Source organism: Oncorhynchus keta, chromosome 7 (genome assembly GCF_023373465.1).
Source record: "Oncorhynchus keta strain PuntledgeMale-10-30-2019 chromosome 7, Oket_V2, whole genome shotgun sequence".
In the NCBI taxonomy this organism is placed as follows: domain Eukaryota; kingdom Metazoa; phylum Chordata; class Actinopteri; order Salmoniformes; family Salmonidae; genus Oncorhynchus; species Oncorhynchus keta.
Window position 1 is genome coordinate 34,363,833 of NC_068427.1, and position 144,179 is coordinate 34,508,011.

Sequence of the window (144,179 nt, forward strand, 5' to 3'; positions counted from 1 at the left end):
CTATAGTCACCCAAATTATAGATTGTTTTCTCTGCTACCGCATGGCAAGCGGTACCGGAGCGCCAAGTCTAGGACCAAAAGGCTCCTCAAGCCATAATACGGATGAACAATTAATAAAATCGCCACCGGACATTTTACATTGATCCCCCCTTTTGTACAGTGCTGCAAATCACTGTTTATTATCTATGCATAGTAACTTCACCCCCACCTACATGTACAAAATTACCTCGACTAACCCCGCACACTGACTCTGTACCGGTGCCTCCTGTATATAGCCTCGTTATTGTTATTCTTATTGTGTTACTTTTTATTTTTGTCTACTTGGTAAATATTTTCTTAACGTCTTGAACTGCACTGTTGATTAAGGGCTTGTAAGTAAACAAGCAACACTTGTTGTATTCGGCACATCTGACAGTTTGTTTGATTTGATATTAAACCATTTTTAACACATCTGGTTAGTGAACTGATTATATAGCCTGATTATATAGCCTATATAGCCTGTCAATAACATAACCTAATATTTTCAATCTGATTACATTGATAAAATCACCAATGCCCTGAACGTTCTGTCTCTCTAGGTGAGACAAAAATAATTACATCTTAGACATCTGTCACGGTTTTCATATGGTGAAGAAGAGTCGGACCAAACTGCAGCGTGTCGGATTGCGATCCATGTTTATTTAAACAAACGTAAACACGAACACTAAATCAAAAATCAAATCAAATTTTATTTGTCACATACACATGGTTAGCAGATGTTAATGCGAGTGTAGCGAAATGCTTGTGCTTCTAGTTCCGACAATGCAGTGATAACCAACAAGTAATCTAACTAACAATTCCAAAACTACTGTCTTATACACAGTGTAAGGGGATAAAGAATATGTACATAAGGATATATGAATGAGTGATGGTACAGAGCAGCATTCAGTAGATGGTATCGAGTACAGTATATACATATGAGATGAGTATGTAGACAAAGTAAACAAAGGGACATAGTTAAATGATACAGCCCGCCAGGATGCTCTCGATTGTGCATCTGTAGAAGTTTGTGAGTGCTTTTGGTGACAAGCAGAATTTCTTCAGCCTCCTGAGGTTGAAGAGGCGCTGCTGCGCCTTCTTCACGACGCTGTCGGTGTGAGTGGACCAATTCAGTTTGTCTGTGATGTGTATGCCGAGGAACTTAAAACTTGCTACCCTCTCCACTACTGTTCCATCGATGTGGAAAGGGGGGTCCACAATCAAGTCCACAATCATCTCCTTAGTTTTGTTGACGTTGAGTGTGAGGTTATTTTCCTGACACCACACTCCGAGGGCCCTCACCTCCTCCCTGTAGGCCGTCTCGTAGTTGTTGGTAATCAAGCCTACCACTGTTGTGTCGTCCGCAAACTTGATGATTGAGTTGGAGGCGTGCGTGGTCACGCAGTCGTGGGTGAACAGGGAGTACAGGAGAGGGCTCAGAACGCACCCTTGTGGGGCCCCCGTGTTGAGGATCAGCGGGGAGGAGATGTTGTTGCCTACCCTCACCACCTGGGGGCGGCCCGTCAGGAAGTCCAGTACCCAGTTGTACAGGGTGGGGTCGAGACCCAGGGTCTCGAGCTTGATGACGAGCTTGGAGGGTACTATGGTGTTGAATGCCGAGCTGTAGTCGATGAACAGCATTCTCACATAGGTATTCCTCTTGTCCAGGTGGGTTAGGTTAGGGCAGTGTGCAGTGTGGTTGAGATTGCATCGTCTGTGGACCTATTTGGGCGGTAAGCAAATTGGAGTGGGTCTAGGGTGTCAGGTAGGGTGGAGGTGATATGGTCCTTGACTAGTCTCTCAAAGCACTTCATGATGACGGAAGTGAGTGCTACGGGGCGGTAGTCGTTTAGCTCAGTTACCTTAGCTTTCTTGGGAACAGGAACAATGGTGGCCCTCTTGAAGCATGTGGGAACAGCAGACTGGTATAGGGATTGATTGAATATGTCCGTAAACACACCAGCCAGCTGGTCTGCGCATGCTCTGAGGGCGCGGCTGGGGATGCCGTCTACAAAAACAATAAACAAAAACCGAACACAGCCTATACTTGTGTCAACTAACATCAAACAAGGACATCAAGACACTCAGGACAATCACCCACAATACAACCAAAGAATATGGCTGCCTAAATATGGTTCCCAATCAGAGACAACGATAAACACCTACCTCTGATTGAGAACCACTTCAGACAGCCATAGACTCTCCTAGAACACCCCATTAAGCTACAATCCCACTAAGCTACACACCACATACAAAAACCCAAGTCACACCCTGGCCTGACCAAATACATAAAGAAAAACACAAAATACTTCGACCAGGGCGTGACAACATCGTTATGAATCTAAGCATGTGTCATGCCTTGGTCTTAGTAGTTTCTTTCTTTATTTGGTCAGGCCAGGGTGTGAAATGGGGTTATTTTGTGGTGTGTTTTTGTATTGGGGTTTTAGTAGGTATTGGGATTGTGGCTGAGTCGGGTTGTCTAGGAAAGTCTATGGTTGCCTGAGGTGGTTCTTAATCAGAGGCAGGTGATTATTGTTGTCTCTGATTGGGAACCATATTTAGGCAGCCATATTCTTTGAGTGTTTCGTGGGTGATTGTTCCTGTCTTTGTGTTTGCACCAGATAGGGCTGTTTCGGTTTTCACATTTCATTATTTTGTAGTTTCTTCATGTATAGTTTTTTCCTTCATTAAAATATCATGAATCATCATCACGCTGCATTTTGGTCCAACTCTCCTACACCACAAGAGAACCGTTACAGCATGGCACTTCAAAAGTTACCTTTCCACCCAGACAGAGCCTCTACTGATGCAGTAAACTTCCACTGAGGGCTACTCGTCCGTTGTATAACCCAACAATAGAAGTGCTTCCATAAAAGCTGCCTGGGTTTAACCAGTTATGCATTAGGGGGCGCTATTAAAATTTTGGGATGAAAAACGTTCCCGTTTAAAACAAGATATTTTGTCACGAAAAGTTGCTTGACTATGCATATAATTGACAGCTTTGGAAAGAAAACACTCTGACGTTTCCAAATCTGCAACGATATTATCTGTGAGTGCCACAGAACTGATGCTACAGGCGAAACCAAGATGAAATTTCAAACAGAAAATGCCCCAGATTTTGGAGGCGCTTTGTTCCAATGTCTCCTTATATGGCTGTGAATGCGCAAGGAATGGGCCTACACTTTCTGTCGTTTCCCCAAGTGGTCTGCAGCATTGTGACGTATTTGTAGGCATATCATTGGAAGATTGACCATAAGAGACTACATTTACCAGGTGTCCACTTGGTGTCCCCCATCAAAATTATTGCATAATCTCCAGCTGCATGCATTTTCCTATGTGGTTTAGAGGAGAAACCAAACTGCCACGAATGACTTGTCATCGAATAGATATGTGAAAAACACCTTGAGGATTGATTCTAAACTACGTTTGCCATGTTTCTGTCGATATTATGGAGTTAATTAGGAAAAAAGTTTGGCGTTTTGATGACTGAATTTTCAGGGGTTCTTCTCAGCCAAACGTGATGAACAAAACGGAGCTATTTCTCCTACACAAATAATATTTTTGGAAAAACTGAAAATTTGCTATCTAACTGAGAGTCTCCTAATTGAAAACATCTGAAGTTCTTCAAAAGTAAATGATTTTATTTGAATGCTTTTCTTGTTTTTGTGAAAATGTTGCCTGCTGAATGCTAGGCTTAATGCTATGCTAGCTATCAATACTCTTACACAAATGCTTGTTTTGCTATGGTTGAAAAGCATATTTTGAAAATCTGAGATGACAGTGTTGAACCTCATGGGGATAGGGCTGTCTACTGCCCCCGCTGGAGTAATTGCGTGCCCATAGTAAACCATTTTTTTTGGTCAAAATTTGCTAATATATGCAAATATATATGCAAAAATATGATTGAATAGAAAACACTCTAAAGTTTCTAAAACCGTTTAAATTATGTCTGTATGTAAAGCAGAACTCTCAGGGCAGTCATTCTCCCAAACTCTCTCTTGTCATCAGAAAAGTTGGCCCAACTTTGATGTCATCGCCCCCACCCTTCCCAAGCAGATACAGGTCTGGGAACAGTCTCTCTGTCTTCAGCGCGATCTCAGCTTTCAATGGGGCTTCTCATTGTGAGAATCGCGCGCTCACGAGAGTTTTGGCTGGCCGAAACCTTTCGGTCACGCGAAAAAACAGGTCACTTTTATGCGCGCTCTGCTCAAGTCCTGTCTTTTTTCCAAGATCGATTAAACGGTGCCTGTGTTTCTGTTCGTCCTCACGATTGCTGTACACCTTTATAACATGTTAAAGCTTGATTATGAAGTTAGTTTGACAAGTTTAATCGACTTATAATATGTAAGTTCGACGTTTTGGTGCGCATCCACTTGACTTTTGGCTACATTTCAACCGAAATGTGTCGTTTTTGAGAACCGAAAGACACAGACTGCAAAACTAAACGCTGTTTTTGGTAAGTATAATTCCTTCCAGGTCTTCTGATGGAAGAACAGCAAAGGTAAGGGAATATTTATGTGGTAAATTTGGGTTTATGTGGACTCCAAGATAGAGGAGCCATAATGCTACTTTTTGAGCGCTGACTCATAGTATAGCCTAGTGAACGAAACCTGTAACGTTAAAAATAAATGTAACATAGCGATTGCATTCAGAAGAAGTGTATCTAACTATATATATGTAGAACATGCATATTTAGTCAAAGTTTATGATGTGTATTCCTTGTTAGCTGACGTTATCTGCCGGAGCTATCGTCATTTCTCAGGACATTTGAGTAGCATTTTTTGAACGATGCATCATTGTAAACAGAGATTTATGGATATATATAGCATATTATTGAAAAAAACATAAATGTACTGTGTAACATGTTATATTACTGTCATCTGATGAAGATTTCAAAAGGTTAGTGCATTATTTTTCTTTTAATCCTGTGTTTGTTGATTGCATATGTTTTTCAACTTGGCTATGCAAATTAGCCGTGTCTTCGGTGGTGGTTTGACATAAATATGTGCTATGTTTTCGCCGTAAAACATTTTAGAAATCTGACTCGCTGGGTGGATAAACAAGGTGTTTATCTTTCATTTGAGCCATTGGACTTGTTAATGTATGGAGGTTAAATATTTTTAGGAATATTTTTGCGTTCCATGCGCCACCTTCCAGCTGAACGTGTGTGGGGGGTGTTCCAAAATTGGAACCCTAGTCCCCAACAAGTTAACAAAATAAGCTTGAGAGCCAATATATTTATTTCATTTCATTTGCGATTTTCATGAATAGTTAACGTTGCGTTATCCTAATGAGCTTGAGGCTATACTTAAGATCCCAGATACGGGATTGCTCGTCGCAACAGGTTAAACAAACATATTTACTTTTCATCTTTTCAAGAAGAGAAAAGATCCTCGAATATTATTGTATGCAGTTTAGCTTCTGATTGTCACGGAGAGGATCAATATATCCCCATTTGTATAGAACTTGCTGTCTTTTTCTCCAACATTTGCAACATTGTTTCAATATTGAAATTCAATCTCCACTGTCCCATTGAGAATTAACGTGACTGGACGAGTGACATCTTTTCTCAACAATTCAAAATCATGAATCAGCATAATTTTTATGGATATATACAAAGAAATGTCAATAGAAAACAGGTCAAACGAAACAAAATGCAGCTAGTTTGCTGGCTTTCCAACTTCAGTTTGAAATGATTGTGTTAGCTGTGTAGTTGGGTAGCTCCTTTGAACAATGTCCTGACAAGAGAGCACATTTTCTATGACAGGTGAAATCGCACATCATTAGTTCATTGTTATGGGAGTATCCAAATAAATGTAATTCGAAAACTGCTTAAACAAGTGCAAATGCAGCTACTTTACTGTTATTCTGGATGCACTGTTTGACATGACTGTGTTAGCCATAGTTGGCTACCTAGCAAGCAAGAGATAACAATCTTGCCAGCAAGCAAGGCAACGGAAAATTATGAACGAATGACTGGGTCGTGCCAATAGATATAGAACAAAAAGACTTCACGACTGGGTCGCGTCTCAGGCAACCTACTGTAACCATTAGAATGAATGACCAGCCGGCTTGGGTAGCAATCCTAGACGTGTCAGACTATATCTCATGAAAGGATTACATAGTACGAATAAATTCATCAAAATAAAGTTTTTCATTCAAATATGTCAATCCTTATTTGAATATGTTGGTAACCCGTTGTGTAAAAGTGATAATGCCCTCGAAGCCGGTGTTTGGAGGATATATTGGGACAGTGTGCCGGCCCTCGACATCGTCTTGTGCCTAACAACTCCCATGCCAATATGTTTTCCAAACACCGGCTTCCCGGGCATTATCACTTAACTCACACAGGCACTTGGTACTGTCTGTAACACATTGGGGCTTCATGGTTAACATCCTGTTCCTTTCAATCCCGGTCCTAAATCCCTATTTCCCCTGTCTTGCCTGGGCTGACCTCAGCTTGTTCACTTAACAGCGTCCTTACTCTGTCCCCAAATTATCTCAGGCATGACGGACCTGAATCAATCAATCAATCAATCAATCAATCAATCACCCCATACCAAGGAAGAGTGGAGAGGAGTGAGGAAGGATATGGCAGTGGGTGTTGAGGAGAGAAGGGAACAGAACAGAAGATGGGCAGAGTGTGAGTCTGTCATGTCAGTATTTGGCTGTCCTGTGTCCTGTGTCCTGTGTCAGGATGAAGTGTCCCTGTCACCGTCTTAGCTCTCCTCCAGGGCCATGCTTGATTAATGTGCCGTCCAGCAGCTATGATAGTGGCCACATTAAACCAAACCCTCCTGGGGACCAATCAGCCTCACACATGTCCCTTTCACACCTGTCTCTCTGTCCAAGATAAAAACACCTCCCCTAGCCTGCCAGAACGCCTGGGCATGCATGGCAAATGGCACCCTATTCCCTATAAAGTGCACTATTTTGGGCTAGAGTCCAATGTGTCCTGGTCAAAAGTAGTGCACTATATAGTGAATAGGGTTCCATTTGGGATGCAATGGAGAGTCTCTCCTAGGGCTGTGGCGGTCATGACATTTTTTCAGCCGGTTATGGTCATGCAAAAGATTGCTGGTCTCATGGTCATAGACCGTAATTAACATAAACATGTTTATCATCTCCAGGCCTCTATTCATTCAAGCCACATACAAAGCACTGATGTGCGCCTTTGGAACATCTACATTTAAAAAATCAATTTAATGTACACCATCACAATAAATCTACTGTATATTTTAGTCAAGTAAAAATAAACATGATATGAAGAACATGTATTTCAGAAGAACAGAATGTGAGTTGGCATACTGTATGCTATCGGGCTATATGCCATGTCAGAGGATGTAGGCTTGTTCATTTAGTAGACAATATATGCTTATAAGTCCAATGGCATTCTTTTACATTATATGATTTTATAGTTTGAAATATAATTTACCTTAAAATAGAAATGATATTTTTCCCATTCCAGAGCGAGTGTGCATATGGAAATGCTGTGTTGAGCATAAAAGTGTTCATTTGAAACAAATCCTATACGCTAGTTTTAGAGATGTTTGGCAACTTTAATTTTTTTTAAAAGTTTTTTAATTTCACCTTTATTTAACCAGGTAGGCCAGTTGAGAACAAGTTCTCATTTACAACTGCGACCTGGTCAAGATAGAGCAAAGCAGTGTGACACAAGCAACACAGAGTTACACATGGGATAAACAAACGTACAGTCAATAACATAATGAAATGTTTATATACAGTGTGTGCAAATGTAGTAAGATTAGGGAGGTATGGCAATAAATAGGCCATAGTGGCAAAATAATTACCATTTAACAATTAAACACTGGAGTGATAGATGTGCAGAAGATTAATTTGCAAGCAGAGACACTGGGGTGCAATTGAGCAACAAACAAAAAAAACAATAGGGGGATGATGTCGTTTGGTGGGCTATTTACAGATGGGCTATGTACAGGTGCAATGATCAGTAAACTGCTCTGACAGCTGATACTTAAAGTTAGTGAGGGAGATATGCGCCTCCAGCTTCAGTGATTTTTGCAATTCGTTCCAGTCATTGGCAGCAGAGAACTGGAAGGAAAGAAGGCGGCCAAATGAGGTGTTGGCTTTGGGGATGACCAGTGAGATAAACCAGCTGGAGCACGTGCTACGGCTGGGTGCTGCTATGGTGACCAGTGAGCAGTGATAAGGCGGGGCTTTACCTAGCAAAGACTTATAGATGACCTGGAGCCAGTGGGTTTGGTTACGGATATGAAGCGAGGGCCAGCCAACGAGAGCATACAGAGTGATGGTTGCTGATAATGGGCCTCTGTATTCCGATCGAGATATTCCATAAAAAATCAGCCGTTTCCAGCAACAATAGTCATTTACAACCTTACACTGTATTTCTGATCAATTTGATGTTATTTTAATGGACAAAAAATTTGCTTTTCTTTCAAAAACAATGACATTTCGAAGTGACCACTAAGTTAACGGTAGCGTGTATATATGTTTTCCACTCAGTTTCAACCTGTTGTTGAACTTCTTTCTTCTGATTGATCAATCCCAGTGAGGTGGGTTTTAAAAGGACATACTGTTTTGATGATAAGTGTTTGATGTGATTTTCAATCGCTTTTGCATTGATGTCAGAGAGGTTAGACCAGGGGTGGTCAACTCCAGTCCTCGAGGGCCTGATTGGTGTCACATTTTTTTCTCCATCCCAAGCAAACACATCTGATTAATCAAACTGCATTCTCAACTGAAGATCGTGAATAGGTGATTGTTGGAGTCAGCTGTGTTAGCTGGGGCTGAGGAAAAACTGCGACACCAATCAGGCCCTTGAGGACTGGAAATGCCTGGGTTAGAGGGACAATAGTGCCCTGACTACCAGACCATTAGTACATGATGAACATTAGCAAGTTGGGTACTACTAATGTTACGAATAACTATGAGTGGTGGATGGAATCAGGCGCAGAGAGCAGGGGTCTGTCGTTTATCAAATTTATTACACCGGTGCAACCGAAAATGATCACGCCAACACACAGGGCATATATAGGTTGCCAGTCCAAAACAACAGGACAAAACAGACCAGAGAATAAAGATAAGAAAACAAATCACACCATCAAACACAGAGTAACAAAAAACAAGCCCGCACAAAATACCCAGCAGGCCTAGTGCCCTTAAATACCCTACAAACAAACCCTAATACAAAACAGGTGTACCCAATTAACCACTAACCAACACAAACGGAAAAGGAATCGGTGGCAGCTAACAGGCCGATGACGACGACCGCCGAGCCCCGCCCGAACAGGAAGAGGCACCCTCTTCAGCGAGGTTCGTGACAACTAACACGTGTCCAGAGTGAATTAAAGGAGATTACCGTGACTCAACGGTCACTTAGAATTTTAGTGCGGTCATGACTCATGACTGCCGATGTGGCGGTAATATGGTCACCGCATCAGCCCTAGTATCTCCTCTCCATGCTACTAAAATTAGAGACTTTGTTTCCCCATTCTATTCTCCCTCCCTCTCACTCCCTCTCTCTCCCCTCTGTCCCTCTCTTTCCCCTCTCTCGCTCTCTATTTTTCACACTCCCTGTTACAAACGTCCTTATATCAGCATAGTGTTCACCTTGCCAGGGGGGGGATAATGTCTCTTAGCATGAGAGCGATAGAACAAAGGAGGGGGGCATGTAAACCGCTTGAACCGCAGTGTGATACCTGTGTCTATTTGCATGGGTGTGGGCGTGGCTTTGGGAGTGACCACAGAGGGTAGCTGCAGCGATGTGTGTGATAAAGCACAGGTGACTCAGGGAAATGACCAGTAACAGCAGGGGATGAAGTACAGTTGACTTTGCGACGGTGGTGCCTCTTTGTCATCCATTCTCTCACTCACCAACTCATTCTCTCTCTCTGTCTCTCTCTCTCTCTCTCTCTCTGTTTCTCTCTCTGTTTCTCTCTCTCTCTCACTCTCTTTGTTTCTCTCTCTCTCTATCTTTCCCGCTATCACACTCACTAACTCAGTCTCTTTCTCTCTCTAAATTCAATTCAAAGGGTTTTATTGGCATGGGAAACATATGTTTACATTGCCAAACAAGTGTAATAGATCATGAACAAAAGTTCCAAAAGAATAAAGAAATTTGTCTGTATACAGTGTTGTAGCAAAGCGCAAATAGATAAAGTACAAAAGGGAAAATAAATAAACATAAATATGGGTTGTATTTAATTTAAGATGGCACCGATAGAGATGGTCGCCTCGCTTCGAGTACTTAGGAAACTATGCAGTATTTAGTTTTTTTCATGTATTATTTCTTACATTGTTAGCCCAGAAAAGTGTTATTACATACAGCCGGGAAGAACTATTGGATATAAGAGCGACATCAACTTACCAACATTACGACTTTCCCTAAGGGGATCCTTACATTTTCGGACCACCACCCAGGACATTGGATCTAATCCCTGAGGCCGACCCAACGCAACGTTGCCGCTGAAGAGGTAGACGGATTGGCCTCCTGGTCAGACTTCAAAGGAGTGCACACCACACACCGCTTATGAGTATATTGCTCGCCAATGTCCAGTCTCTAGACAGCAATGTGGATGGAATTAGGGCATGGGTTGCCTTCCAGAGAGACATCAGAGATTGTAACATTCTCTGTTCCGCGGATGCATGGCTCTCTCTGGATATGTTGTCGGAGTCAGCACAGCCACAGGGTTTCTTCATGCATTGCACCAACAGAAATAAACTTCTCTCTGGGAAGAAGAAGGGCAGGGGTGTATGCTTCATGATGAACAGCTCATGGTGTAATCATAAAAACATACAGGAACTCAAGTCCTTCTGTTCACCTGACCTAGAATTCCTTACAACCAAATGCCGACCATATTATCTCCCAAGAGAATTCTTGTTGGTTATCGTCACAGCTGCATATTCCCCCTCATGTAGATACCATGACGGCCCTCAAGGAACGTCACTTGACTCCATGTAAACTGGAAACCATACATCCTGAGGCTGCATTTATTGTAGCAAGGGATTTTAGCAAAGCAAATTTGAGAACAAGACTACCTAAATTCTATCAACATATTTATTGCAGCACTCGCGCGGGCAATACACTGGCCCACTGCACTTCTGCGATGCATACAGGGCCCTCCTTCCCCCGCCCTCCCTTCGGCAAATCCGACCACGACTCTATTTTGCTCCTATCGGATGTACCCGTGACTAGAGCCATACAACGCCGGTCTGACCAATCGGAATCTATGCTTCGAGATTGTTTTGATCATGTGTACTGGGAAATGTTCCGGGCAGCCTCAGAGAACAACATCGATTTATACGCTGACTCTGTGAGTTTATAAGGAAGTGCATTGGAGATGTTGTACCCAATGTGACTATTAAAACCTACCCTAACCAGAAACCGTGGATAGATGGCTGCATTCACGCAAAACTGTAAGCTGAACCACCACATTCAACAAAAAAAGTGGAGTCGCAATTCAATGGCTCAAACATGAGACGTACGTGGCAGGGTCTACAGGCAATTACGGACTACTAAAAGAAAACCAGCCATGTCACGGACACCGATGTCTTGCTTCCAGACAAACAAAACAAGTTCTTTGCCCGCTTCGAGGATAATACAGTGCCACAGACGCGACAAGGACTGCGGGCATCCCTCTCTAAGAAATTTAAATATGTTAACCCTCGCAAGGCTGCTGGCCCAGATGGTATCCCTCGCCGCGTCCTCAGAGCGTGTACAGACCAGCTGGCTGGTGTGTTTACAAACATATTCAATATCTCCCCATCCCAGTCTGCTTTCCACACATGCTAGGAAACAACATCTCTACTTCTCTGATACACAACACTGGGGCCCCACAAGGGTGTGTGCTCAGCCCTTTCTTGTACTCCCTGTTCACCCATGACTGCAAGGCCATTTACGCCTCCAACTCAGTTATTAAGTTTGCAGATGACACAACAGGGAGGAGGTGAGGGCACTCGGAGTGTGGTGTCCGAAAAAAAAATCAAAGGAGATGATCGTGGACTTCAGGTAACAGCAGAGAGAGCACTCCCCTATCCACATCGACGGGACAGTAGTGGAGAAGGTGGAAAGTATTAAGTTCCTTGGCGTACACATCCCAGACAAACTGAAATGGTCCACCCACACAGATATTGTGGTGAAGAAGGCGCAATAACGCCTCTTCAACCTCAGGAGGCTGAAGAAATTTGGCTTGTCACGTAAAACTCTGACAAAATTTTACAGATGCACAATTCAGAGCATCCTGTCAGGCTGTATCTCCCCCTGGAATGGCAACTGCACCTCAACCGCAAGGCTCTCCAGAAGGTGGTTCGGTCTGCACAACGCATCCAGGACAACGACAGCACCGAATGTCACAGGAAGGCTATCCATAAATATCAAGGACAACAACCACCCGAGCCACTGCCTGTTTACCCCGCTACCCTCCAGAAGGCGAGGTCAGTACCAGTGCATCAAAGTTGGGACCGAGAGACTGAAAAACAGCTTCTATCTCAAGGCCATCAGACTGTTAAACAGCCATCACTAACACAGAGAGGATGCTGCCTACATACAGACTCAAATCATTGCCATTTTAGTAAATGGATCACTAGTCACTTTAAATAATGCAACTTTAATAATGTTTACATATCTTACATTACTCATTTAACATGTACAGTTGAAGTCAGAAGTTTACATGCACTTAGGTTGGAGTCATTAAAACTAGTTTTTCAACCACTCCACAAATTTCTTGTTTACAAACTATAGTTTTGGCAAGTTGGTTAGGCCATCTACTTCTCCATGACACAAGTCATTTTTACAACAATTGTTTCCAGACATATTATTTAATTTATATTTCCCTGTATCACAATTCCAGTGGTTCAGAAGTTTACATACACTAAGTTGACTGTGCCTTTAAACAGCTTGGAAAATTCCAAAAAATGATGTCATGGCTTTAGAAGCTTCTGATAGGCTAATTTACATAATTTGAGTTAATTGGAGGTGTATCTACAGAAGTATTTCAAGGCCTACCTTCAAACTCAGTGGCTCTTTGCTTGACATCATTGGAAAATCAAAAGAAATCAGTAGACCTCCACAAGTCTGGTTCATCCTTGGGAGCAATTTCCAAACGCCTGAAGGTACCACATTTATCTATACAAACAATAGTATGCAAGTATAAACACCATGGGACCACGCAGCCGTCATACCGCTCGGGAAGGAGAGACTTTGTCTCGACCAGAGATGAACGTACTTTGGTGCGAAAAGTGCAAATCAATCTCAGAACAACAGCAAAGGACCTTGCGAAGATGCTGGACGAAACCGGTACAAAAATATCTACATCCACAGTAAAACGCGACCTATAGCAACATAACCTGAAAGGCCACTCAGAAAGGAAGAAGCCACTGCTGCATACTTCCAAAGTTGTGGCAAAATGGCATAAGGACAACAAAGTCAAGGTATTGGAGTGGCCATCACAAAGCCCTGACCTCAATCCTACAGAAAATGTGTGGAAAGAACTGAAAAAGCATGTGTGAGCAAGGAGGCCTACAAACCTGACTCAGTTACACCAGCTCTGTCAGGAGGAATGGGCCAAAATTCACCCAACTTATTGTGGGAAGCTTGTGGAAGGCTGCCCGAAACGTTTGACCCAAGTTAAGCAATTTAAAGACAATGCTACCAAATACTAATTGAGTGTATGTAAACTTCTGACCCACTGGGAATGTCATGAAAGTAAATAAAGCTGAAATAAATAATTCTCTCTACTATTGTTCTGACATTTCACATTCTTAAAATAAAGTGGTGATCCTGACTGGCCTAAGACAGGGAATTTTTAAATGTCTGGAATTGTGAAAAACTGAGTTTAAATGTATTTGGCTAAGGTGTATGTAAACTTCCGACTTCAAATGTATATACTGGATCTTATACCATCTATTCCATCTTGCTTATGCTGCTCGGTCGTCGCTCATCCCTAAATGTATATGTACATATTCTTAATCCATCCCTTTAGATTTGTGTGTATTAGGTTGTTGTTATGGAATTCTTAGATGACTTGTTAGATATTGCTGCACTGTCAGAATTAGAAGCACAAGCATAGCAAGGCTATGCTCACTGAGTCTGTACATAGTCAAAGTTGGGGATAGGGCTGTCTACTGCCACCGCTGGAGTAATTGCGTGCCCATAGTAAACTATTTTTTTTGTCAAAAGTTGCTAATATATGCAAATAAAAAATATTATTGAATAGAAAACACTCTAAAGCTTCTAAAACCGTTTAAATTATGTCTGTATGTAAAGCAGAACTCTCAGGGCAGTCATTCTCCCAAACTCTCTCTTGTCATCAGAAAAGTTGGCCCAACTTTGACGTCATCGCCCTCACCCTTCCCAAGCACTTACAGGTCTGGGAACAGTCTCTCTGTCTTCAGCGCGATCTCAGCTTTCAATGGGGCTTCTCATTGTGAGAATCGCGTGCTCACGAGAGTTTTGGCGGGCCGAAACCTTTCGGTCACGCGAAAAAACAGGTCACTTTTATGCGCGCTCTGCTCCGGTCCTGTCTTTTTTCCAAGATCGATTATACAATGCATGCGTTTCTGTTCGTCCTCACGATTGCTGTACACCTTTATAACATGTTAAAGCTTGATTATGAACTTAGTTTGATAAGTTTAGTCGACATATAATATGTAAGTTTGACGTTTTGGTGCGCATCCACTTGACTTTTGGCTACATTTCAACCGAAATGTGTCGTGTTTGAGAACCGAAAGACACAGACTGAAAAACTAAACGCTGTTTTTGGTAAGTATAATTCCTTCCAGGTCTTCTGATGGAAGAACAGCAAAGGTAAGGGAATATTTATGTGGTAAATTTGGGTTTATGTGGACTCCAAGATAGAGGAGCCATAATGCTACTTTTTGAAGAAGAAGAAGTGTATCTAACTATATATATGTAGAACATGCATATTTAGTCAAAGTTTATGATGTGTATTCCTTGTTAGCTGACGTTATCTGCCGGAGCTATCGTCATTTCTCAGGACATTTGAGTAGCATTTTTTGAACGATGCATCATTGTAAACAGATTTATGGATATATATAGCATATTATTGAAAAAAACAAATGTACTGTGTAACATGTTATATTACTGTAATCTGATGAAGATTTCAAAAGGTTAGTGCATTATTTTTCTTTTAATCCTGCGTTTGTTGATTGCATATGTTTTTCAACTTGGCTATGCAAATTAGCTGTGTCTTCGGTGGTGGTTTGACATAAATATGTGCTATGTTTTCGCCGTAAAACATTTGAGAAATCTGACTTGCTGGGTAGATAAACAAGGTGTTTATCTTTCATTTGAGCCATTGGACTTGTTAATGTGTGCAGGTTAAATATTTTTAGGAATATTTTTGCGTTCCATGCGCCACCTTCCAGCTGAACGTGGGGGGGGTGTTCCAAAATTGGAACCCTAGTCCCCTTCTGGTTAAATTTGAGTCAGTCACAGTTATTCTGCCACTGTGTACTCTCTGTTTAGGGCCAAATAGTATTCTAGTTTGATCTTTTTTAAATTTATTTTTATTCTTTCCAATGTGTCAAGTAATTCTCTTTTTGTTTTCTCATGATTTTGTTGTGTTTAATTGTGTTGCTGTCCTGGGGCTCTATGGGGTCTGTTTGTGTTTTCGAACAGAGCCCCAGGATCTTTCTTCTGGTACTCTTCTCCAGGTTCATCTGGAATCTTTTGGAATCACTTCCTTTTAGGTGGTTGTAGAATTGAACGGCACTTTTGCGGATTTTGATAATTAGCGGGTATCGGCCTAATTCTTCTCTGCATGCATTATTTGGTGTTTTACGTTATACACTGAGGATATTTTTCCAGAATTCTGCATGAAGAGTCTCAATTTGGTGTTTGTCCCATTTTGCGAATTCTTGGTTGGTAAGCGGACCCCAGACCTCACAATCATAAAGAGCTAGGGGTTCAATAACTGATTCAAGTATTTTTTAGCCAGATCCTTATTGGTATGTTGAATTTTATTTGTGGAAGTTACCTGTGGAGCTGATGTTTAGGTCAAAGTATGTATCGTTTTTTTCTGTGCTCTAGGGCAACGGTGTCGATATGGAATTTGTATTTGTGGTCCTGGCAACTGGACCTTTATGGAACATAAATATTTTTGTCTTCCTGAGATTTACTGTCAGGGCCAAGGTCTGGTAGAATCAGTGCAGAAGATCTAGGTGCTGCTGTAGGCCATTCTTGGATGGGAACAGATGCACCATATCATCAGCAAACATTAGACTTTGACTTCTGATTCTTGTATGGTGAGACCGGGTGCTGCAGACTGTTCTGCTATCCTCACCAATTTGCTGATATGTACTGAATGTTAGAGGTTGGGCTTAAGCTGCAGCCCAGTCTCAACCTGTCCCACAGCCCTCTGGAAAAAAATGTGTGTTTTTTGCCAATCTTAACCACACTCTTGTTGTTTGTCTCTCTCTGTTTCCCTCTCTCTATCACACTCACTAACTCAGTCTCTCTCTCTCTCTCTCTCTCTCTCTCTCTCTCTCTCTCTCTCTCTCTCTCTCTCTCTCTCTCTCTCTCTCTCTCTCTCTCTCTCTCTCTCTCTCTCTCTCTCTCTCTCTCTCTCTCTCTCTCTCTCTCACTCTACCAATTTCTCTCTTGTTTCTCTCTCTATCTTTCTCCCATCACACTCACTAACTCAGTCTCTCTCCACAGCTCTTCCTTTACCTTGCTCTTTACCATCAGTCATATTACTTTTAGTATCAGTGTCATCTTGCTGGTTAAGAGCCAGGATTATTCAGCTACAATTATTTAATATTGATCAAAACCCTACCAGTGAACTGTTGAGTTCTTGGACAAAGGAATTGCACATATGTCCTGACATAATTCTGACAATGGAAAGACCATGCAATTAGATATGTTACAGACTCCCACACAATGTCCTAAATCCCTTGGAGAAAGGAAATGTAATCTAGTTATCGTTCAGCTTTCCTCCAGAAATGCCCATATACTTCTGCTTCTTATACCAGGCTATGTTTTCCATTCTCTGAACAATGGAATTTACTCTGCAACCTGCATCCTCATCCTCCAACCCCCTCCACCCAAACCCCAGCCAGCCCAGCCACCCAGCCAAGGTCAATTGCATTTCCACCTGTCATTCTGTGCTTTATGTACCTTTACACCGAGGCAGGGAAAGAGAGCTGCGCTATTTCTGCTCCGCTGCAAGGTGACTGCTAGGTGTACACACACACACACACAGGCTGGAGCTTTGGCGGGAGTGACAAGCTTTTCACAGGTACCTGGGGCTCCACTAGCTGCAGAGGCTGGCACAGAGAGGGAGAGTATGTGTGTGTGCACGTGTGTTTGTGCTAGCGAGTGTGTTTGTGCTAGCGAGTATGTGTGCTAGCAAGTGTGTTTGTGCTAGCGAGTGCGTTTGTGCTAGTGAGTGTGTGTGTGCTAGCGAGTGTGTGTGCTAGCGAGTGTGTGTGTGTGCTAGCGAGTGCGGGTGCTAGCCAGTGTTTGCACAATTCTGGCACACAGAGTTTACGGCCCTCTAAACTCTGGACCATGGGAGGTGCTGAACAATGGAGTTGTTGACCATGCATGCTATTTCTATCACAGCCTCTATCTCTCAGTCAGTCAGTCAGTCAGTCAGTCAGGAGAGAGATAGAAAGAGAGAGGTAAAAAATGTTTTTTTATGTTTGGCTGTGCCTGCATTCAAAACAGCTTTATATTATCTGACCCATATCAAGATTAACCTTTGAGCAAGCATTCCAGCTGTCCTGAAGCAGTCAATACTCACTCAAAACCATCCTATAATTACATTGTAAATACAGATAGCTATGAATATTTTAAAAGGGGATAATTAAAATACAAAGAAAAAAACAAGTGTGAAATTAGCCCTTTTAGCGCCCCCGCAACACATTTAACGCTCTTCAGAAGGTGGAGCGGAGCCCAAGCTGCTTTCAAGTTTGCCAACCTATTAGTATTATTTTATTTGTTATTCAGGAGCCAAGGGAGAGGAGAGTTGGGGAGAGAGGGGAACTAACAAGGCTGAGAGAGACTAGGAATTATAAAAGGCAACAAGTGAGGGAGAGAGAACTAGAAGTAGAGAATACAACAAATCACCCTGACTTGTCAGACACTGAAGGCTAATAAGGCTGAGTGAGAACAGAAAGGCCACAATTATCTGAACATTGAATTCTAAACATTGTGGTAATGAGTGCGTCTTGGAGAAGATTAGCAATATTTCATTCTAATTCTCTCCTCTTTTGTGGAGTGTACAAAGAAAATGTGGGATGAAAGCGCGGGGGAAGTAACGTATAGATGACTACAGCAGTCAGAGAAAGATGGGGAACAACAGTGAATTACCCGAGTTGATGCTGTCAATCACCATTGAAGCTTCACCCCTCCTCCTCCTCCCTCAGCCTCCTTCCCTCTCCTCCCCCATTCGTCTTCCCTTCTTCCAAACCCCTGTCAGTTTAAACCTTTAGAACACACACTTGTCAAAAGGCCCTTCACTCCACCAACCCTCCTAACTGCAGCCTGACAGCCTGTCTCGCAGCCTCTGCTACACACACACACACACACACACACACACACACACACACACACACACACACACACACACACACACACACACACACACACACACACACACACACACACACACACACACACACACACACACACACACACACACACACACACACAGGCCTGACAAGAGAGAAGGGGTACTGTGGAGCAGTACTGTGCATTTTTGTGAGAGTAGCACAATAGGAACACCAGATAGACAGATGCACTTGGAGAGACCTGGACATCTGTATTGTTCATGCTTGTTTGAATAAAGCCCTGTTGAAGGATGGGTCATAACACTACATGTACTGAAGATCGACACTCCAATGCAGGCCTGCTCAAATCAAATCAAAATGTTATTAGTTACATGCGCCGAATACAAACGGTGTAGACCTTACAGTGAAATGCTTACTTACGAGCCCCTAACCAACAATGCAGTTAAAAAAAATATGAGTAAGAATAAGAAACAAAAGTTAAATAGAAAAAGTTCAAGTTAAAAAAAACAAGTAATTAAATAGCAGCAGTAAAATGACAATAGCGAGACTATTCACAGGGGGTTACCAATATACAGAGTCAGTTGAGGTAATATGTTGAGGTAGCATGTACATGCTAGCTAGCAGTATGGGCTTAGCTCTAATTGACAGTTGCTTTATTGTACAAGACATCGGGTTTATTCAGCTACCTCTCACTGTTTCCTTTATGCAAGCCTATGATTGTAAAACTCACAAAATTCCCATGTTTTTCAAAATTCTAAGTTGGATGATTCCTGGATTCAGGATGGAATAATTTCTTGAAGTTACCGGAATTTTGCAACCCTAAGCAAGTGTGCTGTATCACAACTGTTGTAAACTATACATTGAGGAAAGCCTGTGTGATATATGATATATCGGTAATGTTGTCACGTTCTGACCATAGTTCTTTTGTGTTTTCTTTGTTTTAGTGTTGGTCAGGACGTGAGCTGAGTGGGCATTCTATGTTGTGTGTCAAGTTTTCCCGTTTCTATGTTTGGCCTGATATGGTTCTCAATCAGAGGCAGGTGTTAGTCATTGTCTCTGATTGGAAACCATATTTACGTAGCCTGTTTTGTGTTGGGTTTTGTGGGTGGTTGTCTTCTGTCTTTGTGTGTCTGCACCAAACAGAACTGTTTCGGTTTTTTCACATTTGTTGTTTTGGATTTTGTAGTGTTCACGTTTATCGTCTTTATTAAACAAGATGAACACTAATCACGCTGCGCTTTGGTCCTCTCCTTCGTCCACTGAAGAAAGCCGTTACAGAACCACCCACCAACCACAAAAGGACCAAGCGGTGTGGTAATGGGCAGCAGCAGCAGCGATGTCAGGATTTCTGGACATGGGAGCGAGATCTGGACTGTGTCGCTACTTGGGAGGAGTTAGACAGGTGGGCGGTCGACCCAGGGAGAGTGCCGGAGCCCGCCTGGGATTCTCTGGAGCAGTGTGAGGAGGGATACCGGCGAATGTAGTCAGCACGCCGGCGCAGTAGGAAGCCCGAGAGGCAGCCCCAAAAATGTATTGGGGGGAGGGACACATGGAGTGTGGCGAAGCCAGGTAGGAGACCTGCGGCAACTTTCTGTGCTTACCAGAGAGCAAGAGACACCGGGCAGGCACTGTGTTATGCTGTGGAGTGCACGGTGTCCCCGGTGCAGATGCATAGCCCGGTGCGGTACATTCCAGCTCCTCGTATCGGCCGGGCTAGAGTGGGCATCGAGCCAGGTGCCATGAAGCCGGCTCTACGCATCTGGTCTCCAGTGCGTCTCCTTGGGCCGGCGTACATGGCACCAGCCTTACGCATGGTGTCCCCGGTTTGCCAGCGCAGCCCAGTGCAGCCCAGTGCGGTCGGGCTACGGGTAGCATTGAACCAGGTAAAGTTGGGCAGACTCGGCGCTCAAGAGCTCCAGTGCGCCTGCACGGTCCAGTCTATCCAGTGCCACCTCCACGCACCAGCCCTCCGGTGGCAGCCCCCGTACCAGGCTGTCTCTCCGTCTTCTGCCTTCAGGTGCTTCCTCCTCTCCAGTGCTGCCAGATCCTCCCGCCTGTCCAGCGCCGCCAGAGTCCCCCCGCCTGTCCAGCGCCGCCAGAGTCCCCCCGCCTGTCCAGCGCCGCCAGAGTCCCCCGCCTGTCCAGCGCCGCCAGAGTCCCCCGCCTGTCCAGCGCCGCCAGAGTCCCCCCGCCTGTCCAGCGCCGCCAGAGTCCCCCCGCCTGTCCAGCGCCGCCAGAGTCCCCCGCCTGTCCAGCGCCGCCAGAGTCCCCCGCCTGTCCAGCGCCGCCAGAGTCCCCCGCCTGTCCAGCGCCGCCAGAGTCCCCCGCCTGTCCAGCGCCGCCAGAGTCCCCCCGCCTGTCCAGCGCCGCCAGAGTCCCCCCGCCTGTCCAGCGCCGCCAGAGTCCCCCGCCTGTCCAGCGCCGCCAGAGTCCCCCGCCTGTCCAGCGCCGCCAGAGTCCCCCGCCTGTCCAGCGCCGCCAGAGTCCCCCGCCTGTCCAGCGCCGCCAGAGTCCCCCGCCTGTCCAGCGCCGCCAGAGTCCCCCGCCTGTCCAGCGCCGCCAGAGTCCCCCGCCTGTCCAGCGCCGCCAGAGTCCCCCGCCTGTCCAGCGCCGCCAGAGTCCCCCCGCCTGTCCAGCGCCGCCAGAGTCCCCCCGCCTGTCCAGCGCCGCCAGAGTCCCCCGCCTGTCCAGCGCCGCCAGAGTCCCCCGCCTGTCCAGCGCCGCCAGAGTCCCCCCGCCTGTCCAGCGCCGCCAGAGTCCCCCCGCCTGTCCAGCGCCGCCAGAGTCCCCCCGCCTGTCCAGCGCCGCCAGGAGATGCCAGAGTCTCCCCCGCCTGTCCAGCGCCGCCAGGAGATGCCAGAGTCTCCCCCGCCAGCCAGTCCCGAGCTGCCCCTCAGTCCCGAGCTGCCCCTCAGTCCCGAGCTGCCCCTCAGTCCCGAGCTGCCCCTCAGTCCCGAGCTGCCCCTCAGTCCCGAGCTGCCCCTCAGTCCCGAGCTGCCCCTCTGTCCATTGGGGCCCTTTAGTAGGGTTGCCAGTCCAAGGTCGGTGGCGAGGGTCGCCATTACTAGGAGGACACTAAAGCGTACAAAGACTATGGTGGAGTCAGGTCCAAGTCCTGCGCCAGAGCCGCCACCGCAGACAGATGCCCACCCAGACCCTCCCCTATAGGTTCAGGTTTTGCGGCCGGAGTCCGCACCTTGGGGGTACTGTCACGTCCTGACCATAGTTCTTTTGTGTCTTCTTTGTTTTAGTGTTGGATTTTGTGGGTGGTTGTCTTCTGTCTTCGTGTGTCTGCACCAGACAGAACTGTTGTTTTGTATTTTGTAGTGTTCACGTTTGTCGTCTTTATTTACATGATGAACACTAACCACTCTGCTTCGCCCGCAGAAGAAAGCCGTTACAGATGTGTCCCAAATGGCATACACACACACACACAGATAAAGGTAAAGAACATCCATGGTATCCTTGGCCAATGTTCTTGGATCTCAGCCTATGCTCAGGCTGTACACAGTTAGTGTAAGTTGTAATTGCTACACAATTCCAGCCAGCACCTTTAGACTAATGTACATGTTATGGGGATGTACAGATGTAAAGAAATATTTATGGTCATATGCACATCCTTAAAAACTTAGGTGCTGGGCTAAAGAAGTAAACTTGAAAAGAACAGAGGCAGGGCCGGCCATCCCATTAGGCAAGATTAGGCCGTCGCCTATGGCAGCACTTGAATTTGAGGCAGCAATTCGACAGTTGGCTGCTGCCCTGCCGCACCCCTGATTAGTTACTACACCGCCCGCGGTACCCCAGCCACCAGCTCATAGCGTTCCTGCAGTTCCCGCCTCCACCCCATTCCCTCTTCTCCCGAAGTTCACTCCCACTATCCTTGGTCGCTATGGTGATGTGTGTTTACATGGGACTAGCCAATTGTGAAACATTAATAAAAATGAATCTGTCAAATAAATAATTGTATTTTTTTTCTTCACGTTTGTGTGTGATGAAGACGATTAGTGATTAAGGCAGAAGCCTAACCTAGCCTGTTAATGTTAGCTAGCTACTACTAGTGGATATAATTATAGGGAATATAAAATATTTTAAAAATAAGAAAAGAGGCGCAATTTGTAAACCAAAGAAATTCGCTGGTGAAATGTATCAGCGTGCAGCAATGTCCATCAGCTTGTGTGGAGAATGACAAGCCTACGAGGACAGGCAAATCATTCGCCGAGAACGATGAGCCCCCGTTCGCTGATTCCAGCAGCGACGAGGGCAAACCAGGGGAGTCTGAGCCACACACTTCTACTGATGATGATAGCTCTCCGGCTGGACAAGAACAAGTGGTCGTACCAGGCCTAGCCACACCTCCAAACATTGCAGACCCTACTATCTTGGACCCAGACTCCCCGTCCCTGATGACAGTGGTGGTGCTGCTGCTAAATCCGACTCCCAGACAAAAAAAACATAAAAGATACCTGTGAGTGGCCAAAATATATGAATAAATCTTTAGGGGATATGTTAGTGCAGGCTGGGCCACATCAGGATAAGGAGGGGAATTTCCCAAGAGATGAGGGACAACGAAAGTTTTCGGTGACCCACTACAATAGGAGGATGGCGAACAGAGAGAGAGTGGAGAGACCAAAGCTTGTCTACGATGCAGACTTCTGTTTTTGCTGCAAACGTTTTTCACACGATTACAAATCTGCGCTGGTCAGTGATGGAACCAGGGACTGGAAGAATCAGTCCCACCTCCTCAGCTCGCATGAGGAGTCACATGACCACCTAGATAGTTTCCAGAAGTGGAAGGAGCTGGAGATCAGGCTGGTGTCCAATCAAACTCAGATGATTTGATTACAGGACCATGGACAGATACCGAGAGAAAACATTGCTGACGGAAATGCAGCACCACATGAGAGGAGAGGCCACTCTAGGTGGAGATTAAATAAATAAATGCTGATGTTGGACAATCAAAGGTACTAAACGATATCATAACCGCCATCGATTAAAAAACAGTACTGTGCAGCCATCTTCATCGACCTGGCCAAGGCTTTCGACTCTGTCAATCACCATATTCTTATCGACAGACTCAGTAGCCTCGGTTTTTCTAATGACTGCCTTGCCTGGTTCACCAACTAATTTGCAGACAGAGTTCAGTGTTTCAAATCGGAGGGCATGTTGTCCGGTCCTCTGGCAGTCTCTATGGGAGTTCAATTCTCGGGCCGACTCTTTTCTCTGTATATATCAATGATGTTGCCCTTGCTAACGGGTGATTCCCTGATCCACCTCTACGCAGACGACACCATTCTGTATACTTCTGGCCCTACCTTGGACACTGTGCTATCTAACCTCCAAATGAGCTTCAATACCATACAACACTCCTTCCGTGGCCTCCAACTGCTCTTAAACGCTAGTAAAACCAAATGCATGCTTTTCAACCGTTCGCTGCCTGCACCCGCACGCCCGACTAGCATCACCACCCTGGATGGTTCCGACCTAGAATATGTGGACATCTATAAGCACCTAGGTGTCTGGCAAGACTGTAAACTCTCCTTCCAGACTCATATCAAACATCTCCAATCTAAAATCAAATCTAGAGCCGGCTTTCTATTCCGCAACAAAGCCTCCTTGACTCACGCCGCCAAACTTACCCTAGTAAAACTGACTATCCTACCGATCCTCAACTTCGGCGATGTCATCTACAAAATAGCTTCCAACACTCTACTCAGCAAACTGGATGCAGTGTATCACAGTGCCATCCGTTTTGTTACTAAAGCACCTTATACCACCCATCACTGCGACCTGTATGCTCTAGTCGGCTGGCCCTCGCTACATATTCGTCGCCAGACCCACTGGCTCCAGGTCATCTACAAGTCCATGCTAGGTAAAGCTCCGTCTTATCTCAGTTCACTGGTCAAGATGGCAACACCCACCCGTAGCACGCGCTCCAGCAGGTGTATCTCACTGATCATCCCTAAAGCCAACACCTCATTTGGCCGCCTTTCGTTCCAGTTCTCTGCTGCCTGTGACTGGAACGAATTGCAAAAATCGCTGAAGTTGGAGACTTTTATCTCCCTCACCAACTTCAAACATCTGCTATCTGAGCTAACCGATCGCTGCAGCTGTACATAGTCCATCGGTAAATAGCCCACCCAATTTACCTACCTCATCCCCATACTGTTTATATTTATTTACTTTTCTGCTCTTTTGCACACCAGTATATCTACCTGTAAATGACCATCTGATCATTTATCACTCCAGTGTTAATCTGCAAAATTGTAATTATTCGCCTACCTCCTCATGCCTTTTGACCACAATGTATATAGACTATTTTTTTATTTTTTTATTTTTCTCTACTGTGTTATTGACTTTTCAATTGTTTACTCCATATGTAACTCTGTGTTGTTGTCTGTTCACACTGCTATGCTTTATCTTCAAAGGGGGGGACACTCTTGACCCAAACTGCTACAGACCTATATCTATCCTACCATGCCTTTCTAAGGTCTTCGAAAGCCAAGTCAACAAACAGATTACCGACCATTTCGAATCTCACCATAGATTAAAGTAACATTCCCTTCTGCCTGGTAAGGGACCTCCTATATGTGCACGTGTCCACAAAAACAGTTTATGGGCATAAACATAGAATTACATAGATGGTTGGAGCTTATTTCTTCATCTTCCAAAAAAAGATGTGGTAATCCTACCTGCTTGACAGACACAATTATCCTAACCATAGATGTCGGAATAGCCAAATCACATCAAATCAAATCCAATTGTATTAGTCACATGCGCTGAATACAACAGTGAATTGCTTACATACGAGACTCTAACCAACAATGGAGATTTTAAAAATACGGATAAGGATAAGAAATAAAAGTAACAAGAAATGAAAGAGAAGCAGTAAAATAACAATAGCAAGACTACATACCGGGGGGAACCGTTAGAGTCAATGTGCGGGGACACTGGTTAGTTGAGGTAGTATGTACATGTAGGTAGAGTTATTAAAGTGACTATGCATAGATGATAACAACAGAGAGTAACAGCGATGTAAAAGAGGGGGAGGGGGGGGTACAAATATTTTGGGTAGCCATTTGACTAGATTTTTAGGAGTCTTTTGGCATGGGGTAGAAGCTGTTTAGAAGCCTCTTGGACCAAGACTTGGCGATCTGGTAACGCTTGCAGTGCGGTAGCAGAGAGAACCGTCAATGACTAGGGTGGCTGGAGTCTTTGACAATATTTAGGGCCTTCCTCTGACACCGCTTGGTATAGAGGTTCTGGATGACAGGAAGCTTGGCCCCAGTGATGTACTGGGCCGTTCGCACTACCCTCTGTAGCACCTTATGGTCAGATGCAGAACAGTTGCCATACCAGGCAGTGATGCAACCGGTCAGGATGCTCTCGATGGTGCATCTGTAGAATCTTTTGAGGATCTGGGGACCCATGCCAAATCTTTTCAGTCTCCTGAGGGGGAATAGGTTTTGACGTGGCCTCTTCATTACTGTCTTGGTATGTTTGGACCATGATAGTTTGTTGGTGATGTGGACACCAAGGAACTTGAAACTCTCGACCCAATCCACTACAGCCCTGTCGATGTTGTAGCATAGGCCTATTAATTGGGCTGCTATTATGTTCTGTTCCTCCGACTTTTAGCAGAGGAAAAAACTGGCCCAATGCCAAACATATTGGGGGGGCAGCAGATTTCTGTCTCGCCTAGGGTGGCAGAACGTCCATGGCCGGCCCTGCAGAGAGGCCCACACACTGAATATGCTCCCAGTTTACCACCTTTATTGACAACGTCTCAATCCAACAAGGATCTTCGTCAGGTCAGATATACTGCTGTAAATAATCAAGAAATACAAGAATAAAAATAAGATTGACTTTCAGAGAGGAGCGTGGAGCTACTGAAACCATAGATAAAGCATTATGAAAATAAAGAGGTGAGAGAGAGAGAGAGAGACAGAAAGAGAAGAGGGGAGGAGAGAGAGTCAGAGAGAGGAAGAAAAAGAGCGAGAGAGATAAGATACAGTAGGAGAAAGAGAGAGAGAGAGACAGAGACTGAAAGAAAGTGACAGAAAGAGGGAAACTCACATGGCCTAATTAAAAGCAAATTGGTTTAATTGTCTCATGTAGCCGATTTAGCCTTAATCACACATACATGATTTGCAATCTCATGTGCAGCAGTAGGACTAGGCTCCATGTGATGAATTACTGTCCTGTGGACCTCGGGCTAGGACGGTGCTCAGAATTCAATTAAGAAATTCTCAAGCGGGGGACATTTTGATGGATGACAATGACGCTGGCAAAACACATGTGCCCTACTGCCCGTCCTTGTGCGGTGCATAGCTGTATAGCTGTATAGCACATGTGCCCTACTGCCCGTCCTTGTGCGGTGCATAGCTGTATAGCTGTATAGCACATGTGACATATGAGTGTTAAGGGTGATGCAGAGGTCAGGTAGGCTACTCTCTCTCTGATCAATACTCACTGGATCTAATACTGGGGGACAGAAAACAACCGTCAACTCAAAACATAATATACATGCCCTATCACTCCCCCCTTTCGAAGCCACCTTACTCCCTCACACACACACACGCACACACACGCACGCACGCACGCACAAACACACACGCACACACACATGCACACACACGTACTAACACGTGTCTCCTAGTGTCACTGTTTTTGCTGCTGCTCTCTTCAGCAGAGAGAGGGACACTGTTGCTGTGTGTAGTGCATGTTCTGCATCTGAGTGAGACCCTTAACTCAGAGAGCAGCTAGCGCATACAGCAGCTTGTGCAGAGCGCCTCACAAGCAGCCCGCTAGTCTGCCTCCATTTGGCTACGGAGGAGATCGCCTGGGAATCAAGGCTTGCTGTTCTTCCAGCTGAGTGCCAGAGACACAGAGGTCACATCTTCTTTCATAGACAAAGATGGGAGAGATATGAATAAGAGGGTATGTGTGTGATGGTGGCGTATTGCCGTGTGGACAGAAAATGACATCATTATTTTTTGCTAGATAGAGGGGAACACAAGTGACGTAGTTTAGAAATTGTGAAAGCCACAAGCTACAACACATTCCCTTTCTCCATAGTCCAGCCTCCCTGTCTGAGTCAGTCAGTCCATGGAAACATTTAGATGTACTATGAACTTAAGATGGGCATAATAATGGAAACAATCAAATGTCAACCAAACAACTTCTCCATGTCATTTCAGCTACTGTAGCCACTGCTCTGTACGTGGAGATAGTCAGGGTAATAATTCAGAATATTGACAGTACATGAACCAAGGCCATCTTTAATGCAAGAGAACACCGGAATAAGAATTATCACTGAATTATCACAGTGAATTATTGTAATGTTTGTTTATGTGTTAAATAATCCCATAAGGGATGGGTTGCTAACTGGCGATAGGGGATGGGTTGTTAACTGGCGATAGGGGATGGGTTGTTAACTGGCGATAAGGGATGGGTTGTTAACTGGCGATAAGGGATGGGTTGTTAACTGGCGATAAGGGATGGGTTGTTAACTGGCGATAAGGGATGGGTTGTTAACTGGCGATAAGGGATGGGTTGTTAACTGGCGATAAGGGATGGGTTGTTAACTGGCGATAAGGGATGGGTTGTTAACTGGCGATAAGGGATGGGTTGCTAACTGGCGATAAGGGATGGGTTGCTAACTGGCGATAAGGGATGGGTTGCTAACTGGCGATAAGGGATGGGTTGTTAACTGGCGATAAGGGATGGGTTGTTAACTGGCGATAAGGGATGGGTTGTTAACTGGCGATAAGGGATGGGTTGTTAACTGGCGATAGGGGATGGGTTGTTAACTGGCGATAGGGGATGGGTTGTTAACTGGCGATAAGGGATGGGTTGTTAACTGGCGATAGGGGATGGGTTGTTAACTGGCGATAGGGGATGGGTTGTTAACTGGCGATAAGGGATGGGTTGTTAACTGGCGATAGGGGATGGGTTGTTAACTGGCGATAAGGGATGGGTTGTTAACTGGCGATAAGGGATGGGTTGTTAACTGGCGATAGGGGATGGGTTGTTAACTGGCGATAAGGGATGGGTTGTTAACTGGCGATAGGGGATGGGTTGCTAACTGGCGATAAGGGATGGGTTGTTAACTGGCGATAGGGGATGGGTTGTTACCTGGCGATAGGGGATGGGTTGCTAACTGGCGATAGGGGATGGGTTGTTAACTGGCGATAGGGGATGGGTTGCTAACTGGCGATAAGGGATGGGTTGTTAACTGGCGATAGGGGATGGGTTGTTAACTGGCGATAGGGGATGGGTTGTTAACTGGCGATAGGGGATGGGTTGTTAACTGGCGATAGGGGATGGGTTGTTAACTGGCGATAAGGGATGGGTTGTTAACTGGCGATAGGGGATGGGTTGTTAACTGGCGATAAGGGATGGGTTGCTAACTGGCGATAAGGGATGGGTTGTTAACTGGCGATAGGGGATGGGTTGTTAACTGGCGATAGGGGATGGGTTGTTAACTGGCGATAAGGGATGGGTTGTTAACTGGCGATAGGGGATGGGTTGTTAACTGGCGATAAGGGATGGGTTGTTAACTGGCGATAAGGGATGGGTTGTTAACTGGCGATAGGGGATGGGTTGTTAACTGGCGATAGGGGATGGGTTGTTAACTGGCGATAGGGGATGGGTTGTTAACTGGCGATAAGGGATGGGTTGTTAACTGGCGATAAGGGATGGGTTGTTAACTGGCGATAGGGGATGGGTTGTTAACTGGCGATAGGGGATGGGTTGTTAACTGGCGATAGGGGATGGGTTGTTAACTGGCGATAGGGGATGGGTTGCTAACTGGCGATAGGGGATGGGTTGTTAACTGGCGATAAGGGATGGGTTGTTAACTGGCGATAAGGGATGGGTTGTTAACTGGCGATAAGGGATGGGTTGCTAACTGGCGATAGGGGATGGGTTGCTAACTGGCGATAAGGGATGGGTTGCCAACTGGCGATAAGGGATGGGTTGCCAACTGGCGATAAGGGATGGGTTGTTAACTGGCGATAGGGGATGGGTTGCTAACTGGCGATAGGGGATGGGTTGCTAACTGGCGATAAGGGATGGGTTGCTAACTGGCGATAGGGGATGGGTTGCTAACTGGCGATAAGGGATGGGTTGCCAACTGGCGATAAGGGATGGGTTGCCAACTGGCGATAAGGGATGGGTTGCCAACTGGCGATAGGGGATGGGTTGCCGACTGGCGATAAGGGATGGGTTGCCAACTGGCGATAGGGGATGGGTTGCCGACTGGCGATAAGGGATGGGTTGCCAACTGACACGTAAATAAAATGTAATTCATTCATTCACGCATCTGACATTAAAATCTGAAAACATGGAATTACCTTAATCATGTATTATCCTTCATGTACATTAATTAGATTGATAAACTAACATTTCAAACATAGTGCAACTGAAAATACCAGGGGGATATAGCCCTAGGCAAACATTAAATATGATTCATGATGAAAAAGGATCAAAACATCCTAGCAGGGACTACATTCTATTTCCCTCGATGAAGGCCGAAATTAAATTGGGGTATTTTTTGTAATTCAATAAATATTAATAAGACCAGATCATTCATTTATTATTTCCTATTTCCCTTCTTTCATGGCAATTGCACTTCCTTCAGAGCACAATGTTGTCTGAAGGTAGCAAAGACGGCAAACACAAGCATCTGAGATGGTACTTTATATTCCCATGTCATGTTACTGAGGCATACAACGTCCACAAGTCAAACATTCAAACAATTTACTGGAAAAAAATATTATATCAATGGTTCTCCACTATTTGATTGCTGATCAAGTGTCAAAAGTTCAATAAATTAGAGTCTCATCATGCATGCTAAACATATAGCCCAATGTTTGTATCACAAGTAAAGTTGCATAAATAACTCTAAATAAAGCATATAGAAGTTCCCGTTTCTTTGTTAACACTAAACACAGAATAGCCGCATGTGTGCACTCCCTCAAATACTTCAGATAAAATATCCTTTCTATTTCATTCAGCTACGTTCAATTGTATTCTTCATACTATAAAATAATATAAAATAATGCCACAGAATTCGAAGCAAATCTTGTCTGCTAAATGAACTAGTGTAGCCCACAGCCATTTTGCATAACCAGATCAGGGCCTAACATCAGAGTATGCTATTCTCTTCTTCATATTTTTCTTCATATTATGTTTTCTTCATATTATGATTCTTTAGACCTGTCTAAAATAAATAATGGATTTATTGTGCTGGATTTTTTCGACTTTTGCAAATGTAGATGTTTCAAAGGTCTGCATCAGTGGCTTGTAGGCTATGAGAAGAAGCCAGGACATGCAAAATGTGTTTATGTTAATTAATGTTCAATTACCGTGAGACCAGCAGTTATTTGCTTCACAATCACCAAATTTCATGACCGCCACTGCCCTAAGAGGCGCCGAACCAATGATATATTTATACACTTGATGACTAATAGGGGGCACTGTGTTGATGTCACCTTGCTCCCATTTTGGCACTCCCCATTGTAAAAAACAATATTTAGGAAACTATAGAAATGCATTCATGACACATTTATTATATTACAGACAGCTTATTGCATACTTTGAAATTATATTATGTGAGCTACTCACAAAACATATATACATTTTTTTTTACTGTCCCCACTCCAACAATACAAACACTTAAATACATGTAGCCACTGGAAAAGAACATACTAAGTTACAGTTATCAGTCAATTTAAATTAAATAAATCCACTAGGCCCTAATCTATGGATTTCACATGACTGGGCAGAGCTGCAGGCATTTGCAGCCAATCAGAATTAGTTTTTCACCACAAATGGGGGGGCAATGCTGGCCTTCTAAAACGTGGTCTGCGGTTGTGAGGCCTGTTGGATGTAGTGCCAAATTCTCTAAAACGACGTTGACGGCGGCTTATGGTAGAGAAATTAACATTAAATTCTCTGACAATAGCTCTGGTGGACATTCCTGCAATTAGCACACTCCCTCAAATCTTGAGACATCTATGGCATTGTGTTGTCCCCAGCACACGGTGCACCTGTGTAATGAGTATGCTGTTTAATCACCTTCTTGATATTCCACACTTGTCAGGTAGCTGGATTATCTTGGCCGATGAGAAATGCTCATGAATTGGGATGTAAACAAATTTGTACACAATATTTGGGAGAAATAAGCTTTTCGTGCTGTGGAACATTTTTTTATTTTTTTTTATTTCAGCTCATGAAACATGGGACCAACACTTTACATATTGCGTGTATATTTTCGTTCAGTATAATTTTGTCCTTGAAACATAATTGAAATACTGTAGAATTCCATTAATTTCTATGGAGGACTTCTACTACTGGGGAGTGCCAATATGGTTGAATGATGGCATCAAAGCCTCTTAATGGCCAATACATCGAATGCGCAATCCAGGGTTTATATACATCATTGGACCGAGCCCGTCTGTAAATGTCATATAGAGCTTCTGTTAGTAAGCAACATAACTCCAAAGAGGGGTTTGCACCCGGTGCGTTATATCAGAGGGACAGCTGTGAAACACCCAGCGGTACACGTGGCAAGGTTGAAGTGCTGAGGTATGCCTCTCTCGCCTCACAACACCTCGTGCTTGACATCCTGTCCAGTGGATGTTGGGGATCATAATACACGCAAACACAAGGCTACACATAGACCAATACATACACTCACACACGCAAGCGGCAAATTGCAGCAGATGAAGCATCAATATGGCACACAACTTCAGTCTGATATATAGACAGTAGAAAGAGCATAAGTAATTGCCTGGAAGTCTGGAATCGAGAAATACTACTTAAAATTACGTCACATTTTGACAACAATATTTTATTGTTCTAATAATGTTTTTATAATTACTCAGACAAAATGTGTAGGTAATCGGCTAAACAGGTCTAATCACAAATGCAGCAAGGACAGATTAGGCTATTTATTCCCTCCCCTGTCCTCTTATCTTTCAACCTCTTTTTTATCTAAAGGCTATTCAATCAACGTCCTGTCGTCCCGGTTTTGAACAAACCGCATGCACAGGAGTGTGTGGTGCTATGGTTAATTCCTTGCTGTCCACAGGTCTATAAAATGTTTAGAAGCGAGAGTTGAGAACACCTGCCAAATCTGTTTTACTATAACAACAGTTTTTAGAAGAAAAATAAATAGATGACCAATTAAGTATTGGTTTGTGTCCTAGTCCCTGCTCACAAAAGCACTCTCTCCATCTCTCTGTAGTGTGTGTGTGTGTGTGTGTGTGTGTCAGTCAATCAGTCAGCGCGCGCTCTGTCCCTTTGCATGGCTCGGAGCTGAGGATAACGATTTCCAGAGCGTTTCTCTCCGGTTCATACTACACTACCACCTTGTGGAGAGTTGCTCTGTTCCAAGCAGGGACCGCCAATAAATGTGAGCAATGTAAAAAATTAAGTTCAGTTCTTTACAATACTCGCTAATAGGATATATTATATTTTTTATTCCATAACCTATACTACTATTTATATACTACTACTATTTATATATTACTACTAAGCCTACAACAACTGAAAATAATAATAATTATAATAATAACAACAATAAGAAGACGTACCAGTAGAATAAGAATAGCCAGCAATTGTTATTACCAATTAGTATAAAGAAATAATAATAATAAATGTGCCCTTTCAAAATGACAAAAGTACCTGGGACTACACCAAAGCCAACAAAACACCTTGTTTTTCTCTGAAAACAAGCAAACACACCAAGACGGACAGATGCACACTATAAATGCCCACCACCACCCCTTACTCTCACAGAACGAAAGACGACGCGATATGAGAATAATGAAGCAGTAGCAGGAGCCAGGAGGATAGGGTGGACTTGGTCTTGGTTTGGTCTCAGTGATGTGATGTCCACTGTTTGTCCAAGCCAAAGGACACGTGTGACGAACATTCAGTGCGAACACACATTTTCAATGGAGCCAGGGTGATTTTATAGCAGATATGAACGAAAATCAACATAGAGGGTATAGACAATTTAAAGTACAACCCCGATACATTTGAAACAAAACGGACAAATGTGTGGGGACTGTTGCGGCACACGAAATAACACTTTGTTCCGTGCGCAACACGCACGAGTGATAAGGGTAGCCAAACACCTTGCGCTGCGCATCAGCCAGGCAGACACCGAAATGTCAGTCACTCACTCACCTGCTTGTGAAGAGCTTGTCCGAAACATCGCAGAAGTGAGCAGAAAGCCGAAGCAACAAAGAACCGATGCTAGTAGCTTCATTTTCAGGGGTTCTCAATAACTCCTTTGATTCACATGTCCAGTAGCAAAAACCCTTTCGGATTGAAAAAGATGAAAATGTAGACGTAGCTTGTTGTGTCAGTTTACAGTTAGGTTATTGATTTGGGTTAGTAGGCTAATTAGTCCAACTACTTCTTCTCCCGGTCTGGTTTATTTATGTCTCTTGAATAAAAGTTCAAACAGATTGATTAGCTTCCAACCAGGTTCCAAAGTAGCGCTGTAATATGGCTTGTCAAAATAGTAAAGCAATGCTCATCATGCCAATACTCTCTCGGAGTTGTATAGTGCACGAAGCGACGTCTCGCAGTCTAAGAGACACACCCCCTTGCATGTTTGTGTCCTCCCACAGTCAACAGGATTGGTCGACTGTAGTGCTGATTTATTGAAGCCCGCCTCCTAGAACTCCAGGGAGTCTCCCATTGGCTCTTTGAAGTTGCCAAAATTATTGAATTTGTGGCGTCGGTTCCTGTCGTGCCCCTCGCACCTGTCTCACAGTCTAGAAAAACATATTGCTTGTCAAAATTATGTATAATACCTGTTTTGGGAGACAAACATGTAAGCACAATAAACTATATACAGGCATTTTTTCTTACCACTTAAAATACATTTCTAGAGACAGATATCTAAGTGATAATAATTAATAACATTATGAGTAGCATAGGCAATGGTATGTATTGTCTTAGATAATGTGTTGTTTAGAATAGGTCTGAATTCGTTGTGATTCAGCTTTGACTTTTGAATAAAAAACAAAACAAATGACAACTGAAGTTTGAGTCATTGGATAGAACGTAAATAGTGTCTGTCCACATCAGAACATCAGAACGACCTACCTCTCAATAACACTCCTCTCTCTCTGTCACACCTCAAGTGAGGTGTGAACGCCCTCTGAGCTGCAATATGCCAAAGCAGTCTGGTCAGAAATGCAAATTGTTCTATGTTGGGCGCACATAGGATGTACACAATAACACACACACACACACACACACACACACACACACACACACACACACACACACACACACACACACACACACACACACACACACACACACACACACCAAACCTTCTGCGTGTTGTTTTTCCCTGAATTACACTGTATTATGAATATTCATGTTACAATGTTAAAGAGGACTGTAGAGGTATATGATAAGGTACACATATTAATGTGTTGATTTGTAAGGAAACCTGGCCTACAATGATGACTGGCAGACATAATATTGGGTAATTTTTTAACTATGGAAAGGGACTGTTGCTTCGTGACTGAACAAAACAATTAGCACAACATGTGTAGTGTCCCATGTTTCATAAGCTGAAATGAAAGATTCCAGAAATGTTCAATATGCATAACAACAACAAAAAATCTCAAACATATTGTGCACACATCCATTACATCTGTGTCCGCGAGCATATCTCCTTAGCCAAGATAACCCATCCACCTGACAGGTGTGGCATATCAAAAAGCTGATTAAACAGCACAATCATTATACAGGTGCACCTTATGCTGGGGACATTAAAAGGCCACTAAAATGTGCAGTTTTGTCACACAACACAATGCCACAGATGTCTAGTTTTGAGGGAGTGTGCAATTGGCTTCACGGTTGGGATGGTGTGCTTCGGCTTGGATGCCTCCCCGTTTTTCCTCCAAGCATAAGAATGGTCATTATGAACAAACAGTTTTATTTTTGTTTCATCAGACCAGAGAACATTTCTCTAAAAAGTATGATCTTTGTCCCCATGTGCAGTTGCAAACCGTAGTCTGGCTTCTTTATGGTGGTTGTGGAACAGTGGCTTCTTCCTTGCTGAGTGGCCTTTCAGGTTATGTCGATTTAGGACTCATTTTACTGTGGATATACAGTGCCCTGCGAAACTATTCGGCCCCCTTGAACTTTGCGACCTTTTGCCACATTTCAGGCTTCAAACATAAAGATATAAAACTGTATTTTTTTTGTGAAGAATCAACAACAAGTGGGACACAATCATGAAGTGGAACGACATTTATTGGATATTTCAAACTTTTTTAACAAATCAAAAACTGAAAAATTGGGCGTGCTGTTGTTCTGGGATTGATTTGCACTTTTCACACCAAAGTACGTTCATCTCTATGGGACAGACTAGAGGAACGCGTCTCTTTCCTGAGCAGTATAACGGCTGCATGGTCCCATGGTGTTTATGCTTGCGTACTATTGTTTGAACGTGGTACCTTCAGGCTTTGGAAATTGCTCCCAAGGAGGAACCAGAATTGTGGAGGTCTACAAATGTTGTTTTTGAGGTCTTGGCTGATTATTTTTGATTTTCCCATGCTGTCAAGCAAAGATGCACTGAGTTTGAAGGTAGGCCTTGAAATACATCTACAGGTACACCTCCAATTGATTTAAATAATGTCAATTACCCTATCAGAAGCTTCTAAAGCCATGACATAATTTTCTGGAATTTTCCAAGCTGTTTAAAGGCACAGTCAACTTAATGCATGTAAACTTCTGACCCACTGGAATTGTGATACAGTGAATTAGAAATGAAATAATCTGCCTGTAAACAATTGTTGGAAAAATTACTTGTGTCAAGCACAAAGTAGATGTCTTAACTGATTTGCCAGAAATATAGTTTGTTAACAAGAAATGTGTGGAGTGGTTGAAAAACGAGTTTTAATGACTCCAACCTAAGTGTATGTGTACTTCCAACTTCAAATGTGTATATATATATATATATAAATATATGTATTTTTATATATGTATTTTTATATACATGTATAATTGATATAATTCAAATGTTGTTTGAATTGCTTTGAATTGCTTTGTGTATTACAATGCTCACTGATTCCAAATTGATTGACATACAGTTTGCCTTTCAAAGAGCTTTCAATAAAGGCGAGGTCATGAAGCTCCGCCCACCCAGCTTTTCTTTTTAAACTTCCTGGTAGTTAGCCATGGGAGAGAAAGTCGTTTTCAGAATGACTGTTCAGGACATTTAAATGTTAAGCAAATGGCCCTGTTTCACTTTATGTCCTTCTTTCATGTTCTCTTCAAATGATCCTTGAGTCCTTCCCCAAAGACTTTGAACATTGGAAGTTTGCAATGCTCACTTTGCAGAAAGTCTATAAGGACTGTTTTCTGCTTGAGTGCAAAATGAATAATGACGCATTGAACTGCCTGACATCTTCAGCACTGCAACTGTAGTTCTGACCTTTCACCACAGGGTGGAGGTAGACTATCACCTCAGAGGTCACAGTGTCATGATGCATTTAGCATAAAGCTAGCAGGTGGGATGACGCAATGCATGCCTCCCAAATGGCACCCTATTCCCTTTAGAGTGTGCTACATTTGACCAGAGCCCTATGGGTCCTGGTGACATGTAGTGAACTACATAGAGAATAGGGTGGGATACACACAATGACTCAAGCAGGTACCAACATGTTTACTGTCTCAGTGTCTTTTAATTTGACACATCGGAACATCTTATCATTTAGACACATTGTTATTAAAATACGACTCAGTGTGATGAGCATTTAATATCACTGACAAGTGATTAAGAAATATTAAAATTAGTTTTCAATTTGAATAGGGGCTGCGGCTTATTCTCGCTCTTAAGCAACTCCAGTGACTGCCGTTTATCATTTTAATAATACCTCAAATGCAATTCGGCCCACTCTATTTTTTTCTTCAATTTCATTATAGATATTTTAAAGATCGCTCCTCTGACAGTATCTTCTTAATGCTGTCAATTACATAATTTATTCCACAGATTATTATGAAACAGAATCATAAAACGATAAGGTTGTGTGTGTGTGTGTGTGTGTGTGTGTGTGTGTGTGTGTGTGTGTGTGTGTGTGTGTGTGTGTGTGTGTGTGTGTGTGTGTGTGTGTGTGTGTGTGTGTGTGTGTGTGTGTGTGTGTGTGTGTGTGTGTGTGTTTGTCTACCTGCCTGCCTGCTTTAGCTCCCCTGGTGCCAGTGGTGTAGCTAATCTAATACATAAGTCCTTGATTTGTTTAATGGATGAGACTTTGCTGCATGAGGCGAGCCAATAAAACCATAGCAGCCTCCAGAGGGCTAATGCCTCATAATGATTCCACACACACAATGTTCTGCAACTTATGAAGCAACTTTATCATACTCCTCCTCACACATCCCAGTGCTTATTTGTTTCACTGCTACCCTGCAACCAATGCAATCTCTCCCCCTGCCGCAAAGGGTATTCACAAAGGCTTGCAACCCAAATGTAACCCTATTCCCTATATAGTGCACTATTTTTGACCAGAAGAAGTGCACTATCTAGGGAATAGGGTGACATGTGAGATGCATTTGTGGCCATTCATTCAACAGCCTGTCTGGCTGTCACAATATATTAACCACGTGTTGAATCAGAAAGGGAAGACAGCAGGCAGACTGTATTCAATGTATCAATGTGTCACAATATATTAACCACATGCTGAATCAGAAAGGGAGGACAGCAGGCAGACTGTATGGTTATTTAATGTATAGTACAAGCTAACTGCAGATTGAATACCAATAATCACATTACTAACCATGTATGTATTTGCCATTGGAAAGTGTGCCTTGACTGCATGGTACTCTAGGAAATAATCGTTTGTATAACATGTTTATTGAAATGCTGAAAGTATACACTGTTTTCATCATTTTATCAGTAATTTACTGTATTAATCAATAGTATGATACTGTATAAACTGAATACAGTAGATTACTGTAAATTGCACAGTAAAATACCGTACATTTGTTTTACAGCACACTGTAAGACCTTTCTTTAATTTCAACAGTAAAACACTGTAGAATGCACAGTAAAATACCTTAAATGTGTTTCATAGTATTAATTATGGTGCATTGTGGGAAAATGTTGTGGGCAGGGAACGAGTCTCTTTCTCATTAACATATTTTAAGGCGATACTTGTAAGAGGCTAAATTTGTTGTACCCGTGTTTGAGAATGCTGCACCAATTTAAGTCATATGTGTTCGTGGTGGTCTAACAATAATAAACAAAAAAATAAACATTCTCTCACTGTCAACTGTGTTTATTTTCAGCAAACTTAACATGTGTAAATATTTGTATGAACATAACAAGATTCAACAACTGAGACATAAACTGAACAAGTTCCACAGACATGTGACTAACAGAAATTGAATAATGTGTCCCTGAACAAAGGGGGGGTCAAAAGTAACAGTCAGCATCTGGTGTGGTACTTAACTACAACATTTTCAGTAACCGTTACGGAAACATTTTACTTGCTGTGACTGTGACTGTGACAGTGACTGTGACTGTGACTGTGACTGTGACTGCACTGAGTGTAAGTTGCTAATAACAAGAGCGCCTGCTAAATGACCAACATGTAAATGTAAAAATGAAAACTTACTAAGAACACTGGGTAATATGTCGCTGCATGGGCAATTCCAGTAACATACTGTAAATTATATTACAGGGACATTTCTGGTACCGTAAAATGGATTACAGTAGCTGGACTGTAAAATATGTTACAGTAACTTATTGGCCAATTGCAGTCAGTAAGTTACTGTCAATTTTACACTAAATGTTTTACAGTGTACATTAAGAAGTGCAGGATACTGTGGGCAACGCATCATTCCACACCATTCCACAACATAATTATGTATGTCAAAAACATTATTTGAACAATCTGGAAATCTAAAGACAACAGAGAACATGACAGACAGGTCTGTTTCTCTCTTTCTAAGCATCTATTCCCTTCCAATATAATGTCTGAGAAAATAAAATACATTAATATTTTATTGAAAGAGTGATTCATGTCCAATTCTGAGACACTGACAATATCCCAAATAGCACCCTATTCCCTGGTCAAAAGTAGGTCATAGGGAATAGGGTTTCCTTTATGGGACGCAGACCCTGATTGTGGCTGTGGAGAAGCTGCAGTGCATACATGTCTTTTTGTAAGAGCTCACCTTGTCTTTGAATAGATTGAGAATACATTCAAGGTCTTACATGTCCTCTTCACAAACAGATATTCTGTTCCCAGAAAGGCAAATGCTTCCAATGACAAACTTTACTGTAGAGTAGTGTACACTGGCTTCATTAGAGTGTGTGGTGGATAAAGCAAACCAGTATAAGCCTCAGCATTTATCTAAAATGCTAAATAATTATATTAAATGTCTACTCGTGTGACTGTAAGGTGCATTTCATTGTACCGCAAATTACATGAAATGCTTTGTATTCATGGCTCACATCAACATCATCATCCCAGACACCCTGGACCCACTCAATCCGCATGCCACCCCAACAGATCCACAGACATCACAGTCTTTATTGCGCTCCACACTGCCCTCACCTAATACCTATGTATGAATGCTGTTCATCGATTATAGCTCAGCATTCAACACCATAGTCTCCTCCAAGCTCATAACCAAGCTAAGGACCCTGGGACTGAACACCTCCCTCTGCAACTGGATCCTGGACTTCCTGACAGGCCGCCCCCAGGTGGTGAGGGTAGGCAGCAACACATCCACCGCACTGACCATCAACACAGCCCCCCAACACCTAACAAAATGATCTTGGACTACAGGAAAAGGAGGGCGAGCACGCCCCTATCCACGTCAGTGGGGCTGTAGTGGAGAGGGCCGAGAGCTTCAAGTTCCTCTGCGTCCACATCACTAAGGAATTAACATGGTGCAGACACACCCACAGAGTTGTGAAGAGGGCCAGCTATAAGACTGCTAAACAAGGGTGCTAAACAAGACTGCTAAATAGCTAATCAAATTGATACCCAGACATGGACCCTTTTTTGCACTAACTCTCTTGCACTGACTATGCACACACACTGGACTCAACCCACACACTCACATATACTTACACTGACACCCCAACGCACACACACACACACACCAAACACAACACACACACACACACACAACACACACACACACATAACACACACACATACATACTGATGCACACACACACACACACACACACACACACACACACACACACACACACACACACACACACACACACACACACACACACACACACACACACACACACACACACACACACACACACACACACACACATACATACTGATGCCACACACACACACTATCACACACACACTTCCACATTCACCACATATGCTGCTGCTACTGTCTTATCTATCCTGTTGCCAAGTCACTTTACCCCTAGCGTTATGTCAGAGGAGGCTGGTGGGAGGAGCTACAGGAAGACGGGCTCATTGTTATGGAATGAATGGAACAGAGTCAAAAATGTGGTTTCCATATATTTGATGTGTTTGTTATTGTTCCATTCATTCCATTCCAGTCATTACAATGAACCTGCCCTCCTAGAACTCCTCCCACCAGCCTCCTCTGCTATATGTACATCAGTATCTCAATTACTTTGGACCTCTACACATCTAACTCGGTACTGGTGCTCCATGTAAATAACCATGTTATTTTTTTTACACGTTACTGTTATTCGTTATTCATTGTGTATTTATTCCTCGTGTTACTATTTACATTTTTGGAATATTATTTTTATCTTTAACTCTGTATTGTTGGAAAATGACACCTAAGTAAGCATTTCACTGTTAGTCTACACATGTTGTTTACGAAGCATATGACAAACATTTTATTTGATATCATTTTATTTTATTTGGTACACCCCTCTGTATCTTCTGCATATGAAAAATACACTTTGATAAGATTTTTTGGGGCAAAACCTGTAGGGTTGGAGGGGTTAAATCTTCAGATTAGGATGGGTTAAAACCAGTGATGTCTCATAGAGGTTTAGAGTTCCCTCTGAATATGTCTCTATCTCTATCTGCCTCAACTCTATGGGCTCCGCTCGCGAGTCACAGAGCAATAAGCTGCATTACCACATTACACACACATGATTACATGGCCAATTCCTCAGCCAACAACTCTAATCAGAAGTCACTGAAGAACCTACTGACTGTGTAATTGTTTCCCATTAGGGGAAATGTTCACTCCCATCCCATCACATCTCACCCTGGCGTTGTCTGCTGATGGATGCATGATGCTCAGTAGCCAGGCAGTGAGTCAAGATAATTCTGTATAAGGGACAGTGGGCTGTGGGGTTGCAGGACCATTCTGTTTTAAGATGCTCAATGTCCAGTCAGTGAGGCAGGATCATTCTCTGTATATCGGGGGCCAGTAGGGGTTGTTGATTCATTCCTCATTAAGGGCCAGTGGGGTTGTTGATCCAGTCTGAATAATGGGCAGTGGGGTTGATGATTCAGTCTGTATATCGGGGGCCAGTGGGATTGTTGATTCATTCTGAACAAGAGGCAGTGGGGTTGATGATTCAGTCTGTATATCGAGAGCCAGTAAGGGTTGTTGATTCATTCTGAATAAGGGCCAGTGGGATTGTTGATTCAGTCTGTATATTGAGGGCCAGTGGGGTTGTTAATTCATTCTGAAACAGGGGCAGTGGGGATGTTGATTCATTCTGAATAAGGGGCAGTGGGGTTGTTGATTCAGTCTGAATAAGGGGCAGTGGGGTTGATGATTCAGTCTGAATAAGGGGCAGTGGGGTTGTTGATTCAGTCTGAATAAGGGGCAGTGGGGTTGATGATTCAGTCTGAATAAGGGGCAGTGGGGTTGTTGATTCAGTCTGAATAAGGGGCAGTGGGGTTGATGATTCAGTCTGAATAAGGGGCAGTGGGGTTGTTGATTCAGTCTGAATAAGGGGCAGTGGGGTTGTTGATTCAGTCTGAATAAGGGGCAGTGGGGTTGTTGATTCAGTCTGAATAAGGGGCAGTGGGGTTGTTGATTCAGTCTGAATAAGGGGCAGTGGGGATGTTGATTCATTCTGAATAAGGGGCAGTGGGGTTGTTGATTCAGTCTGAATAAGGGGCAGTGGGGTTGATGATTCAGTCTGAATAAGGGGCAGTGGGGTTGTTGATTCAGTCTGAATAAGGGGCAGTGGGGTTGATGATTCAGTCTGAATAAGGGGCAGTGGGGTTGTTGATTCAGTCTGAATAAGGGGCAGTGGGGTTGATGATTTAGTCTGAATAAGGGCCAGTGGGGTTGTTGATTCATTCTGAATAAGGGGCAGTGGGGTTGTTGATTCAGTCTGAATAAGGGCCAGTGGGGTTGTTGATTCAGTCTGAAAAAGGGGCTGTGGGGTTGATGATTCAGTCTGTAAATCGAGGGGCAGTGGGGTTGTTGATCCAGTCTGAATAAGGGGCAGAGGGATTATTGATCCAGTCTGAATAAGGGGCAGTGGGATTGTTGATCCAGTCTGAATAAGGGGCAGTGGGATTGTTGATTCAGTCTGTAAATCGAGGGGCAGTGGGGTTGTTGATCCAGTCTGAATAAGGGGCAGAGGGATTATTGATCCAGTCTGAATAAGGGGCAGTGGGATTGTTGATCCAGTCTGAATAAGGGGCAGTGGGATTGTTGATTCAGTCTGTAAATTGAGGGGCAGTGGGGTTGTTGATCCAGTCTGAATAAGGGGCAGAGGGATTATTGATCCAGTCTGAATAAGGGGCAGTGGGATTGTTGATCCAGTCTGAATAAGGGGCAGAGGGATTGTTGATCCAGTCTGAATAAGGGGCAGTGGGATTGTTGATTCAGTCTGTAAATCGAGGGGCAGTGGGGTTGTTGATCCAGTCTGAATAAGGGGCAGTGGGATTGTTGATCCAGTCTGAATAAGGGGCAGAGGGATTGTTGATCCAGTCTGAATAAGGGGCAGTGGGATTGTTGATTCAGTCTGTAAATCGAGGGGCAGTGGGGTTGTTGATCCAGTCTGAATAAGGTGCAGAGGGATTATTGATCCAGTCTGAATAAGGGGCAGTGGGATTGTTGATTCAGTCTGTAAATCGAGGGGCAGCGGGGTTGTTGATCCAGTCTGAATAAGTCACAGTGGGATTGTTGATTCAGTCTGTATATAGGGGGCTAGTGGGATTGTTGATTAAATCTGTATATTGAGGGCCAGTAGGGGTTGTTGATTCATTCTGATCAATGGTCATAGTGGTTTTGATTCATTCAGAAAAAGGGGCAGTGGGGTTGTTGATTCATTCTGAATAAGGGCCAGTGGGATTGTTCATTCATTCTGAACAAGGGGCGGTGGGGTTGTTGATTAAGTTTAAATAAGGCGCAGTGGGATTTTGGATTAAGTCTGAATATCGAGGGCCATTAAGGGTTGTTGATTCATTCTGAATAAGGGGCGGTGGGGTTGTTGATTAAGTTTAAATAAGGCGCAGTGGGATTTTGGATTAAGTCTGAATATCGAGGGCCATTAAGGGTTGTTGATTCATTCTGAATAAGGGGCAGTGGGGTTGTTGATTCAGTCTGTATATCGGGGGCCAGTGGGATTGTTGATTCAGTCTGTATATTGAGGGCCAGTAGGGATGTTGATCCAGTCTGTATATCAGGGGCCAGTGGGATTGTTGATTCAGTCTGAACAAGGGGCAGTGGGGTTGTTGATTCAGTCTGTATATCGGGGGCCAGTGGGATTGTTGATTCAGTCTGTATATTGAGGGCCAGTAGGGATGTTGATCCAGTCTGTATATCGGGGGCCAGTGTGAATGTTGATTCAGTCTGAACAAGGGGCAGTGGGGTTGTTGATTCAGTCTGAATAAGTGGCAGTGGGATTGTTGATTAAATCTGTATATCGAGGGCCAGTGGGGATGTTGATTCATTCTGATCAATGGGCATAGTGGTTTTGATTCATTCAGAAAAAGGGGCAGTGGGGTTGTTGATTCATTCTGAATAAGGGCCAGTGGGATTGTTGATTCAGTCTGTATAAGGGGCAGTGGGGTTGTTGATTCAGTCTGTAAATCGAGGGCCAGTAAGGGTTGTTGATTCAGTCTGTATAAGGGGCAGTGGGGTTGTTGATTAATTTTGAATAGGGGGCAGTGGGGTTGTTCATTTAGTTTGAACAAGGGGCAGTGGGGTTGTTGATTCAGTCTGTATAAGGGGCAGTGGGGTTGTTGATTCAGTTTGAACAAGGGGCAGTGGGGTTGTTCATTCAGTTTGAACAAGGGGCAGTGGGATTGTTCATTCAGTTTGAACAAGGGGCAGTGGGGTTGTTGATTCAGTCTGTATATTGGGCAGTGGGGTTGTTGATTCATTCTGAAAAAGGGGCAGTGGGGTTGTTGATTCAGTCTGTAAATCGAGGGCCAGTAAGGGTTGTTGATTCAGTCTGTATAAGGGGCAGTGGGGTTGTTGATTCAGTCTGAATAGGGGGCAGTGGGGTTGATGATTCAGTCTGAATAAGGGGCAGTGGGGTTGTTGATTCAGTCTGAATATCGAGGGCCAGTAAGGGTTGTTGATTCAGTCTGTATAAGGGGCAGTGGGGTTGTTGATTCAGTCTGAATATCGAGGGCCAGTAAGGGTTGTTGATTCAGTCTGTATAAGGGGCAGTGGGGTTGTTGATTCAGTCTGAATAGGGGGCAGTGGGGTTGATGATTCAGTCTGAATAAGGGGCAGTGGGGTTGTTGATTCAGTCTGAATATCGAGGCCCAGTAAGGGTTGTTGATTCAGTCTGTATAAGGGGCAGTGGGGTTGTTGATTCAGTCTGAATAGGGGGCAGTGGGGTTGATGATTCAGTCTGAATAAGGGGCAGTGGGGTTGTTGATTCAGTCTGAATAAGGGGCAGTGGGGTTGTTGATTCAGTCTGAATAAGGGGCAGTGGGGTTGTTGATTCAGTCTGTAAATCGAGGGCCAGTAAGGGTTGTTGATTCAGTCTGTATAAGGGGCAGTGGGGTTGTTGATTCAGTCTGAATAAGGGGCAGTGGGGTTGTTGATTCAGTCTGTAAATCGAGGGCCAGTAAGGGTTGTTGATTCAGTCTGTATATCGAGGGCCAGTAAAGGTTGTTGATTCAGTCTGTATATCGAGGGCCAGTAAGGGTTGTTGATTCAGTCTGTATATCGAGGGCCAGTAAGGGTTGTTGATTCAGTCTGTATATCGAGGGCCAGTTGGGGTTGTTGATCGAGTCTGTATATCGAGGGCCAGTAGGGTTGTTAATTCATTCTGAACCCGGGGCAGTGTGGTTGTTGATCCAGTCTGAATAAGGGGAAGTGGGATTGTTGATTCACTCTGAATAAATGGCAGTGGGATTGTTGATTCAGTCTGTATATCGAGGGCCAGTTGGGGTTGTTGATTCAGTCTGTATATCGAGGGCCAGTTGGGGTTGTTGATTCAGTCTGTATATCGAGGGCCAGTTGGGGTTGTTGATTCATTCTGAATAAGTGGCAGTGCCTGCATTGATCTCTCTGAGGGCTGTGAAGGTATATAGCTTACATTGGAAATTGTTGGCCGGTCACAAGCTCAGACAGGGTCAGATGTGTCAGGGTCAGAAGTGAAACTCCTGGATGAGGCTGAGAGGACTTTCTCAAGTTATTAATGGGGTGTTTTGTTTCTCTCTCTCTCTCTCTCTCTCTCTCTCTCTCTCTCTCTCTCTCTCTCTCTCTCTCTCTCTCTCTCTCTCTCTCTCTCTCTCTCTCTCACTCTCTCCCTCTCGCCCTCTGTCTCTCTGAGTTGTGGTCTAATGATGATTAGGGATATTGGAGGAAACGTTTGTACACTGTACACTGCTGCCATCCACTGGATAAAATAAATTATTGTCTCTGGTTTGTTACTTTTTCAAATATACTGCCAACTACTGGGCATAGGTAGAAACTTCAACTATAGTTAACATGGCAAAAGATCCCATGATCATCCCAGGATGTTTGAAAAGTGCTTAAGGGGTCTGATCATCATACTGCTTTATGGTAATTGAATGAATTAACCAGATGTTAATTTATCACGTCTTTATCCATATCTTGTCTCTTTTATGTGAAGCATTTTATCTAAGTGTAGTACCACTGGAGGGCAGCACAAGAGTGAGAATGAGTTCCGTTTTTATCGTAGCAGTAGTTTACTCACTAACTAGACGGTTGTGTGTGTGTGCCTGCCCGCGTCAACACACACCTTGGCAGGACTTTACAGTTTGTGTTGATGTCCGCCCTCGCAGTTAACCATGAGTGTGGAAACAAGACTGAATGACTGGTTTAATCTGAGCAACACTGAGAGTACAGCATCATACCACTCTGCCCTTGATGTCAAGGCGGGGGCTGGGACTTGAGTAGACTCTTACAGCGTAGGGTTAAATAATATCACATTGGTCACATTGACTGATCAGTACTATCTGTTACGTTATGTGACTGAAGGAAACTTGAATGATAACTTGAATGATAAGGCAAACCACGGGCTTCGAATGTTATGAATAATGACAGTTTGAATATGTTCATTGGACACATTATCAAAACTAGAGGCCGTATAAACCAGATTATCTTTGAGTTTGTAACCCACCAATACAAGCATGTTTTAAAAGGATTACAGAACTCATACTAGTAGCGCAGCCCGACTGCACAACAGGATATTACACTACACCAGAGAGAGGCAGTGAGTGGCTTTCTATAGATATTTCCCCAGATAGTTCACTTTGAAGCCAATCCCTATCCATGCATCTCTGCCCTGTATGTTGCAGCAGATCTGGTCTGTGTGCATGCATTGAATTGGTATACTTATAGATAGTTTAAGGCTTCCTATGGCACAGAGTTTTTAATCTCTCTCTGAGTGTTGTTCTGTATCTAAGTCGTTTACTCCTGTCTTGACCAAGGCCCAGCAACCACAAAGCTAACAAAAGAGCTGACATTTAAAAGGGGAGATAACCGTGCCAAGAGTTGCAGAGACAACATGTTTCTTTTCTCTCTTTTTTTACCCAGGGGAGTGTCTCCCTCTAGCAGCCTCAAATAGAGATAGGTAGCAAGGTACAATGGAGTGCTGAAAACGCATCTGACTAAACACAGTCTATCTATTGTGGAAAGTCTATCTTTATTTACATATATTTCCTGTTTTCACTTCAGTTTAAGTCAGCTGTGAACCCAGTTATGTCAAGGGGCAGTGGGGTTGTTGATCCTCTCTCTCTCTCTCTCTCTCTCTTCCCAATACTAACTCACAAACCAAGCAACCACGCAGGTGTACGCTGATCCACAAAACCTCTACTTCTCTCACTTTCTCTCCTATCAGGTGCACACGTCTGTCTGTCTGTCTGTCTGCCTGCCTGCCTGTCTGTCCGTCTGTCCGTCTGTCCGTCTGTCCGTCTGTCCGTCTGTCCGTCTGTCCGTCTGTCCGTCTGTCTGTCTGTCTGTCTGTGTCTATCTCCTCTTTCGCTCTCCCTCTCTCTTTCTCTCTCTCTCTCTCTCTCTCTCTCTCTCTCTCTCTCTGCATGCCATTTGCACCAAAGTTCCCGTAGTGAGAAGACTTGCTAGAGAGAGAGAAAGAAAGAGAGAGAGAGGGCGAGAGAGACGAAGGAAGGTGGAAGTTTCCCCATAGTCCAACATCCTCCTCACATGTACATCTCAACCTGCTCTTTGAGCTGCCTGACCACAAACCAGCCCACATTACCCATAGGTCTTTGCACTGACACCAGGTTGGTTTGGTTTCAGAAGTCATTCTCATAATCATTCCTTACAGAACATGACATTGCTCTCTACTGTCACAGGAAATACACATTCGATTGTTTTGCCTAAATGTAACCCCAAGACAACCGAGAGGTTAAAGCACAGCGTGAGCCATAGATTAGTGTAGCGACCCCTGGAGGATATGGTGACTTGGACCCCATGATTAGTACATTATCCAGCTTAAATGTACATATTCCAGTGTACCTCTGTGTGATGGGTTCTTTGTTAAACAATGACAGCGCCAGGAGAACTGTTTCCAGTGTAATAGATTGTAGGGCTAGACTAATGCCGACATCAGTTGAGCTGGTTTCCCCTAACCACACTCCCCAGTCCTTACAGCTCCTGTCTGGAGGCCCCTCCCATTCCACTCCCTAACCTTACTGACATGGTTCTGACACTGTGCTGAACTGAACTGAACTGACATCACATTAGTCAATCTCTGCACTGCGAGCGTCTGCACGCAGAGGAACACGCGCGCACGCACGCACGCACGCACGCACGCACGCACGCACACACACACACACACACACACACACACACACACACACACACACACACACACACACACACACACACACACAAATATCACAGTCTCTTTATCTAAATTTCTATTCCTAACATAGGTTCTTAGACGGGGCTGAGTGGTACAGTAACCTGGGTTACCATAGAACACTTTTTGGTTCTCGCGCCATTTCTCTAGCAGTCTATGGCCTGTATCTTCATTGTCTTATGGATGTGCGCTGGGTGTTTATTGGAATGAGAGAGAGAGAGCGAGAAAGCGAGAGAGAGAGAGAGAGAGAGAGAGAGAGAGAGAGAGAGAGAGAGAGAGAGAGAGAGAGAGAGAGAGAGAGAGAGAGAGAGAGAGAGCGAGAGAGAGAGAGAGAGAGAGAGAGAGAGAGAGAGAGAGAGAGAGAGAGAGAGAGAGAGAGAGAGAGAGAGAAATGGTGTGTGTAGCAAACCAGCCCTAAAATCCCCATGGTCAGGCAGGAAAAACAGGAATAAGAGTCACCAGGCAGTGATTGCACAACTACACAGTGGATATATCTGGGCTTAAGATATCAGGAACCTCCTCCTACTGTAACGTCTAACTCACAAGACAATGCCCTGCCATACAGCGTTACAAACTGCTGGTTATTTTCCAAGCTTAGTAAACAAAGCCAGAAACGGAAAAATGGACTTGAATCATATACAGACTACAGTAATCTTTGCTGAGGTGATATTAATAAACTTTTTTTTTTAAATTTTTTATCAGGTAGTCAAGTACTCTTTTACAACTGGGTCACATCTTAGAACAGGCCTGATCAGTTTATTTTTACAGGATACCAAAGAAACTTCAAAGAGGAAGTCTCTCACAACGATGGCTCAGCTTAGCACAGGGAGGCCAGGGGCCACTCAGTCTATAGTAGTCTGGCTGTATGGCCTCCTACACACTTGAGTTGTACCCCTGATGTACAACACATTTGGAACTACGGTTGTGATGCAACTGAGGGTTTTTCTGCACAAACATGAATACATAAGTGTTGTGAAGAAACCACACAGTGATCATTTTTTGTTTGTTGTGAAGACTTTGTTTTATCACAAAAACATCAGTTTTATCACAACCATTGTGTTAAATGTGTTGTACAGCGTGAGTGTGAACAGGGTGAGAGAGAGACAGTATGGGGTCCCTAAGTGAGATTTGGTTGGGGGGCCCCCCCACCTTGCAGTAAAACATTTTAGTGCCCCCCTCTTGACGGTGGAAACTGGGAAAAGACTAAATGTTGCAGCGTTAAAGCATGTTTTCTGCCCTTATTCACATTTCACCATAGGATGGAAAGAACTGCAAAAAACATTTTAAAGCATGCAATTCTACTAATTTTGCCATAGTATGGAAAGAACTGCAATTTTATTTGAAAAAATCATGCAATTATTACTCATTTTGCCATAGGGCAAAAAAAAAGTTGAATGTTTGCAGTTCATTCTGCAATTCAACCTATTTTGCCATGGGGTGGAGAGAAATGTTCGTGTCACGCCCTGACCTTAGAGATCATTTTTATGTCTCTATTTTGGTTTGGTCAGGGCGTGAGTTGAGGTGGGCATTCTATGTTTTGTGTTCTATGTTTTCTATTTCTGTGTGTTTGGCCGGGTGTGGTTCTCAATCAGAGACAGCTGTCTGTCGTTGTCTCTGATTGAGAACCATACTTAGGTAGCCTTTTCCCACCTGTGTTTTGTGGGTAGTTATTGTCTGTTTTGTGTGTCTGCACCAGACAGAACTGTTTAGTTTGTTCCGCATTGTTTGTTCTAGTGTTCAGTTTTATTACAAATCATGAACATGTACCATGCTGCATCTTGGTCCTCTTCTTCAAACAGCCATTACAGTTTGTTGATTTAAAGCACTTATCCTGTACTTCTACACATTTGATAATGACTTATGCCATATTAATAAGATATCTAAAGGTAGAATAAATAAATACAAATAAGAGACCTGAGTGAGAATGACTAACAAAATCAATGGGGGCCCACTGGAGGGCAGGGCCCGGTCAGTTTTCAACCATGATTACTACAAGTTTAGATAGCTGGTTAGATTAAATACCAATCAAACAATTGTTAGCTGACATGGCTAATTGAGTGACTGACATAACAAGATAAAAACTGCTGATGCACAACCAAATTTAGAAATGGCACCTGGTGTATTCTTACTCTCAATACACATCACTGTACACGTCACTTCCTGTTGAACACGGAACGAAGGAGAGCTCGGTTTGTTGTTTTGGAAAGTTTTTAACGTTTTTTGAGTAGTTTCTTATTAGCTAGCTACCATTTGAGTTAGGATCCAGCGAGGTGTTTGGAATCAGTTGCTGGCACGCTACAGTACTATCTGTCCAGTGATCCTGCCGACCAAGGCCGGGTCTCCCAAGCAACTTTTACTGGTTCTAACAGCTGACCTACCAGCTTGCTGCCAGCTCTTAGCAAACTGGTAAAAAATGGTGTTTGATCAAATAAAATGCTGTTTCTCTGTAAACAAATTAACAACAGACGTTCAGTGGAATTATAGAGAAGGGTCTGATGATTGGTTGAACATTTTTTTATAATAATAGGATTGTGGGGGCTGTACTGTTAGGTTTCAGTGTAGCCTTTGACATTAATGACCTTTTGTTGAGAAAACGTATGTGTTATGGCTTTTCAACCTCTGCCATATTGTGGATTCAAAGCTATCTATCTAATAAAACTCAGAGGGTTTTCTTTAATGGAAGCTTATTTAATGTCAAATATGTAAAGTGTGGAGTTCCACAGGGTAGCTCTCAAGCCCCACTACTCTTTTCTATTTTTACCAATGACTTGCCACTGGCTTTAAACAATGCTTGTGTGTCCATGTCTGCTGATGATTCAACCATATACACATCAGCAACCACAGCTAATGAATTCACTGAAACCCACAAAGAGTTGCAGTCTGTTTTGGAATGGGTGGCCAGTAATAAACTGGTCCTGAACATCTCTAAAATGAATCAAATCAAACCAAATCAACTGACTGTATGGACGGGGACAGTATATCCGGAGAGAGACATAATTCCGTGAAACCAGACAAACTGCCAGAAACGGAAAAATGGAATTGAATCATATACAGACTACAGTAATCCTTGCTGAGGTGATATTAATAAACCTTTTTTTATCAGGTAGTCAAGTACTCTTTTACAACTGGGTCACATCTTAGAACAGGCCTGATCAGTTTAATTTTACAGGATGCCAGAGAAACTTCAAAGGGGAAGTCTCTCAAAACGATGGCTCAGCTTAGCGCAGGGAGGCCAGGGGCCACTCAGTCTTTTCTCCTGAAGAAAATAAACTGAACATTAGCAAGTAAAATACTCGGAAGCGGTGGATGGTGTGCACGCCTCCTGAGTCGGACTAGAAGTCCACTCCGAATATCTCTTCTCTTCTCCGGAAATACGTTTTTTAGACATTTTTGAAAACATATTCAAAATGAAAAGCTCAAACATCTTGAGTCAATAAGTATTCAACCCCTTTGTTATGGCAAGTCTAAATAAGTTCAGGAGAAAAAATAAGTTGTACGGATTCACGCTGTGTGCAATAATCGTGTTTAACATGATTTTTGAATGACGACCTAATCTATGTACCCCAAGCATACAATAATCTGTAAAGTCCCTCAGTTGAGCAGTGAATTTCAAACAGCAATTTAACTTCTTAATTAACTCAGTTGCCGGACAGGAAGGCAACTGCTCAGAGATTTCACAATGAGGCCAATTGTGACTTTAAAACTGTTACAGAGTTTAATGGCTGTGGTAGAAGAAAACTGAGATCAACATCTTTGTAGTTACTCCACAATACTAACCTAAATAACAGAGTGAAAAGAAGGAATATTGTACAGCATAAAATATTCCAAAACGTGCATCCTGTTTTCAATAAAGCACTCAAGTAAAACTGCCCAAAATATTGGCAAAGAAATTAACTTAAAGTCCTATATAGAAAGCGTTATGTTTGGGGCAAATCCAACACAACACATCACTGAGTACCACCCTTCATATTTTCAAGCAAGGTGGTGGCTACATAACGTTATTGGATGCATGTCATTGAAAAGGACTAGGGATTTTTGGAGGATAAAAATACATAGAATACAGCTAAGCAAAGGCAAAATCCTAGAGGAAAACTTGGTTCAGTCTGCTTTCCAACACACACTGGGAGACAAATGCACCTTTCAGGAGGACAATAACCTAAAACACAAGGCCAAATTTAGCCTGGAGTTGCTCACCAAAACAACACTGAATGTCCCTGACAGGCCTAGTTACAATTTTGAATTAAATTGGCTTAAAAATCTAAGCAAGACTTAAAAATGGCTGCCTAGAAATGGTCAACAACCAACTTGACAGAACTTGAAGAATTAAAAAAAGAATCATGTGCAGATATTGTACAATACAGGTTGGCAATGCTCTTAGAGATCTACCCAGAAAGACTCACAGCTGCAATCAATGCCAAAGACGCTTCTACAAAGTCTTGACTCAGGGGTGTGAATAATTATGTATATTAGAAATGTCTTAATTTCATTTTCAATACATTTGCAGAAATTTACAATTTACAATGTGTCATTATGGGGTATTGTGTCTAGATGGGTGATAACATTTGCATTTGTCATTTGTAACAAGTCAATTATTTTTGGTAGCATTTTTATGTTGAAAATAAAACAAACATTTGGTTAATCTTTCCCCATATTCCATCCAGTTCGCTTTATTTTTTATTATATATTACAGTTGATCTTTCTTGAATAAGTTTCTCCAATTATTTTTGTTTTTCTCTAACTTATTCTGTATCTCTATTGTACAGTTTTTTTGTTGCTATTTATCTGTACTGTTAGTCTTTCTATTTCATTTGTTAATATGAACTCTTTTGACCTAAATTGCTTTTGTTTTAAGATGAATATTGAATTGCTTGGCCTCTAATGGCACATTTAAAAGTGTCCTATACAATAAGGGCATCTGCTGTACCCATATTATGTCGGATAAAGTCAGAAAAAAATGATTCTGTCCTAGTTTTAAAAAAAGTTATCACCCTTCGATTAAATTGAATTAGATTACATTTCCAATATCCTCACCAATGTGGAAATTATGTAATAGTAATGTACAGTACCAGTCAAAAGTATGGACACACCTACTCATTCAAGGGTTGCTCTTAATGTTTTACTATTTTCACAATTGTAGAATAATAGTGAAGACATCAAAACTTTGAAATAGCACATATGGAATCATGTAATCAAAACAGTGATATATTTTAGATTTTAGATTCTTCAAAGTAGCCACCTTTTGCCTAGATGACACTCCTGGCATTCTCTCATCCAGCTTCATGAGGTAGTCACCTGGAATACTTTTCAATTAACAGGTATGCCTTGTTAAAAGTAAACGTGTGGAATTTATTTCCTTCTTAATGTGTTTGAACCAATCAATTGTATTGTGACAAGGTAGGGGTGGTATACAGAAGATTGCCCTATTTGGTAAAAGACCAAGTCTATATTATGGCAAGAACAGCTCAAATAAGCAAAGAGTAACGACAGTCCATAATCACTTTAAGGTCAGTCAATCCAGAAAACCATCAAGCACCATGATGAAACTGGCCCTCATAAGGACTGCCACAGGTAAGGAAGACCCAAAGTTAACTCAGGAATTGCAGCCCAAATAAATGCTTCACAGGGTCCAAGTAACAGACACATATCAACATCAACTGTTCAGAGGAGACTGCGTGAATCAGGCCTTCATAGTTGAATTGTTGCAAAGAAACCAGTCCTAACGGACACAAATAATAAGAAGTCTCTGCTTGGGCCAAGAAAAAGTGCATTGTACATTAGACAGGTGGAAATCTGTCCTTTGGTCTGATGAATCCAAATGTGAGATTTTTGGTTCCAACCACTGTGTTTTTGTGAAGCGCAAAGTAAGTGGTCGGGTGATATTTGCATGTGTATTTCCCACGTGAAGCATGGAGGACGAGGTGTGATGGTGTGGTTGTGCTTTGCTGGTGACACTGTCTGTGATTTATTTAGAATTCAAGGCACACTTAACCAGCATGGCTACCACAACATTCTTCAGCAATATGCCACCACATCTGGTTTGCGTTCAGTGGGTCTATCCTTTTTATTTTAACAGGACAATCACCCAGCACACCTCCAGCCTGTGTAAGGGCTATTTGACCAAGAAGGAGAGTCATGGAGTGTTGCATCAGATGACCCGGCCTCCACAATCACCCAACCTCAACCCAATTGAGATGGTTTGGGATGAGTTGGACCGCAGTGTGAAGGAAAATCAGCCAACAAGTGCATAGCATATGTGGAAACTCCTTCAAGACCATTGGGAAAGCATTCCAGGTGAAGTTGGTTGAGAGAATGTCAAGAGTGTGCAAAGCTGTAATCGAGGCAAAGGGTGGCTACTTTGAAGAATCTAAAATCTAACATATATTTTGATTTGTTGAACACTTTTTGGGTTACTACATGATTCCATATGTGTTTTTTCATAGTTCTGATGTCTTCACTATTATTCTACAATGTAGAAAATAGTAAAAAATAACAAAAAAAACCTTGAATGAGTAGGTGTGTCCAAACTGTATATGAAAAGTAGGTAGGTGAAAAGGTTCTATTTCTGCGGCATACACCTCACTGACAATATGAAATGGTGCACCCACACAGACAGTGTGGTAAAGAAGGCACAACAGTGGCTCTTCAATAATCAGGAGGCTGAATAAATTTGTCTTGGCCCTCACAGACCATCACAAACCTTTACAGATGCGCAATTGAGAGAATCCTGTCGGGCTGTATCACCTCCTGGTAAGGCAACTGCACCATCCGCAACCGCAGGGCTCTCCAGGGGGTGATGTGGTCAGCCCAGAGCATCACTGGGGACACACTGCCTGCCCTCCAGGACAACTACAGCCCCCGATGTCACAGGAAGGTCAAATAGATCATCAAGGACAACAACCACCCGAGCCACTGCCTGTTCACCCCATTATCATCCAGAAGGCGAGGTCAGTACAGGTACATCAAAGCTGGGTCCGAGAGACTAAAAATCAGCTTCTGTCTCAAGGTCATCAGACTGTTAAAAAGCCATCACTAGCCAGCTACCACCCAGTTACTCAACCCTACACCCTAAAGGCTGCTGCCCTATGAACATAGACTTGTACTCACTGGTCCCTTTAATAATGGAACACGAATCACTTTAATAATGTTTACATGAGACTCTCATTAACACGCTGGTGTTCTCCGTTTTCTCTGCGACCCCCAGCGTCTTGGGACTCGTCTGAAGTCAGTACAGCTTATCTGCCAACTTCTGTCTTTCCCTTTCCTAAAAGTTTGGGCTATACACTAATCCGACTCCTATCTGCAAAGGTGAGACTCTCACTGACACGTACACCTTGGTTGCTTTGCTCTAGGACGCCTCACAAGATGCCTCACAGGCCTCACAAGACTCATCTGAACGTACCATGGTACCAGTTGAGAAAAAATGGATGTAAGTATATAAGGAGACTGTTTAGTGCCAAAAATAAGGGGTTAAATACATGTAATATATTAAATATATTAATATATTAAATGTTTCCTGATCTTTCTTATACCTCTAAGATATATGTTCATGTTGTAAATCTGTTAATCAGTGCATTTGTAAGGGCTAATAGCAGTAAGGCCAAAACACTTTTTTCATCAAATAATTTGTTTTTGTATTTTTTTTATGCTTCATGGGTCTTAGGCTCTTATGGGTTAAGGTGTTAGGATACATAGATTATGTGCGGTTATCTTTCACCATACAAACTGGTAATAACTTGTTTCATCACACTTGACATCCATTCAAAACAATCTATAATTTAATAGTGGAAAGCTCATGTCATAAACAAATATTTTGCTATTTACAGCACAGTATCTTCATTTCATTTCAATGATATTGGAAGCAAACTTCAGTAGCAACATTGGTTTTGGTAATACCTCAATATTCTCTTCAGGTATTTTCATTTGTAGAATTTGTAACATCACAACATTCACCAATTTCAGAGATGAACCTATCAATAAAAGCAATATCCCAAATTATTATTTTTTAAATTTAGTTTATAAAAAAAAATATGTATTTCAATATGTATTTTAAGAAATACAAAAGTAGAAGTACATAGAAGACAAATACCTGAGTACCCCACATGATAATCATTACAACAAATATATAGGTGCACATTCCTAACCCATTTTCATAGTGCCAAAATAAACACCATATATAATATGTATACAACAATACACAGTAACCCTCTTTTACCAGTTTTGTTGGTTTGCGCTTAAGAATAATAAAAAAGCATGTCATTTTCACAAAACTATTCATATTTTACATTTACCAAGAAAAATATAAATCTAGCTCCGTTTTCAGTAAGTATAAAAATGTAGCACAATCAGGAGCGTCACTAATTCCACTTCAAGTATGCTCTTCATCTAGGAGTGTGGAGTCTGTCAATAATATCACTTCTTCTTTGTGTTCATATAGGCTCACATAAGTTCATATATAGGCTATAGCCTACAGATATATTTACACATGATGCTTCAACTTTAGATTCATCACTCTTTAACAAGGTTGTACAAACAGAGGTAAGACGGCTCGTACAACAGCGGTAGGTCCAAAAACAAGTACTTTGAGCTAAGGCCTCTACATATACACACAGTAAAAGCTGCAGGTGAAAAAAATAAAAAATACATGTAACGCTATCGAGTTCACATTCAAAAACAATCATCTGTATTGTTTTCTTCCCAGTGACTTTTTGTTAAATAGATCATTCTTCAAAAGTCTAATCTTGGTGCTGACACTGTCTTTCTCAATGGGGGAGTTGCCAAAGCAATTTCTGCACACGTCGATGCTTTTGGAAGGAGAGAATAAAACAGAATACAAACAGATTATCTACAGGGACAAATATAACATATGATGTATGTTATATTTATACTCTGCATAAATGTTTTTGTAAGAGATAGTAAAGCAATTGTGTGCTGTTTACTACAGGTGGTCTGACATGTGTTTTTCATACAGTACCAGTCAGACATTTGGACACTCCTACTCATTGAAGGATTTTCTTTATTTTTTTAAACTATGTTCTACATTGTAGAATAGTAGTGAAGACATCAAAACTATGAAATAACGCACATGGAATCATGTAGTAACCAAGAAAGTGTGAAAAAAAGAATCAACATTATTTGATATTTGAGATTCTTCTTTTGCATAGATGACAGCTTTGCACACTCTTGGCATTATCTCAGCCAGCTTCATGAGGATAAGAGGTGTGCCTTGTTAAACATACATTTTTTAAAAAAGTATTTCCTTCTTAATGTGTTTGAGCCAATCAGTTGTGTTGTGACACGGTAAGGGTGGTATACAGAAGATTGCCCTATTTGGTAAAAGACCAAGTCCATATTATGGCAAAAACAGCTCAAATGAGCAAAGAGAAACATCATTACTTTGTCGGTCAGTCAATCCAGAAAATGTCAAGAACTTTGAAAGTTTCTTAAAGTGCAGTCTTAAAAACCATCAAGCGCTATGATGAAACAGGCTCTCATGAGGACCACCACAGGAAAAGAAGACCCAGAGTTACCTCTGTTGTAGAGGATAAGTTCATTACAGTTACCAGCCTCAGAAATTGCAGCCCAAATAAATACTTCACAGAGTTCAAGTAACAGACACATCTCAACATCAACTGTTCAGAGGAGACTGTGTGAATCAGGCCTTCATGGTCAAATTGCTCCAAAGAAACCACTACTAAAGGACACCAATAATAAGAAGATACTTGCTTGGGCCAAGAAACATGAGCAATGAACATTAGACCGGTGGAAATCTGTCCTTTGGTCTGATGAGTCCAAATTTGAGATTTTTGGTTCCAACCGACTCAGAGTATCTGAACAGATGATCCCCACATGTGTGGTTCCCACCGTGAAGCATGGAAGAAGAGGTGTGATGGTGTGTGGGTGCTTTTCTGGTGACAATTTTGGTGATTTATTTAGAATTCAAGGCACACTCTGCATTCTGCGGCGATATGCCATCCCATCTGGTTTGTGCTTAGTGGGACTATCATTTGTTTTTGACCCAACACACCTCCACGCTGTTTAAGGGCTATTTGACCAAGAAGGAGAGTGATGGAGTGCTGCATCAGATGACCCGGCCTCCACAATCACCCGACCTCAACCCAATTGAGATGGTTTGGGATGAGTTGGACCGCAGTGAAGGAAAAGTAGCCAAGTGCTCAGCATATGTGGGAACTCCTTCAAGACGGTTTGAAAAGCATTCCAGTTGAAGTTGGTTGAGAGAATGTCAAGAGTGTGCAAAGCTGTCATCAAGGCAAAGGGTGGTTTGGCTACTTTGAAGGCTACTTTGAAGAATCACAAATATAAAATATATTTTGATTTGTTTAACACTTTTTTTTTTACTAAATGATTTCATGTGTTATTTCATAGTTTTGATGTCTTCACTATTATTCTACAATGTAGAAAATAGTACAAATAAAGAAAAACCCTTAATTGAGTAGGTGTGTCAAAACCTTTGGCTGGTGCTGTATATTATGATTTCTTTGCGTCATGCTTGCTTCATAGCGAGCTGTTATGTTTGTGGATTTGTTTAGACAAAGAAAATAGGCAGACATACAATAGATTTAAGACAATTATAACATAGAATAGGCCTATACCGTTGCATTAGAACACCTATAGACATACATGTTATCGAAGATAAAGGTGTGATTAAATACAAAAATAGGGGCGCTTATTTAATAAGAATAATGCAGTGTGGTAATGTACAATGTACAATAGTATATGAGATACTACAACAACTAAAAAGTGGAAACAGATACTATTGCCAATACTTTACAGTAACAATAAGCTGTTGCAATAGAAGTACCGTATGTCTGTTGCACTATGAGTAGATATATCATTTGTCCACGTCGCTGTCATCTAAACAGAAATAAGCTGCTACTTTGACCAGGAAGGTTACAAAGACTATCAAGACAAAAGACAGTGTCAATTCAAAATATGGTATATGCTGCAAAATAAACAGAACAACAGCGACATTACATATTTTGCCAGCAAAATATGAGTTATCTAAAGAGCAGTATGTACATTGTCTTATGCATTTGTCCAAGTGCACCTAGATTATCATCTTTGATCCAAATCAGTGCCATCTTCCTTCATTGGCATTATCCTTCTAAAAAGGCATGACATGTAATCTGCAGAAAGCAGCCTGTTCACTAAAGACACATGAGTGGAGTAAAGGCAAGCTGCGAGAAAGATATGTGAAGTTGCTATTGAACCAGGGAGTGCCTCATCCATTCCTCCACATCCCTCGAGGCATCAGGCTGCTAGTGCAAGAACAGGTTTAGGGAGGCAGGTTGCAGTGCAGTGCTTTTCCTTTCCTCTGTGAAGTGTTGTGGAACTGATAAGGTTAAAGGAACTGTTCTAAGGAAAGCAGATAGTTAGCTAGTGTAATTAACAAAACTTTAATAACAAATTTGTATACAATGTCTGGAAAAGTAAATCAATGTCTGAGTAAGTCTCTCTCTCTCTTTCTCTTTTATTTTCTTTCTTCCTCTCTTTCTTGTTCTCTCTCTCTCTTCTCTCTCTCCCTCTCTAATGTGGCTGGTGTGACAACACGTCTGAGCAGTTTGCAGTTAGCAAGGCTTTTGACATAAGACAGAGAAGATGTAACTTTCACTGCTATGCGGATGACACACAGCTGTACATTTCAATGAAACATGGTGAAGCCCCAAAATTGCCATCGCTAGAAGCATGTGTTTCAGACATAAGGAAGTGGATGGCTGCAAACTTTCTACTATTAAACTCGGACAAAACAGAGATGCTTGTTCTAGGTCCCAAGAAACAAAGAGATCTTCTGTTGAATCTGACAATTAATCTTAATGGTTGTACAGTCGTCTCAAATAAAAAACTGTGAAGGATCTCGGCGTTACTCTGGACCCTGATCTCTCTTTTGAAGAACATATCAAGACCATTTCGAGGACAGCTTTTTTCCATCTACGTAACATTGCAAAAATCAGAAACGTTCTGTCCAAAAATGATGCAGAAAAATTAATCCATGCTTTTGTCACTTCTAGGTTAGACTACTGCAATGCTCTACTTTCCGGCTACCCGGATAAAGCACTAAATAAACTTCAGTTAGTGCTAAATACGGCTGCTAGAATCCTGACTGGAACCAAAAAATTTGATCATATTACTCCAGTGCTGGCCTCCCGACACTGGCTTCCTGTCAAAGCAAGGGCTGATTTCAAGGTTTTACTGCTAACCTACAAAGCATTACATGGGCTTGCTCCTACCTATCTCTCTGATTTGGTCCTGCCATACATACCTACACGTACGCTACGGTCACAAGACGCAGGCCTCCTAATTGTCCCTAGAATTTCTAAGCAAACAGCTGGAGGCAGGGCTTTCTCCTATATAGCTCCATTTTTATGGAACGGTCTGCCTACACATGTCAGAGACGCAAACTCGGTCTCAACCTTTAAGTCTTTACTGAAGACTCATCTCTTCAGTGGGTCATATGATTGAGTGTAGTCTGGCCCAGGAGTGGGAAGGTGAACGGAAAGGCTCTGGAGCAACGAACCGCCCTTGCTGTCTCTGCCTGGCCAGTTCCCCTCTTTCCACTGGGATTCTCTGCCTCTAACCCTATTACAGGGGCTGAGTCACTGGCTCACTGGGGCTCTCTCATGCCTTCCCTGCAGGGGGTGCGTCACCTGAGTGGGTTGATTCACTGTTGTGGTCATCCTGTCTGGGTTGGCGCCCCCCTTGGGTTGTGCCGTGGCGGAGATCTTTGTGGGCTATACTCAGCCTTGTCTCAGGATGGTAAGTAGGTGGTTGAAGATATCCCTCTAGTAGTGTGCGGGCTGTGCTTTGGCAAAGTGGGTGGGGTTATTTCCTGTTTGGCCCTGTCCGGGGTGTCCTCGAATGGGGCCACAGTGTCTCCTGAACCCTCCTGTCTCAGCCTCCAGTATTTATGCTGCAGTAGTTTGTGTCGGGGGCTAGGGTCAGTTTGTTATATCTGGAGTACTTCTCCTGTCCTATTCGGTGTCCTGTGTGAATCTAAGTGTGCGTTCTCTAATTCTCTCCTTCTTTCTTTCTCTCTCTCGGAGGACCTGAGCCCTAGGACCATGCCCCAGGACTACCTGACATGATGGCTCCTCGCTGTCCCCAGTCCACCTGGCCATGCTGCTGCTCCAGTTTCAACTGACCTGAGCCCTAGGACCATGCCGCAGGACTACCTGACATGATGACTCCTTGCTGTCCCCAGTCCACCTGGCCATGCTGCTGCTCCAGTTTCAACTGTTCTGCCTTACTATTATTTGACCATGCTGGTCATTTATGAACATTTGAACATCTTGGCCATGTTCTGTTATAATCTCCACCCAGCACAGCCAGAAGAGGACTGGCCACCCCACATATGCTCTCTCTAATTCTCTCTTTCTTTCTCTCTCTCTCTCGGAGGACCTGAGCCCAAGGACCGTGCCCCAGGACGACCTGACATGATGACTCCTTGCTGTCCCCAGTCCACCTGACTGTGCTGCTGCTCCAGTGTCAACTGTTCTGCCCTGTTATTATTCGACCATGCTGGTCATTTATGAACATTTGAACATCTTGGCCATGTTCTGTTATAATCTCCACCCAGCACAGCCAGAAGAGGACTGGCCACCCCACATAGCCTGGTTCCTCTCTAGGTTTCTTCCTAGGTTTTGTCCTTTCTAGGGAGTTTTTCCTAACCACCGTGCTTCTACACCTGCATTGCTTGCTGTTTGGGGTTTTAGGCTGGATTTCTGTACAGCACTTTGAGATATCAGCTGATGTACGAAGGGCTATATAAATAAACATTTGATTGATTGATATTGCATGAAATGGTTTGGGTGGTGGAGTCAGGGAAAGCCCCCTTGACAACTTGAGATCTTCCATGGCAGTCTGTGTTGCAGCAAACAAGTGCAACAATACAGTATGCAAGACAAGGACAGTGAAACAACTTATAAAACTATAATATAACTACTCACAGTATTAGTTGCTCTTTGACAATCTCAGAGACAGACCACAACAAAACTGAATAGGTGTACTTGTTCTTTGTCCTCTTTTTCCCACACAAAGAAATCTCTCACTTCAGATGCATATCTCAACTTTAAAATCTTCAAAACACCTTAAAAAATTAAAATGTGTATTTGGCCCAGACCTTCATATATTTGTTTGGAATTATATAGTCAGTATCATTATGCTGCAGCAAATGTTAGTTAGTTTTCTCTGCCTTGGTTCGCTGCATTGATCACACACAGTTAGTTCAACATCACAGTCCTGGGGTGGGGATGGGGAGGGACGGCTCCTGTCTTGTCCAGCCCTCTACTGGAAGGTGTGTTCCCCGCGGACGATGTGAGATGAGAACTCGTAGCGGTCCTTACTGTGGTGGCCACAGATGTTGCACTCCAGCGGGTCCCTGTAACCATGACAGCCCATGTGGATGGTGTACATAACGTGGTCCAGGAAGAGGACACAGCAGTGCTCACACTGGAACACCCTCACCTCCCGGCCTTCTCGCCCAAACACACGCACCCCGTCCCGACTCGTCTCTGCCGCCTCTCCCCGGGCCACCTCCGCTGTCAACCCCACCCCACCCACCTCAGCCCCACCTTGTCCCTCCTCTCTCCCGCCATTGGCTGGGCTGGGTCTGGACCTGGGTCGGGGGTGGGGGTTGTTTCGGTGGTTCCTGTGGTAACCCAGCCTCTCCTGTGGGCTGCTCCGTGCAGATTCGGCCGAGTCCAGCCCACTGTTGCTAGGACACTCTCTCTCCTCTCTGGTACCCTGGAGCTGGTGCTGCTTGGGTCTGGTGAGGGTGATGGGCCCGTTGGAGGAGGGAGTAAAGTCAGGAAGAGGAGGGTGCAGAGGTGAAGGATGAGGTAGGGCGTCCCGGCTGCTTGGTCGGTCCATACGGTGCCCTGGCCCTGGTTCCAGGGGGTAGACGTGGTGGAAGAGGGGGTTGCCCATGTTTACCACCTCAGCCATTGAGGGGGATGGGTGTGGACCGCGTGGACCGTGCGGATGGGGGTGGTGGACCAGGGGTCTCAGGGAGTCAGAGCCCAGGTAAGAGATGGCGTTGTTGATAGCCTGGTCCATCATGTGAGCCTGCATCAGCTCTGCCTCCTTCTCATACTTCAGACCCATCTCATAGCTCAGCTCTGCCTCCTTCTCATACTTCAGACCCATCTCATAGCTCAGCTCTGGGTAACTGTAACACATCATCTTCTCACCTGCACAGAGCACAGAATACATATTACCACAATGAAACTCACATATGTATGGAGAAAGTGTCTGGTTGAATGACACCTCTTGAAACCATGTTTAGTGACAACTAGTATACTATACATACAAGTGTAAATATATACTGTAGTATATGAATATGAGTGCCTGTCAAAGTTGAACCTTTTCCCTTTTGAGAAGCTAAGCATTATGTTCTTGTTTTTCGTATTGCATTATCTCAGAGGTTTTGTGTTTAATAGTGGAAATCCCCATCTATCTGAATGCACTGTTTAACCCTTCCAGAACAGGGATGCGGTGAGCTGTTTTGCCCCTCTCTCGATAAGAGCTATGGCAGAGATACAGGTGTAACAAACCACAGAGTGAAAAACATGCCCTCGTCTCTCTCATCCGCTCTCTGTGTCTCGCTCTATCTAATAGTGCAGTGAATTATACCTCACAAACAAAATAATTGTGTTCAACGCTAATATGTCCTCTAAATGTTTACAACTGTTTCGTAATACAAAGAAAATTAAGGTTTTTGGTGATAAGTATTTATTGTAATTGAATGTAGAAATACAGTGAATAAGACCAATGGATCTGAAATCTAAAACAATCGAACAAAAGGCTGAAATCTGTGATTAGTGTGTTCATTTCTAACGTTAAATCAAGGTAATATTTTTGTTGCTAAACCTCTGCCCAGGCACGCAATTCCCTTTTTTGCATGCATAAACTCATCCTGTAACAGTTCGGTCAAACTGAACATAAAAAATCTAAACTGTAAACTGAATTAACCTAACAGGTAAAATTCAATCAAAAAAATGGAATTAACAAAATACCCCACAAATAACTTAGTGATATGAGGTAGATGCAAAACGTAAACAATATGGTGGGTCAATTTCTGTAACAAATAAGATTGTTGACGTGAGAGGCTGAACTTCTCAACTGTTTTGGTGCCCTGGTCACCACGCTGTGAACAGCATGAAGCACCCATGTGCATGCACAGACACTGTGTGTGACTGTGTGAGAGCGAAGTGTTGCATCTCACTCATCTCAATATCTCCGGTGCTGCTCGTGGTAACGTAATTTTGCTGAGTCTACCTTTAATAACAAATTTATAATTATCAAACACTGAAATATTTCAAATAGTTATTGTAAAGAAAAATGAAATTATGTATTGTCTTTTAAATACAATAGTTATATAAGCTTATATGAGTAATTGTGAGTTAGTGATCCTTGGGGTCAACATATCATTGTGCTCCCCATCACAGGAAGTGATGTGATGATTCTTACCCACAAACTTTTGTGGGGTGGTGCTCTTCCTCTTCCCCATGTTAGTCTGCAGTCTCTCGATGACTGGTGGGCGGTCGAAGGTTGCCCTGGCAACAGCCTCGGCCAGGGGCCTCTGCTCTTTAGGGACCTCACCTAGGGGTCAGAGGAGTGTGTGTGTGTGTGTGTGTGTGTGTGTGTGTGTGTGTGTGTGTGTGTGTGTGTGTGTGTGTGTGTGTGTGTGTGTGTGTGTGTGTGTGTGTGTGTGTGTGTGTGTGTGTGTGTGTGTGTGTGTGTGTGTGTGTGTGTGTGTGTGTGTGTGGAAAAGCAGAGTGAAAGTCTGCACCAAGGCTTGTAGGTAGTAGGTGGCTGGTGTATGAATGTCAAGTAACTAAGTAGAGTTTACAGGGTACTCACACTTACTCTACAATAAGGAGGCAGGGAAATACAATTGGTCTTCAATTGAACTTCATGCTTGAATGATCAATTATAAAAAGAGAAAGTGCAAGGTGCAGAAAAGTGACAAACAAAGCAGACGTTTCCACATCTATACCATCAACAGTGCTGTACCATATAGCAGGTCTCTGTACCAGAGCAGGACATTGACACTCACCTGGATAAGGTCCGGTGATGGAGGTGGGATCCATGGCAACACTCTTAAGGTAGTTATGGCAACGCTCTTTATGCTCCTCCAATGAAATCCTCTGTTTGTAGCTCCGCCCACAGTAGTTGCACTTGTGTGGTTTGCCCACTAAACGAGAGAAATTATATCAAAATAACGAAATATTATTTTAATAGACAGATGGATGGACAGAGACAGAGAGTGGGCATGGTCCAAAGCATTTTTGTGGCGATGCAAATCTACAGTATGTGAACTCTCTAGGAGGTTATAGTAAACGCATAGAACCTGTGGAGAACAGAGTCTATGTGAACTTTCTAGGACAGTGTTCCCAACTCCAGTCCTCGAGTACACCCAATAGTACATCTTTTGGTTGTAGCCCGCGACAAGCACACCTGATTCAACTTGTCAACTAATCATCAAGCCCTCAATGAGTTCAATCAGGTGAGTTGGTCCGGGGCTAAAACAAAAATGTGTGCTGTTGGGGTTACTGGAGGTCTGGAGTTGAGAAACACTGCTGTATGAGGTTGTAGTAAACAAACAGAGCCCATGGAGAAGACAGAAAATAGAGGAGGGCTATGATGCACTATGGAGTAATTATGCTCCACAGCTAGTAGGATCCCTCACACAAACCAGACTCTCGAATACAGACTTGTCCCTTTCATACACCAGGGAACAACTGTTACAAATCTTCCAGGCGCCAAATACTAGTTTACTACTATGTTGCATAATTCAAAGGGCCTGTAGGCCCAGTACAGAGACAGTCAATACGTTCTGCATCCCTTAGTGGGAGGAAAATAACTCCAACATTAGACCTAAACAACGCATGTGTTTCTCCTCAGCAGCTGGAGGTGGGAAGTGATTCATGCTGCCAGTTCCATTCAGATGGGGTTTATGCTGATGCCAAAACCTCACCTAGCTTTCCCACAGAGAAGATCCATCCGTTGATCCTTCCTTCCTTCCTTCCTTCAATCCTTCCTCCCTTCCTTCCTTCAATCCTTCCTCCCTTCCTTCCTTCCTTCAATCCTTCCTTCCTTCTACTTCATTCATTCATTCATGAATGAATTATTCATTAATGAATGAATGAATGAATGAATAAATTCACAATGAGTTGGCGTTCCAGGCAACACCCACCAGTGACCCAGACTCTGGCCCAAAATAGGAGCAGTTCACGTGATGAAATGTATGGCAGAGGTGACTACGTCACTAGAAACTACCTGACCTGTTACTGTGGGAATAAAATGTTTCAGTCTGATAACTAAGATACTTTTATCTAAAGCGACGTACAGTCACGCGCGCATACATTTAACGTATGGGCGGTCTTGGGAATCAAACCCACTACCCTGGCATTATAAGAATCCAATGTTCTACCAACTTAAGTAATATAATGTCACGGTAATGGAAAAACACCCTGAACTGTCTGTCTGCTCCAATGATCGAGGCCAAAGCACCTGCGAACTGTCGCCAGCTGCCAGCCGCAATGGGCAGTTACACTTTCACGTTGGAATAGGCAACACACACACACCTCATTTACACAACCTCCCCCACGTGGCCTTTTGCAGATGTTGGATGTATCACCAAAATCCCGCTTTCAGCAGCTATTCTTGAACATGCAAATAGCCTCAACGCTCTCAGCCTTTAGACTCAGTCGACTGCATCTATTTGGGTGACAAACAGGAACCTATTGTTTCTAGTCTCAGAAACCTTTTATTGTCTCATGTAATGTCAAAAATGAGTGACCCCATAGCTCTCCATGTAGCCTCTAAAACACCTCCAAGAACAACCAATCACATGCACACTACACATTTGCACAGCAATTCTAGGAATGATTTCATATTGCCATTCAACAATGTGTTTGTGATGGGTTCAGATACTGTACAACACAATCCATGCAGTGCCAATCTGTGACACCTACAGCACCCAATGTCACAGGAAGGCCAAAAAGATCATCAAGGACAACAACCACCCGAGCCACTGCCTGTTCACCCTGCTATCATCCAGAAGGCGAGATCAGTACAGGTGGGACCGAGAGACTAACATAGAGAGGCTGCTGCCAACATACAGACTTAAATCTCTGGCCACTTTAATAAATGGACTTAATAAAGGTATCACTAGTCACGTTAAAAAACAACACTTTAATAATGTCTACATACCCTACATTACTTATCTCATATGTACATACTGTACTCTATACCATCTACTGCATCTTGCCTGCGCCGCACGGCCATCGCTCATTCATATATTTATATGTACATTTTCTTATTCATCCCTTTACATTTGTGTGTATAAGGTAGTTGTGAATTTGTTACATTATTTGTAAGATATTACTGCATTGTCTGTACTAAAAGCACAAGCATTACCCTACACTCACATTAACATCTGCTAACCATGTGTGACTAATACAATTTAGGGGCAGAGGGAAGTCCTATAGTAGGAAGGCTGAGGGGTGAAAGGGGATTCATATAGTAGGTAGGCTGAGGGGCAGAGGGGATTCATATAGTAGGAAGGCTGAGGGGCAGAAGGGATTCATATAGTAGGTAGGCTGAGGGGCAGAGGGGATTCATATAGTAGGTAGGCTGAGGGGCAGAGGGGATTCATATAGTAGGTAGGCTGAGGGGTGAAAGGGGATTTATATAGTAGGTAGGCTGAGGGGTGAAAGGGGATTCATATAGTAGGTAGACTGAGGGGCAGAGGGGATTCATATAGTAGGTAGGCTGAGGGGCAGAGGGGATTCATATAGTAGGTAGGCTGAGGGGCAGAAGGGATTCATATAGTAGGTAGGCTGAGGGGCAGAGGGGATTCATATAGTAGGTAGGCTGAGGGGCAGAGGGGATTCATATAGTAGGTAGGCTGAGGGGTGAAAAGGGATTCATATAGTAGGTAGGCTGAGGGGTGAAAGGGGATTCATATAGTAGGTAGGCTGAGGGATGAAAGGGGATTCATATAGTAGGTAGGCTGAGGGGCAGAAGGGATTCATATAGTAGGTAGGCTGAGGGGCAGAAGGGAATCATATAGTAGGTAGGCTGAGGGGTGAAAGGGGATTTATATAATAGGTAGGCTGAGGGGTGAAAGGGGATTCATATAGTAGGTAGACTGAGGGGCAGAGGGGATTCATATAGTAGGTAGGCTGAGGGGCAGAGGGGATTGATATAGTAGGTAGGCTGAGGGGCAGAAGGGATTCATATAGTAGGTAGGCTGAGGGGCAGAAGGGATTCATATAGTAGGTAGGCTGAGGGGCAGAAGGGATTCATATAGTAGGTAGGCTGAGGGGCAGAGGGGATTCATATAGTAGGTAGGCTGAGGGGTGAAAAGGGATTCATATAGTAGGTAGGCTGAGGGGTGAAAGGGGATTCATATAGTAGGTAGGCTGAGGGGTGAAAGGGGATTCATATAGTAGGTAGGCTGAGGGGAGAAAGGGGATTCATATAGTAGGTAGGCTGAGGGGTGAAAGGGGATTCATATAGTAGGTAGGCTGAGGGGTGAAAGGGGATTCATATAGTAGGTAGGCTGAGGGGCAGAGGGGATTCATATAGTAGGTAGGCTGAGGGGTGAAAGGGGATTCATATAGTAGGTAGGCTGAGGGAGAAAGGGGATTCATATAGTAGGTAGGCTGAGGGGAGAAAGGGGATTCATATAGTAGGTAGGCTGAGGGGTGAAAGGGGATTCATATAGTAGGTAGGCTGAGGGGAGAAAGGGGATTCATATAGTAGGTAGGCTGAGGGGTGAAAGGAGATTCATATAGTAGGTAGGCTGAGGGGAGAAAGGGGATTCATATAGTAGGTAGGCTGAGGGGTGAAAGGGGATTCATATAGTAGGTAGGCTGAGGGGAGAAAGGGGATTCATATAGTAGGTAGGATGAGGGGTGAAAGGGGATTCATATAGTAGGTAGGCTGAGGGGCAGAGGGGATTCATATAGTAGGTAGGCTGAGGGGTGAAAGGGGATTCATATAGTAGGTAGGCTGAGGGGAGAAAGGGGATTCATATAGTAGGTAGGCTGAGGGGAGAAAGGGGATTCATATAGTAGGTAGGCTGAGGGGTGAAAGGGGATTCATATAGTAGGTAGGCTGAGGGGAGAAAGGGGATTCATATAGTAGGTAGGCTGAGGGGTGAAAGGGGATTCATATAGTAGGTAGGCTGAGGGGCAGAGGGGATTCATATAGTAGGTAGGCTGAGGGGCAGAAGGGATTCATATAGTAGGTAGGCTGAGGGGCAGAAGGGAATCATATAGTAGGTAGGCTGAGGGGTGAAAGGGGATTTATATAATAGGTAGGCTGAGGGGTGAAAGGGGATTCATATAGTAGGTAGACTGAGGGGCAGAGGGGATTCATATAGTAGGTAGGCTGAGGGGCAGAGGGGATTCATATAGTAGGTAGGCTGAGGGGCAGAAGGGATTCATATAGTAGGTAGGCTGAGGGGCAGAAGGGATTCATATAGTAGGTAGGCTGAGGGGCAGAAGGGATTCATATAGTAGGTAGGCTGAGGGGCAGAGGGGATTCATATAGTAGGTAGGCTGAGGGGTGAAAAGGGATTCATATAGTAGGTAGGCTGAGGGGTGAAAGGGGATTCATATAGTAGGTAGGCTGAGGGGTGAAAGGGGATTCATATAGTAGGTAGGCTGAGGGGAGAAAGGGGATTCATATAGTAGGTAGGCTGAGGGGAGAAAGGGGATTCATATAGTAGGTAGGCTGAGGGGTGAAAGGGGATTCATATAGTAGGTAGGCTGAGGGGAGAAAGGGGATTCATATAGTAGGTAGGCTGAGGGGTGAAAGGGGATTCATATAGTAGGTAGGCTGAGGGGTGAAAGGGGATTCATATAGTAGGTAGGCTGAGGGGCAGAGGGGATTCATATAGTAGGTAGGCTGAGGGGTGAAAGGGGATTCATATAGTAGGTAGGCTGAGGGGAGAAAGGGGATTCATATAGTAGGTAGGCTGAGGGGAGAAAGGGGATTCATATAGTAGGTAGGCTGAGGGGTGAAAGGAGATTCATATAGTAGGTAGGCTGAGGGGTGAAAGGGGATTCATATAGTAGGTAGGCTGAGGGGTGAAAGGGGATTCATATAGTAGGTAGGCTGAGGGGTGAAAGGGGATTCATATAGTAGGTAGGCTGAGGGGTGAAAGGGGATTCATATAGTAGGTAGGCTGAGGGGCAGAGGGGATTCATATAGTAGGTAGGCTGAGGGGCAGAAGGGATTCATATAGTAGGTAGGCTGAGGGGCAGAAGGGATTCATATAGTAGGTAGGCTGAGGGGCAGAAGGGATTCATATAGTAGGTAGGCTAAGGGGCAGAGGGGATTCATATAGTAGGTAGGCTGAGGGGCAGAGGGGATTCATATAGTAGGTAGGCTGAGGGGAGAAAGGGGATTTATATAGTAGGTAGGCTGAGGGGCAGAGGGGATTCATATAGTAGGTAGGCTGAGGGGCAGAAGGGATTCATTCTAGTAGGTAGGCTGAGGGGTGAAAAGGGATTCATATAGTAGGTAGGCTGAGGGGTGAAAGGGGATTCATATAGTAGGTAGGCTGAGGGGTGAAAGGGGATTCATATAGTAGGTAGGCTGAGGGGAGAAAGGGGATTCATATAGTAGGTAGGCTGAGGGGTGAAAGGGGATTCATATAGTAGGTGGGCTGAGGGGCAGAAGGGATTCATATAGTAGCTAGGCTAAGGGGCGTGGGGGATTCATATAGTAGGTAGGCTGAGGGGCGTGGGGGATTCAAATAGTAAGTAGGCTGAGGGGCAGAAGGGATTCATATAGTAGGTAGACTGAGGGGCAGAGTGGATTCATATAGTAGGTAGGCTGAGGGGCAGAGGGGATTCATATAGTAGGTAGGCTTAGGGGCAGAGGGGATTCATATAGTAGGTAGGCTGAGGGGCGGAGGGGATTCATATAGTAGGTAGGCTGAGGGGCAGAAGGGGTTCATATAGCTGGTAGGCTGAGGGGCAGAGGGGATTCAGATAGTAGGTAGGCTGAGGGGTGAAAGGGGATTCATATAGTAGGTAGGCTGGGGGGTGAAATGAGACTCATATTGTAGGTTGGCTGAGGGGCGGGGGGATTCATATAGTAGGTAGGCTGAGGGGCAGAAGGGATTCATATAGTAGATAGGCTGAGTGGCGTGGGGGATTCATATAGTAAGTAGGCTGAGGGGCAGAAGGGATTCATATAGTAGGTAGACTGAGGGGCAGAGTGGATTCATATAGTAGGTAGGTTGAGGGGCAGAGGGGATTCATATAGTAGGTAGGCTGAGGGGCAGAGGGGATTCATATAGTAGGTAGGCTGAGGGGCAGAGGGGATTCATATAGTAGGTAGGCTGAGCGGCAGAGGGGATTCATATAGTAGGTAGGCTGAGGGGCAGAGGGGATTCATATAGTAGGTAGGCTGAGGGGTGAAAAGGGATTCATATAGTAGGTAGGCTGAGGGCCAGAGGGGATTCATATAGTAGGTAGGCTGAGGGGTGAAAGGGGATTCATATAGTAGGTAGGCTGAGGGGTGAAAGGAGATTCATATAGTAGGTAGGCTGAGGGGCAGAAGGCATTCATATAGTAGGTAGGCAGAGGGGTGAAAGGGGATTCATATAGTAGGTAGGCTGTGGGGTGAAAGGGGATTCATATAGTAGGTAGGCTGAGGGGAGAAAGGGGATTCATATAGTAGGTAGGCTGAGGGGTGAAAGGGGATTCATATAGTAGGTAGGCTGAGGGGCAGAAGGGGTTCATATAGCTGGTAGGCTGAGGGGCAGAAGGCATTCATATAGTAGGTAGGCTGAGGGGTGAAAGGGGATTCATATAGTAGGTAGGCTGAGGGGAAGATGGGATTCATATAGTAGGTAGGCTGTGTGGTGAAAGGGGATTCATATAGTAGTTAGGCTGAGGAGCAGAGGGGATTCATATAGTAGGTAGGCTGAGGGCCAGAGGGGATTCATATAGTAGGTAGGCTGAGGGGCGGGGGGATTCATATAGTAGGTAGGCTGAGGGGCAGAAGGGATTCATATAGTAGGTAGGCTGAGGGGCGTGGGGGATTCATATAGTAAGTAGGCTGAGGGGCAGAGGGGATTCATATAGTAGGTAGGCTGAGGGGCAGAGGGGATTCATATAGTAGGTAGGCTGAGGGGCAGAGGGGATTCATATAGTAGGTAGGCTGAGGGGCAGAAGGGATTCATATAGTAGGTAGGCTGAGGGGCAGAAGGGATTCATATAGTAGGTAGGCTGAGGGGTGAAAGGGGATTCATATAGTAGGTAGGCTGAGGGGCAGAAGGGATTCATATAGTAGGTAGGCTGAGGGGTGAAAGGGGATTCATATAGTAGGTAGGCTGAGGGGTGAAAGGAGATTCATATAGTAGGTAGGCTGAGGGGTGAAAGGGGATTCATATAGTAGGTAGGCTGAGGGGTGAAAGGGGATTCATATAGTAGGTAGGCTGAGGGGTGAAAGGGGATTCATATAGTAGGTAGGCTGAGGGGTGAAAGGGGATTCATATAGTAGGTAGGCTGAGGGGTGAAATGGGATTCATATAGTAGGTAGGCTGAGGGGTGAAAGGGGATTCATATAGTAGGTAGGCTGAGGGGTGAAAGGGGATTCATATAGTAGGTAGGCTGAGGGGTGAAATGGGATTCATATAGTAGGTAGGCTGAGGGGAGAAAGGGGATTCATATAGTTGGTAGGCCGAGGGGAGAAAGGGGATTCATATAGTAGGTTGGCTGAGGGGAGAAAGGGGATTCATATAGTAGGTTGGCTGAGGGGAGAAAGGGGATTCATATAGTAGGTAGGCAGAGGGGTGAAAGGAGATTCATATAGTAGGTAGGCTGAGGGGTGAAATGGGATTAATATAGTAGGTAGGCTGAGGGGTGAAACGGGATTCATATAGTAGGTAGGCTGAGGGGTGAAAGGGGATTCATATAGTAGGTAGGCTGAGGGGTGAAATGGGATTCATATAGTAGGTAGGCTGAGGGGTGAAAGGGGATTCATATAGTAGGTAGGCTGAGGGGTGAAAGGGGATTCATATAGTAGGTAGGCTGAGGGGTGAAAGGGGATTCATATAGTAGGTAGGCTGAGGGGTGAAAGGAGATTCATATAGTAGGTAGGCTGAGGGGTGAAAGGGGATTCATATAGTAGGTAGGCTGAGGGGCAGAAGGGATTCATATAGTAGGTAGGCTGAGGGGCAGAAGGGATTCATATAGTAGGTAGGCTGAGGGGCAGAAGGGATTCATATAGTAGGTAGGCTGAGGGGTGAAAGGAGATTCATATAGTAGGTAGGCTGAGGGGCAGAAGGTATTCATATAGTAGGTAGGTAGGCTGAGGGGTGAAAGGGGATTCATATAGTAGGTAGGCTGAGGGGTGAAAGGAGATTCATATAGTAGGTAGGCTGAGGGGTGAAAGGGGATTCATATAGTAGGTAGGCTGAGGGGCAGAGGGGATTCATATTGTAGGTAGGCTGAGGGGTGAAAGGGGATTCATATAGTAGGTAGGCTGAGGGGCAGAAGGCATTCATATAGTAGGTAGGCTGAGGGGTGAAAGGGGATTCATATAGTAGGTAGGCTAAGGGGCAGAAGGGATTCATATAGTAGGTAGGCTGAGGGGTGAAAGGGGATTCATATAGTAGGTAGGCTGAGGGGCAGAAGGCATTCATATAGTAGGTAGGCTGAGGGGTGAAAGGGGATTCATATAGTAGGTAGGCTGAGGGGTGAAAGGAGATTCATATAGTAGGTAGGCTGAGGGGTGAAAGGGGATTCATATAGTAGGTAGGCTGAGGGGCAGAAGGGATTCATATAGTAGGTAGGCTGAGGGGCAGAAGGGATTCATATAGTAGGTAGTCTGAGGGGTGAAAGGGGATTCATATAGTAGGTAGGCTGAGGGGTGAAAGGAGATTCATATAGTAGGTAGGCTGAGGGGTGAAAGGGGATTCATATAGTAGGTAGGCTGAGGGGTGAAAGGGGATTCATATAGTAGGTAGGCTGAGGGGCACAGGGGATTCATATTGTAGGTAGGCTGAGGGGTGAAAGGGGATTCATATAGTAGGTAGGCTGAGGGGCAGAAGGCATTCATATAGTAGGTAGGCTGAGGGGTGAAAGGGGATTCATATAGTAGGTAGGCTAAGGGGCAGAAGGGATTCATATAGTAGGTAGGCTGAGGGGTGAAAGGGGATTCATATAGTAGGTAGGCTGAGGGGTGAAAGGGGATTCATATAGTAGGTAGGCTGAGGGGAGAAAGGGGATTCATATAGTAGGTAGGCTGAGGGGTGAAAGGGGATTCATATAGTAGGTAGGCTGAGGGGAGAAAGGGATTCATATAGTAGGTAGGCTGAGGGGTGAAAGGGGATTCATATAGTAGGTAGGCTGAGGGGTGAAAGGGGATTCATATAGTAGGTAGGCTGAGGGGTGAAAGGGGATTCATATAGTAAGGTAGTCTGAGGGGCAGAAGGCATTCATATAGTAGGTAGGCTGAGGGGTGAAAGGAGATTCATATAGTAGGTAGTCTGAGGGGCAGAAGGCATTCATATAGTAGGTAGGCTGAGGGGTGAAAGGAGATTCATATAGTAGGTAGTCTGAGGGGCAGAAGGCATTCATATAGTAGGTAGGCTGAGGGGTGAAAGGGGATTCATATAGTAGGTAGTCTGAGGGGCAGAAGGCATTCATATAGTAGGTAGGCAGAGGGGCAGAGGGGATTCATATAGTAGGTAGGCTGAGGGGTGAAAGGGGATTCATATAGTAGGTAGGCTGAGGGGTGAAAGGGGATTCATATAGTAGGTAGGCTGAGGGGTGAAAGGGGATTCATATAGTAGGTAGGCTGAGGGGTGAAAGGGGATTCATATAGTAGGTAGGCTGAGGGGAGAAAGGGGATTCATATAGTAGGTAGGCTGAGGGGTGAAAGGGGATTCATATAGTAGGTAGGCTGAGGGGAGAAAGGGGATTCATATAGTAGGTAGGCTGAGGGGAGAAAGGGGATTCATATAGTAGGTAGGCTGAGGGGAGAAAGGGGATTCATATAGTAGGTAGGCTGAGGGGAGAAAGGGGATTCATATGGTAGGTAGGCTGAGGGGTGAAAGGGGATTCATATAGAAGGTAGGCTGAGGGGTGAAAGGGGATTCATATAGTAGGTAGGCTGAGGGGTGAAAGGGGATTCATATAGAAGGTAGGCTGAGGGGTGAAAGGGGATTCATATAGTAGGTAGACTGAGGGGAGAAAGGGGATTCATATGGTAGGTAGACTGAGGGGTGAAAGGGGATTCATATAGTAGGTAGGCTGAGGGGCAGAGGGGATTCATATAGTAGGTAGGCTGAGGGGTGAAAGGGGATTCATATAGTAGGGAGGCTGAGGGGTGAAAGGGGATTCATATAGTAGGTAGGCTGAGGGGCGGAGGGGATTCAAATCGTAGGTAGGCTGAGGGGAGAAAGGGGATTCATATATTAGGTCGGCTGAGGGGCAGAAGGGATTCATTTCGTAGGTAGGTTGAAGGGCGAAAGGGGATTCATATAGTAGGTAGGCTGAGGGGCAGAGGGGATTCATATAGTAGGTAGGCTGAGGGGAGAAAGGGGATTCATATAGTCGGTAGGCTGAGGGGTGAAAGGGGATTCATATAGTAGGTAGGCTGAGGGGTGAAAGGGGATTCATATAGTAGGTAGGCTGAGGGGTGAAAGGATTCATATAGTAGGTAGGCTGAGGGGCAAAAGGGGATTCATATAGTAGGTAGGCTGAGGGGTGAAAGGGGATTCATATAGTAGGTAGGCTGAGGGGCAAAAGGGGATTCATATAGTAGGTAGGCTGAGGGGTGAAAGGGGATTCATATAGTAGGTAGGCTGAGGGGTGAAAGGGGATTCATATAGTAGGTAGGCTGAGGGGCGGGGGATTCATATAGTAGGTAGGCTGAGGGGTGTAGGGGATTCATATAGTAGGTAGGCTGAGGGGTGTAGGGGATTCATATAGTAGGTAGGCTGAGGGGCAAAAGGGGATTCATATAGTAGGTAGGCTGAGGGGTGAAAGGGGATTCATATAGTAGGTAGGCTGAGGAGTGAAAGGGGATTCATATAGTAGGTAGGCTGAGGGGTGAAAGGGGATTCATATAGTAGGTAGGCTGAGGGGAGAAAGGGGATTCATATAGTCGGTAGGCTGAGGGGTGAAAGGGATTCATATAGTAGGTAGACTGAGGGGAGAAAGGGGATTCATATGGTAGGTAGACTGAGGGGTGAAAGGGGATTCATATAGTAGGTAGGCTGAAAGGGGATTCATATAGTAGGTAGGCTGAGGGGTGGGCATATAGTAGGGAGGCTGAGGGGTGAAAGGGGATTCATATAGTAGGTAGGCTGAGGGGGTGAAGGGGATTCAAATAGTAGGGAGGCTGAGGGGAGAAAGGGGATTCATATATTAGGTCGGCTGAGGGGCAGAAGGGATTCATTTCGTAGGTAGGTTGAAGGGCGAAAGGGGATTCATATAGTAGGTAGGCTGAGGGGCAGAGGGATTCATATAGTAGGTAGGCTGAGTGGAGAAAGGGGATTCATATAGTCGGTAGGCTGAGGGGTGAAAGGGGATTCATATAGTAGGTAGGCTGAGGGGTGAAAGGGGATTCATATAGTAGGTAGGCTGAGGGGTGAAAGGGGATTCATATAGTAGGTAGGCTGAGGGGCAAAGGGGATTCATATAGTAGGTAGGCTGAGGGGTGAAAGGGGATTCATATAGTAGGTAGGCTGAGGGGCAAAAGGGGATTCATATAGTAGGTAGGCTGAGGGGTGAAAGGGGATTCATATAGTAGGTAGGCTGAGGGGTGAAAGGGGATTCATATAGTAGGTAGGCTGAGGGGGGGGGGATTCATATAGTAGGTAGGCTGAGGGGTGTAGGGGATTCATATAGTAGGTAGGCTGAGGGGTGTAGGGGATTCATATAGTAGGTAGGCTGAGGGGCAAAAGGGGATTCATATAGTAGGTAGGCTGAGGGGTGAAAGGGGATTCATATAGTAGGTAGGCTGAGGAGTGAAAGGGGATTCATATAGTAGGTAGGCTGAGGGGTGAAAGGGGATTCATATAGTAGGTAGGCTGAGGGGCAAAAGGGGATTCATATAGTAGGTAGCCTGAGGGGCAAAAGGGGATTCATATAGTAGGTAGGCTGAGGGGCGGGGGGGATTCATATAGCACTACTACTTACTACACCTTCATTTGCTGCCTACACTGACTGGAGGAGAGTGAAGAATGAATTTAGCCTAAAAAACAGGATGTGAAAATTAGAAAAAGGTCAAAAGAGAATGAAAGAGACAGAGACAAAGACAGACAAGATACAGAGAGAAATACCCTCTGGTTCTGGGTAGCTGCATATGAGTACTTCTAGGAGGACAACACTAGAGATGGCGGCTTACTGTTGTCTGTCCTGGGTCTCAAAGACACGGCAGTGGAGACCACAGAGAGAGAAGGGTCTTTGATGCAGAGCTAGGACAGTGAGTTACAGTTAGAGCAACACAGCACAGCCTTTCTTTAGTCTCCCCATATATCTACAGAGAACCGAGAGTTCCTTTCTGAGGAGACTTGACGTGAGCAGGTTATAGGAATGAGAGGAACATCATGTCCTGGGTGCCTAACCACAGCCCTTGTCTGTCTGCAAACAAAGCTTCAGAGAGATGCATGCATCCAACAATGAGAAACAATGATATTTGTGGGAACTGTTGCTAATCTGTCTCACACAAACTTAGACACAAGTCAGACGAGATCATGCTTTTAGTTACTTCGAGACAGACCTGTTCTATAGCCTGTTCTATGGCATCAACTATTTGACAAGTTGAGAATTTATTGAAACCAGGATATGATCCTCAGTAGTAACCACAGGAATAAAAAAAAGTTAAAGAAAGCATGACTCAATATAGAGGGAATAGGTGAATAAAGGAGTCACGGAGATGAGGAGGAAGAGGAGGATGAGGAGGAAGAAGAAGGAAGAACAGAGGCGGCAGAGAGGCTGACCTGAGTGTGTGCGTAGGTGGCCTGTGAGTGCGTCACGACGGCGGCAGGCGTAGCTGCAGAAGGGGCATTTGAAGGGCTTCTCCCCCGTGTGCAGCTTAATGTGTCTCAACAGGTTGCCCTTCTGAGTGAACGACACACCACACTGGTTACACTGGAACGGCCTATCACCTGAGAGGGCCACAGGAAGTGTTACACTGGAACGGCCTATCAGCTGAAATGGGCACAGGAAGTGCAAGCTCGCTTCACTCATAGTCCCACTTTAACATAGTGCCAGATCAGCAACACACAATAACCACAGAAACTCAGCAACCTAGTCTTGAGTTGCCACACTTTTCACTGGGATTTTGGACCGAATGAACTTAAGTACAGAAATTGAGGTTCACCGCGACCCAACAACAATCAACACATTTCAATGGTAAAACATGTACGTCATTTAGCAGACACTCTTATCCAGAGAAACTTATAGTAGAATAAATATATTTTCATAATTTTCTTCTTTTTCGTACCAGTCCCCCACTAGAATCAAACCCACAACCCTGGCGTTGCAAGTGCCATGCTCTATACATGGCTGGACTGTGGAGGTGAACAAACCCTAAACTCCTCAATTGCTAACCTCGTCCTCAGCCTCAATTAAACAAACCCTAGCTGAGACTAACAAACGTTGCCAATATTACTTCAAGGAGGAGTTTCAGTGCAGAGAAAAACAAACTGCTGTGTGGTTTCTGTTGTGCACTGTGTACTATTGATACATTTGAACTAGATCTTACTATAGTAACGACAGAGATATTTATATCTCCAGAAATAGAGTGTGGTGAGATGAGGTGTTAGCTCTGTTCCTATTCGCTCTGGGTCTCTACTACAGCTTTCTCTCTTTCTATCACCACACAGTACAGTAGGTACATAATTACAATGTTTCCGTCCCTAACCAGACCCAATGTATGGTTATAGGAGGGACAAACATACACACATGCACACACACACACCATATGTATAAGTTAAAAGTATTGTGTTAAGCGTTGGAAGACGGTTTAGAGAGTCTTACATTGTGTCTTATAGTCTTGCATTGCTAAACGTGCTGTATACGTTTAGTGCCCAGTTTTACCATCGGTGAGTGTGTGTTTGTATGTCTCTATGTACATAGTTTTCCTGGTTCACAACTAGACTACAGCACTCTCATCATCATCATCATCATCATCATCATCATCATCATCATCATCATCATCATCATCATTATAATGATGATCCGCTCTTGATCTGCAGCCCAACAATTGAAAATCTGATCCTAAATCTATGACGACTGAGGCACAGTAATAGTGTTAGTTAAGGGCTAGGGAACAGGTTGAGGAAGATTCCTGGGATGTTTTCCCTGAGAATGATTCTAAGGCTCAACTAATGTCTTCTAGAACACAGCAAAGCTTTTCACCTCCACACCCAATGACACAAAAATAAGACATTTCTGACTCAAGCATTATAATTTTCTTCAAACATAGGATAAGTGACGTGTCTTTAGTCTGTAAAATACCTATCTCATACTGAGCTACAACATGAAGTATCCATTATCTGCCATTTTGTATTATATATAACTAACAGGTTTTTGCAATATGCTAGATGTTAATGGTAAAACATTGACAATCCTCAGATACATCAGAGAGTATTGGGTCATTGGTGTTCAATATAGCGTACATACGGTTTGGGCTATATACTATAGAAGGGACATAAGGGGAAACAACTTTAGAGAAACATTTACCATTGGGCAGCCGAGTTCCTGGGTCACATGACCCTTCTGACCCGGGGACCCCATCCTGTAGGTTGTTTGGGCTGTCAATCATGGGCTCCTCCAAACCCGATCCCTCTTCCCCGCTTTGGCCCATGTCCTCTGCTGTGGTCCTCCTGTCCCCTTCATCTTCGGTCTCATCTTCCTGTTTGATTGTGTTTTCTAGAAGAGACCAGTATGACCAATCAAGTTATTGTTTGATGTTTTTTGGCTAATTACATTAGATTATTTTTGTGGGTGATCCTTGTTTCTCAATAGGTGTGGGAACTGAAGGTTGGGATTTTACATCTTGTAAATCTCTCTCTTTGACTAACTCCATTGATAGGAATAATTTCATACAATCTGCATATCATTTCCCCTGGCGAAGCAAGTGATATAATGATACTCACAGTATTAGGAAAGTTTATGCTAAACCCCCTGAGACAGAGACTCTCCACATCTGACTAACAATTACACTAATTTAATTGTAAGCAACTATAAGTGCTATTTTTAAACCTGAAATTCCTGGAATGCACATAGTTAACATGTTATGTAAAGATACACTTGGTTACTCCCAGAAATGGACTGTGTGTAGTGATGTGACATGCTCTGAACATTATTGGGGGAGAGATGAGAAACAGGCTTGTCTCGTTCCAGTCAGTCCCTGGGGAGAAGAGGGAGGGAGGAAGAAGATGAAAGAGGAAGGATGAGGGGGAGGGGAATGTCCTAGCCTAAACAGGTGCTGCTGCTGAGCCCCTGAGGTTTTCCACTTGACTGATGCTGGGTTAGAGACTGGCTGGATGGGATGTGGGGGAGGGGGGTACTGACTGACTGACTGACTGACTGACTGACTAAAGGCAGGAAGGCCTCTGCTAGTTTTCTACTGCCACAAGACTCCTAGTATCTGTGACTGACAACACACACACACACAGACACACACGAACGTAGCCACAGAATAATATTCAGAGATCCAGAGATTGTACACTCCCATACAATGCATTTGTTTGAATATAGGGACCTTTAAGATTGAACATAGGCAACAAGGACTTTTAAGATTGAACATAGGTTACAGGGATCTTTAAGATTGAACATAAGCTACAGGGACCTTTATCATTGAACATAGGCAACAAGGACTTTTAAGATTGAACATAGGTTACAGGGATCTTTAAGATTGAACATAAGCTACAGGGACCTTTAAGATTGAACATAGGCTACAGGGATCTTTAAGATTGAACATAAGCTACAGGGACCTTTATCATTGAACATAGGTTACAGGGATCTTTAAGATTGAACATAAGCTACAGGGATCTTTAAGATTGAACATAGGTTACAGGGATCTTTAAGATTGAACATAGGCAACAAGGACTTTTAAGATTGAACATAGGTTACAGGGATCTTTAAGATTGAACATAGGTTACAGGGACCTTTATCATTGAACATAAGCTACAGGGACCTTTATCATTGAACATAAGCTACAGGGACCTTTATCATTGAACATAAGCTACAGGGACCTTTATCATTGAACATAAGCTACAGGGACCTTTATCATTGAACATAGGTTACAGGGACCTTTATCATTGAACATAGGCAACAAGGACTTTTAAGATTGAACATAGGTAACAGGGACCTTTAAGATTGAACATGAGCAGAAGGTGACTCCTTGCAATCCTTTAGACACGGCTGTTTGTGATTTGTGACTGACCATGATCACAGGGTGTGTACGCAAGGAGACAAAGCAATAGCCCCAAACCTCTCACACCTATATCCATCTCATACCCATGTCCCCTTAGGGTCATAGACTCCATAAACACAAGGGGAGTGTGTGGGGTGATTTTAGGGATGACAACAATGTCCACTGTGGTGTTTGCTTTAGGGATGACAACAATGTCCACTGTGGTGATTGTTATAGGGTTGATGTCATCCATCTTTCTCACAACATAGGACACATAGAATTCAGGACTCCTGCTATTGTCAGCAATGACATGACAATCTCTGAAACAACATGGCAGTCTATCTATATCCCTGTCTGACCTGAAGGAGCCCCTGTTTTACTAACAGCATGACATTGAGGTTATGATCCAGAACTGTATCCTGGCAACACGGAACCAGCAGATCGAGACGAGCTCTATTGGTTTTCATATTTTCCTCACAGACGAGGGGTACGGGAGATGGGATATATAAAATGACGAGCCCTGCACTTTGCTGTCGCAGCTGGCTGTACTTGAGATGGTTGCTGTGACAACAGTGTATCATAGAACTCAGATGAATAAAATATAAAGAAAGAAACTCCCAAAGCATGGGTCATGTTACCAAGGAGGAGAAACTAGGTATCCAAGCTAATAGAAAAGTGCCATCATAAGCAAATCTGAGCTTGGGTGCCTGTCCAACCCATAGCTGTCTGTGTCTTGAACACCTCATAGTTAACATCACCCACATAGTTTACATTCCCTCATACTGTAATTGACATTACCCTCATAGTTTACATTCCCCTCATACTGTAATTGACATTACCCTCATAGTTTACATTCCCCTCATACTGTAATTAACATTACCCACATAGTTTACATTCCCCTCATACTGTAATTGACATTACCCTCATAGTTTACATTCCCCTCATACTGTAATTGACATTACCCTCATAGTTTACATTCCCTCATACTGTAATTGACATTACCCTCATAGTTTACATTCCCCTCATACTGTAATTGACATTACCCTCATAGTTTACATTCCCCTCATACTGTAATTAACATTACCCACATAGTTTACATTCCCCTCATACTGTAATTGACATTACCCTCATAGTTTACATTCCCCTCATACTGTAATTGACATTACCCTCATAGTTTACATTCCCCTCATACTGTAATTGACATTACCCTCATAGTTTACATTCCCCTCATACTGTAATTGACATTACCCACATAGTTTACATTCCCCTCATACTGTAATTGACATTACCCACATAGTTTACATTCCCTCATACTGTAATTGACATTACCCTCATAGTTTACATTCCCCTCATACTGTAATTGACATTACCCTCATAGTTTACATTCCCCTCATACTGTAATTGACATTACCCACATAGTTTACATTCCCCTCATACTGTAATTGACATTACCCTCATAGTTTACATTCCCCTCATACTGTAATTGACATTACCCTCATAGTTTACATTCCCCTCATACTGTAATTGACATCACCCTCATAGTTTACATTCCCCTCATACTGTAATTGACATTACCCTCATAGTTTACATTCCCCTCATACTGTAATTGACATCACCCTCATAGTTTACATTCCCCTCATACTGTAATTGACATTACCCTCATAGTTTACATTCCCCTCATACTGTAATTGACATTACCCTCATAGTTTACATTCCCCTCATACTGTAATTGACATTACCCTCATAGTTTACATTCCCTCATACTGTAATTGACATTACCCTCATAGTTTACATTCCCCTCATACTGTAATTGACATTACCCTCATAGTTTTGCTAGTGGCGCTGTCGAGGCATTTAGCTGAAGTCAACAAGAAAAGCATTTAAAATGCTTTAAATAACTCATAGTTTGATTGTAAACATATAGCAAACATGTTCTGTAGTTTTGTACAGTGACACAACTGGTCAATTTCAAGAGAAATTCAGCGTCAGTCAGTGTTATGTTACAACAACGGTGTCGAAGCTGAGTGGTGTTAGGCAACTTCCTGGTCAGGATGACACAGGCTGTGTAAGTGAGAACGATCCCCCTCTTTAACACTGTAGTCTGTGAGAGCTATCTCCCTCTGAGACTCTCTCCCTCTTTAACACTGTAGTCTGTGAGAGCTATCTCCCTCTGAGACTCTCTCCCTCTTTAACACTGTAGTCTGTGAGAGCTATCTCCCTCTGAGACTCTCTCCCTCTTTAACACTGTAGTCTGTGAGAGCTATCTCCCTCTGAGACTCTCTCCCTCTTTAACACTGTAGTCTGTGAGAGCTATCTCCCTCTGAGACTCTCTCCCTCTTTAACACTTTAGCCTGAACCCCAAATCTGTTTGTGGGGTCTTGCAGACTCCTATTAACTATTAATGACCATAGGAGTTGGCAAGCCAGCATAAACAGTTCTGGGACCAGGGTACTAATAGTGGGGGATGCTGTGGGAAACAGCTTCCCTTTTCTGCTTCAGCTACCACATGGTGAATAGCACCCTCAACTCTTCCTGTTTCTGTTCATTTAGGGGAAGGGAACTATGCAAGACCCTTCAGATAAGACATGCGTTGATAAGATAAACTGTTTCTCTTAACACACAAAATCCTCTTGAGTGTGGGTGTGTGCGCGTGTGTATGTTCCACTCTGCATCCATACATACGTGTGTGTGTTTGTGTGCACGTATATGTTCAGCAACCACTCACCAGTGGGTGAATTAGGATGCTGGAGCTGCTGTCCATTGGGTGTGTTTGCCGACAGCTCCACCAACATTCTAGAGTTCTCTGTCTTCCTGGGAGGGCAGTCTCCGTTACCTGGGAGACAGACAGACAACAAGAGAGCTGGGAACATCGCTCTGCATTGCATTGCACTGCATAGCACACATAAGCATACAACTCCATCTGTCCAAACAGCATAACACACACACACACGCTGTCACTCACACACACACATTGCTTTTGATAGGTGTCAGTTGAAGCAATCACACCTTGCCAAAATAGTGACAAAACACCTGATTACCTGGGGATAATCTTAAGCTTTGTTTCACTTATGTTAAGAGGAAATCATTTAGCAAACTAGGCCAGGAGGCCAGTGCCAATATGGCTATTTGTATGATACCCTGTTCCGGATCCTAAACAGCAAATGTTCCAATGTTGAATCAACTCTGACAATTTTAAACTTAAGACTGGGCCAGTGTGTATATGGGTCCACTTTCATTGTTAACACTGTGTTGGGCCTCCCAGGTGGCACAGCGGTCTAAGGCACTGCATCAAAGTGCCGAGGAGCCACTACAGCCTGGGGTTTGATCTATGACCAGGAGCACCATAAAGCAGCACACAACTGGCCATGCACCAACTGGGTTTGGTCAGTGGGTTTTCCTTGGCTCATCTAGCGACTCCTTGTGGCAGGCCGGGTACCTGCAAGCTGATAGTGCTCGTCAATTAAACAATGTTTCTTCCAACATATTGGCAAGGTTGACTTCTGGGTTAAGTGAGCATTGTGTTAAAGGTCATGAATAGCCATAATCATGTTTTTACTAAAATGTGATGATATTTGGATGAAACCAGATCAAAGTATGATGAGCAAAGTATAAACAATTACTTTTGCTTCGACATTGATAAAGTTTGATCATAAACCTTTTCACTCATCATTTTTAATGTTCCATTCAGGATTATCCAAATACTGGGAAAAAAATATGTAACTTTGTACAACTTTAATACACATATACAGTAAGAAAATTTGTCCCAATACATTTGGTCCCCTAAAATGGGGAGACTTTGTACAAAAAGTGCTGTATTTATAAACAGATCACCCAATAAGGATAAAAAATACTTTTAAATTAAAGCTGTCTAAAACTCTGTTTTATAGTTTTACGCAATTTTACATGGGAATCAGAATGACAGTTTGGGACGTTCAAGAAGTAGTGGGGCTTGGCAGGTCATGTTTCGGAGGATGCATGTCTCGACATTCGCCTCTCCTGAGCCCGTTGGGAGTTGCAGCGATGAAACAAGGTCGTAACTACCAATTGGATATCATGAAAATGGGGTAAAATTATAAATAATAAAAAAAATAACACTGTACTTAGTGCTGATGCTGTTACACTTTGTCAGTTTTAGGGAATTATCACATTCAGTGCTATGCAATAACACCTCATATATCATTTTGAATACTAGGAAGTGTATATATAATAAACAAAAATACAAACACAACATGTTAAGTGTTAGTACCATGTGTCATGAGCTGAAATAAAAGATCCCAGAAATGTTCCATTTGCACTAAAAGCTTATATTTGTGCACAAATTGGTTGACATCCCTGTGAGTTAGCATTTCTCATTTGCCAATTCACCTGAAAGGTATGCATATCAAGAAGGTGATTAAACAGCATAATCATTACACAGGTACACCTTGTGCTGGGGACAATAAAAGGCCTACTCTAAAATGTGCAGTTTTGTCACAAAACGTAATGCCACAGAAGTCTCAAATTTTGAAGAAGCGTGCAATTAGCATGCTGACTGCATGAACGTCCACCAGAACTGCTGCCAGAGAATTGAATGTACATTGTTCTACCATAAGCCACCTCTAACGTCATTCTATAGAATTTGGCAGTACGTCCAACCGGCCTCACAACCGTAGACCACGTCATGCCAGCCCAGGACCTCTACATCCGGATTCACCTGCGGGATCTTCTTAGACCAGCCACCCGGACAGCTGATGAAATGGAATATTTCTGTCTTTAATAAAGTCCTTTGGTGGGAAAAATGTAATTCTCATTGCCTGGGCCTGGCTCCCCAGTGAGTGGGCATATTCCCTCCCAGTGTGCCCCTGCCCAGTCATGTGAAATCTATAAATTAGGGCCTAACGCATTTATTTGAATTGACTGATTTCCTTATATAAACTTTAACTCAGTAAAATCGTTGAAATCGGTGCATATTGCATTTATATTTTTATATTTTGGTAGTTTGCACCAACGGTTTTATGCAACAACACCTCATAGTATTTTTAAACATTACACCAAGAGGTCCATAGCCCTTGATAAGGTCACTCAGTGTTGGGTTAAGGACATTACAGTATTTTTTACAACTCCTTAATGTTACATGCTCTAATGTAAGCATTTATAAAAACTTCAGAATTGCCAGCAGACATTCTCTTACTTTAATTAATGTAACCAAAGCCCATACAAACTGATACAACACTTCATCTCACAGGTGGCCAAAATGAACTAACGGTACTCCACGACCCCACTCCAACATAATTTACCAGTGGGTTCCTGCTCAAACGTAATTATTAAACTTCTTGCAACAATACATTACATACAGTTGAAGTCGGTGGTTTACACACACTTAGGTTGGAGTCATTGACACTCGTTTTTCAACCACTCCACTAACTTCTTGTTAACAAACTATAGTTTTGGCAAGTCGGTTAGGACATCTACTTTGTGCATGACACAAGTCATTACTTCACTTATAATTCACTGTATCACAATTCCAGTGGGTCAGAAGTTTACATACACTAAGTTGACTGTGCCTTAAACAGCTTGGAAAATTCCAGAAAATTATGTAATGGCTTTAGAAGCTTCTGATAGGCTAATTGACATAATTTGAGTCAATTGGAGGTGTCCCTGTGGATGTATATCAAGGCCGACTTTCAAACTCAGTGCCTCTTTGCTTGACAGCATGGGAAAATCATAAGAAATCAGCCAAGACCTCAGAAAAAAAATTGTAGACCTCCAAAAGTCTGGTTCATCCTTGGGAGCAATTTCCAAATGTCCGAAGGTACCACGTTCATCTGTACAAACAATAGTACGCAAGTATAAACACCATGGGACCACGCAGCCGTCATACCGCTCAGGAAGGAGATGCGTTCTGAGATGAGATGAGATGAACGTACTTTAGTGTGAAAAGTGCAGATCAATCCCAGAACAACAGCAAAGGACCTTATGAAGCTGCTGGAAGAAACGGGTACAAAAGTGTCTATATGTCCAGAGTAAAACGAGCCATATTTTGTCATAACCTGAAAGCCCGCTCAGCTAGGAAGAAGCCACAGTGCTGCAAGTCTTCCTCCTGCCCAGCGCTGCCAGGGTCTCCCGTCTGTCCTGAGCTGCCAGAGTCTCCCGTCTGTCCTGAGCTGCCAGAGTCTCCCGTCTGTCCTGAGCTGCCAGAGTCTCCCGTCTGTCCTGAGCTGCCAGAGTCTCCCGTCTGTCCTGAGCTGCCAGAGTCTCCAGTCTGTCCTGAGCTGCCAGAGTCTCCCGTCTGTCCTGAGCTGCCAGAGTCTCCCGTCTGTCCTGAGCTGCCAGAGTCTCCCATCTGTCCTGAGCTGCCAGAGTCTCCCGTATGTCCTGAGCTGCCAGAGTCTCCCGTCTGTCCTGAGCTGCCAGAGTCTCCCGTCTGTCCTGAGCTGCCAGAGTCTCCCGCCAGCCAGGAGCTGCCAGAGTCTCCCGCCAGCCAGGAGCTGCCAGAGTCTCCCACCAGCCAGGAGCTTCCAGAGTCTCCCACCAGCCAGGAGCTGCCAGAGCCATCAGTCAGCCAGGAGCTGCCAGAGCCGTCAGTCAGTCAGGCGCTGCTAGAATCGCCCTTCACTCCGGAGCTGCCGGAGTCTCCCGTCCGTTCAGTGCTGCCGGAATCTCCCGTCCATTCGGGACCCGGGGCTAGGGTCCCCAGTCCGAGGGCGGCGGCGAGGGTCGCCGTTTTTAAGAGGCCACGGAGGCAGATAAAGAGGCGGAGAAAAACTATGGTGAAGTGGGGTCCACGTCCCGCGCCAGATCCGCCATCGCGGACAAACGCCCACCCAGACCCTCCCCTAAAGGTTCAGGTTTTGCGGCTGGACTCCGCACCTTTGGGGGCGGTACTGTCACGTTCTGACCTTAGTTCCTTTGTTTTCTCTTTGATTTTAGTATGGTCAGGGCGTGAGTTGGGGTGGGCAGTCTGTTTGTTTTTCTATGTTGTATTTTGCGTTTGGCCTGGTATGGTTTCGTTAGTCTCTGATTGAGGCAGGTGTCGTTAGTCTCTGATTGAGAATCATACTTCGGTAGCCTTTTCCCACCAGTGTTTCGTGGGTGAGTGTTTTCTGTGTCTGTGTGTTCCACACGGAACTTCTTCGGTTCTCGTTTCTGTCTTTCACTTTGTTATTTTGTATTTGTATATTATTCAGTTTGTATTATTAAAATGGACACATACCACTCTGAAAATTGGTCCGACCTCTCTTACTCCTCATCAGAGGAAGACGAATCTGTGTCAATCTGCATTGTCTAGCCTACTATGCGCCCTGTGCCACTTGCCAGGTTAAACGAACCGGTAACATTGTGAATTTATAGACCTTTTGTTTGTGAGATTATGTTAACGCGATCAAATTTGTTTTATATTCTCACATTCTTTGAAATATAGTTAATATGAACAAGTACAAGATTGCTGCAGTTTGACTGGCTTTTCATTCTCTCCAAGGACATAAGCTTTTCCAGCCGTTTTTTAAAACATGTGATCTGCTTAGAAAAACCCTGTTCCCATTGTAGCCCATAATAAACCTTTTTTGCCATACCGCTCTGGGACCTGTGGTGCCACCACTGCAGGATTTTGATGAGAATGTTGTACTTTCCGCAGAGTAATACAGACACAATCACACTCTCACACTCAACTCTGGTTATTAACACTGGGATTATTTTAGACCACTAAGTAATAATTTAACACCAACATAGTTAATGTAACACCTGAATAAACAGTATAAACAGTATAAATACAGTGGCCCATTTGCTGTGTAAGTCCCTAATCTAACACAGTGCCACACCGATCTTTGCAATCCATTGCTAGTTCCCCAACAACACTTCCAGTAGCAAAGATATTTTCCCTGGGTGGTCCACCATCCAAGTCCCAACCAGGCCCATCACTTAGGCTTAGGAGCTAACCAGGCCACCACAGGAGTGCAGGATGGAACATGTATTGCTAGTGGCTACTGAATCTGTCAGCCTCATGTCCTATCCATACAGATCAGATCAGATTGCATCCTCTTAGCACCCACCCTGACACACAGGCAAGGCTATAAGATAGCTGTCCTGTCCACTCAAAGGTAGAGCTGTCCAATCCCTTCTACAGCCTGACCCCAGGGGAGCCTCTCAGCCAAAACAGAAGCAACACCACAGCACCTCCACTGACCAAGGTGTCAAATCCCACATGAGCCACACCAGAGCAAAGACAACACTTTAACAGCTAGCACATTATACAGGAAAGTACCGGAGATGTCATAGAGACAATGGCCACTTCAGTCCAACAGTTAATCTTCAATCTTCATGCTTCCCCCATGGAGACTAAAACAAAATGCTAGTATTATATGTGGTAGACGAGTGTTCTATTGTTGTGATTGGCTGCTGCTGAGTGAGGCACTCTGGGAGTCGCGGTCCATGACCATGATGACACAATCCCTGGGTCTGGTCTCAGGTTGCAAGCCACGCTGAAGTTGAAGGAAATCTCAGGTGACCGACGGGCGGCTATCCCTTGGCAGTGCTGTCTGTCGTAGAGACAGGAGTCACTCTATGACTGGATACGACAGGCTTTCCCATTACTGTGCTAAGTGTTGATGCCTTGACGACTCTGTGTGGTCGATCAGGTTAGGTAAAGGCACAGTACAGTGGCTCAAAGATGATATGTACTAGTAGCATCGGAATGTTGATGGTCCTATGTTTCATGTCCTTGTAATTATTATTGAAAACCTTAATGGCATTTAGCTCAAACGTGTTCATCATCTACTATTCCTCATGCAATCCTTAAAATTGCAGCTCATTGCTCCCAAAGTGAACCCGTGGGCCAGATTGAGGAGTAACTGGGGCAGACAACACATACAAAACACACACACACACAGTTTGCTGTGTCAAAATCAGAGCTTTGACTGGCACCATACATTAGTTGACTCAATACTGTATGAACCGCCACAACATTTCTGTGCATCAGAGCCAAGACCCAGATGACTTGTATAGACAGGGAAGGTAACCAGAGAAAGATGATGTGTGTAACGCATCAGATATAGATGGTTCCATGTGTAGGCGGCGTAGCCAAAAGGAAAATACAATTTATGAAAATGGCAAAGAGAGAACAAGACCTGATAAACATGTTGGCTTCTGTAGGCCGTTTTATGAAGTGAGTTGAGAACGTGTTTCATCAAATTATCATCAACATCTGGTTGGCTGGTTAAATATATACCGTACTTTACAAGTGGGGAGCACTTCAATAAGCCACAGATACTGGAATGACATGAACTTTGAACAAGGGGTTTGGAACTGTGCAGGACTATTTCCCTATTTCCACACAGGCAGCACAGGCAGGAGCAAGGATCTGGTTTTTCCAGTCAAACCATCAACCTCCAGACCATTCCTCCACACTGTAAGAGACAGAGATCTCATTCATCAGCTTGCCTTTAACAACTTAGAGGAGATATGGCAGTATGCTTCAAACATGGATTGGAACAGATGGCACTATAATGGCTATATCCTACTACATCCTACTTTTTCCTTCACACTATAACCTCACTATACCATATTTTGCTCCAGTCATCCCAAAACTATTTTCAACACCTGCAACAAGGAGTTGTCAAACTCCAGATGATCAGTGTGTTCTATCAGAGGGAATCTGTGGAGGGGAGAAAGAGGAGGGAAGTATCACTGTGCCTGGTACAGCACCACCCTACTGATAAGACATCTCTAGGGGAGCCAATAAGTAGTTGGCCCTTTTACAGGATCAGAACACATGCAGCTCGTGTCTCTCTCCTCTTATCGGATTAGTAACTCAGAATGACTTCCTCATCTCAGCTGTGTGGAACACGTTCACCTATCCTTGCGTACACTTCCATATCTGTATGAGAGTCAACTGTATTTGTTAAATAGTGTGGCCTCAGCCTTGCCCCATACCTTTGACCATAACTCAGCTGTGCAAAACATTCTCAAATGTCTGATTGCTTTAGCATAAAACCACTTTAGGAATCAATAACTCTCAGAAACAACCAGAAATGAAAGAGGAGACTGGACTAAATACTAGTTCCAGTTGGATTATAACCAAAATGATGAAAAAACGGCCTCAAAAGTGTGGAAAATTGATTAGAAAGACCATAAAACAACATACAAAAAAACTACATAAAATGGTGAATAAGAGACAAATCCAGCATCCACAACTTAAAACACGATGTCACAAACCTTTTAAAGACTTTTAAGAGTTCTATATCAATATTATTTTGGTTAGAGCGTGATTGAAGAGTTGACCTACTTGCAGAGTATACATCAGTTGCCTCTGTTTCCATAGTTGGGGGAGAGCTGTAGGTATGAAAAAGAAACAGTAAGTTAGAGCACTCCAGCTGTACCACAGTGCTTACTCTCCTTCTAACCTCTTCTAAATCCTCATGGAATAAAACAGTGGATACTGTTTGGTTGGAGTCATTTATTTGTACATTACTTTAGGTAACGGTTTCTAATAGATTTAATGAATGAGCCATTATGAATGATTATAAATATTTAGAAATGCCGAATTCGAGTATACATTGATTTTGAACCAGGCATGATTAATATTTAACAAATATATTACAATGAAAGTTGAGTGAAAATAAATCAATAAAATCTATTACTGATAACATTTGAGAATGTACAAACATGATACAGAGTTCAATATGAAGACAAAGATGCACATGTTTTAGTTTTGGCTTTTGAGGTTCCGAAATACTTTAATCTAGCATCCCTGCAACATAAAAATCTATGGTTCAACTTCCCAAAATGCTGCTGAAGTGCTGGTGGATTGTAAAGTTTTAGCCTCTGAATAGAATACAGTGGTTCATAGAAAGTTGCGCGATTAGAGAAGTAACAAATATATCAAGCTAAAACTATATTATGGGTTATAAATGTACATAGAGTCAGAAGACAAATGTTCCCAGTTCTAGTAGTGTCAGACCCTCTGAACAAAAGGCCTTAAACTCAAATGAAATATATCTGGGAGAATAGTAATACGGTGCATACCACCACTGGCCAATTTCATGTCTGCGATCAGGGTGACATTTTGTATCCATGTATTATCTGTTGGAGGTTCAGGTGAGATTGTATACTATTGATGTTTAATACACAAGATAAGTACACTCAGTGTACAAAACATTAGGAACACCTGCTGTTTCCATGACATAGACTGACCAGGTGAATCCAGATGAAAGCTATGATCCTTTATTGATGTCACTTGTTAAATCCATTGCAATCAGTGTAGATGAAGGGGAGGGATTTTTAAGCCTTGATACAATTGAGACTTGGATTGTGTATGTTTGCCATTCAGGGGGTGAAAGACAAAATATTTAAGTGCCTTTGAACGAGGTATGGTTGTAGGTGCCAGTTGCACCAGTTTGAGTGTGTCAAGAACTGCAACGCTGCTGGTTTTTTCACACTCAGCAGTTTCCGTGTGTATCAAGAATGGTCCACCACCGAAAGGACGTCCAGCCAACTTGACACAACTGTGGGAAGCATTGGAGTCAACATGGGCCAGCATCCCTGTGGAACGCTTTCGTCACCTTGTAGACCCAATGAATTGAGACTGTTCTAAGGGCAAAATAGGGTGCAATTCATTATTAGGAAGGTATTCCTAATGTTTTGTAAGTGTAAGTGTATGTTCATTGTGCGCGCGCGTGTGTGTGTGTGTGTGTGTGTGTGTGTGTGTGTGTGTGTGTGTGTGTGTGTGTGTGTGTGTGTGTGTGTGTGTGTGTGTGTGTGTGTGTGTGTGTGTGTGTGTGTGTGTGTGTGTAATTATCCTGAACTGCTGAAATACTGAATATGTCCTTTTCTGCAGTCAAATGTCACTGCTAAATTGGACAGTCAGGGTAATAAACCTATCAGTTCCAGGTTTACTCTCTCTGCTTTCCTAGATGTTTTTGTTATGTCTGGTCAGGTCACCTGAGATTAAATAAGAGTTGTACCTTAAGAAATTATTCATACCCCTTGACTTTTCCGACATTTTGTTGTGTTACATCCTGAAGATAAAATGTATTTAATTCAACATTTTTGTCACTGGCCTACATACAATACCCCATATTTGAAAGTAAAATAATGTTCTTCGACATTTTTACAAATGTATGAAAAATTAAAAGCTGAAATGTCTTGAGTCAATATGTATTCAATCCAACTGTGATGGCAATCTTAAATAATTTCAGGAGTAAAACCGTGCATGGACTCACTCTGTGAGCAATAATAGTGCTTAACATACTTTTTTAATGACTACATCATCTAACACATACAAGTATCTGTAAGGTCCCACAGTCGAGCAGTGAATTTCAAACACAGATTCAACCACAAAAAACAGGGAGGTTTTCAATGCCTTGCGAAGAAGGACATAAAAACCAGACATTGAATATCCCTTTGAGCATGGTGAAGTTATTAATTCCACTTTGGATGGTGTATCAATAGACCCAGTCGCTACAAAGATACTGGTGTCTTTCCGAACTCAGTTGCCAGAGAGGATGGAAACTCAGGGATTTCACAATAAGGCCAATGGTGACTTTAAAACGGTTACAAAGTTTAATGGCTGTGATAGAAGAAAACTGAGGATGGATCAACAACATTGTAGCTACTCCACAATACTAACCTAAATGACAGAGTGAAAAGAAGGACGCCTGTACAGGATGAAAAATATTCCAAAACATATTTTCAATAAGGCACGAAAGTTAAACTGGAGAAAAAATATGTGGCAAAAAGATTAACTTCATGTCCTGAATACAAAGTCTTATGTTTGGGTCAAATCCAACTCAACACATCACTGATTACCACTCTTCATATTTTCAAGCATGGTGGTGGCTATATCATGTTATAGGGAGTTGTTTTGGGGTGGTTAAAAAAATAAACGGAATAGAACTAAGCACAGCCAATCCTAGAGGAAAACCTGTTTCAGTCTGCTTTCCAATAGACACTGGAAGACAAATTCACCTTTCAGCAGGACAGTAACCTAAAACACAAGGCCAAATATACACTGGAGTTGCTTACCAAGACAATGTTGAATGTTTCTGAGTGGCCTAGCTAGTTTTGAGTTAAATCTGATTGAAAATGTGTGGCAATACTTGAAAATGGCTTTCTAGCAATGAGCAAATACTGTACAATCCAGGTATGCAAAGCTCTTAGAGACTTACCCTGAAATACTCACAGCTGTAATCGCTTCCAAAGGTGATTCTAACATGTATTGACTGAGGGATGTGAATAATTATATAAATGAAATATTTTTGTATTTAATTTTCAATAAATGTGCAAAAATTTCTAAAAACATGTTTTCAGATTGTTATTGTGGAGTATTGTTTGTAGATGGGTGAGAACAAAAGAGTCTAGGTAATCCATTTTGAATTATGGCTGTAACACAACAAAATGCTGAATAAGTCACGGGGGTATGAATACTTTGTAGGGCACTATATGACTCACAAGAGGACAATAAAGTCATATTTCAGGTGTAAAAATAAAGCCGCATTAAGGCCCAATCTTGAGGACAGACCAAGCAAAACATGTTCTACTCTGAACGAGCATACAGATGTCAACATTTTGGCAAATGTCTTGTGTATGATGGCCACTTTTCTCTACATACAATAATAATCACACAAGACATATTTATAACAAGTCAATAAAAAATGGCATGCACTTTGGCTCCATTTCCCTCATAATTAACACTTCAATAATTGGGAAACCAATTACAATGCAAATATTTGTTTTACCTAAGACAAGGAGAGATAATATGTCTGTTTTTTAAGAGTATGTTCTATTGAAAAATAGTAAAAACTATATGCTGAATTAAAAGTCATATGTGGTTGACTAGGCTATTCAAATAAATAAATAAATACTAAATAGTTGTTAATACTCCAAACTTTAGAGCGCTTAGCAGCCTAAGTATACAAGTTATTACATTCAGTCAATATATTTTTTTAAATACTTTTGATAATTGAGATTATAAGTGCTTCGTCAGCAATAAACGGAAAGCCCTTCAGAATTTGCACCAACAATCCGCGGCTCCGCTGTGGACACCTGTCCCTAGACGCTCAGTCATGGCACGTGTGTTGGCTAATCTGACAGCCCAATATCTCCATTTATTTTAAAACAACATATGGGTTGATTATTTTAATTACACGATCGAAATCAAGCCATATGTCGACAGAATCAGCCGCCACCTGTTATTGTATGATTTGAGCAATGGAATGGGTAGCCCTGTCAATTTATCGATCAATCGCTCAGAAAGAGTAAGCAGAATGAGGACCTTTGAAGTTAAAAGTTCATCTGTTGCGACTAGGTAAAAACAATGCTGTTAAGTTATTATAAATGTGTTACAAAGTTAGTACGCAAAGTATTCGTGTAGGAATGGTAGCCTAATAATTTTAAATGCATAATAATTTGTATGGTTCTGATAACCAGACTTGATAAATTGACAAAATGTTCAACTGAATATTACCTTTCAGTGTCTCCCCTGTGCAAGTCAGTGATCTTCGTCAGTGGAAGTCGCACCTCGTTCTAAAATACAAATTAAAACCCCCAGTTGTCTAATGTGTATTTGATAGACAATTAATAATGTAGGGTCTACTCTCCTCTTTTAAAAAAGTAGGACACCTAAAATAAAAACTTCAGTTGAATATACCACGGTCCTGTCCTGCATACAAACTGAATAAAGTTTAGGAACATGGCAGCACACTCCTCAATAAGTAGATTTGGTAGTTACTTCCTCTGTGCTGAACTAGCCCGTCAACTTTTTCACCTCAGCCCGCACGCACCTTCCCTTTATGTACAGTATGTATCCTATAATATTCTATGAAGTACACCTTGATTAGGCAAAATATGGGCACTTCAACAGTTATAGACTGTGTATTACTGGATTTTGTATTTATTAAAGCAGGTCGGGGAAGATATAACTTGCGTTTAGACTAAATGAAAGAAACAAAGGAACAAAGAAAGAAAGAAAGAAAGAAAGCGTAGAATATAACTGGATCCACCGGTTCCTATGGAATTAGCCAAATAAGAGGAGTAGGGAGCAGCCTATTTTTGGCCGAGGGATTCTAAGGAATAGGATAAGCATCGTTATTCAACATGTATTGGATGAGGTCTAAGAGTGAGTGTGTCAGTGGGCAGTCCAAGAGAGATATGACAGGCTGATAGTCCATGCTGTCTCGTAGTAACCTGTCATTCACATGCAGGTGCAGGAAGAAAGATATTTCAACAGACAGAACGTCTCCTCAACTATTGTGCCCATTCTGTCTCTATAGCCTAATTGAATAAAATACGAGATTATCTCCCTTGATACTGCAATTTGGGTTCAAAGCATTCCCAATCATGTCACAGAAAGACCTTGCAGAAGCCCCCACTGCTGCATCAACAGGTATCCGATCATTGTGCAGTCCAGAGCCGTCTGGTGTTTATTAGTGAAATGCACCTGTCTCGCTGAATTCCGTGTCTGTGTAGATTGCAGCACGACCTGCATTGTCTGGAATCTGGATCAATGGTCGGATGTTGAGCGTTTATCCACGGACATATTTTAGATCATCATCATAGCAGACAAACTGTCATCCTTGTAGGCTAAATAAATATATCATCATCGCTATCTATTTTCTTTATTTCGTTACCTTATAATCGCAGGAGATTAAATAATCCCATCACCTATGCTGTGAGGTAAGAACTACAAATGTTCACCCATTGGAATGTCTTGCTTGGAATACAATGTAATGAAATACAGAAGTTCCGCAGGCAACAACAGTTAATCCCCCGATACTTCCTCCATCTTCGAAAGCAGAGCAGACGAGCCGCTGAGTGTCTGTTCTGGGAACCTGGTCTAACACAGAGAAACGGATCTCTCTCTCTCTGGCTGTCTGTGCTGTAGCTGCTCGGCAATCGATTACAGTACTTCACAGCCTGTTGCTTTTGTATTTAACACATTGACAAAACGCTTAAAATAACAGTAAGGCATTTTTATTTTGAGTAAATAGTGAAAACAATGATTGAATATGACTAATTAGGATGATAATAAATAAATGATAAAAGGATCATAGTAATAATAAAGCTAATAGTGCTTATTAATTAGGCTACGGTTGATACAGCACTCATAAAAATATATATATTGTATTACTAAGCAATGGACAATTAATTATGAGTAAAAATATAAAAGATACATACATGAACACATATTATAAACATGTTACTATTACTATTAATACTACTAATAATTATTATTATGGGAGTCCAATTGTTAGCACATCTTTTTGATGCCACATTTCCCTGCATTTAGGCCATTGCCTAAGAGTTCTAATTCATTAAAAACATGGAAACATACACAAATGCATTATATATCTTATTGGTTATCTATTCTAATATTGTCTTGTCAGAAGTGATATAAGCAAGAAGCTCTGCATTGTACTGTAGATTCATTATTCTCCTCCTCTGCTCCCTCCTGTGGCAAAGACCAGACTTGTCTGAAATGATCTCCTGAAGTACAGCACAGTATTCAAGAGGTACGGGTGTCAACGTATGCTCTAAAAGCTGCTGTACAATCACAATGAAAATACACTAAAAAAGAAGCGTGAGAGAGATGTGACATTCAAAATATGTTTTCATGTTTTGTGTTGTTCTTGTGTCACAGATGAAAACTTTAGGTCATCTTAGTCACTTCCAATACGTGGTTAGATGTTTCACTCTTTAGATTTGATGACCAAAAAGACTCCAGATGTGATATGACACCTTACTTACTGGTAATGAAAATAAGGTCATGTGAAGTACCTTTAGCCATAACGACACACTTTTGTCACAGCAAATATATACGTAACCCAGTAAAATATATTTTCAACATTTCATTTATATTAAACAGAACTTTTGATATGAAGAAATTAGCATAATGAATCCCCTAATAAATATACATAGTTAAGCCATTATAAATACTTATATATATTTCTCAATGTTTATTAACTATATGGATTAATATAATACCTAACATGATTGAATCGTATGTGCATATATCATTTGTAATGCAGTGTGATATATCGATTGTGTCCTGAACATTTGTATGAATTAAAATATGTTTTGGATTATTATTTCAGAAATGTTTAGTAGGAACGTAGGATATTAAACTGTCAGAAACATATGAAACAACTATGATTCCAAAATTGAAGATTTCACACTTTTTTTGGTTGATTTTCTTTTTTTTGCTGCAAGATAACATTTGCCCTGCTGGAAAGTGTTAACCTCCGCGTTTATTTTTCACAGTAGCTCCTGGATTTTGATTTGAAGGAGTCTGACAGTCAGTAGACACCCACCCTGAGAGTGATGTTAGTGTAGGGGAAGTTTCCACTGTTCATGGTTGTGTTTGAAGTGGAGGGGAAACCGTTACAAGCCCCCAAACCACCCTCACATCTCTCTCTCTCTCTCTCTCTCTCTCTCTCTCTCTCTCTCTCTCTCTCTCTCTCTCTCTCTCTCTCTCTCTCTCTCTCTCTCTCTCTCTCTCAAAATAGTCTGGGAGAAGATAACTTCACTCACAGTAAAAGTTTAAAGAAATTAGGATTATCTCAGATATATAGGAACTACTGTCCCTGAAAACCATGTAAAAATGAAAACATGGATAATTGTATCACAAAACCACTCATTAGACAAACAGCTCCAAACCACACTTTTCACTTTTTCCCACACCATCAAGCTAAATTATTTTGCCTTTTATTTTCACACCTACGTTAAGGTCACTGATGATGTTGTGGCTTGATATGCTGTAGGGCATAGAAGGAAAGCAAAGATGTGAAATTACTTGTGCACAGTGGTGTAGTGGGGGCTATACGCCGGTATACACAATATAGCCACAATAGATTTTTTTCAGTCGGCGTATACTCACAACGTAACAAACTGCTGGAGATGTACAGTTAGCTACTGTAGTTATGCAGGGCCTTCGGAAAGTATTCAGAGCCCTTACTTTTTTCCACATTTTGTTACGTTACAGCTTTATTCTAAAGTTAATTAATCGTTTTTCCCCCTCATCAATCTACACATAATAACCCATTATGACAAAGAACAAAACGTTTTTTAGAAATGTTTGCTAATTTATAAAACATAAATAAATAAATAAATACATTTTACATAAGTATTCAGACCTTTTAGTCAGTACCTTCCTGGAGCACCTTTGGCAGCAATAACAGCCTCGAGTCTTCTTGGGTAGGACGCTACAAGCTTGGCACACCTGTATTTGGGGAGTTCCTCCCATTCTTCTCTGCAGATATTCTCAAGCACTGTCAGGTTGGATGAGGAGCATTGCTGCACAGCTATTTTAAAATCAAATCAAATGAAATTGTATTTGATTATTTTCAGGTCTCTCCAGAGATGTCCGATCGGGTTCAAGTCCGGGCTCTGGCTGGGCCACTCAAGGACATTCAGAGACATTTCCCTCAGCCACTCCTGTGTTGTCTTAGCTGTGTGCTTAGGGTCTTTGTCCTGTTGGAAGGTGAACCTTTGCCCCAGTCTGAGGTCCTGAGTACCCTGGAGCAGGTTTTCATCAAGGATCTCTCTTTACTTTGTGAAATGTCAGAATAATAGTAGAGAGAAGGATTTTTTTCAGCTTTTATTTCTTTCATCACATTCCCAGTGGGTCAGAAGTTTACATACACTCAATTTGTATTTGGTAGCGTTGCCTTTAAATTCTTTAACTTGGGTCAAACTTTTCGGGTCGCCTTCCACAAGCTTCCCACAATAAATTGGGTGAATTTTGGCCTGTTCCACCTAACAGAGCTGGTGTAACTGAGTCAAGTTCTTAGACCTCCTTGCTCTAACACGGTTTATCAGTTCTGCCCACAAATGTTCTATAAGTTTGAGGTCAGGGCTTTGTGATGGCCACTCCAATACCTTGACTTTGTTGTCCTTAAACCATTTTGCCACAACTTTGGAAGTATGCTTGGGGTCATTGTCCAATTGGAAGACCCATTTATGACCAAGCTTAAATTGCCTGACTGATTTCTTGAGATGTTGCTTCAATATATCCACATAATTCCCCCCCCCCCATGATGCCATCTATTTTGTCAAGTGCCCCAGTCCCTCCAGCAGCAAAGCACCCCCACAAAATGATGCTACCACCCTCCAAACATAACGATGGTCATTATGGCCACACAGTTTAGACCAGAGCACATTTCCCCAAAAAGTACGATCTTTGTCCCCATGTGCAGTTGCAAACCGTAGTCTGGCGCTTTTATGACGGTTTTGGAGTAGTGGTTTCTTCCTTGCTGAGCGGCCTTTCAGGTTATGTCGATATAGGACTCGTTTTACTGTGGATATAGATACTTTTGTACCTGTTTCCTCCAGCATCTTCACAAGGTCCTTTGCTGTTGTTCTGGGATTGATTTGCACTTTTCAGACCAAAGTATGTTCATCTCTAGGAGACAGAACGCGTCTCCTTCCTGAGGGGTATGACGGCTGCGTGGTCCCATGGTGTTCATACTTTCATACTACTGTTTGTACAGATGAACGTGGTACCTTCAGGCGTTTGGAATTTGCTCCCACGGATGAACCAGACTTGTGGAGGTCTACAATTTTTTGGCTGATTTCTTTTGATTTTCCCATGATGTCAAGCAAAGAGACACTGAGATTGAAGGTCGACCTTGAAATACATCCACAGGTACACTTCCAATTGACTCAAATGATGTCAATTATCCTATCAAAAGCTTCTAAAGCCATGACCAAATTTTCTGGAATTTTCCAATCTGTTTAAAGGCACAGTCAACTTAGTGTATGTAAACTTCTGACCAACTGGAATTGTGATACAGTGAATTATAAGTCAAATAATCTGTCTGTAAACAAATGTTGGAAAATGACTTGTGTCATGCACAAAGTAGATGTCCTAAACGACTTGCCAAAACTACAGTTTGTTAACAAGAAATGTGTGGAGTGTTTGAAAAACAAGTTTTAACTACTCAAACCGAAGTGCATGTAAACTTCCGACTTCAACTGTATATATATATATACAGTACCAGTACACATTTTTGACAGACCTTCTCATTGAAGGAAGGGTTTTTCTTTCTTTTTACTATATGGCACAAATGTAATCATTTTGCTCCCAAAAAAAGAGTTAAATGAATCAAAATACATTTTAAAATAAATTTTATATTTGAGTTGCCACTCTATGCCTTGATGAGGTTTGCACACAGGTTTGCACACTCTTGGCATCCTCTCAACCAGCCTCATGAAGTAGTCACCTGGAATCCATTTCAATTAACAGGTGTGCCTTATTAAAAGTACATTTGTGGAATTTCTTTCCTTTGTGACCTAGAAGTCTGTCACTGGCCGCGGGCAGCATTTGGTTCTTTAACGCACGCACACATTCATCACTCTTCCCTGCTCCCATATCAGCTAAGGTAACAATGTGGGTCGACACACAAGTTAACTACTCTGTCTTAGTACATACATTTCACACTTGTCAGTGTTCATATTTAATATAAGCAATATTTATTATACTTATCTATGTTGTGGATGAGCGTGTTATTTGTTTATTCTGTTCCTCTCTCTCTATCTCTGTAGCTTCCGGGTATGCTGGATAAGGACCCGAGCTAAGGGAATTGGCCTGAATTTGTAGTGCCTGTCCCGAATGGTTCATTCATGTAAATGGGCATATTGAAAGACACTGTCAGTTTTTATGTAATTTTGTAAATATTATGTTGTGATGTTGTTTCATAAACATGTTGCAATGTATATACTTTAATATGTTTAGTTAAATGGAAAATATAGGTTTGACTAGGTAATTGCTTAATTAATAAGTGTTAATTGTTCTGAGGGGAGGGGCTAGCCCTACAAAAGGAGCCTCTCTTTCAGTTCATGGAGAGGCATTTTGGATTGAGCTGTGGATGGGATAGCATTGTTTTTAGCTGGCCCATAAGGTATATGTTTGATGGTAGTACTGTTGTTTTTGTTCAGGAATCACTATGTAAATAAACACCCTTGAGCAGAAGAACTTTTGCGGCTCCGCCATCTTTTTATTTTGATAGAGGTCAGGTTTTCCAGTACAGCCTTCTGGCCTACTCTAAGTGACACTTCATAATGTGTTTGAGCCAATCAGTTGCGTTGTGACAAGGTAAGGGTGGTATACAGAAGATTTGGTAAAAGAGCTCAAATAAGCAAAGAGAAATGACAGCCCATAAATACTTCAAGATATGAAGGTCAGTCAATGCGGAACATTTCAAGAACTTTGAACGTTTTTCAAGTGCAGTTGCAAAAACCACCAAGTGCTACAGTTCATTAGAGTTACCAGCCTCAGATTGCAGCAGAAATAAGTGCTTCAAAAAGTTCAAGTAAGAGACACATGTCAACATCAACTGGTTAGAGGTGACTGTGTGAATCAGGCCTTCATGGGTGAACTGCGGCATGGAAACCACTACTAAAAGACACCAAAAAGAAGAGACTTGCTTGGGCCAAGAAACACGAGCAATGGACATCAGACTGGTGGAAATCTGTCCTTTCTTTCCAACCACCTTGTCTTTGTGAGAGTAGGTTAAAGTATTATATCCGCATTTGTAGTTCCCACGGTGAAGCATGGAGGAGGAGGTGTGGGAAGGCATACTTAACCAGCATGGCTACAACACTATTCTGCAGCGATACACCAACCCATCTAGTTTGCACTTAGTGGGACTATCATTTTTTTTTCAAAGGACACTGACCCTAAACACACCTCCAGGCGGTATAAGGGCTATGTGACCAAGAAGGAGAGTGATGGAGTGCTGCATCAGATGACCTGGCCTCCACAATCACCCTTCAAGACTGTTGGAAAATCATTCCAGGTGACCTCATGAAGCTGGTTGAGAGAATGCCAAGAGTCTTCAAAGCTGTCAAGGCAGGTAGCCTAGTGGTTAGAGCGGTGGGCCAGTAACCAAAAGGTTGCTGGTTCAAATCCCTGAACCGAACAAGGCAGTTAATCCACTATTCTTTGGTAGGCCATAGTTGTAAAAAAGAGTTTGTTCTTAACCTCTTGAAACTAGGGGGTACTATATTTTCATTTTTGGAAAAAGAAAGTTTCCGTAGTAAACGGGATATTTTGTCAGGACAAGATGCTAGAATATGCATATAATTGAAAGCTTAGGATAGAAAACACTAAAGTTTCCAAAACTGTAAAAATATTGTCTGTGAGTATAACAGAACTGATATTGCAGGCGAAAGCCTAAGAAAAATCCAATCAGGAAGTGACTCATGTCTTGAAAACTCTGCGTTCCGATGCGTCCCTATTGAGCAGTGAATGGGCTATCAACCAATCATTTTTCTACGTATTCCCCAAGGTGTCTACAGCATTTTGACGTAGTTTCGTGCCTTTATGTTGAAGAATGACCGTAAACGACTACATTGCGTAAGTGTCCGGCTCAGGGCTCTCAGAGTAATTCTTGCGTAATAGACAGAGGTAGCTATTTTTCCTCCCGATCTTACTGAAAATACAGCTGTCCCGGTTGATATATTATCGAATAGATATTTGAAAAACACCTCGAGGACTGATTATAAACAACATTTGCCATGTTTCTGTTGATATTATGGAGCTAATTTGGAATATTTTTCGGCGTTGTCGTGACCGCAATTTCCGTCTGAATTCTCAGCCAAACGTGAAGAACTAACAGAGTAATTTCGGCTACAAAAATAATATTTTTGGAAAAAATGAACATTTGCTATCTAACTGGGAGTCTTGTGAGTGAAAACATCCGAATCTCATCAAAGGTTAACAATTTAATTTGATTGCTTTTCTGATTTTCGTGACCAGGTTGCCTGATGCTATTTAGGCATAATGCTATGCTAGGCTATCGATAAACTTACACAAATGCTTGTCTTGCTTTGGCTGTACAAAATAATTTCAAAATCTGAGATGACAGGGTGATTAACAAAAGGCTAAGCTGTGTTTCAATATATTTCACTTGTGATTTCATGAATATGAATATTTTCTAGTAATATATTTTGTCCGTTGCGTAATGCTAATTACTGTCAGTTGATGACAGTTCTCCGGGAGAGGGAGTTCCACGAGTCAAATCAAATCAAATTTATTTCAAAGTTAACTGACTTGCATAGTTAAATAATATAAATTAATAAAAAGTAAATGGGTGGCTACTTTGATGAATCTGAAATATATTTTGATTTGTTTAACTTCTTCGAGATAGGGGGTGCTCTTTTAATTTTTGGATAAAAAACTTTCCTGTTTTAAACAAGATATTTTGTCACGAAAAGATGCTCGACTATGCATGTAATTGACAGCTTTGGAAAGAAGAAACTCTGACGTTTCCAAAACTGCAAAGATATTTTCTGTGAGTGCCCCAGAACTAATGCTACAGGCGAAACCAAGATGAAGTTTCATACAGGAAATGCCCCAGATTCTGAAGGCGCTGTGTTCCAATGTCTCCTTATATGGCTGTGAATGCGCCAGGAATGAGCCTGCCCTTTGTGTCGTTTCTTCAAGGTGTCTGCAGCATTGTGACGTATTTGTAGGCATATCATTGGAAGATTGACCATAAGAGACTACATTTACCAGGTGTCCGCCCGGTGTCCTGTGTCGAAATTATAGCGTAATCTTTAGGTCCATGCGCGTTCCATTTATTCAGAAGAGAAAGTCAACTGCCACGATGGATTTATCATCGATAGATATGTGAAAAACACCTTGAGGATTGATTCTAAACATCGGTTTATATTTATATGATATTATGGAGTTAATTTGGAAAAAAGTTAGCGTTTTAATGACTTAATTTTCGTTTTTTTTCTTACCCAAAGGTGATGAAGAAAACGAAGCGATTTGTCAACACAAATAATCTTTTTGTAAAAACTGAACATTTGCTATCTAACTGAATCTCCTCATTGAAAACATCTGAAGTTCTTCAAAGGTAAATTATTTTATTTTAATGCTTTTCTGGTTTTTGTGAAAATGTTGCATGCTGAATGTCAGGCATAATCCTATGCTAGGCTATCAATACTGTTACACAAATGCTTGTTTTGCTATGGTTGAGAAGTATATTTTTGAAAATCTGAGATGACAGTGTTGTTAACAAAAGGCTAAGCTTGAGAGCAAATAGATTTCTTTAATTTCTTTTGCGATTTTCATGAATAGTTAATGTTGCGTTATGCTAATGAGCTTGCGGATAGATTTACACAATCCTGGATACAGGTTTTTTTCGTAGCTAAACGTGACGCAGAAAATGGAGCGATTTTTCCTAAACAAATAACCTTTCAGGAAAAACTGAACATTTGCTATCTAACTGAGAGTCTCCTCATTGAAAACATCCAAAGTTCTTCAAAGGTAAATTATTTTATTTGAATGCTTTTCTGGTTTTTGTGAAAATGCTAACGCTAAATGCTATGCTAAATGCTACGCTAGCTATCAATACTGTTACACAAATACTTGTTTTGCTATGGTTGAGAAGCATATTTTGAAAATCTGAGATGACAGTGTTGTTAACAAAAGGCTAAGCTTGAGAGCTAGCATATTGATTTCATTTCATTTGCGATTTTCATGAATAGTTAACGGTACGGTGTAGCGGTGTAGCGTCACAGCAGCTGAGCCGATTGGCTAGCTCTCAGCGGAGAGGGAGGGGTCTGAGTGATGTCTTGACCATCCCAGAAGGGTAATATGCAGTAATGTTTCTAGATGACTCTTCACACCCATTCCGTGTGTTTTCATGGTTACGGTAATGGGTTATGGTAATGGACTTGAGGCTGTAGTCACGATCCCGGATCCGGGATGGCTCAACGCAAGAAGTTAATACTTTTTTTGGTTACTACATGATTCCATATGTGTTATTTAATAGTTTCGAGATCTTCACTAATATTCTATATAGAAAATAGTACAGGCCCGCATGCTGGTTGTGCGGGATTGTTTATGTTCCCCGTGTTTGGGGCATTTGTTTTGGTGGGCGCCCCGTGTTTCGTGGGGTTGGCGTATGTTCACAGTTGTTGTGCATTAAAAGGTATTAGCACTACCCTGAACTCTCTGCTTCCTGCACCTGACTTCTCACCCACTACACCCCGGACGTTACAATTAGCAATTTACCTCAATGCTTTCACACACTGTTTAAAACAGTTACTGTGTACTGGGGGACCACATCTGTTTGATCATGCCATTGATTAATGTAACACAATATTGTCATTGGATTAGTTGTCAATATCCAGTGGCACACAATGTGGTGATTACACATCTTGTAACCATTTCATGAAGAAATGTCTGGAACATCCAAGGTGAAGAAAGGAAGTATATTTATTAACCCTTTTTGCCAGTGATCTACTGTATACCACAGTTCATCACAGTTTGTATGTCAAAAGGAACAGTTATTGTATGATGCCATGAAAAATAACCATAACACCCATACATTGAAAATAAGAATGTTTTCTTAACTGACTTGCCTGGTTAAATAAAGGTAAAATTAAAATTAAATTAAAAATTCATGAAATTAATATTTTCTCAACTGACTTGCCTGGTTAAATAAAGGTAAAATTAAAATTAAATTAAAAATTCATGAAATTAATATTTTCTCTCAGTGCCCACAATTACAAACTTTCTGACAGATCTGTAGATATAGTGTCTGTCCCAAATGGTATCCTATTCCCTATATAGTGCACTATGAAAAAAGGTGCCAATGACTAAATGGCATCATCTCCACTGAGGTTGGACAGAATGTCTCTTCATGCATAAGACACACACACACACAGAGAAAGACACACACACATACAGAGAGTGACACAGAGAGAGAGAGAGATAGAGACAGACAGACATACACAGAGAGGGAGACACACACAGAGAGGGAGATACAGACACACATGGAGAAAGAGAGACACAGAGAGGGGATGACACATAAACATGGAGAGAGAGAGAGAGAGAGAGACAGACATACACACAGAGAGGGAGACACACACAGAGAGGGAGATACAGAGACACAGAGAGGGGATGACACACAAACATGGAGAGAGAGAGAGAGAGACAGAGATAGAGACAGACAGACATACACAGAGAGGGAGACACACACAGAGAGGGAGATACAGACACACATGGAGAAAGAGAGACACAGAGAGGGGATGACACATAAACATGGAGAGAGAGAGAGAGACAGATATACACACAGAGAGGGAGACACACACAGAGAGGGAGATACAGAGACACAGAGAGGGGATGACACATAAACATGGAGAGAGAGAGAGCGAGAGAGAGAGAGAGACAGACATACACACAGAGAGGGAGACACACACAGAGAGGGAGATACAGAGACACAGAGAGGGGATGACACATAAACATGGAGAGGGAGAGAGAGAGAGAGAGAGAGAGAGAGAGAGAGAGAGAGAGAGAGAGAGAGAGAGAGAGAGAGACAGACATACACACAGAGAGGGAGACACAGAGAGGGAGACACAGAGATGGGATGACACATTAACATGAGAGAGAGAGAGAGAGAGAGAGAGAGAGAGAGAGAGAGAGAGAGAGAGAGAGAGAGAGAGAGAGAGAGAGAGAGAGACAGACATACACACAGAAAGAGAGACACAGAGAGGGGATGACACATAAACATGGAGAGAGAGAGAGAGAGAGAGAGAGAGAGACAGACATACACACAGAGAGGGAGACACACACAGAGAGGGAGATACAGAGACACAGAGAGGGGATGACACACAAACATGGAGAGAGAGAGAGAGAGACAGAGAGACAGACATACACACAGAGAGGGAGACACACACAGAGAGGGAGATACAGAGACACAGAGAGGGGATGACACACAAACATGGAGAGAGAGAGAGAGAGACAGAGAGAGAGAGGATGTCTGAGAGTTACAGGAGCAGGCCCGGTTTTAAGTCTAGCTGCATATCTCACACAGACAGCGGAGGGGATTGCATTGTATTTCACACCCAGAATGCAATTGAGGGTGAGCAGCAGCATGCCATAGACCTAACATGAGTTTGTCAAATGTAACGTGTCTTGTCTGAACCATCATTGTGACATGCTTTCAAAGCTGGCTGCAAATTCATTTTTTTTAAACTGTAGTTGTTCTCTCGTATCATTTGAGTCGTCCTGACACATACTCTGCAGCTTACATCTCAGATCAAAACACAAATCTCTCTCAACAGTCCATATACACGTATGATACAGTTTACCTATCTACCAATTACTCCAGACTGGAAGAAGTTAAGTGAACTATGGTTTTCTTAAGAGTAGATTTAGTGTAGCTTAACTAAAAGGTAGTTCACTACATCCAACCTATTTTGTAAATAAAATAATATATCAATCTGAAATGTCATAGACTACAAATTTCAAGAACAGATCATTTTGGGCTCATATGTTAACAGAATATGTCATTTAGCCTACTGAAAATGTAATTTAGCCTACTACAAACACTACCTAGATTTCAATTTAGCTCAATTACCAGCAATTACTATGTATTTCACTACTCCCCAAAACAGTTTTTTTACCCAACTGTCTAGGCAGAAGATAGTGCTGAACCTTTCTGGAAAACACACATACTGTACGCCTAATAAACGAAAAGGAAGAGATTGTGACCAGCACCAGCTTTGACAATGGTTATACTTTACAGCATTCCAAACAATGTAATCTCTGAAGTGTCACAGAAACACTTCCGTGATACACTTAGCTATTTATAAGATGGACGTGATGACGCGTCAAACTCACCAGTGGAGGCTCTTCAGAAGAGGACCATCCTTCTCAGTGAATTTCATAAAAATGTAAATAGTGAAACATTGAAAAAGGTATCCTTTTTGGATAAAGCTATTCTAAATATAATCACGTCACCAAATAATTGATTAAAACACACTGTTTTGTACTGTAGCCTCAACAGCACTCTGTAGGGTGTCACCATCGTGTAGCCGGAGGATAGCTAATTTCTGTCCTTCCCTGGGTACATTGACTTCAATACAAATCTAGGATGATCGTGGTTCTCACACCCTTCCATAGACTTGCACAGTAATTATGACAACTTTCAGAGGACGTCCTCCAACCTATCAGAACTTTGGCAGCATGAACTGACATTTTGTCCACCCAATCAAAGGATCAGATAATTAATTTAGTACTGAAACCATAAGCTACAGCTAGCTAGCACTGCAGTGCATAACTACTCATATGGTGAGTAGACTCAAAGAGAGAGAAAGACAATAGTTTAACAGTTTTGAACAAGCTAATTTCTTTAAAATTCAAGAGAAGCAAGAGAAAGATAGAGAGAGCTATATTTAGTTGTATTATTTTTAACTTTCATTTAGCTAGCGAATGCAGGTATTGCAGCTAGTTTAGCCTACTCAAACACCCCGCTCAAACAGAGAGGGATGCTATATTAGCTCAGCGGCTATGGCTATCCAATACTGGAACTCTTCATTTTATTACATATGTTGACTATCTATGACATTAGCTAATATGGGGAAAACAATGTAGCCTGTGTGTAGAGGTTAGCGGTTATGATATGAAGGTTCTTTCACCTGGTCACAGACAGTGGTGTGTTGTGCACTGAAGTCCACAAGCGAAGGGAAAAGGTGAGAGGAGGAGAGTGTGTAGATGCAAGAAGTAATTTTACAACTAGCAAAATTATCATGCTGTTTGTATGTGGCTGCTATGAAAGTGTACTGTGTTTGTGTGTGATCAGAGGTGTATTCATTCTGCCCATTCTGTTGAAAAGAAAATCTTAAAAGGAATCAAATGGAATGAAACATGGATAAACATACCTGCATTTGTCCAATTGAAACTATCGCTTGCAACTTTTGGCTAATGATAACACCCTAGATCAGCCAGATGCAGGCAAGAGTGTGCAAGTGTTATTGACTATCACCTTGACTACTCAAAATGTTCTCTCGACCTGTGCACCTATGTTGTAAACTTCAATTCATAGGCTAGGTTGTAGTAACCTCATGATAGGTATTGGGAAAATTTGAATATCATGTAGTAGCCTACACCAATAAATGCTACATTGAGCTGGGTGAATGAAATATGAATGACAGTCATCCAATATGCTTTAATAGAAATAATGCTTGTAAGAAATGAAAAAAATAAATAAATAATGTCCTCCCTCATCTTAAATGTCACTGACCCCCACTAAACTCAGTTACATGCGTTAATAGGCCTGCTGCAATGAGCATGTGTGGGCTTTATCTATCTTTTAAGTGTCTATTTATGGCTTGGCTGACTGAGTTGTCCAATTTTCCTGAATCCCAATACACACAGACACAGAGATACTCTGATACCAACGCTGATCTACCCAGGCCTGTCGAAGACACATTTTGGAGCCACAGAGGATCACAGTATGGCGCTGAAAGCCTGACTGGGTCTCTTATCGATTTGTTTTCTGAGAAACGAGATGAAACAAGATGTCAATTGAAAGTCCAACAGGGTAGTAACACACCATGGCTTCATCCCAAAAAGGGTTGCAAAATTACAGGAACTTTCAATAAATTGCCTGGTTGTCCAGAAATCCTGCTTATTCTCTGCTGATTCCGGAAGTCCTCCAACCGGGATTTGGGGAAACCAAGAAGTTGGTAACATTTGGTTGATTTATAATTGAGATAAAGATATTTTCTAAGTTATAAATGTCGACAAAGAGAGACCAATATATTTTTTAAATTTATTCTCAGTATGATTGAAGAAACTGGGCCGTGAAATTGCGGAACCACAACATGAGAAAATAAAGACATTAAAAACAATCAGATTTACATCTCTCTACCCACACAGAGCAAAGACAACGTCTGTGTCTCTTCCTAACAACAACCTCCCTATCGTGTGTGTGTGTGTGTGTGTGTGTGTGTGTGTGTGTGTGTGTGTGTGTGTGTGTGTGTGTGTGTGTGTGTGTGTCTGCAAGTAAAGGATTCATAAATTTGGCATAACTGTGTGCCATAACCACCAATGTCGAATGTGACGTAACCCACTATGTCAAACATTACATAAACCTGTGCGTTATTAATGGTTCCACAGGCAACACTTAATAAAGGCTTTATAAATCATATTCAATTGAGGCTTCACAAAGCGTTTATAACCTTCTCATGGAAGAGCATTGCAAACACCAGGGTAGTGGGTTCGATTGCTGGGACCGTCTACAGTATACTTAGAAATGTATGCACGCATGACTGTAAGTTCCTTTGGGTAAAATTGTCTGCTAAATTGTATTTGTTTTTCCAGGTTTTGGATTTCCCAAAAACGTCTCTGCTTTTCCCACAATTTTTTCTCACTTTTTTAATAGAAGAAATTGGATTTTATATGTACGCAACAATGCTTAATTAACCCACATCAGCGGATGACTTTTGAGTTCTGGGGAAAATCTACAAAACTTTCAGTTTTGGGTGTAGTTGCCCTGTAATTCAGTGTGCATGCCCTGCACTAAGTTTGGTTAGCAGCGTTTCTGTAATGCAGTAAGAGAACATGTGATGAGTTCCGAAATCACATGTCCACTTGTGGTGCCATTGGATAGCAAAAAATGAGTAAGTTAATAATGAATTTATTGTAATTTACATTCATTTGTAGTCGTTAAGTGTTGAGTTAGATTACAAAGCTACCTTGTTTTTTCAAATAATTTCTGTGACTTTACAGCAATCGCTAGCAAGAAAATTCAATTTATCTAGCTTGCAGGGTCAGCTAAATAACAATCCCCCTAGATACAGTCACGTCTCATTGTCATGTCATAATTTTACATTTTTAAAGAGGAATATAATAATATTAATCGAAAGGAGCTTCCCTTCTCCCAATTTAGAGTTTTTATTTTATTTACTAAAGTAGAGGTTAATTATTAGTATTGCTAAAGGTACTGCATAGGTGTAAACATGATTTTTTAAAGCAAGAGATAGCAATTGTATAGCCTAAGAAATGAGCAGAAATATGCAGAAAGTAGTTTTGAATCCATTTTATTTAAGTTTTTATTTTTTAGGCAACAGTGATATATTCTTATATACTGTACAATGACAAATTCAACTACAGAATACTATTCTTCTCCCATTTTCTTAACCAATTCCCCCACCCACAAGGGGTATAAACAACAACAATAAATAACAATAAGATAATATTTACAAAGCAAAAACATGAAGAACATAAATCAATCAACCCTAATTAGCACATGTAGGACAGTATGCAAGTGTGTGTGCATGGACTGTATTTCTCACATGTGCAGCACATAGTATTTGATTTACAGTCCTGCTTTAGTGGGCAGAATTGGGATCTCCTAATCTTGCCTGCCCCAGCTGCAGCCTCAAGTTGATTCAAGATTCAGCCCCCTGAATAGCCCACTGAATAGCTTTCACAAGCACAGGCGACGAGTGTCTAATCTGCCCTTACCTTCCATTCTGCTAGCTGACATTCAATCGCTGGAAAATAAATGGGACAATCTGAAAGCACGTACAATATATCCGACCAACGGACATAAAAAATATAATATCTTATGTTTCACCGAGTTGTGACTGTACAACGACATTAAAAACATACAGCTGGTGGGTTATTGGCAGGACAGAACAATAGCCTCTGGTAAGACACAGGAGGGGGCCTATGCATATTTGTAAAAAATAGCTGGTGCACGATATCTAAGGAAGTCTCAGGGTTTTTCTCACCTGAGGTAGAGTAGCTCATAATAAGCTGTAGACCACACTATCTACATAGAGAGTTTTCATCTGTATTTTTCGTCTAAATACCACCACAGACCAAAGCTGGAACTAAAACCGCACTCAATGAGCTGTATTCTGCCATAAGCAAACAGGAAAATACTCATCCAGAGGCAGCACTCCTAGTGGCCGGGGATTTTAATGCAGGGAAACTTAAATCAGTTTAGCGTAATTTCTATCAGAAATTAAAGCAGATGCTAATCTACAGGACTGTTTTGCGAGCACAGACTGGAATATGTTTTGGGATTCTTCCAAAGGCATTGAGAAGTACAACACATCAGTCACTGGCTTTATCAGTAAGTGCATCAAGGACGTCGTACACACAGTTACTGTACATACATACCAAAACCAGAAGCCATGGATTACAGGCAACATTCGCACTGAGCTAAAGGGTAGAGCTTCCGCTTTCAAGGAGCAGGACACTAACCCGGAAGCTTATAAGAAATCCCGCTATGCCCTCCGACGAATCAAACATTCAAAGCATCAATACAGGACTAAGATCGAATCAATCTACACCGGCTCCGACGCTCGTCGGATGTAGCAGGGCTGGCAAACTATTACAGACTACAAAGGGAAGCACAGCCGAGAAATGCCCAGTGACACAAGCCTACCAGACGAGCTGAATTATATCTATGCTCGCTTCGAGGTAAGTAACACTGAAACATGCATGAGAGCATCAGCTGTTCTGGAAAACTGTGTGATCAAAGTAAGACCTTTAAACAGGTCAATATTCACAAGGAAGCTGGGCCAGATGGATTACCAGGATGTTTACTCTGAGCATGTGCTGACCAACTGGCAAGTGTCTTCACTGACATTTTCAAACTCTCCCTGTCAGAGTCTGTAATACCAACATGTTTCAAGCAGACCACCATAGTCCCTGTGCCCAAGAACTACAGAAACCTGCCTAAATGACTAACGACCCGTAGCACTCATGTCTGTAGCCATGAAACGCTTTGAAAGACTGGTCATGGCTCACATCAACACCATTATCCCAGAAACCCTAGACGCAATCCAATTTGCATACCACACCATCAGATCCACAAACAATGTAATCTCTATTGCACTGCACATTGCCCTTTCCCACCTGGACAAAAGGAACACCTATCTGAGAATGATATTCATTGACTACAGCTCAGTGTTCAACACCAAAGCTCAGCTTTGGACCTGAGACTAAATACCTCCCTCTGCAACTGGATCCTTGACTTCCTGACGGGCCATCAGGAAGTCAGGTGGTAAGGCCTGCTAATCTGTTAGCTTGTTAGCACAGGCCTGCTAATCGTCTGCATCGCAGTGGCCCATATGTACTTTCTATCTCTTCACGATTTTAAAAATTTGTTTATACCTTCCGGAAACCTGCCTCACCCAATGTGATACGGAATCGCTATTATTCTTAATTTTTAGAACACACTCAAGAACCTCCAGAAGCTAACCAGCTAACTAGCTACAAGCTATTTAGTCATTGTTAGTTTTTTTTAACCTGGATAACACTCGCCAGTCCAGCCCCCCTGCCCCATCCACCGCTGCCCCTGGACTCTGATCACTTGGCTACATAGCTGATGCACGCTGGACTGTCCATTAAGCACGGTACTCCATTCTGCTTGTTTGTTTTATCTGTCGGCCCCATTGCCTAGTCAATGCCATTTTACCTGCTGTTGTTATGCTAGCTGATTAGCTGTTGTCTCACCCACTGTTTTAGCTAGCTTTCCCAATTCAACACCTGTGATTATTGTATGCCTCGCTGTATGTCTCTCTCAAATGTCAATATGCCTTGTATACTGTTGCTCAGGTTAATTATCATTATTTTAGTTCACAATGGAGCCCCTAGTCCCACTCCTCATACCCCTGATACCTCCTTTGTCCCACCTCCCACATATGCGGTGACCTCACCCATTACAACCAGTATGTCCAGAGATAAAACCTCTCTCATCATCACCCAGTGCCTGGGCTTACCTCCGCCGTACCCGCACCCCACCATACCCCTGTCTGCGCATTATGCCCTGAATATATTCTACCATGCCCAGAAACCTGCTCCTCTTATTCTCTGTCCCCAACGCTCTAGGCGACCAGTTTTGATAGCCTTTAGCCGCACCCTCATACTACTCCTTCTCTGTTCCGCGGGTGATGTGGAGGTAAACCCAGGCCCTGCATGTCCCCAGGCACCCTCATTTGTTGACTTCTGTGATCGAAAAAGCCTTGGTTTCATGCATGTCAACATCAGAAGCCTCCTCCCTAAGTTTGTTTTACTCACTGCTTTAGCACCCTCTGCTAACCCTGATGTCCTTGCCGTGTATGAATCCTGGCTCAGGAAGGCCACCAAAAATTCAGAGATTTCCATACCCAACTATAACATCTTCCGTCAAGATAGAACTGCCAAAGGGGGAGGATTTGCAGTCTACTGCAGAGATAGCCTGCCAAGTAATGTCATACTTTCCAGGTCCATACCCAAACAGTTCGAACTACTAATTCTGAAAATTACACTCTCCAGAAATGTCTCTCACTGTTGCCGCCTGCTACCGACCCCCCTCAGCTCCCAGCTGTGCCCTGGACACCATTTGTGAATTGATTGCCCCCCATCTAACTTCAGAGTTTGTTCTGTTAGGTGACCTAAATTGGGATATGCTTAACACCCCGGCAGTCCTACAATCTAAGCTAGATGCCCTCAATCTCACACAAATCATCAAGGAACCCACCAGGTACAACCCTAACTCTGTAAGCAAGGGCACCCTCATAGACGTCATCCTGACCAACTGGCCCTCCAAATACACCTCCGCTGTCTTCAACCAGAATCCACCAATCCATGACCACTGCCTCATTGCCTGTATCCGCTACGGTGCCGCAGTCAAACGACCACCCCTCATCACTGTCAAACGCTCCCTAAAACACTTCTGTGAGCAGGCCTTTCTAATCGACCTGGCCCGGGTATCCTGGAAGGACATTGACCTCATCCCGTCAGTTGAGGATGCCTGGTCATTCTTTAAGAGTAACTTCCTCACCATTTTAGATAAGCATGCTCCGTTCAAAAAATGCAGAACTAAGAACAGATACAGCCCTTGGTTCACTCCAGACCTGACTGCCCTCGACCAGCACAAAAACATCCTGTGGCGGACTGCAATAGCATCGAACAGTCCCCGCGATATGCAACTGTTCAGGGAAGTCAGGAATCAATACACGCAGTCAGTCAGGAAAGCTAAGGCCAGCTTCTTCAGGCAGAAGTTTGCATCCTGTAGCTCCAACTCCAAAAGTTCTGGGACACTGTGAAGTCCATGGAGAACAAGAGCACCTCCTCCCAGCTGCCCACTGCACTGAGGCTAGGGAACACGGTCACCACCGACAAATCCATGAGTATCGAAAACTTCAACAAGCATTTCTCAACGGCTGGCCATGCCTTCCGCCTGGCTACTCCTACCTCGGCCAACAGCTCCGCCCCCCCCGCAGCTCCTCGCCCAAGCCTCTCCAGGTTCTCCTTTACCCAAATACAGATAACAGATGTTCTGAAAGAGCTGCAAAACCTGGACCCGTATAAATCAGCTGGGCTTGACAATCTGGACCCTCTATTTCTGAAACTATCCGCCGCCATTGTCGCAACCCCTATTACCAGCCTGTTCAACCTCTCTTTCATATCGTCTGAGATCCCCAAGGATTGGAAAGCTGCTGCAGTCATCCCGCTCTTCAAAGGGGGAGACACCCTGGACCCAAACTGTTACAGACCTATATCCATTCTGCCCTGCCTATCTAAGGTCTTCGAAAGTCAAGTCAACAAACAGGTCACTGACCATCTCGAATCCCACCGTACCTTCTCCGCTATGCAATCTGGTTTCCGAGCCGGTCACGGGTGCACCTCAGCCACACTCAAGGTACTAAACGACATCATAACCGCCATCGATAAAAGACAGTACTGTGCAGCCGTCTTCATCGACCTTGCCAAGGCTTTCGACTCTGTCAATCACCATATTCTTATCGGCAGACTCAGTAGCCTCGGTTTTCGGATGACTGCCTTGCCTGGTTCACCAATTACTTTGCAGACAGAGTTCAGTGTGTCAAATCGGAGGGCATGCTGTCCGGTCCTCTGGCAGTCTCTATGGGGGTGCCACAGGGTTCAATTCTCGGGCCGACTCTTTTCTCTGTATATATCAATGATGTTGGTCTTGCTGCGGGCGATTCCCTGATCCACCTCTACGCAGACGACACCATTCTATATACCTTCGGCCCGTCATTGGACACTGTGCTATCTAACCTCCAAACGAGCATCAATGCCATACAACACTCCTTCCGTGGCCTCCAACTGCTCTTAAACGCTAGTAAAACCAAATGCATGCTTTTCAACCGATCGCTGCCTGCACCCGCATGCCCGACTAGCATCACCACACTGGATGGTTCCGACCTTGAATATGTGGACACCTATAAGTACCTAGGTGTCTGGCTAGACTGCAAACTCTCCTTCCAGACCCATATCATACATCTCCAATCGAAAATCAAATCAAGAATCGGCTTTCTATTCCGCAACAAAGCCTCCTTCACTCACGCTGCCAAGCTTACCCTAGTAAAACTGACTATCCTACCGATTCTCGACTTCGGCGATGTCATCTACAAAATCGCTTCCAACACACTACTCAGCAAACTGGATGCAGTTTATCACAGTGCCATCCGTTTTGTCACTAAAGCACCTTATACTACCCACCACTGTGACTTGTATGCTCTAGTCGGCTGGCCCTCGCTACATATTCGTCGCCAGACCCACTGGCTCCAGGTCATCTACAAGGCCATGCTAGGTAAAGCTCCGTCTTATCTCAGTTCACTGGTCACGATGGCAACACCCATTCGTAGCATGCGCTCCAGCAGGTGTATTTCACTGATCATCCCTAAAGCCAACACCTCATTCGGCCGCCTTTCGTTCCAGTACTCTGCTGCCTGTGACTGGAACGAATTGCAAAAATCGCTGAAGTTGGAGACTTTTATCTCCCTCACCAACTTCAAACATCAGCTATCTGAGCAGCTAACCGATCGCTGCAGCTGTACATAATCTATTGGTAAATAGCCCACCCATTTTCACCTACCTCATCCCCACAGTTTTTATTTTTTTACTTTTCTGCTCTTTTGCACACCAATATCTCTACCTGTACATGATCATCTGATTATTTATCACTTATTCGCCTACCTCCTCATGCCTTTTGCACACATTGTATATAGACTCCCCTTTTTTTCTACTGTGTTATTGACTTGTTAATTGTTTACTCCATGTGTAACTCTGTGTTGTCTGTTCACACTGCTATGCTTTATCTTGGCCAGGTCGCAGTTGCAAATGAGAACTTGTTCTCAACTAGCCTACCTGGTTAAATAAAGGTGAAAAAAAAGGGTAGATAGTAACACATCTGCCATGCTGATCCTCAACATGGGGGCCCCTCAGGGGTGCGCGCTAAGACCCTTCAGGGGTGTGTGCTCAGACCACTCCTGTATTCCCTGTTCACTAATGACTGCATGGCCAGGCACGACTCCAACACCATCATTAAGTTTGCCAATGACACAACAGTGGTAGGCCTGATCACCGACAACGATGAGGCAGCATGTAGGGAGGAGGTCAGAGACCTAACTGTGTGGTGCAAGGATAACAACCTGTCTCTCAATGTGATCAAGACAAAGGAGATGATTGTAGACTACAGGAGAAGGAGGACCGAGCATGCCCCCATTCTCATCGACGGGGCTGTAGTAGAGCAGGTTGAGAGCTTCAAGTTCCTTGGCGTCCACATGACCAACAAACTAACATGGTCCAAGCACAAGACAATCTAGAAGTGTACATGACTAAACCTATTCCCTCTCAGAAGACTGAAAAGACTTGGCATGGGTCCTCAGATCCTCAAAAGGTTCTACAGCTGCACCATCGAGAGCATCCAGACGGGTTGCATCACTGCCTGGTATAGCAACTGCTCGGCCTTCGACCACAAGGCACTACAGAGTGTAGTGCGTAGGGCCCAGTACATCACCGGGGCCAAGCTTCCTGCCAACCAGGACCTCTAAACCAGGCGGTGTCAGAGGAAGGCCCTAAAAATTGTCAAAGACTCCAGCCTGCCTAATCATAGACTGTTCTCTCTGCTACCACATGGCAAGCGGTACCGGAGCACCAAGTCTTGCTTCTGCCCTAAGCCATAAGAGTCCTGAACAGCTAATCAGACTGGCTACCCCCCTCCGTTGTATTCGGCGCATGTGACAATTAAACTTGTGAAGTTAATGTGATAACATGTGGAGCAACATATGATAACATAAAACTACACATGACAACATGTTAGCACATGTGAGAAAATTATTTCATGTGATATTAATTTGAAATAAATGTGACATCATTGGGATGCACAATTTGAACATGATAAAAAAAAGTACAAGTGACAACATGTGAAAACAATCTCATGTGAAATAAATGTGACATCATGGGGAGGCAAATTTCTTTACAGCTAAATACAGGTGTTCATTTGAAAGGACAGGATGATGAATACTTGTGACTCAACCTCACTTGGGATTTGAACTCACAACATCTTGATTGCTAGCTACCTGAAGTTTCTGTTCTGCCACCAGGTATGCCAAAATTATGAAGATTGGCTATATACAGTAAGTATTGCCAAGAATACACTGCTGCACTTTGCCTAAAGTTGCAGTAAAAATACATACAAAAACAAATAGTTATTTCTATAGATTGAGAGTATGCTGACATATCTGATTTCAATTACTGTAAAAAGCTGTACTGTGAGCACAATTGGGAGTTATCCTTTTATGAGATTTGAACATTATAAAATCTCAGTCCTAACCTGAAATGTCCCACCACAGTGCAGCTACACCACCAGATTTTAGAGAACGAAAGAGATATGGGCCACAGACTAATTGGCAAGGATGCATGTCTGCACTTTGCTAAAAGCTGCCTGGAATCAACTACAATAAATAATTGTGCAATTATCACCACCACCATAACATAAACTTATCTTATTTTCAAATGTCTTTTTACTGTTGATTTATTCCTTTACTCACACACACACACACACACACACACACACACACACACACACACACACACACACACACACACACACACACACACACACACACACACACACACTTTTTTTCTCACTATTGGTTAGAGCCTGTAAGTAAGCATTTCACTGTAAGGTTGTATTCGGTGCATGTGACAAAACACTTTGATTTGATTTAAACTAGCAGTGCTCAAGGACACATGACATCGTAGAGTATACATTCATTCTTTGTATTAGCAACCTCTTGGGTGTGAGTGCATACATTTTTCTGCAGTGCCACCAGGTTCCTACTCCTTGCTTGGAACATATAATAAAACAGTAAAATAATGGTATTGTTAGGGTATACTATCGTGTTGTTCCCTGGGATACAAAAAGGTCAAAGGTACTCATCACAGGTACACATATGAACTTACAGGGTACAGTTCGGGACATTGTTCTACCCAATATTTTGAATATAAGGTATGATCATCACGGCACTTTGAAATATAGGTGGGGGCAATGTACTGGTGGGATACATTAGTATAATTGGGGCCATGGTGATTTTTTTTATAGCAGTTTAAGTGTCTGCTGATGCAAGTTTAAGTACCTCTTTTGACACTGTCTGTTCTGAAAACGTTGTAAGAAAATGTGTCAGTAATAAGCTGCACTGTAAAGAAGTTATCCAGTAAATAAATGGAAACTTGTTGCCAGAAGTTGCTGTGAACTTGTCATTTCTTACCTGGAAACTACCAGTTAGTAAGCTATAGTAAAATGTACAGTAACTTACTGGCAAAATATTCCCAGTAACCTAGAGGACAGTTGCTGAAACTAGCAATCATTGCCAGTAACCTACTGGTCACTGACATTTCTGTTGACAACATGCACATCACTTGATGATTGGCAGCTATACTGTAGCAGCAGCAGCCTATTGCAGGTGTAGCTTATTGGAGGCATATTTAATTTACATTACCATTCAAAAGTATGGACACCTACTTATTGAAGGGGTTTTTCTTTATTTGTACTCTTTTCTACATTGCATAATAATAGTGAAGACATCAAAACTATGAAATAACACATATGGAATCATGAGGCAACCAAAAAAGTGTTAAACAAATCTAAATATATTTTATATTTGTGATTCTTTGAAGTAGCCACCCTTTGCCTTGATGACAGCTTTGCACACGCTTGGTATTCTCTCAACCAGCTTCATGGAATGTATTTAAATTAACAGGTGTGCCTTGTTAAAAGTTACGTTGTGAAATTTCTTTCAGTCTTAATGTGATTTAGCCAATCAGTTGTTTTGTGATAAGGTAGGGGGGGAAAACAGAAGATAGCCCTATTTGGTAAAATACCATATTATGGCAAGAACAGTTCAAATAAGCAAAGAGAAACGACCGAACATCATTACTTTAAGACATGAGGGTCAGTAAATCCGGAAAATGTCAAGAACTTTGAAAGTTTCTTCAAGTGTAGTCGCAAAATCCATCAATCTCTATGAAGAAACTGGCATGAGGACCGCCACAGAAAACGAAGACCCAGAGTTACCTCTGCTGTGGAGGATAAGTTCATTAGCATTAACTGCACCTCAGATTGCAGCCCAAATAAAGGCTTCAGAGAGTTCAAGTAACAGACAAATCTCAACATCAACTGTTTAGAGGAGACTGAATGATTCAGGTCTTCATGGTCGAATTGCTACAAAGAAACCACTACTAAAGGACACCAATAAGAAGAAGAGACTTGCCTGGGCCAAGAAACACGAGCAATGGACATTAGACTAGTGGAAATCTGTCCTTTGGTCTGATGACTCCAAATTTGAGATTTTTGGTTCCAACCGCCATGTCTTTGTAAGTCACAGAGTAGGTAAACGGATGATATCCGCATGTGTGGTACCCACCATGAATCATGGAGGAGGAGGTGTGATGGTGTGGGGGTGCTTTGCTGGTGACACTGTCTGTGATTTATTTGAAATTCAAGGCACACTTAACCAGCATGGATACCACAGCATTCTGCAGCAATATGCCATCCTATCTGGTTTTGAACTTAGTGGGACTATCATTTGTTTTTCAACAGGACAATGACCCAACACACCTCCAGCCTGTGTAAGGGCTATTTAACTGAGACGGATGGAGTGCTGCATCAGATGATATGGCCTCCACAATCACCCAACCTCAACCCAATTGAGATGGTTTGGGATGAGTTGAACCACAGAGTTAAGGAAAAGCAGCATCTGCTCAACATATGTAGGAACTCCTTCAAGACTGTTGGAAAAACATTCCAAGTTAAGCTGGTTGAGATAAGGACAGGACTCTGCAAAGCTCTCATCAAGTGTGGCTACTTTGAAGAATCTCAAATATAAAATATATTTTAATTGGTTTAACACTTTTTTGGTTACTTCCTGATTCCATATGTGTTATTTCATAGTGTTGATGTTTTTGATATTATTTTACAAGATAGAAAGTAGTACAAATAAAGAAAAACCCTTGAATGTTTAGGTGTGTCCAAACTTTTGACTCGCACTGTATATCCGGCCTATATGTCACTGTTAAAAACAATTCCTTACCAGATCATCATGTCTGTCAGTGTGATGTATTTAGCTACAGTAAGGTCCTGTGAATGTTACAATAACCCACTCTGTACAGTAGCTAGTTGAGTTATTGAAAATTAATCATTAAGCTACTGGAGAATGCACATTGACCTCTTCACAGTGCAGCTCTTGCATATCACAAGATCTTTGCAGAACTGATAGAGTCAAAAGATAGTTTCAACATTGTTCAACACTAAAACTACTTAAACTGGTACAACATTCTGACTGATGGTAGGCACAAATATACAATTTTTGTGTAATGTGTAATGGAAGTGGCATGGGATTTCAACTCTAAATGCTTACTGCTCCAAACATAGAACAAAACATATATTTGCAGGACAAGTATTTTCCTGACTTTGAAGAATGCCTGAATTGCTCCACCTTGCTTTTCTGGTTGGCTGGTTTCACCAACCAATTATTTCAGATCTACGTTCATTGGCGAAACTTTGGCACATGAGATCTATTAGAATATGACAAATGTTAGTCAATTATTGCATTCTTCCTGAGACATAAAACAGCTCGGTGGGAGGGTATACAGGCTGTCGGCAATTTATTAATGCATTATTTGCCAAAATGGGTAATGGAAACACTTCAACTACTTTAAAAAAAGTATAATGTCATTAAGTCCAACTGTTTTGATCGACACAAGATAGTCGAATGGAAACTCACCCTAGCAGGAAATTGTCGCATTTTCTAAGCAAGCTAAATGTCGAAAAAAAATCACGGTACAAGTTAATGGAAACATAGCTACTGACAGCATATCTTGATTTAGTTCTGCTTTTACAATGTTGGCCTATTATCAGATTTAGCTTAATACAAAGCTAAACTGCATTTCCTGAGTTTTGAATTAAATCCCATTCGCCACACCATGCTGACAATAACAGCAAGCCTCCCGAGTGGAGCAGCGGTCTAAGGCACTGCATCGCGGTCTAAGGCACTGTATCGCATCGTGTCACTACAGACCCAGGTTTGATCCCAGGTAGTATCACAACCAGCTGTGATCAGGAGTCCTATAGGGCGGTGCACAATTGGCCCAGTGTCGTCCAGGGGAGGGTTTGTCCTGGGGTGCTTTACAAGTAGGCTGCCATTGAAAATGAAAATGTGTTCTTAACTGACATGCCTAGTTAAATAAAGGTAAGAAAATGGCAAACCAAATTGGTCACAGGTTGTGTGTTGCCAAGCAACCTCAACATTCTCTACATGATTCTACTGGTACTATGAAATCAATCCCATTCTCCTCTATGGCCTTAGAGAGACTAGCTGGCAACACTCTCTTGGACATGCTAGGAAGGTTTTTATCAAAGGGGTATTATGCTATCATGACAATGAATGGCACATTTTGGGATTTTGCTGCATGATCTCAACCTTTCTAGTTGTTACATATTCTGTTTTTCATGTTGATCCGACTTTCAAGTGTTTCAAGTAATAATACAGAGTCCATATGAAAGTTTGCATAGAAAATGCGACAATTTCCTGCTAGGGTGAGTTTCCATTGAACTATCTTGTGTCGATCAAAACAGTTGGACTTATTGACGTTATACTTAAAAAAAATAAGTAGTTGAATTGTTTCCATTACCCATTTTGGCAAATAATGCATTAATAAATTGCCGACAGCCTGTATACCCTCCCACCGAGCTGTTTTATGTCTCAGGTAGCCCACGAAAGCCAGCAGGGTTAGAATGCAATAATTGACTAACATTTGCCATATTCTAATAGTTCTCATGTGCCAAAGTTTCGCCGATGTACGTGCAATGGTGAAACTTGCACTCCTGTAGATTCCACCACTGCGACCTGTATGCTCTCGTCGGCTGGCCTTCGCTACATATTCATCGCCAGACCCACTGGCTCCAGGTCATCTATAAGTCTTTGCTAGGTAAAGCTCCGGCCTTATCTCAGCTCACTGGTCACGATAACAACACCCACCCATTGCACATGCTCCAGCAGGTATATCTCACTGGTCATCCCCAAAGCCAACATCTCATTTGGCCGCTTTTCCTTCTAGTTCTCTGCTGTCAATGACTGGAACAAATTGCAAAAATTGCTGAAGTTGGAGACTTACAGTATATCTCCCTCACCAACTTTTAACATCAGCTCTCTGTGCAACTAACCGATCACTGCACCTGTACATAGCCATCTGTAAATAGCCCATCCAATCTACCTACCTCAACCCCATATTGTTTTTATTTACTTGTTGCTCTTTTGCACACCAGTATTTCTACTTGCACATCATCATCTGCACATCCATCACTCCAGTGTTAATTTGCTAAATTGTAATTACTTCGATACTATTGCCTATTTATTGCCTTACCTCCTCACGCCATTTGCAAACACTGTATATAGACTTTTTTGCTATTGTGTTATTGACTGTAAATCAAAATCAAATCAAATTAAATCAAATCAAATCGATACTGTTTGTTTGTTTATTCCATGTGTAACCCTGTGTTCTTGTTTTTGTTGCACTATTTTGCTTTATCTTGGCCAGGTCGCAGTTGTAAATGAGAAGTTGTTCTCAACTGGCTTACCTGGTTAAATAAAGGTGAAATAAAAATAAATAAATAAATAAATACAATGACAAAATGTGTTGTACTTACTATTTCCTTACTGAGCTCTGGGTGAAGTTGAGGTGGATATGAAGGGACAGTTTGTATCCAGCTTACTGGAAACGCTCAAACCAAGACAGACAAAGGTCAATGAATGAGAGTATTTTCAGAGAAGCCAGTAGAATGATGGTACCTTTGGTTGTTAAAGGGTGAGCCACAACATCTCTCCAGTGGTCTAAACCGGCAGTAGTGTGTAGACTACAGGGCTGCTGTGGGCTTGGTTTAGACTGCTTGGTGGTTTGGGATTGAGTCATCTGCCTCCTACATGATCTCTGAGTGAGTTTGGCTCAATTTCATTCCCTGCAATCCATACAGAGGCACATGGCTGGGACTGACATACACATGGATTGCATTAAAATGAAACTGTATATAACCAATAATCTGTCAAATAGAGCCAGTAATGTGTGATTGAGTGGGTCCATTAAAAATCACAATGTATTTGTGGTAGATATAACAATTCAAAGTGTCATGATTGTCTGAGAGGGAGTTAAATGGAATATTTTTTAAACCAGTTGTAAAAAAAATGTTTTATGGAAAGTATTATTTGAGGTTTCCAGGTACAGTGTACACCTATCATCTTCTTGCTTTGAGTCATCAATGCACTTCTCACACTTGCCTGATGCAAAATCGTGTAAAAAGCATGATAAACCGTCATAGTAATTCAACACCAACCACACTGTCACTTGTCAATGTGATAACCACAGATAGCATTTAGTGAATGTTAGCACATGGGGGCGTTTACTGTCTGAAGACCCTATTTTCACAGAATTTGTGTATCTATTGTTTGGTTTAACCACAGGCCTATATATCCTGTTTCCGACCCCAGTGAAGCTTACATTAGATCACATCAGTGATTAGTTATTAACTGAGAAAGACATGGGAAACATTTAGTCTTATTGTAGAATTATGCCGTGCATGTGAATATTCTAATTCCTTCACTCAGGGTTCTATTAACACCAGACTTTGTTATATTTATGTTCTATACGTGTGTGTCTTTATTTTCCAAAGAGCTACATTGTGAGATGATTTGGAGTGTAAATGTCATGATTTCCAGCTTACGTTTTTTTTCTTCTTATATGCATTTTTTTTTAGAGCCAGTAAGCAGCAGCGAGGTGTGAAAGTTACCATGCAAAGCCTTTAGGAAAGGTACAGGGCAGTGGTTTCTGCCCACACTTCTTCCTACAACAAAGTCTTACAGTGTCTTACTGTATAACAGATTCCAATCAGCTGTGTGAGGGAGGCTCTCTCCATCTCTCCACTGGAAACTGTTGAGGTGAGGGAGGACACAGATCCCACCAGAGAGGAAGGTATGGTGTAGCTCCTATAAGCAAATGGAATACTATAGAGCTAAGAAAAGCAGGATGCATCAGTCAACTCAGGTCTCTCACTTTCCTTGAATCTACACAATAGGTTTAATGTGAAATGCAGGATATTACCCATGCAGTAACAGGCCACAATACACACAGGTAGAAAAGGCAGAGAGGAAACGGATATGTTTATTGTCAGGGTGGCACGCTCATCTGTACATTCTGATGTGGTCTGCAGTTTGCACCAGCTCCACACAGACCATCTCAGCCAGGCTGAGCAGTGTAGTGTGGTACTCACACCTCTTACTGTAACTACCCTACCTGCCTATGTCTTCCTACATAGAACCAAAAGCTCTGATTCAACGTGAAACTTCAACATCAGCAAAATATGCAAAACATAAGCTTTTGGAAGGAAACTGCTGGCTTTGGCAGTTAGTTTGAGAAAAATTTAGATTTACATTTACATTTAAGTCATTTAGCAGACGCTCTTATCCAGAGCGACTTACAAATTGGTGCATTCACCTTATGACATCCAGTGGAACAGCCACTTTACAATAGTGCATCTAAATCTTTTAAGGGGGGTGAGAAGGATTACTTTATCCTATCCTAGGTATTCCTTAAAGAGGTGGGGTTTCAGGTGTCTCCGGAAGGTGGTGATTGACTCCGCTGTCCTGGCGTTGTGAGGGAGTTTGTTCCACCATTGGGGGCCAGAGCAGCGAACAGTTTTGACTGGGCTGAGCGGGAACTGTACTTCCTCAGTGGTAGGGAGGCGAGCAGGCCAGAGGTGGATGAACGCAGTGCCCTTGTTTGGGTGTAGGGCTTGATCAGAGCCTGGAGGTACTGAGGTGCCGTTCCCCTCACAGCTCCGTAGGCAAGCACCATGGTCTTGTAGCGGATGCGAGCTTCAACTGGAAGCCAGTGGAGAGAGCGGAGGAGCGGGGTGACGTGAGAGAACTTGGGAAGGTTGAACACCAGACGGGCTGCGGCGTTCTGGATGAGTTGTAGGGGTTTAATGGCACAGGCAGGGAGCCCAGCCAACAGCGAGTTGCAGTAATCCAGACGGGAGATGACAAGTGCCTGGATTAGGACCTGCGCCGCTTCCTGTGTGAGGCAGGGTTGTACTCTGCGGATGTTGTAGAGCATGAACCTACAGGAACGGGCCACCGCCTTGATGTTAGTTGAGAACGACAGGGTGTTGTCCAGGATCACGCCAAGGTTCTTAGCGCTCTGGGAGGAGGACACAATGGAGTTGTCAACCGTGATGGCGAGATCATGGAACGGGCAGTCCTTCCCCGGGAGGAAGAGCAGCTCCGTCTTGCCGAGGTTCAGCTTGAGGTGGTGATCCGTCATCCACACTGATATGTCTGCAAGACATGCAGAGATGCGATTCGCCACCTGGTCATCAGAAGGGGGAAAGGAGAAGATTAATTGTGTGTCGTCTGCATAGCAATGATAGGAGAGACCATGTGAGGTTATGACAGAGCCAAGTGACTTGGTGTATAGCGAGAATAGGAGAGGGCCTAGAACAGAGCCCTGGGGGACACCAGTGGTGAGAGCGCGTGGTGAGGAGACAGTTTCTCGCCACGCCACCTGGTAGGAGCGACCTGTCAGGTAGGACGCAATCCAAGCGTGGGCCGCGCCGGAGATGCCCAACTCGGAGAGGGTGGAGAGGAGGATCTGATGGTTCACAGTATCGAAGGCAGCCGATAGGTCTAGAAGGATGAGAGCAGAGGAGAGAGAGTTAGCTTTAGCAGTGCGGAGCGCCTCCGTGATACAGAGAAGAGCAGTCTCAGTTGAATGACTAGTCTTGAAACCTGACTGATTTGGATCAAGAAGGTCATTCTGAGAGAGATAGCGGGAGAGCTGGCCAAGGACGGCACGTTCAAGAGTTTTGGAGAGAAAAGAAAGAAGGGATACTGGTCTGTAGTTGTTGACATCGGAGGGATCGAGTGTAGGTTCAGAAGGGGTGCAACTCTCGCTCTCTTGAAGACGGAAGGGACGTAGCCAGCGGTCAGGGATGAGTTGATGAGCGAGGTGAGGTAAGGGAGAAGGTCTCCGGAAATGGTCTGGAGAAGAGAGGAGGGGATAGGGTCAAGCGGGCAGGTTGTTGGGCGGCCGGCCGTCACAAGACGCGAGATTTCATCTGGAGAGAGAGGGGAGAAAGAGGTCAGAGCACAGGGTAGGGCAGTGTGAGCAGAACCAGTGGTGTCGTTTGACTTAGCAAACGAGGATCGGATGTCGTCGACCTTCTTTTCAAAATGGTTGACGAAGTCATCTGCAGAGAGGGAGGAGGGGGGGAGGGGGAGGAGGATTCAGGAGGGAGGAGAAGGTGGCAAAGAGGTTCCTAGGGTTAGAGGCAGATGCTTGGAATTTAGAGTGGTAGAAAGTGGCTTTAGCAACAGAGACAGAGGAGGAAAATGTAGAGAGGAGGGAGTGAAAGGATGCCAGGTCCGAGGGAGGCGAGTTTTCCTCCATTTCCGCTCGGCTGCCCGGAGCCCTGTTCTGTGAGCTCGCACTGAGTCGTCGAGCCACGGAGCGGTAGGGGAGGACCGAGCCGGCCTGGAGGATAGGGGACATAGAGAGTCAAAGGATGCAGAAACATTTACATTTACATTTAAGTCATTTAGCAGACGCTCTTATCCAGAGCGACTTACAAATTGGTGCATTCACCTTATGACATCCAGAAAGGGAGGAGAGGAGGGTTGAGGAGGCAGAATCAGGAGATAGGTTGGAGAAGGTTTGAGCAGAGGGAAGAGATGATAGGATGGAAGAGGAGAGAGTAGCGGGGGAGAGAGAGCGAAGGTTGGGACGGCGCGATACCATCCGAGTAGGGGCAGTGTGGGAGGTGTTAGATGAGAGCGAGAGGGAAAAGGATACAAGGTAGTGGTCGGAGACTTGGAGGGGAGTTGCAATGAGGTTAGTGGAAGAACAGCATCTAGTAAAGATGAGGTCAAGCGTATTGCCTGCCTTGTGAGTAGGGGGGGAAGGTGAGAGGGTGAGGTCAAAAGAGGAGAGGAGTGGAAAGAAGGAGGCAGAGAGGAATGAGTCAAAGGTAGACGTGGGGAGGTTAAAGTCGCCCAGAACTGTGAGAGGTGAGCCGTCCTCAGGAAAGGAGCTTATCAAGGCATCAAGCTCATTGATGAACTCTCCGAGGGAACCTGGAGGGCGATAAATGATAAGGATGTTAAGCTTGAAAGGGCTGGTAACTGTGACAGCATGGAATTCAAAGGAGGCGATAGACAGATGGGTAAGGGGAGAAAGAGAGAATGACCACTTGGGAGAGATGAGGATCCCGGTGCCACCACCCCGCTGACCAGAAGCTCTCGGGGTGTGCGAGAACACGTGGGCGGACAAAGAGAGAGCAGTAGGAGTAGCAGTGTTATCTGTGGTGATCCATGTTTCCGTCAGTGCCAAGAAGTCGAGGGACTGGAGGGAGGCATAGGCTGAGATGAACTCTGCCTTGTTGGCCGCAGATCGGCAGTTCCAGAGGCTACCGGAGACCTGGAACTCCACGTGGGACGTGCGCGCTGGGACCACCAGATTAGGGTGGCCGCGGCCACGCGGTGTGGAGCGTTTGTATGGTCTGTGCAGAGAGGAGAGAACAGGGATAGACAGACACATAGTTGACAGGCTACAGAAGAGGCTACGCTAATGCAAGGAGATTGGAATGACAAGTGGACTACACGTCTCGAATGTTCAGAAAGTTAAGCTTACGTAGCAAGAATCTTATTGACTAAAATGATTAAAATGATACAGTACTGCTGAAGTAGGCTAGCTGGCAGTGGCTGCGTTGTTGACACTACACTAATCAAGTCGTTCCGTTGAGTGTAATAGTTTCTACAGTGCTGCTATTCGGGGGCTAGCTGGCTAGCTAGCAGTGTTGATTACGTTACGTTGCATTAAAAGAACGACAATAGCTGGCTAGCTAACCTAGAAAATCGCTCTAGACTACACAATTATCTTTGATACAAAGACGGCTATGTAGCTAGCTATGTAGCTAGCTACGATCAAACAAATCAAACCGTTGTGCTGATAAATGTGATAAATGTGATAAATATCATCACAATGGTTGCAGAAATATTTTGTTCTGCATTTGAATTTGTGTCAGAGTCTGAAATGCAAGGATTTTTTTAGACTTGGATCTTATTTTGAATTAAGATGCTATGAATTGAGCACTTGGTGGATGGTGTACTAAGAGGAACCAACCAGTGCTTAATGTGAGCCAGATCCTGCCAGAAGAGAATCTGGCACCTCTCCATTTTGGACTGTTTCATTCTGTGACCGATTTGGCCAGATCTGGTACCTCTCCTGGCATGAAAAATAAATGTCCCTTTTTGCAGTGTCAAAATTTGAATTAAAGCAATCAAAGTTCTTTCGAGTTGCCTCTTGGTTAATTGTCCTGCCCCCTGTGAACAATGAGATTGTCAGCCTGATATTCTAAGAGTTGATTTGGTTGGGTCGTCCCGGGCTTATGATTTGCGTTACATTGTTACCTATGTTTGAGACAAATGCGTGGCCATGGCTGTGTGAGTAGCACACCTGTATCTCTCTCACTCTCTCTGCTCTGATAGACATGAGCCTCCAACTCTCAGCTTTCCAGCAATGGACTTAATAATTATTTCTTTATAGAATTGCATGAAATGCATTTCTAAAAGGCACATTTTTTTCCCTGAACCCTAAGCTGCATGTTCCCCATGTGTACATGCCTCTACTCTACTGCCCTATATCACTACGCAAATGTAATTTTATGCACTCAATGCTTTATTATAAAGGTGTTTTCTTCTCATGCGTTCCGGTACCTCAGAGCTCCCAAGGTCACTTTTGTTCCAGCACCTCCCCATTTACAAATTAAGCACTGGGACCAACTTTAAAACATTCATTGGCTTGCTGTACAGGAAGTTGTTTTATGCCAGCTCACTCACAGCTGGAGTCACACTAACGTCTGCCGTCTGTGATCTTTGAAAAAAGACAGCTGTTTGGTTTCATTTTTGTGTCCTCAGACTCCTGTCTGTCATCGTGTCGAGGCTAGTAGTTCACACGCAGCAGGTGTGTATGCTACCTCCAAATTATGTTCATCTTGGCCAGACAGACGGGGATGACAGGAGAACCGAGAGGATTTGGGAGACAGGGCTCAACATTGTTTCATCATTTTATTCAGCGTAAAGCTCTAATCTGTTTAACCCTTAGTCTTTAATCACTTTTAAGAACATGGAAAGTGTCGAAAAATGACTTGTATTTTCACCTCAGTGATCCAGTAAATAGTGTACCGCACTTCGTTTTTCTGAATTTCTGAAGCTAAAAGCTATCGATTTTGAATGAAAGTGACAACTCTTCTTTAATGAATGCCTTCTCCCCTCTGGTGACCACATTGATATTTGTACTGGGAAAAAATTGAGGAAATGTAATAATCACTTAAATCAATTCACGGCAGGCAGGTAGGTAGGTGAATCTGGCACACAAACCCAGTCTGGGTAGAAAGAATGGCCAATATTTGAGTGGTTAATGCTGCTGAATGCTTTTGTAAGCAGAGCAATGTCCCTGAAAATTGCTTTAATCAAGAAGTTGCAAAATATTTGTGCTGGTTCACCTTTCTGATCTGAATGAATATGCTGTTCCCCCAATCCTAATTACATGTTTTGGGAACTTTTAAGTAATAAACAAAAAAAAGTGACATTTTTTGCAACATTAGGGGAATGTTTTGTGTACATGAAGAAAAACGTTTTATAAATGTCAGCACAACTGGACAGATTTTGTGTTTTAGGAACCTAGTCTATATCTTGTAATGTCTCAACGCTGTTTTCACAACATATGTGAACTTCAAAAGAACATAACAAATATCTTCTGGTAACATTCAGAACGTCAGAAGAAAAAAAACTAAATACAAATACAAAATGTGTTGCATGACGGCAATAAAGTTGTCAAGATATACAGAACTTTCAAAATACAAAAATACAGCCGGTATGATGCACAGTTCGCTTGGTCCTGTCGAGGCCCTGAAATGACCATTACAGACAACATCAACAGTCGCTTCTTATTTTCTTACCCTGTCAGCCCTTTCCTTGCCTCTATGAGGTGACAAATGCAGCGTGTTCCAGTGTTAACACTCTGCTCGTCTCGCCCCCTAGCCCCCTATCTCCCTGTATCCTGTACAGACATCACTTCACGGTGTATCTCTCTTCCCAGCACCCGGCAGCATTGTCAGGTCTGGTAATTGAGTCTTATTGTTGCCATTGAGGTGTTCTGTTCCACATTTGATTGTGCATTCATTGGGATTTCCACATCTTTCACCCCTTAGTCATTCATGCAACAACAATGTTTTCCGTGAAATACCATAAGAATATTTTGTTTAGTCATCAATACATCAATGATAGGTTCACTATTTAGTAATTTTAACTACCATTTAATCCAATAGCTAAAAATACAATATACACATTTCAAAAGTGTTCTTGTTTAAGTGCTGAATAGAAAAAAGTAGTACATGGTAAATATACACTGAGTATATATTATATATCACAAAATATTGAGTTGCACCCCCCCATGGCAGTGCATTGTACACTACACTATAATTCCAAATGGTAGCACATAAAGTGACTCTTTCCACGTTGTCCTGTTACTGGTCGATGGAGAATGATGTAGTGATTTGGTTTTTCCTTCCAACATACATTTTTGTCAAATTGATACATTTACAAATATAGAATTTATAGTGTTAAGCAGTTATGAAACTACCGTATATATGCTAACTAGGCACTACATCATTGTGGTTATCAGTTTTGACCAGTTTGATTAAGTAACAGTTAATTGTACTGTGAAACAAATGGCAAAATAAATCATGTTAATGTCACATTTTGAAAAGCAGATAGTTAGATTGAATTTGTCCTCAAATTTTATTTTTTACCTTTATTTAACTAGGCAAGTCAGTTAAGAACAAATTCTTCTTTTCAATGACGGCCTAGGAACAGTGGATTAACTGCCTGTTCAGGGGCAGAATAACAGATTTGTACCTTGTCAGCTCAGGGATTTAAACTTGTAAGCTTCCGGTTACTAGTCCAACGCTCTAACCACTAGGCTACCCTGCCGCCTCAAAATAGTGATTTGGTGCAGTGAACAAGTGAATTTGTGAATTTGTTTGTTGTACCCAGTCAATTAAGAATGTGCAGAGTGTTAAAACATGAGTCATTTTGATAACCTTTTTTGATGTTTGTGCTTAGAGTTCTGAAAATGTACCACATTCACCAAAGTGATAAAAAAAAACTGTAATTCCGTTGGTACAGGTGCCACAACATTGACACAGACAACACCCAGGATTAGTCTGCAGTAAATCATCAGAGCAGGCATTGTTGTTGTTTGTCACTTGAATCAATTTGTAGAAGGAAGGCTAGGGATCAATCTTCATTTATCTTTGATGTATCTGCAAGGAGAGGGACACATATTCCTGTCTACTCCCTCCTATGTTTTGTTACAGTTCAACAGTTTTCATCAACCTGTTCTCTGAATAAATGCTGTTACACATAGATAGAAGTAAAGAAAATATTCCATCTTAAAATGTTTGATTTGAAGGAGAGCTACGGTAGCCTAGCTACACCCTGCACGATTTTATAACAATTCAACAAAGCATATTGTCCCACTGTTCCATAGCAGTAACCCTTCCCAGAGCCTGCAACAGGATTTAACACAAACAAAAACACTGAAAATAGAATGTCTGGAAAACTCCTAAAGACAACAGACCGATGCAGATTGTCCCAAACATTGTGATTTGTGTCGCTCCAACTTTCAATTTACACAATCTATTGCTATTTCCTTTGGCCACAGAGAGAGCAGTCGCTTCACCGTAGCCATTGTGATGGCTAATGATCTGTCACAGATGTGCACAAACCAATTAGCCTCTCTGACCTCGGAGATGCTGTGTTTGTTTGTTTGTGTGTGTGTGTGTGTGTGTGTGTGTGTGTGTGTGTGTGTGTGTGTGTGTGTGTGTGTGTGTGTGTGTGTGTGTGTGTGTGTGTGTGTGTGTGTGTGTGTGTGTGTGTGTGTGTGTGTGTCTAGGATGGTCGGGCGGCCACCCCCACACCCTTATCTTCACTCGTCCTGTCAAAGGCCAACCTTCCGGAGATGACGAGGGAGGAGGCAAAGGGGTAGGGGGGGAGTAAGAGGATGATGTAATCTCTGTCACACACTCTGGGAAGGGAAGCAAAGGAGGGGAAGAAGAGGCAGAGGGGAAAGGGGAAGGGAGGAGGAGGAGGGAAATAGTATGAGGATGAGAATGACAAGGAGGAGAGCTGAGGGTGAGGAGGCGAGGTGGTATACAGGATTGAGAAGGGGAGGGCAGTGAGGGGGTGATTCTATCTGTGTCAAACATTTAGGGAGGATAGGAAAGGAGGAGGGGAGGAGATGGGGGAGGTGTCAGGAGAGAAGAGGACAAGAGTGGAGTGACAGGGTGAGGCAATCTGTGTCAGCCAGTCAGGGAGGAGAGAAAAAAGGGAGGTCCATCGCCACCATGCAGGGCCAGGCTGTGACACTCTGGGGATGGATGAGGTGATGTGTCGGCCTCTGAGAGAAACTTACATACTTACCTTCCCCTCATTGGCAGTTGGTGACGTTTAAGAACGATTATTGTTTTTGTGAGCATGGCCTTATTTCTATTATAGCAAATTGGATGCCTGTCATTCATATTCCATTCACCCAGCTAAATGTAACATCGATAGGTTTAGGCTACTACATGATACTCAAATGTTCTCTATACCCATCATGAGGTTGCTACAACCTAGCTTATGAATGAAAGTTTACAATGTAGGTGCACAGGTTGAGAGAAAAATGTAATTAATCAAGATGACAGACAGTGACACATTCAAGAATGCCTTGCGCACACTTGCCTGCATCTAGCTGATCTAGGGTGTAATCATTAGTCCAACAGTTGCAAACAAGAGTTTCTAATGGATACATTCATGTATGTTCATCCTGGATTCTTTAGGTTTGCTTCGGTTTAAAAAACATTTTTCAACAGAATCGGCGGAATGAATACACCTAAGACCACACGCAAACACAGTTCACTTTCATAGCAGCCACATAGAAACAGCATGAACACTTTGCTTGTTGTATTATTCCTTCTGCAGCTACGCACTCTCCTCCTCTCATCTTTTCTCTTCGCTTGTGGACTTCAGTGCACAACACATCAGCTGTCTGTAACCAGGCGAAAAAACCTTTCCAAGCCAAACCTTTATATTATATCCGCTATCTGCTACACCTAGCCTATATCATAGTCACCATCGCTAAAGTCTCATAGTCAACATAGCTACTAGAACTAAGGCATTAGTAAACCCGCTACAGTAATGCAGTACAGTGTACAGTCAGCAAACAGTTTAGCAGTTACATTGGCGAGCCCGGCTGGCAATAAATTAATAAAACCAAAAGCTTACCTTGGCTTGAGTTCCAGTGTTGGATACTCATAGCCAGCGAGCTAACATAGCATCCCTCTCTGTTTGAGATGGGTGTTTGAGTAGGCTAAAATAGCTAGCTGTAGTGAAAGTGAAAATAAATATAGCTCCCTTTCTCTTGCTTCACCTTCATTTTTAAAGAAATTAACTCAAAACTGTTCAACTATCGTCTTTCTCTCTCTTCGAGTCAACTACTCACCACAGTGTATGCACTGCAATGCTAGCTAGCTGTAGCTTATGCTTTCAGTACTAGATTCATTCTTCTGGTCCTTTGATTGGGTGGACAACATGTCAGTTCATGCTGCTCTGAAAGCTCTGGAAGCATCCTAATTACTGTGTAAGTCTATGGAAGGGGGTGAGAACCATGAACCTCCTAAGTTTTGTATTGAAGTCAATGTACTCAGAAGAGGATGGAAGCTAGTTGTCCTCGAGCCACACCATGGTGCTACCTTACAGAGTTCTGTTGAGGCTACTGTAGACATTCATTGCAAAACAGTGTGTTTGGATCAATTATTTGGTGATGTGTACATATTTAGTATAGCTTCAGGATTACTTTTTTTAACGTTTCACTATTTACATGTTTATGGAATCCATTACATTTGTTAAACTTGTAAACTGTTAGGAATTAGGAGAGGTTTGAGAACGAGTTATGATTAGGTAAGGTTAGACATAACGCTAGAGAACCACCATCCATTTGAATATTCATTCCATCGCCACAGACAGACTTTGAAATGTATTCAGTCAGCATGGAAGTCATGGTGGAATTTTAGTTTGATGTTTTTTGGGTCTGGTGGCTCTCCCCAAAGATAGCCTTCAGAAAGGACTGTACGATACTCTGCTTAGGTGACTTGCTTCACAGTGACGTAGTGTGGTTTCACTGTGTATCCTAAGTGTCACTGTCAGGGGTGTCAAGGGGCACAAAGTATGAGAGGATGGAGTGTTTTTCAAACACCTGAAACAGATGTTTCCTGCATTCTGGTGCCATTATCATTATGCCTAATTCTATGTAAAACATATGTCTCTTTATCTGCATAGGTTATCGAAGAATACTTCTTTACCTGTTAAGTTGTAATTTTAGTAAATTATGCACAATGGCAACCATAACCTACCTGTCTTTATGGCTAAGACCCATGAACAGACAGCACCAACAAACATCACCAGTCCACAGCCTTGTCATAAATAACACTACTGTAGAGCAATTACACACCATGGACAAATGGACTGTGTTAACAAACCTCCAAACGAGGATCAATGTCATACAACACTCCTTCCGTGGCCTCCAACTGCTCTTAAACGCTAGTAAAACTAAATGCATGCTCTTCAACCTGATCGCTGCCCACACCCACCCACCCTACTAGCGTCACTACCCTGGACGGTTCTTGTCAGGATTTGGCCAGGGTTGTTCCGGTTTTTGGTCACTAGATGCCCCCATTGTGCCTTATGACCTTTTGTTTTCCCTTGATCCCATTATTATTTGCACCTGTGCCTCGTTTCCCCTGATTGTATTTAAACCCTTTGTTTTCCTCTGTTCTTTGCTCTGTGTTTGTATGTTAGCACCCAGCCCTAGTACTCTGAGAACTCTTGTTGATCCCGGTGGACTCTCTTGTGGAATTCTGTTTTTTGTTCTTGTTTGTTTGTTTTTTTGAGTATCTTTTGAGGCTTTTTGTGCTTTACCTTCCACCTTGTGGATTTACCTTTTTTGTCTTGGAGGATTACCTTTGTTCTTGTAGGATTCCTTTTGAGGTTGTGGAGTTACATGTTTTCCTGAAGAACTTCACTTTCTACTTCATTAAATACACCGTCTCAAGTACTGCTGTGTCTGCCTCATCTTCTGGGTTCTGCCGACTATTCGTGGCTCAGTTGGTTAAGTGACTGTTTCTCACTCCGGAGACCCGGGTTCGTAACCGGGTCCTTACAGTTCTGACTTTGAATATGTGGACAACTACAAATACCTAGGTGACTGGCTAGACTGTAAACGCTCCTTCCAAACTTATATTAGGCATCTCCAATCCAAAATTAAATCTAGAATCAGCTTCCTATTTCGCAAACAAAGCCTCCTTCACTCACGCTGCCAAACATACAGTCGTAAAACTGAGTATCCTACCGATCCTCGACTTTGGCAATGTCATTTACAAAATAGCCTCCAACACCCTATTCAGCAAACTGGATGCAGTCTATCACAGTGCCATCCGTTTTGTCACCAAAGCCTACCCACCACTGTGACTTGTATACTCTCGTCGGCTGGTCCTCGCTACATATTCGTCGCCAGACCCACTGACTCCATGTCATCTATAAGTCTTTGGTAGGTAAAGCTCCGCCTTATTTCAGCTCACTGGTCACCATAACAACACCCACCCATAGCACGCGCTCCAGCAGGTATATCTCACTGGTCATCCCCAAAGCCAACAGCCTTTTGGCCACCTTTCCTTCCAGTTCTCTGCTGCCGATGACTGGAACAAATTGCAAAAAGTCGCTGAAGTTGGAGACTTATATCTCCCTCACTAACTTTTAACATCAGCTATCTGAGCAGCTTACCGATCGCTGCAATGGTACACAGCCCATCTGTAAATAGCCCACCCAATCTACCTACCTCATCCCCATATTGTTTTTATTTACTTTTTGCTCTTTTGCACACCAGTATTTCTACTTGCACATCTTCTGCACATCCATCACTCCAGTGCTATTTTGCTAAATTGTAATTACTTCGCTATTATGGCCTATTTATTGCCTTACCTCCTTACTCCATTTGCAAACAATGTATATAGATTTTTCTGTTGTGTTATTGACTGTATGTTTGTTTATCCTATGTGTAACTCTGTGTTATTCTTTGTCACTCTTCTGTGCTTTATCTTGACCAGGTTGCAGTTTGTAAATGAGAACTTGTTCTCAACTGGCCTAACTGGTTAAATAAAGGTTAAAAAAAATAACAAATATAAAAAATGCATCCATGTTCTCTATGTCACCACCAGGGGGCATCGTTGCTGCAGCATTTAACAAATGATTCCTTGACATTATAAACCATGGTCCATGTCAGGAGGATATTACATTGAAACACTTTGCACTCTCTCTATGTCTTCATAGTACTGTTATTGGTTGAAACTCCAAATGATGTTCCAGTCTCCACATGGCGTGTTACCCCTGATGTTTTTACAGACCTTGTGTCAAATGATCTTGTATTAGAGTGGTTCTTTCTTTGACTTCTCTATCTCACTATCTGCCCAGTGATTGTTTCTTGTTGCTATGATACAACAGGATCTGGAGAGAAATTATTTGTGGTCTCTTTGAGAAGACAATACAGAGCAATTAGTTATGATCATGCTGTACACAACATGTCACACCCAAAAACAACAACACAGAACAGAACCACAGGATGAACGACCCCATACTGTGATTCTAAATAGTGCCAACCCAACAATGTGGTGAGCTTTCAACAACACAACACGCTAACACATGAACTATTATCATCTTCTTGGCAGACTAACAAACAAGCAGAACGGAGTGGGGAGCCTAGTAGAAGAAGGGAAGATCAGAGAGAAGAGGAGGACAAATAGAACTAACTGGAAAGGAACAGATGCCATAGTAGCCCACTACTCAACCCGGAAAAGAGAAGAAAATGAAACAAAAATGGAGTGGGGAACCTATAGAGAAAGACAAGGAAGAAGTGAGATGAAGAGGATAGAGAGAGAGGGGTACAATGCCGCTAGCTCCACTAGTAGTTCCTAGTAGTACTACTCTTTACCCTTTAAAGACAAGGACGCGTGGCAGCCTAAGGATAGTGGAGCTGGCGGCCTGTTGCTACACTAACACATTTCTGTAAATGTACAGCAACATTTTCACAGTTAACCACTGTAATTCTATATTACAGTACAGTACTGTACTGTAAAGAGCAATGCATTATGGGGACTCAATGGTATTCTGTGGGCACAGAGGCGTCCAACTCAATCTGTCATAAAAAATTATGCACTCCCCTCCCCAACGCATTGACCCTCCCCTTGTACTGTAAAATAAAATGTACACCCCCCCCCCATAGAATTAACTCTAAATCATTTTTATGACCACAAATAACAATAACTGTAGCAACCCTGTGTTTAAAAACTTGGATATCAACATAGCCACTTCAGCATGCACAGTTGATGCCACGCAGGGCTACGGACAAGAAGGTTGGGAGTTCATCGACCACCATGGACGAGCTCACTCTCCATGCCTGTTTCATTAGGCCTACACTACGATCAGAGCTGGCTGCAGACAATGATCAGCTAGGGAGAAATCTGATTTTCAACATTTTGATGCCATATTTAGAATTATATAAAATACTGTATATGCAACACATTTTCCACCTACTGGTTTCTGTGCCAATCAACCACACAAAGCATACAGTGTAGATGAAGGGGAGGAGAGAGGTTAAAGAAGGATTTTAAGCCTTGAGACAATTGAGACACGGTTTGTGTGTGTGCCATTCAGAGGGTGAATCAACAAGACAAAATATTGAAATGCCGGGGTACGGTAGTAGGTTCCATGCCCACCGGTTTGAGTATATCAAGAACTGCAATGCTGCTGTGTTTTTCATGTAATAAACAGTTTCCTGTGAGTATGAAGAATGGTCCACCACCCAAAGGACACCCCGACAACATGATGTAAATGTGGGAAGCATTGGAGTCAACATGGGGCCAGTGTTACAAAACCTCAGACTGAGATGTGGTAAGCAGATAATAGACCTTAATTAACATGATGGAATGATAAAATATATTTTGATTTGTTTAACACTTTTTTGGTTACTACATGATTCCATATGTGTTATTATAATGTCTGGTCCTGTATGTAAATCAAATATTTCTGTATTTCACTTTCAATGAATTGTCATTATGGGGTATTGTAGATAGGTAAAACAAAAACAATATATATAAATCCATTTTAAATTCAGGCTGTAACACAACAAAATATGGAATAAGTCAGTGGGTATGAATACTTTCTGAAGGCACTGTAGATACAGACACATTACAGAGATAGAAAAATACTTTATACTGTTCACACACTGGGCACAGGCATCAATTCAACGGTTATTCCACATTGGTTCAACATCACTTCATTTAAATTATATGGAAACAACGATGATTCAGTCAGTGTGTGCCTACTGGGAAGCCAGCATTTGACATTCTTTTAAAAAGTGGTTATGGTCGGTATGGCTTTGAGTTGCTGTGGTAGTTTGTTACTCAACAGCGCTGGTAGCTGTATTAAAACGTGTTCTTATATTTAAAAGCAGTGACTATCGGAGTCTCTGGCTCATGTATTATGCTGGTGGACATCTCTAACAAATTAAAAGTATTACATAGTATGTGATAATTCTGTGGACCAGACCAAGTTGAATTAAAAGGAAACTTCACCACTAGACACTATTTATGGTGTTTTTCCAGTATCCCTACATATTTATGAGTGATGAGAGAGTGTTTCAGACATCTTTAAGCACCATAGCTACACTTTAAAATGTTCATACCAAGAGATATCAACCAATGACTTCATTGGTTGATTGAGCCTGCTGTCTGATCTAAACATGAATGGAGTTATGTTTTGTAGCATTAGGCCTTATGCACATTCCATGATCAAACGTTCTAAGAACACTTCCTACCGGTGTGGCAATTTCTGGTGGCGCATACTACAGAACGGAAGTCAGTCTAGTTGTTATCAACGAAATAACATTACTACCACTGTGTCGCAGTTTTTTAATAGGTGTCTCCAGGACTTGCCTCAAATTAATATTAATGATGTATATCAAATTGTTAAATCAGCCTCCGAGACTCCAGCTAGCAAGAACGAAAAGGGGTTGAAGATATTTGTAGGAAGCTACATCGACAACTATAAAGGTGAGTACCAAGTCAGTGACAGATATAATGTTAGCTACAATCATATTAGCTAGCTAGCTAAATCAACAAGTAACTGTAGTAGCTAGTTACCTTGTAAAGTTATGTAATGTTGACAGAATCTACCTGAGAATGTGTGTATTTTTGTGAGATTGCTTAAAATAAGTTTGCTAGTTATATTAGCTAGCTAAAAATACATGTTATTCATGTCTTCTACACACTATCTATCAAAGATACATTGACAGGTGAGATCACCATGAGGGCTGCCTGCCACAGGTCCATGAGGAAGAGTGAAAAGCCGCACAGCATGAGAGTAGTTAAAGGTTATATATAGCTACTAGGGACCTTGTTAAACATCTCCCGTGGGACACTGTCATCATGGTCAAAAGGTGTTGGAGACAGTGTCAACGTTTAATCTTAACAATAGATAGATATTAATGATGGGTCCCAATCCCAATTTAGAATTGCCCACTTAACAGGTTATTTGGTAAATATATTTTGATGTTTGGTAAGATTTGTTTAATAAAAAATATTTCAGTATTTCAGCAAATGTTCCATAGTTCAGCTAATCATTTACACATCTCTAACATTGTATTCAATCTTGCATTCTGGGCTTTCTGTGTTTACTTGATTTATTTTCTCCACCCCTAAACATATTGCCTAATTAAAGCCAATACAAGCTCCACACAACCTGATATTCACTACAGCACACATTATTTATACACGTCATAGATAAACAAATTATTGTTTTGCTGCTAGCAAATAAACACATGTACATTTACACTGGCTTGGCCCACGCTCTGACCAAAAGTCAGTTTTGATAGTTGACCAACAGGCACGCCACTGCAAATAATTAGTTGATGCTGCCTGAGATGGTCAGGGGGATGACTGTGTCAAACAGCTTGTGCTTCTTTACTCTTGGGATCATTCTTTCAACATGCACTCTCAGCCTTGCAATGGATTGGGTCTCCCTAACCTCATGCGCTGGCATCTGTGTGCATCTTGATAGAAAGGCTGGCTGGTAGACCTTGCACGGAACAATGTCATCTACGAGAAAGCCCTTATCCACCAAAATGGTGATGTCAGGGGTGAGTAAGGATATAATTCCAGACTGCTTGAAGATCTCCTTGTCACTCATAGATCCAGCATACAACGATAATACAACAGTGACAGCTCCATGTGGTGCCGTTCCCAAAATGCCCTTAAAGGTACAGTGTGACTTATAGGAAGGAAACACCTCACGCTGCAATAGTAGTGAAGATGGTGTCTGGCAGTGCAGTTCAGTGCAGTCCATCACTACCTGTGTGTCTCGTAGCGTAGTTCAGTGCAGTCCATCACTACCTGGGTGTCTGGCAGTGGAGTTCAGTGCAGTCCATCACTGTTTCATAGTTCATAACCAATGTCTCTTCACGTGGGCGGGCAACTGAGTCGGGTCTAATACACTCATGAAAACCCAATTATCACATTTTAGAAGCTAAAACCACAATTCATCCCCTCCCAAATAATTTCATATTCAAACATTTAAATTGCACAACAATTCCATGTGAATCTGATAACTATAATGTGTAGACTTTCCACTGTAATGTTTA

General features: G+C 42.8%; 2 protein-coding genes across 7 annotated transcripts in view; both read right to left on the bottom strand.

Annotated features, from left to right (window-relative positions):
* LOC118386327 (receptor tyrosine-protein kinase erbB-4-like) overlaps nt 1-34,103 on the bottom strand; it is a 668,294-nt gene extending 634,191 nt beyond the window's left edge. For all 3 annotated transcript variants that reach the window (XM_052522700.1, XM_052522699.1, XM_052522698.1), the window contains exon 1: nt 33,748-34,103. In XM_052522700.1, coding sequence (XP_052378660.1) covers nt 33,748-33,829 — 82 coding nt within the window. In that variant the 5' untranslated portion in view covers nt 33,830-34,103. The remainder of the gene's footprint in view (nt 1-33,747) is intronic.
* Nucleotides 34,104-56,597: 22,494 nt separating this feature from the next.
* Nucleotides 56,598-98,068, bottom strand: LOC118373390 (zinc finger protein Helios-like). 4 transcript variants are annotated; one of them, XM_035759508.2, is made up of 10 exons: nt 97,867-98,068; nt 96,705-96,763; nt 92,526-92,572; nt 91,841-91,895; nt 84,993-85,100; nt 80,590-80,778; nt 78,843-79,010; nt 65,916-66,053; nt 65,327-65,458; nt 56,598-64,047 (listed from the first exon to the last, which is right to left on the bottom strand). In XM_035759508.2, exons 5-10 carry the CDS (start codon nt 85,057-85,059, stop codon nt 63,143-63,145), a joined length of 1,599 nt encoding a protein of 532 aa, XP_035615401.1. In that variant the 5' UTR covers nt 85,060-85,100; nt 91,841-91,895; nt 92,526-92,572; nt 96,705-96,763; nt 97,867-98,068; the 3' UTR covers nt 56,598-63,142. The 4 variants fall into 4 exon arrangements, with proteins under 4 accessions (XP_035615401.1, XP_035615398.1, XP_035615399.1 ...); XM_035759505.2 differs by lacking the exon at nt 91,841-91,895; XM_035759506.2 differs by lacking the exons at nt 91,841-91,895; nt 96,705-96,763.
* Between the last annotated feature and the right edge of the window lie 46,111 nt (nt 98,069-144,179).

Coding starts and splice junctions, on each gene's coding strand:
- LOC118373390 (XM_035759506.2), bottom strand. CDS start 92,559: ATGGAAACAGAGGCAACTGATGTATACTCTGCAA. Junction 85,101..92,525: donor AACTGATGTATACTCTGCAA/GTAGGTCAACTC, acceptor TCTGTCTCCCAG/GTAACGGAGACTGCCCTCCC. Junction 66,054..78,842: donor CCACCTACGCACACACTCAG/GTCAGCCTCTCT, acceptor TCTCTCGTTTAG/TGGGCAAACCACACAAGTGC.